Below are 144179 nucleotides of genomic sequence, written 5' to 3' on the forward strand. Positions count from 1 at the left end.
CGTCCAGTTCTTATACTATACTTATGTTGCTTAAGTCTAACAGAAAGACCCTGACCAGCATATTCTTACATGAAGGTTTACTTGGTCAAAATTTTGTCTATGGTAATATAACCACAGGTTTCTAACACTAACCAGTACCCATCAGCACTTGCACGTTATTTACACATCTATAACATACATACACGTCTGGGTGACGGGCGAACACGGGCACAGGCCAACCGCACGCGGACCCTCCACTTTTAAAGTCATCCCTCTTAGGAAATTCCCATTTTCTGTGACAGAATAATACGCCTCGTTGTCTGTTTCCAAAGGCAGGATTTTTCGCACAATCACAATCTAAGCCACTTCTCTCGAGATTTCACGTCGGGGAAAAGAAAAATAAAGAATCGGTTCAAATGGTATATGAGGTGGAAAATGAAATACGTACCTCTGTTAATGGAACGGTTTGTGGTGGTGGTGGGTGGAGAAGGAGGCGGGGGTGAGGGAGGCCGAGGGAGTTGGCGGCGGGGGTGAGGGAGGCCGAGGGAGTTGGCGGCGGGGGTGAGGGAGGCCGAGGGAGTTGCCAGGTGTATCCGGGAGGGAAAATAACTGTCTAACGCATGACTTCCGTAATCACTGTAAATAACGGGTGTGGGGAAATTGGATTCATCTGTATGGACAGCAGAACTATGACGAGCTTTAAATCATGAAGTACGGTAGTGTATCCACATCAGGGTAGTTTGGTGTTTTGTAAGTTTTTCATTTGATTCTTTGAGATTCGGAGATTAATGGCCTCTTCAGCAGAGATGCCTTGTTTAACCAAGCAGTTTCTTTTTTTTTTTTTTTCTATCGCGTTAGAATGACATCATCAGCTGAAAGTTTTGATGAATTAAGCTGAGGACTTACGGTGGTATCATACGCTTATTTATGTCCATGGTATACCGAGATTATGGTACGGTAAAATCATGGTTCATGGTACAATTAATACCATTTGGTTTATGGTAAAGTATGGTGCACTTGTCCTCTGGCATACGGTACATTAATCGTTTAGTTTACGGTACATTTGCCTATTGGTTTACGTTACACTCGCCTCATGGTTTTATGGTACACGGTGCGGGTGAATACACGTTTCTGGGAACATGGTTATCCAAATGAGTCGGGACTACATGCGTCAAGGCCCCTTTGCGCTCCTCACCTACTCATTACACTGCACCGGAGACTCCGCCAGACGTTGCCGGCGTGAGGGAAATGATGCTAATCTTCGCCAAAATCTTGACCCACTGGGAATCTTTGACCATACCCGGATTGGCACATACGCGTATGTTTTTTTATCTTTTTTTTTCATACATGTTCGCCATTTGCATCGTTAAGTTAGCGCCAGGAACAGAAGAAGTAATTGCCTCATTCCCTCACTACCGCTCTTTGTCTGTCGTGTATAGTACACCTAAGACCAGAGACGCCTTTCCACAACCAAGGCCCCACAAACCTTTCCATAGGTGTGCATGTATAATTGGTTTGTATGTATGTGTGTATGATTACGTGTCATTACATTATTGTGCTTTGGGGAGAGAGTCTTACAATCGTGTTGCCCCGTCTCTTAACATCGTATATATGCACCACAGCTTTACTAATATGTCTGTACACACACACACACACACACACACACACACATACACACACACTGGCCTAAGCCAGATATCCATTTACAGACCAGCTCTAAAGGGAGGATGTACCGCTGCGATGGCTGTGGTTATAGACTGCCGCGCCCAGGATTCGAACCTGGACGGGCCCCCCCCGTATGATTTACATAACCGCTTCGCTGACGTTCAGATCATCTTTCGATCGAGTGGATAGCAATTGTTATCGTAGAATTTAGCAACTTTATTGACAGCGGGTTTTCGGCAAAGCCCACCTTCCTCCCCCGAGATGGCCAAGTGGCGCTTTGTGTGAGACGACCCTGGTGCATCTAACGACGTGGTCGACACAGTTTCGGTCGTCGGGAGGAACGGTAGAAGGACGCGTGTATGGGGGGGGTCGTTGATCACTAGGGAGGCGACGGCGGGAAGCACCAGACGCAGGCGGAGGAAGTAACTCCTTACGACTGTCCAGTAAACCTGCTCTCACTTCCTTCCCCTCCTCCTCCTCCTCCTCTCCTCTCCTCTCCTCTCCTCTCCTCTCCTCTCCTCTCCTTTCCTCTCCCTGCTTTATTTCGTCTTCCTGCTCTTCTGTTTTACTGTCTTCTCTCCTTTATAGTCTTCCCCCTACTCTAGATTCAGATCTCTCTCTCTCTCTCTCTCTCTCTCTCTCTCTCTCTCTCTCTCTCTCTCTCTCTCTCTCTCTCTCTCTCTCTCTCTCTCTCTCTCTCTCTCTCTGTGGACCAGGGCTAAAAAAAAGTCGACCTCTTCGTTCCACTCATCCCAGGAATAAGTAGACACATTGCTCTCTATTGTACCGGAGGTTAGCTATCCATCTCTCTGTGCCTTGGAGTTGTCTAGAAGGATATTGCTTTCTAAAGTCCCAACGCACCTGATGAAGGAATCTCTTAGTTCCACGCACTTGATAAGGGAACCTATATTCCCACACAATGAAGTGGCCTTAAGTCCCCACGTACTTGATACGGGAACCTCAGGTCCCCACACACTTAATAAAGGAACTTCATGGTTCCACGCCTTTGCGGGGACCTCAGGGTTCCCACGTACTGGATGCGGGAAGCTCATGGTCCCCACTTACCTACTTCGGAAACTTAAGGGTCCCCACGTACTTGATACGGGAACCTCAGGGTCCCCAGGTACTTAATTCGGGAACCTCAGGGTCCCCACGTACTTAATTCGGGAGCCTGTGTTACTCATCTCTTTGCATTTACAGGCCATGGTTTGCTAAGAAGGCTTTACTCCCTTAAAAGTCATCATAAATTCAAACTCATTTTCAAGAGAAGGATGGACGCTTGACGCCGAGGGTTAATGGCTGAAGTGGAAACGAGTGTCTCGTTCCCTCTGCACTCAAGTGCACTTTTTCTCGAGCCCGTGACGCAGAACAGATCAACGTTCGTAGTTCGGACTGAAGAAGGGAACGTGAGGTCCTGCTCAACTCCAAAGGTTAAGCCAGGCGCCTCTGCCTCAGCCAAGATGCCAGCCACCTCAGGAGGCCAGCAAGCCAACCAGCCACTCTCCCCGCCATCACCCATAACTCAAGACGAGGACAATATTTTATCACCTGGCTGAGAGAGAGAGGGAGGGAGGGAGTGAGGAAGTGAGGAGGTGGTGGTGACGGCGGAGGCAGCAGCGGCGGACGCCTCCTCACACGGGTTGATTTTCCAAACATCATTTATCTCAGGTATCGCCTCCCGAGGGCGAGAAGGGCACACGTATAACGGAGGAGACCCTGAGGCACGCCGGGATGATAAACAGTATCGGAGCTAATGGAATACATACCCCATGCGACCCGTGCGCAAGGTCGATAACAGAAAAAAAAAAAAAAAAGAAGCCATGTTACCCTGTTTAGTCTGATGCCCTTTTGATGTCATCTCGGCTTCTTTAAAAAGTTAAAGACCCTTGGCCGGTTTCCCGGGTTTATCGAGGCTGGAATTGTGAGGCGTTCAGTTCCCCCCGGATGTAGGTGTCGTGCTGTTAACTTTATAGGTTGCTGGGAAGATCCTTTAACTCGCGCCTGACACTTGCACTCATAACTCGACTTACACACCCAGATGCTCCGTGTGAGTATGAACGCTTTCAAAGCGCTCCTTGTAGACGTCTGAACTCGCGTATCTCATTTTTTTTTTACAACTGGATTTGTATGATTCACATTTTGAGTTAAGGGAATGAAGAAAGATTGTTGTGTGATGATAGCCGTAGGGAGCTCCCCATCCAGTGATGGTTAGTGATGACGGGGGATGTTGATGACGCCCGAGACGAGGCAACACGACTACAGAGGTATTCGATGGAGCGAATGGCTCAGTGAACGCGTTCGTGATGTAGGAGGGTAGAGAGCTACGCGGGTTCGAAATCCTCCCACGTCCCGGGCTTGGCTGTTTCCTCATTTGCGGGTGCGTCACAGGTGTCTCTCACTTTCGCCCATAAAACAGCTACTTCTCATGCCTACACCTCTCGTAATGACGTAATTTTCGCCCATAACACAGCTGCTTTTCATTCCTACACATCTCGTGTTGATGTGATGTGGACGCTCTCCGCATTTCTCCTTGTTTAATCTCTCGTTTTCTATTATCTGGTCTTCCAGAAGCGCTTCTGGAAACCCTTTTTTTTTCCGTGATTTCATTTCTTATTTAATTCATATTTCCCTTTCTCATTTCTTTCTTTATTGCTCATTTTCTTCCTATTTCCGTGTTCTTTCTTATTTTTTCTCCTCCCATCTCTTTTCTTCCTTCGTGGTTCTCCCTTACGTGTTCCTCTGCCACTCCAGCAACGCACTCTCTCCTGTTGCTCGGTGGCGAAGGGGATGGTGCATGGCGTGACCTCCAGTGTAAGATGCATGACGGTGCTATGCATAATGCATCACCCCCGCTCATCTTCAGACCTCCTGCTCATGCCTGTCCCAGAATATACAGCAGGAGAGGATTACTCCTCGAAGCCCAGGAGGTACAGCGAGGGGTCTTGGTGCCCCCTCCTCCTTCCCCTGCTGTTGGACAGCAGGGGGAGAGGGGCAGTCTTTGCCTGCCTAGATGGGTATGATGGATGAAGAGTTACTGTTTGCCCTAACTGGTGCAAGAGAAGGCTTCTGCTCGGCCAAGCAGGTGCAGCAGAAAGTTTACTACTTGGTCAGGCATGGGCGACAGAAAGTTCCTACTTGGTCAGGCATGAGCGTCAGAAATTTCCTTCTTGGCAAGGCAGATGCAGCAGACAGTACCTCTTCGCTAGGCGGGAACAATAGAGAGAGGACTTCAGACAGCCAGGCGAGGTGGTAGAAAGATTCGTAAACAGACATACATTAATATCATGAACGAGAACTGAGGAGTCTGTGTCGTTGGGCTAAACCGATTATATTTCACTACTGTGATTGGTTCATTCCTCATCCACCTGACGCGGATATCATGTCTTCACACCAACATACGTTATGTCATGCATGATCTATGACTTGGATTCAGGTCCTCTGTCTTTGTAGTATCCCTCCCGGTTAATAGCTTCAGGATTCCTCCCACTTAGTGGTTCTCCAAAACTATTTTCATTTACCCCGGGCTTGCCAATAGTTCATGGAAACTCCTCCAGTTTGTCATGGAGAACGCATCGTACATTTCGTCATGTAGCATTTTCATCATATTCAATTTTTTTTTTTTTTTCAGTGTTTTCGTATTTCCTACTTTTCGTCGGTATCTCTGCAGTGAAACGAAGGTCAGATTTCAAGTGTAAACTTAGAGTTGCTTTAGAACAGACGTCCTGATATGTCGATCATTTGCGCTTTGGCCCACCTCTGTGACATGCCTGGATTTGGATTGTAGTGGTTATCAGGTTTGTCGGAAGGTATGTGAGGCCTTGCCCACGCCTTAGCATGTGGGCCTGTATAGAATAGAGACCTAACTAACCCTCCTTTGTTCCCTGTGCCCACGTCTCGCAAGCCTAACCCACCACCACCACCTCCACCTTGCTTGAAGCCTCGTCAGATCCTCAGTTGCCACAAGTCCTCGGAAAGTTGAATTGCTTACACGCTTGTCCCATCTTCTCCCTCAAGGAATGGACACATTATTTACTTGCGAAGGAAACGCAGCTGGTCGTCGTACTTTTAGTGTCGTCTCCTCTGTGGTAACTAAGAATGAGACGACTCTAGGTATAAAACTATACTTTTAACCCAATACTGCGTCACGACACTGTTGTATAAATGAAATATTAAACGAACGGGTAGTGTGTGTGTGTGTGTCTGTGTCTGTGCTACTGAGTGAAGCGCAATCTTTCAAGCATCTGGAGCTCTTTGAAAGGTGTCCACGGACGAGAAAGTGGTAAGAGGCAAAAATGTGGAAAGAGACAATGAGTATTTTGAAGGACTGTTGAATGTGCCAGAGGAAGATCATTTTAACTATACGTCTTTCTCTGTTGCAGTCGGGAGAATACTAGACACTGTATATATATATATATATATATATATATATATATATATATATATATATATATATATATATATATATATATATATATATATATATATGATGTAATATTTTTTCTTTTATGGTCGAATAGAAAATGTAGTCATAACCAGTTTTCATATCCTGTACTTCTTTTTTGTTATTATTATCATGAACTTTCCTTTTTTTTTTTTTTTTTTTTTGGCACAAGTTCGAACATGGGAGTTAATGGAAAACGGGAGGTTTGGAAAAAGAAGAAAAGAATGGGAAGGATCATTATCCCTCTCTCTTCCCCCCCAACCTTCCCCTCCTTCCCCGCCGCCTACATGTATCCGCCCCCCCCCCCCCCCCTCCTCACTCCACCAACCGTAAAGATGGAGAGTAACGGTCACCGTCATGTCCTCCGACGCAGCGCCGATGGGCGGCGCCCCAACAGACCTCGGAGACCCGCCCAGCTCGTTACCAAGCCGCCATGATGGATGAAGTCTCCTCTCTCCACACGAGTGTCCATTTCTTTCAGTGAATCAGAGAGCGTCTTCATTATACATAATACAAACTCCTTTCTTCTAATTACTTCAATCGGTTATTTATCTTATTTGTTTGTTTGTTGTTGGACGTCTTCGAGTGTAAAGGCTTCACCTTCTTGGAGACGTTCGTGGCATTTAGTGATCCCGATCAAGGCAGGTATTTTTATGCGTCTGGTGGGCCCCTCAGGAGGGTCTCGTAAAGCGTATTGGACAGTGTCATCCGCCGTTTACGTATTCAGCGGCCGTCGTGAGGTCCCATATATATCTGATGGTGAGGAGAGGGCCACCTTGTCTTGGCTTCCTGCTGCTCTCACTCCCTCCTGCTGTTGTGTCTGGGTCTGGAGTTGGCTCAGCCTCGCATGCGCACGTCTCTCTCTCTCTCTCTCTCTCTCTCTCTCTCTCTCTCTCTCTCTCTCTCTCTCTCTCTCTCTCTCTCTCTCTCTCTCTCTCTCTCTCTCTTGCAGCTGTCCTTTTCCATCGGGCTTCTTTTCTTCTCTCTCTCTCTCTATGCAGCTGCTCCCCCTTGTGCAGCTGCTCCCCTTCACTCTGCTGGCTTTCTCTCATGCAGCTGTTGTATCTCCTAGCGCAGGCGCATTTCCCCGGTGCTTCTGCTTCACCGATCGCACTTCTGCGTCTCCTTTAGCTTCCTCGTCAGCCTGGTCTGGATACTTCGCCTCTCTAACTCACCCTAAGGGCGCCGACATAAAAAAAAAAAAAAAGGCAAACGAAGTGAAATAGTCAAGAAATTTTGTTTCACGAGGTGTTCGACAGGAGCGGTGGACAGTTGGAATGCATTCACAGTCCAGATAAAACATAGATCTCATCATCATACCCAAGGGTCGTTTCGTCGGGCTCAAGGGTCGTGCTCTCGTGCTCAAGCGGGTAATTCCATTCGCACATGCGCGTGATGGATCTTGGGCACACACACAGCCTCCTTACGTCCTGAGCTCACAACACATTTGGGGAGACTGCAGAACTGGGCTTCGCATCCCCATCGTAAAGCGTGGACGCTTAATGGATATCTAAGTCAAGTGGCAACAAACAAACAAGACCATGAGGTGAACATGAGCTCAAGAGAGATTGGAGGGAGAAGATCAGAAGCAGTAAGAGAGGCTTTAAAAAAAGGAGTTTCTCACAGGAAGAAAAATACCATATAATCACGCATTAGAACACAAAATGCCCTACAGCAGAAAGGATTCGAACCCCGTACCATTTGGGTGGTAATTGGATACTCTAACCACTCGATTATGCAACATCAACACAATATCTTGTCTCAGAGTTCAGCGCCCCAGTGTAGCTGTTTGTCAGTCTGGAGTGGAAGTTTACCCTCTTCACACTTTTCTTTTGCCTTTCCATCCCACGTCGACACTACAGGGTGTTTCTTCTCATCTTTTACATCCTGCAGGAAGATGAGCCGGAGGGAGAGGCGGGTAAAGAGTGAGATGAGCCGGAAGAAGAGGTGGGTGTGGAGGAGGTGTCTTGTGTCTTAGTGTCGCAGTGTAAGTCTAGGAAGCAGAAGACTTGGTCATGGATCATCATGTCTCTTATCTGTTTTTTCCCATGTACACATTGTGGGCCTATCCACCACTGCCAGATCCCACCGACCCTGAATCAATTTAACAACCTTGTCAGGCCTGACTACCCTCTCCAGGTCCCAAACACCCATTCCAGACCTCACCAACCCGGCCAGGCGCCGCCACCACTGCCCTTACCGTATTCCTCTATCCCTGTCACCATCCCATTAACGCCCCGTCACCCCTGCAAGGACACCATCACCCCTGCCAGGCCTAATGCCAATTCACCCTGTATCTCCACTTTGGATCAGTCCAGCAACACCTCCACCAACCTCACTACCCCTTCACATCACACTATCCCACCACCCAACCAAGGCCTCTCTCGTCCCCCAGAATCATCACCGTTGTCGTACCCCTCCCTCCTCACCCTCTCCTTCGCCAGGCTTCGAACACCCCTGCAGTATAGGTCATCGTGACCTGGGATGAAGTAGGTCGTGCCAACTTACATGCGAAGGATATTGAAGGGGGACTGGCAAACAGCTGCTTTATTACTTTCTACCTGCATTCTCCTGCCATCGTCTTCCCCCATCCTCTGCTGCTGCTTCCTCCTCCTCCTCCTCCTCCTCCTCCAGCTCACTCTTCCCTCCCCTCACCCCGGAACAGGGGCGCGGGAGTCATTGATCAGAGGGCAACAATTGAGAAACACACCCACACAACGTAACATGTATGTCAAGGAAGCCTCTCATCCCAAGACGCGGAGGCGGAGCGCAACAACGCGTGAAGCACTTCATAATATTTTCTTGTGATATGTTATTTTCTTACGTATATTTGTCATCATGATATGAAATAGACGATCATATATCTTTTATACACAGCACTGTTGCGTATCATCATAAAGACGCGTGGAAAAAAAAAAACAGAGAGTCGCCTTTGTTGTTCTTCGTCGGTTCTTGTTTACATTGTTGTCTCTGAACACCTCACAGTTGCTGAAGACGACGCCCTTAGGGCCCAAGGCCTTGTTCTTGTTCCATTCGCTAGGTCTCCGCGTGCCACAGGCCCTTAACCACACTGACCCACCTTGTATAAAGGTTCCTTAGTATTCTGATTATCCATAGTGGGTTAGTCAAGGATAGTCCAACAGAATCGGTGTCTTGTCAGCTCACACATGTGTGTGTTCATAGCGAATTTGGGACGACATACTTGGACGTGAGGTCGGGGATGACGTCACTAGGTCTGACGTCACTGTGCACGATGACGCCATAGTGAGGTTGATGTACCATTAAATACACCGGGAGTCTGTGTGTGTGTGTGTGTTCGTTAGTCAGTTTCTGATATAAAGGAGATTGATGCGTGTCCCTCCTCCCGATGTTGAGACTTCGTGACCTTACCTGACCTGACCTGAAGCAAACACACACACACACACACACACACACACACACACACACACACACACACACACACACACACACACCGACCTGTGCCAGTCAGTGAGAACGGACTGTTATTAGCAGCCCTTGTTAGGCATGGACGTGGCGAATCTTTTTCTTTTACATTTACAGCATCACATTACATTACACTCGTTTGTTGTTACCTGATTCCATGGCTGTGTCTTGAGGAGTTTTAACGACTCCTGAAATCAGTCTAGGACCTTCGGAATTATCTGGGGTCAGGGTTCCAAGCGCCCCCTCCCCCTTTGAGAAGTCTGGTTCGTGAAATTCTTGGAATAAAGGAAGGTTCTCTCTCTCTCTCTCTCTCTCTCTCTCTCTCTCTCTCTCTCTCTCTCTCTCTCTCTCTCTCTCTCTCTCTCTCTCTCTCTCTCTCTCTCTCTCTCACTCTCTCTCTCTCTCTCTAACTCTCCCGCCACGACACAATCGCACACACACAGGATCGAGACTGTAACACAGGCGACGCTGTAGGGATTAAACCAACCGTTTCTCGAAGACGTACGTATTCCTGAGGGAGACGTGTGTGTGTTCTCTCTCTCTCGTAATCGTAATGCGTTGTTCGAGGCCCCTTACACACACACACACACACACACACACACACACACACACACACAGCCGGCTACAAACATTTGCTAGGGCGACTTGCTGGGAAGAGTTGTGTAATCTATCAGTCGGGCAAAAGAGGACGGCTCGTTTTTTTGGTTTTTTTTCTAACCCCATCACGATCGCTACCGGAAAATCAAGGTATCTGTCTTACTCGGCAGCGTTGTCTAGTGAGGAGAACACAAACACCCATGAAAAAAAAAAAGCCAAAAAAAAAAAAGAAAAGGCTTTTGTTTTGAGGTGGACGGTTCCTCAACCCTATTCTGCTTCCTTTCACTTTCCACTATTTTTCACGTGTCTCTCATTTCTCCGTCTCTCATACTTCTCTTCTCCCTGTCTGCTCGTGTTCTTTCCAGCAGTCTTTCGTTCCTCATATATTTTTCTCGTTTATTCCGTCGGCTGTTCGAATATCTTTTGATTCTAATAACGTCTGTCTTCCCCACTTCATCTCCAAATGCTTTACTCTTATTTCAACGTAAAAATGCCTTTCATTTCCGACCGCGTGTCCTCCTCATTTTGGTCAACATTTCATTTCAGTTTCTGTACCTCTCCTACCTCCCCCTGTTTCTTCTAGTTCTCCCTTCATTTTCATCTGTCTCTTCTTTTGATTGTCTTTGAATTCTTCTTTCTCTTTTTAGTTTAACTCCTCTTCCTTCTCTTCAAGCTCCTGCACTTTCCCGTTCCTCACTCCTCTTCGTTTCTTCCCTTATACTCTCACTCCTTCTTTCAGCCTCCCATTTTCTCTCCCTGGGATTATAACAGTCCATAGAACACGTCATTAACTTTTTTCATCGCATATATTCTGGAGGGCCGTCGGGGACTTGGCTGCCAGAGGAATACAGGGCTGGTGACACAGAGGGTTGGGAGACTTCATGTGGGTTCGGTTTGGTTGGAGCCGTTTCACTACTGATCGAATCATCTATGTTTAGGTCAAGATTAGGTTAGTTCATTTGGGTTCTGTGAGGGTTGAGTCGTTTCGCTGGTGTTCGAGACACTTCGTTGATGGTCGAGACTGTTCCTCTCAAAAACAAAAAAAAGGGAGGGTGGGGGGAGAGAGGTTTATTTCTCGACAGTTCTCTTCAAGACAGTTTATGACAGGTTGAAGCAGTTGCAGTCTGTTTGAAACAGTCTGGAGGGAAATTTTGAATCATTTCCCTGAGGTCAGTGCTGTTCGAGACAGGTCGGTGCTGTTCGAGACAGGTCGGTGCTGTTCGAGACAGGTCGGTGCTGTTCCAAGTAGGTCTTTGCATTTTAAGACAGGTCAGGGCAGGGTGACGTAGCCCACGACAGAAAATGCAGTGTATAAAAGGAAGACTCGACGAAGAGAGGGTCGAGCAGGAGAATTAGAGACGGAGCGTAGTGCTGGACCAGGCTTTTGTTGAGGAAGAATGGAGGAGGGTAATGAAGACGAGGAATGGGAAGAGTAATAGAGAGGAAGGAAGGAAAAGGGGAAGATAAGGTGGGTCAGAGATAGAGAGAGAGGGGGTGGGGTGACGGAGAACTGGAATGGCAAACATGGAAGAAAGTGGGAGAGGGATAACCAGAATGGAAAGGGGAAGAAGACACAGGCGTCAGATGGGATGGAAGGAGAAGTGTAGGAGCTGGGGTGAGGAAGAGAAGGAGGGGAAGGATCATTACCTCCCTGTCGCCTCTTGTCCTGTCCCTCCCTCCCTCCGACACCTCCTCCGGCCGTAAAGGTGGGGAGTGATGGTCGTCGTCAAGCCCCACCAACGTGGCCGTGATGGACAGTGCATCGAGGAACCTCTCATAAATTGGAGCCAACGGCCTCGCCAAACTGCCGTGATCAATTGCCAGCATCGGTTACCTGGGGACATCACGACTCGCGCCTACGGTGAATCAGGAGGCGTCATCAAGGCCTTTTATGACATCGAGGGGGAAGATTGCTCCTCGACGGAAACAACTGCCAACGCTGCTGCTTGCTCACCCTCCTCCCTCCTCCAAGGGACAGTAGTTGCTGTCAAGAGACGCCCATTCCGATCGTCCTTAACCGACTGACCAGGACGGTACGACCCTCGGGCACGTCGGTACAACCACTGAATACGACGGTGCGACGGTACAACCACTGACCATGACGGTACGGCACTTGGGCACGTCGGTACGACCACTGTACACGAAGGTGCGACGGTACAAGTGACCAAGAAGGTACGGCACTTGGACCAGGGCGGTACAGCCCTTGGTGTATGATGACGTCGCCCTCGGTCAAAGACCACGTCGTCATGCACCAAGACTCGCAACGTCGCTGTCAGGGTGTAAGAACCCTCCGTGCTGGAGGAAATGGTCCTCCCTGGTGTCCGTGGTCCCCCGGAGACTCCTGGAGACTACTGTGGGGGTCTCTCTCTCTCTCTCTCTCTCTCTCTCTCTCTCTCTCTCTCTCTCTCTCTCTCTCTCTCTCTCTCTCTCTCTCGCCGCTTACGTATTCAGCGGGTGTCGTGTGCTGTCCTCTACATCTGATGCTGGCGAGAGCCCGTGTTCCCCACCTCCTCCGCCCGCTGCTGCTGCTGCCTGCCGCCAACCTCCCGCCCGTGTCGCTGTCTCTCCTTAAGAATTATTGTCTCCCTCACTTGTGCTGCTGTCTCTCCTTAATATTGCTGCCTCGCCATCTCTCTCTCTCTCTCTCTCTCTCTCTCTCTCTCTCTCTCTCTCTCTCTCTCTCTCTCTCTCTCTCTCTCTCTCTCTCTCTCTCTCTCTCTGAGTGAGGTAGCGCTCCTGTAGCTGTTAAGAGTCACTCCTTTGGCTATAGAGTGCTGTGATATCTATTTTTTTTTCTGCCTCACCCACACGCTGGGGCTGCTGGTTTTCAATTCCACAGACGTACAATCTCTCCATCCCACGTTATACAACATCGGGCGACAGATCACCAACGTGGCTCGTTCCTCGCAACTCTGCCATCTCCTGCGGTGAGCGCTACGCGCAAGGCCCGTCTTTGTGGCAAAAAGCTCGGCGTAAAGTACTCGTGGTACGTCCTGACCGTCTCTGACCCAGGAATCCACGCACCGAAGACAAGCGAATAACGAAGGCCAACAGCTTGAGTCGATATTCGTTGGAAACACCGAACGCATCACAGCTTGTGGTAAATTACATGTTGCTTTTAAAGTTATGGTCAGATTTGAGTACATTATTGGCTTCTGTAGTGTACCGGTTAGCGTTGCTGTCCTGGGGTCGCGTCGGCCTGGGTTCGAACCCTGGTCGCAGGCAGTCGGCCTACAGTCAACCCAGCTGTTCATCCTCCCTTAAGAAACTAGCCGTTGAAATGGATACCTGGCTTAAGCTCAGCTAACAAAACAAAGAAAAAGAAAAGATATTTGTTCCGTTAGTAGTTCAAAGGGATCTTTAGATTATGTCATCAGTATTATGACACTTAAATGGTTTGTATACCTTATGGACTCTGAGCAAAGGTGTTCGAGACTACACTACACGCCTTTCGTAGCCTTCCGGCGGAGCAAATTACCGGAGGCGTTGACAGAATGCGGCCTTTGGGAAGGGGTGAGGGAGGGTAGACCTCCTCCCCAGTGTGGTACACGACGTGGCTGGGGCTGCCAACACTGGGAGGGGGGCTGGCTGGCTCTGGCATAGGCCATTCATCAGGAGCGGCAATACTGGTTAACTATTCATGCAGCCACCAGGCCATATTATTTACCTCTCTCTCTCTCTCTCTCTCTCTCTCTCTCTCTCTCTCTCTCTCTCTCTCTCTCTCTCTCTCTCTCTCTCTCTCGTACGCCAGGTTTGCGTGTTCCGACACCACAGCGTTGTGTACAGCCTTGAGCAGCCCAAAAGCTGTCGACCTTGCCAGGCTACAAGATAGGGATCACGAACAAAACTAAAAGGGATATTCCTTTCGGCGAGGCAGGAGGAGGCGTTCCTTCCCCCAAAACCACCCTCGGTGGGTCTGTGTTAAGGCCGGACATCATCTTTAAAACCCAAAGAAGTTCGACCTCGTGTGTTTCTCTCCTCTTTTTCTCTTTTTTTTTTTAAGACATTTATGAGGAGGGAGTTGGAGAGGACTGATGACAGGTGATATGATGTACACAGTTATTGATATTCTGTTTCCTACCTTTTATAGAAAAAAAACATATTTTAAAGCGTTATAAGGAACTATTTGTCATATATGTATACACACACACACACACACACACACGCGCGCGCGCGCACACACACACACGCGCGTACACACACACACACACACACACACACACACACACACACACACACACACACACACACACGCTGTTTCCCGCGAACAAACGAAGAAATGTTAACCTGTGAAATCATTTATCAGTTAGAGGGGTTAAAAACAGTACTGTAGATACGATTAAGAATACACTCATTTCGCTTCAAGTCTACGACTAACATCATATCCACTTCCTTACTCACAGTGACAGAGCGCAGGCTCTTGTCTCTATATTACCTGTATGCCTTCCAGCTTTTACCAAGAAGATTAGGCGTGTGTGTTACCATTTATGAGCAGATTAAACAACCACGGTGACTACACGCCCTTGATGTATAGACCCATCTGACCATGGAACCCTATTGTCTTCCTACTCACATCCATGTCTTAATTTCTCTTTAAAAACTCCTGAATGCATTCGAGAGCTTTCCCTTCACCCCTTGCACAAGGCATTTCTCTGTCAAACGTACCGAAATGCTTCTTGCAGATCCATGAAATCCAAGTATTTCTCACCCACATCCTTCAAACCCAGCACCTGGGCCCACTCATCCCTCACTTCTCTTAAAGGAACACTGCTTCTCTCCCCCAGTCAGTGTTCTCCTGTGGATCGCGCCCGCTGTCCCTTACGAAAGGGCCTCAGAAAGTGTCACAACGAAGCGACGTAAGTAGACACCTTCCCGCGTGATGATGATAGCAATGGTGCACTTATTTTCTTTTTCTTTTTTTTTGTGCGCGATGACTATTATGTCGAGCAACTTGCCGACATGGTTTTGCGTTTCGTAGAAACTAAAGCACTTGTTCAAGTCAGTACAGGATTCTCAAGTAGATATTTTCACAGAGAGCGAAAGAAAAAGGAAATTAAGTGTGGAAAATGGAGCTTTTGACGTCTGTTTCCAAATTCAGAGACATCTCTACGTAGCAGTGAAGTGGAGGCCAACAGTGAACTACATACCGAAGGGCTTGTATGGCACACTTAACAACGATTCGAACTGGTTCCGGATCTCAAGAGAAGCTTCAAAACATACCCAGTACTTTCGAATCCCACGTTAGGTGTAGCCTCAGCATACACCTTCCAAACTTCGAGCCAGAACCGGATCTCAGAAGCTTCAGAACATCCCCAGTATCTTCTCCAACCGGTATCAGACCTAAGGTCATTTCTCCCGGACGTACTAGACAAAGCTTTGAACCACTATCAAATATCAGTTGAAGCTTCAAGACATCCCAACAACGCTCCGAATCAGTACCGGATCTCAGTAGAAGCTTCAGGACTTACGCAATGCCCTCCTGAAGCAGCTTCAGACCCCGGATAAAGATTTAGGACATACCAGACACCGCTCCGAACTTATATCAGATCTCAGGTGAAATTTCGGGCACCTGGAGAGAGAGAGAGAGAGAGAGAGAGAGAGAGAGAGAGAGACTTGAGACTTGGCCGCGTCTGGAAAACAAATAGAAATTTCTGTGAGCTCCTGTCAGGCATCTCAAGAATGTTGTGGACGAGGAGGAACCTGCCACGTTATTGTATTTACAGTCTGGCTCAAGGACCCCCTTGGCCGTAATTGGCTGTTAGAGAAGCAATTTTGGCCCTAATTGGAATGTTGTTGACGCTTTATCAGCAGCGCCAACAGCTTTAATCATGATGAATATATCTTCACAGACTGTTTAATGGTCGGGTTTCTCACCTCTCCTCCTCAGCTGGGTTCGTGTTGAGGAGGGTCTTCGTCCTTTTATTTTTTTTTTCCAGGTTGCTGGTCCTCGGTGATGTTACCGGGGCTCATGGAGTCCCACAGACCTGTCTTAGGTTACAGCGACGGACCTGTCTTGGTTATATGGCACTGATTATGGTCTTTGCTTACCCCAGTCTGGCTCATGTGTCTCGCTCGTAACCTTGTGGTCTTAACCTACGGTCTTTGTTTTAGTTTTGGACTTGATTCCGTTCGTGACTGTGGTCTTCTTGTTGTCTTGGTGACGTTCTGGCTTACGATTTTATTGCCTTGGTTTTTTTTTCAGTTATTGTCGTATGTTGTGGATTGTGGACCTGCGTCTGATCTTAGTCATGGGCGAAGAGTATTTGCAAAGGAATTAGAATATCAACAGAATTATGGGTTGTTTCAAGGCTCTTTTGTGAGAGTGGAAGAGATGAGAATAATAGAAATTAGTGTGGTCTAGAGAAATAGACAAAGATGAGCAAATGGGATATACCCCTATACTTTATATGTAACTAGGGAGGCGCAAGATGATATCAGTCGTTGACTTGAAGCAAAGTGTTTGTCGAGTCGATTTTTCAACGTTGATGATGATTTAAATTACTCTGATTTGCTACGTCACTTTGTTAGAAATCCACTGGAAGGAGAAAGTTCTTTTCCTTCATTCGACGTAACGAGCGACGTGAGAGAGGTCTAGCCTTGAACAGCTGCTTCGATCGAAATTATCAAAACCCATGATAATTTTCAATACCTCTGCCATATCGCCTCTTAATCTTACGTTTTCTGAGCTTTCTGAGTTTATACCGTCCAGCCGGGTGTCATATCATATGTTTCTCAGCTCGGGATTCACTTTAGTAGCTGGTCGTTGGGCATTCTCTCGAGACTCTGTTGTCTTTTTAAGTAGGGTGACCCCAATGCGAACACATTATTTGAGGTAAAGACGCACCAGTGACTTGAAAGAGTGAGGATCACTTTCTTAGACATGAATTCGGAATCCAGTCCTATAAATCCTGGATATTTGTCATCTATTTTAACTGCTTCCGTGGCTTTAGGTCATCAGAGATGATTACGCTTGTCTCTCTCCTCGTCTCTATTTTGTAGCTCAACAGAATTCACACTGTAGCTTGCCCTGTCCTTTTCATTACCGACGTGTGAAGCTTCGCCCTTGTTTGTTATTGAATCTGCTTCCTACGTGTGAGCCCCGTCCTTCAGTTTGTCCATATCAGCTTGCAGCTGTAAGCATACAGTCTCGCTCATAGCTTTATTTTTCCCAGCTTAGGATCGTCTGCAGTTTTAGCCACCTTACCATGCAGCCCATTGGTATCAGTGTCGTAAACATGTACGAGAAAGAGAACCGGTCCCAAGACTGATCCCTGTGGCACGCCATATATTGTGTCCGACTGTTCTGTTCTGAGGCTTGATCTTCATCCCTGTGTTTACGGCCAGTCAACCAATTTTCTAACCAACGAAGTAAAACTCCATCTACACCGTGTGACATAGATTCAGTATGGGATTTTATAGAATGCTGTAAAAAAGAGATTGAATACATGACATCAACCTCTGTACAGTCATCATACATGAGATGGTTTTTGTCTTAAAAGAGATCAAGCACAGTTGTCTGGCGTTGAACCATTTCGTCGAAAACCATGTGCTGAGAGACACTTGCTTATTCACGTGGTGATGATGTGAGTGATTTACAGCCCTGTCTCGAATGATGATCTCCAAATGTTCATCACCTACGTATGTCAAGCTAATTTGGCGATGGTTTCCAGTTAGAGACATACTTAATACCTTTTTATTTTTGAGTATGTATGTGTTATTGACAATCGTCCACTCCTCAGGATCTTTGCCTGTAGCAAAGGACTAGTTGGAAAGTGCAGACGAGGATTTACCTAATTCGTCTTTAACTTCATTGTTTTCAGATCAGGTTATTCAAGGCCTGTTGTGTACGTCATGGTGTGAGACTAGGATATGTTGTAAATTTTCCTTTAGTAGTCGGATTGGGCCAAGAATATTAGCTGTGTCTTCTTTGGTAATTACGGATGGGAGAGAGGGAAAAAAAATCATTTAAGGTCTTCGCCAAGGCTTCATTTTCTCCGAACCAAGTCACGTCTTTCCGTAATTAATGAACCAAGTGACTGAGTAATGACTCTCTTGCTTCTTACATAACTAAATTCTCTTGGGGGTTTCTTCTGCTATTTTCAGCAACATACGCTTCATATTGCTGTTCGCTCTGACGCAAAAGTTTTTTAGTGTTTTTACGCAAATCTATGTGACTTATTTCACGTTCGTTATCGTTTTCTTTCACTTTCCAAGGTGCTATTTTCTTCCTAGACAACAGTCAGTTCTTTTCCCTCTGTGTTTCCGCGTTTTCAAGCTGCATTTTGTATTGCTATAGTGCTTACCTCTCTAAAGAAATGAGAAAATCATTTACGCTACGTTTCAAAAATCTAATATTTGTTTACAACTGTCATGGTGAGATTTGTTGGGGATAACTCCTACCAAAGTATTTACCAGCTTCAACATTATAGACAGGATCCCTATTTGTAACGAGATAAAAGTATAAGTTCACGACGGAGTATGTGGTCAGACAAGTACAAGTAGAATCTACGCCCATACTTACTGGAAAGGTAAATTCATTGCGTTTAGACTCCGGCATGTTAAAATCTCCTTTTATATTCGAATCCTATTTATTCAAGAATTCTTCTAACTGATCCTAAAGTCTTTTGTTTACGTACAGGGAACCTATAAACCATTCCTACTGTTTGTTATTTTCTTGCGAAGCTTCTCTTTGATATCCACAGGAGTCGGGTACGTATGAACAACATCTATAACTCTTCAGTACAGAAATAAGATTAGCTTTTAAGTGATGCAAGACCGCCACCGAGGCCTCCTTCGTATCCTCTCTCGCTTCTAAAAGATGGTGTACCCTGGAACTGCTTATTTGGCAAAGGAATCACGCCAAGATTCGGAGGTAGTGGTCGTAACTTTCCTCCAATACAATTGTTTCTTACTCGAAAAACTTGTTTCGCTTTACTACGTGCATTTACATGAAATATTCCACTCATATTCTAGTTTTCTTATTTTCATTTACGCCTTCGCACCACAGTAAATATAAGACTCGTACCATTTAATACTATAAGAATGTTGTTTCCGAGGTGTTTCCACCGGGGAAATATTGTTAAGTATCATCTTTTCCTCTGCGAGCGAGTTCCGATATCCACTTCATCTCGTGTGGTTTTCGAAGTCATTTCCCAAGATGTGCAGGATAAGGAGGCGAAATTGAGCATGAAGATCGCCCTGACGTTGACGACTTGGCTAAATCTAGCCTAAATGAGAAAACCGACTGCGGTAAATGCACTGCCTCTTGAATTCCCATTTCCCTCTCTTCTTTACCAATCATTTCTAGACTTTGCTTATGACTGCACGGGAAATTGACCCGGGTCTGTTTTATCATCACATCAGAGGTTCGTTCGTTAGTGCCTTCGACCTATCAGAGGTTCGTGCGTTTGTGCCAGTAGCCTATCAAAGGTGTCGGTGTTTCAGTGCCAATTGGGGCTATCAGAGATCTGTGTGTTGGAGCCAGTAGCCCATCCGTGGCGCCCCCCCGTGTGTTGATGCCAGTAGCTTATCAGAGGTCCTTGGATTAGAGTCAGTAGCCTATCAGATGCGTTTTACTTAGTGTCAGTAGACTGGTAGAGGACCAGGCGTTAGTGTCTGCAGCCTAGCAACATGAAAGTCGGACACACCATCAATGAAGCGATGTTAAGTATGGCTCGGCTTGTACATGTTGGATGGATTACCTCCTTGTGAACCCTAAGGTACACGCTACTGTCAGTCTTACTGTTGTCCACTATGTCTGCTTACGAGCACTTTCCACTCCTTTCTCGATGATCGTCTGTGTGTATACGAAAGAAGATGATGGCCTGTTTAGCCCGGGTTAGATCATTGTTCTTACATTCTTACATCTAACGAAATCTAACCCAACCCAATCAAGCTACCAGAATCGAGTAAACCGTAAATTTAACCTCCTGACCAATAAGCCAAGGTCACGTTTTAACAAAACAGTCTCGCTCATTGGTCGTTTCGTCCAGGAATGGAACAGGTGCCAGATAATGGTATATGTGCTGTATCTTTTTAGATATCAAGTAAACTTTTCGTTCGAAAAAAAAAAATATCAGTACGCATGTATGTGTGTGTGTGTCAATGTGTATGTGTGTTTGAAGCCTCGCCTGGTCCATGCCTGGCACGGGTTCTTGCCAATGGCAACCCATTCTCTGGTGTGTACCATTACAACAGGCTCAGGTTGTGAGCGTCCCTGAATGCATGGGTTTATTTACATGTGTGTGTGTGTGTGTGTGTGTGTGTGATCTTATTGTCAGCGGTTGGTTAACTGGTTGCTTTTATTTGGGCTTGGGATCTGTCGACTGTAAGATTCGTTAATATTGTTGACGTCAAAGTTATAACCGCTTATCAGAATCGTCATGGGCCTCTCCAGGTGTTCTTGATGATTCTCGTAACACCGTACAACACTCATTTTCTTTATAGATCCGAGTGAAAGGTACATGTGCGTGTGTTAAACAAAAATGAATATGTGATTTTTCATACGTGCACTGAAAAAGATGTTAAAGTGAAAGTATTTTGATAATTAGGATTTCAACAGACATATATAATGAAAAATTTATTATAAGGGGATGTTCTTTTATACAAATGTATGGATAATAGCTCTACTGAATGGAGGTATCTGAAATCTACGCTAGTTTAGGGATATACCGAAGTTACTTCTTATATTATAGTCAAGAGAGAAAATGGGCGTTTTCTTTGGTTCTGTAGGTAAGACAAAAGTAAATTGTGCACCTTCGGACGTGGCTGGCAAAAGTTATGAGTAACACTGATTTTAGTTTACGCATATAATTCGAGTTATTTTAACTGATGTCATTATCTATATTAATGCACGGAGAGAGAGAGAGAGAGAGAGAGAGAGAGAGAGAGAGAGAGAGAGAGAGAGAGAGAGAGAGAGAGAGAGAGAGAGAGAGAGAGATTTGTATTAATTGGAAGTTCATTGTTTTAAAAAAAAAAAAGAATAATTTCCTTTTTAATCAAGGTTATACTTAAGATCTGACAATATTCCAGACTTTGAACGACGAGAGGATTCACAAATTTGTTTGAGCTCCCATCGTGTTTTGCTGGACGAACTTAGTACTCGATTGCCTTACCTTCGCCGTCACATAGTCTTGAGACCCACCCAAGATAACCCACCCAGAAATAACGGTATGAATTGCGTCTACAGCAATGGTTATACCCTCAACAGCCTTCCACCATATACACTTACAGTTAAGACTACAAGTGCATTCGAAACGAATGACAAATTACTTCAGTGATGTTCATACTAAATTTTGCATGTTTCTTTTTTTTTTTTCATTTATCATAACGCGACTTCATTACCATACATAATTGCCACAATTAATGTTGGTGGCGAGTATCTGATGTCTAATTAAAGGGTAGAAAATAAAGGTATGGAGAAGGAGAAAAAAAAAAAGAGGAGATATCTTCAGTCGAGACAGGTTGATCGGAAGGGTCATTAAGATTCACCGTAATTGAGCTCCATCATTATCAGGTTATCCAATTACCTCTCCCTCCCTTCCTCCCTCCCTCCCACCCTCCCAGTCCCAAGGAGGGGATGGAACGAGATCCCGATATCCCCATCCCTATCCCAAAGGGAGAGGGAGGAGTGGAGACGACGACCTCCCTCACTCCCTCACTCCCTCATTCTTTTTTTCATTCTCCTCCTCCTCCTCTCCCTATTTTACCGTCTTCCTCCCTATTCATTCCACCTCTCATAATGTCTCTCACCTACTTTATCTACGCCCTTGCCTCTCCATTCTCTCCACTCCCCGATCACCCTATTCATTCCTCTCTCTCTCTCTCTCTCTCTCTCTCTCTCTCTCTCTCTCTCTCTCTCTCTCTCTCTCTCTCTCTCTCTCTCTCTCTCTATCTATCTATCTATCTATCTATCTATCTATCTCTCTCGCATCTAACCTAACATCACAACATGTAGTTAAAGTTTATGAAGGCGTGATAAAAAAAAAGAAGAGAATATTGGAGAATTTGATTAGAAAATATTTACATAAACGAAGACCAGTATAGTCATTTTTTTTAGCGACTGAAGTGCACATGCGCAGCTCTTAGCCTCTACCCCCCCAACAACCCACCCCACAACACCCCCTGCCCACACACACACACACACACACACACACACACACACACACAATGGGAATCGACACATTATTTTTTCTTTTGGACTTTACAAAAGCATTTGTCAAAGTAAACTATAGACTTCTTGATGGAGGCAGCAGCTGAAAACAAAGCATTAAACGTAAGATAAGAGAACTGGCCATAGATAGAGACTCCATCGGGCATATGATTCACAGTGGTCGTAAGAATAACCAGGCCATGAGAATGAGGGTCCGTTAACGGGGAGTGCCACAAGGACACGGCTTTCGCCTCACTACTGCATGTATGAAGGATACCAGACTCTGACAGTGAGGTAAAAGAGAGCACAGTCAGGGGTGTTGCAGATGACACGAGAATGAGCAAAATGGTAGAATCAGAATGAGGTGGGGGGAAAAAAAAAGTGAACTTCCTTAAAAATACTTGAGTATTATTGAGACACGGACGGAAGAAAACGTGATGGGGGTTTTAATGAAGAGAAAATTACAGCAGATTAGAAAACATGGAACTATTTACAGCATATCACAGTCACCCATCACAGACACACTGGCAGAAAAAAAACGTAGAAAACGAGGACAACGTCATAGATTTAGGGCAGATCTGAATTGAAAAATTTGATAAGATTGCAGATACCGAGACGAATAATGAGTGGTATGATAATGAGAACTTTGACATCGAGAGATAGGAAGTTAAAGACAAAGAAAAAAAAAACGGTTAACGTACACTTACAAGAAGAAAGATGTTAATGCTTCTACACTGTTCGGTCACCAGTCAAAAACAGATGGGGATATACGAGTTACAGAGAAGTGAGGAACACTTCACAAGCAAGATCGAGGGATTGGGAGACGTGAAATGCCATTAAGGGGATTGAAAACGGTCCACTTCAGGTGCAGAAGAGAGAAGATGCATGATCATGTGTGTCTGAATACATCTGTTCAACAGGTGAGAAACGACATCATTTAACCCTCTGTTATTACCTAAAGATATAAAAAAATATATATATTAGACAAGAATATACGATAGATCAGAAAAAGAAAGTGGAATGTTTATTCTGTATAATACCAAGTGAATTAAGAAACCTGCATGGGGCAAATACAGAGACATTGAAAAGAAAACTTTCTGTATGGGTAAAGTCACGTCCAGACGTACTCAACCAGAATTGACAGTCACGGAGCGAGCGAACTGAACTTGCCTTTTGGGGGCAAGATCTTGTGGTGGATACTCGTAGGTCGCTCGCTACTTGTTTCTAGCTATGCCCCCATTTCTCACTTTTCTCTCCAGCTGTCTGAAAAAAAGAAAAAATGTTCTCGTCTCGTCGTTCATCATCCATTGCCTGCTGTTGCCATTCCTTTGTTCCATTCCATTCTCTCTCTCTCTCTCTCTCTCTCTCTCTCTCTCTCTCTCTCTCTCTCTCTCTCTCTCTCTCTCTCTCTCTCTCTCTCTCTCTCTCTCTCTCTCTCTCTCTCTCTCTCTCTCTCTCTCTCATCCCCTACGCTTCGATCCTTATCAATTGCTTCTTTTCCCCAGCCATTCCTTCCTTCCTCTTCTCCCTTTTCTAATGTTTCCCCAACCTTCTCATTCATCTCCATCTTTTCCACTATTCTCATATTCCTTTGGCTCCACCTCTCACTCCCTCCCTCCTCCGTCCTCCTCCTCCTCCTCACCCTCCACCCACACGACCGTTCCCAACTCTCTCACTCCCTCTCCCTGGAATGTATGCAAATTACGTGCATGGCGAGTGGCGAGGCTCGCGCACTGATGAAGCTCACGTCCAGTTTAAAACAGAGTTTCACGTCTCTTCCTTTATCCAGAATTTTTGCCTTCTGCGACGTGTGTGTGTGTGTGTGTGTGTGTGTGTGTGTGTGGTAATTCAAACACCCACACACACACACACACACACACACACACACACACACACACTGTTAGAAATAAGATCCTCATGGAAATAAGAGAGTCATGGAGACTAAGTGATAGAGTGTATGTACTGGAAAAATTCCTATAATCAGCATTTGCATGAGAACGCCAAAACCAGAGAGGCATTGACGTCATCATTACTTGATCATGTCCTTTTCCACGCACGTCGCTGAATGGAAATTGAGACCTTTCATATACGATATACTAGTTCCAAAACGAGTGACCATTTAATGCTAGAATTTCAGTATGTGGCAAATGAGGACATGACAAGAGCAGGGATAAAACCAGACTTAACGATGAGAAATAACTGTGAGAACTACCCAGAACTGAACAGTTTCCATGGGAAGAACAAACTTTGGAAATGGACTTTGGTAGCCATTATTTAGGTCAAGGGTTATGGAAGACTCTGTAAAAATTTACAGCGAGGGAGAAGGGAGATGAGTACAACCTTCGGCTAGAAACACAGAGGAAAGGTTATGATATGTGGCTCAGTGACAGATGTCAAAATGCGAGAGCTTGGAACTGTGCTGTGGGGAGGAAATGAGTGAAACTCCAGCCTTCCAGCGTTTGAAAGACTTAATAGGAGAGAGCAAGGAATGTGTAAAGCAGAATGAGAATGAAATAACAGACGATATATGTGAAGAACATTGTAGACAAGTCAGATACATGATTGTCCAAGCCTTTCCCATACATTCGTCAAGAGAAATTCGTCATTTAAAAGATTGGCTAATCAGGACAAGGGATTCGTAGGGAACAGGTGTTGAGGATGATGAAAAGACATAAGTGGAGCTGAATGAGAAGTTCATAGCCACACCAGAGATGAAACGAGGAGGAGGTCTTAGAAGCCACTAAAATTTTGTGGGAGAAAAACTTAAGTCTACTGAAAGAAACTTGACCCCATGTAAGACTTATAATCGTAGTGGAATGTCTTCATATGTGCTGCTTAAAGTGGATAGGCTTGACAGGCCGTCCGAATTGCTCTAGGGTACGTTGCTGAGAGAGAGAGAGAGTGCCAAGGGTGTGTGGAAGAGGGGACAGTGCCTACTTGTCCCCATATAAGAGAGACTGGGTGTTTGAACTGCCCTACATACCAGTCTCTCTGAAGAGCGTGGTGTGGATAATACTGGAAAAGATAATCAGAAGGCTAATGCATGACTACTGCTGGCAAACTCTCATGAAGCGAGGGACAATTATGTAGTTTCAAGGAAAGAAGGACGTCTATGAGAGAGTGAGCTCCGTCTAAAACGAAAGAGATGGTCAGGTGGATTGTGTATCTGGACTGCCAGAAAGCTTGTGACTCTGTGCCTCATAGATGAGTGGTAAAGAAGTTGGATCTTAACGCAGGTTATGAGGGGGATGATTTCTTCGATGGATAGAAGAATTATGAGGATAGAAGATGATGATCGTGTTGATCCGTACACAAACTTTACGCTTTTTAAACCAGTTAGATGATCGTCAGCAGGTAAAAAAGTTTCCTGCAAATGCCAAAGATAGAACAACCAGCGGCCACAGCACAGGGTTTAGTAAGGGTGCTTTTGGCTTATAGGTTGTGGATGAATGGGATACATTGGATGATGAAACTGTGAATGCCGTCAGCACTCTGTTTAAAAAGTTGTATAATGATACAGAAGGTTCAAGAGATGAGGCCACAAGAGTGTAGAATTCCCCTTACCTTACACACACACACACACACACACACACACACACACACACATGGGCAGTTACATGCGTTGGTGTGTGTGTGTGTGTGGAAGTGTTGAGATAAAAAGGGAGATGATTACCTCAGTCATAGGTTGATTTCTTTTGCAACAGGAAAACAGGAGACTTGCTTATTTATTCTTAAATTCTTCTGACAACTTTGATTGCATATTATTCCAGAAATGATAAGTTTATAGAAGTTAGGTCAAGTTAGGTTAGGTTAACTTTGCTTCGATAGTTGACGCGTATAACTTTCCTCAGCAGTGAGGGACTTATCCAATCAGCAGCATAATAGGTCCGGTTACATCCACTGGGCTTCATTGTAGTAGATCCACGTCAACTAACACATTATCTATTAGGATAGTCAAACCATTTTTATCGTTTTCTTTTATGCGTTTATTAATTCCTCTGAGAGAAAATGGTGGTCCAAATTAAGGATGCCCAACTAATGTAAATGCAGAAGAAATGGTGATTCTTTACCCCCGGTTGTGAAGACCATCATCTTGACCTCTGTAACAGGGAGGATCATACGTGTAGTAAGTAACAGTTGTCGGGAACAAATGAAAGGCTAGTCACAGGTGTAGGAAGAGAGAGATTGAGGTGTCACTGACATATATGTGGAGCGAGACAATAGAAAGCTACAGGTGTGGAGAGACAGAGGTATGGGAAGCAGGTGTAGGGACTATAGGTGTTTAAGGAACCAGATGTGGAGGGATCCAGACAGAGGGGAGCGCAGGTACAGACTGTGATGTGGGGATCAGGAGGCACTGATCTCGAGGGACGCTAGCGTGAGGCAATACCTATGTCGAGGGACAATACTGTGGAGCAATACAGATGTCGAGGGATAGTGGTGCGAAAGAACACAAATGTCGAGGGACACTAGTATGGAGCAATACACCTGTCGGGGAAGAGGTGTGAAGGGCCACAGGTGTTGAGCTGCACAGGTGTCAAGGGACAGATGCGTCTCGGAGCACAGGCGCGTGGATGGAGAAGACTAAAAGGGGTCGTCGCCAATGTCACTCTTATGACAACCGCTCTTGCCACACACCTGAGGAAGGAAGGGAATTAGAATATATGTTCGAGTCTTACTTCAAATACGTGGAATTCAGTGTTACCTACATAGTTTATGGTGCAGCTTGGACTTTCTGAAAACGCCAATTTATAACAGCAAACGTGGAATGAGTTGGACGAGCAAGATGAACACTTCTTGCGCACTCACCAGGAGTGATGACCCGGCGCAGCCCGGCAAGTTGCAGAGGTTCCAGTTGTCTCTGAAGGTCGGGGGCATCTGGCCATTCCACGGGTTGGGGTTGCTGTCTGTCATCCAGGGGTCGCCTCCCTCTCGCTTCAGCTCCACCAGATTCTTCCACGTCTGCAGGCGTTTGTCTACACCTCCTGTGACATCATACGTTACCGTGAGTAACATAATCCATCATTGTATTGAGTTCGTAAGAGAAACATTGTTCAAGATTGGCCTACTTTCTCACAGCCGTGAAACTAATATGCAATTCAAAAGTCTTCGACCAAGAACGTCGAACTCGACTAAGAACATCGAACTCCTGTATCACTCAGACGATGAACACACACACACACACACACACACACACACACACACACACACACAACATGTACCAGGGTTGCGGTAGTCCTCGTAGTAGCAGCAGGTGCCGCTGCCACCGTCGTTGTGGTAGTAGCCATGGTTTGTCTTGCCCACGAAGGCCACTGGGTGGGTACCGCCGAAGGTCTGGTAGTGGCCGGGGATGCGCGTGTACCAGCCTTTTTTCTGGCCGAACATCACCTCATGCAGGCGGGGATATAAGTCCCAGTCACGAATCTGCCAGCAGGAGACCATTCATGAGGGACGTTTGGGATTACATTTTGACGTATGAATTACACGGTAGACTAATGTGATATACCTTTAGGCTAAGCCAGGAGCCGATTTATGCGACAAGCCCCTAGGGAGGATGAGCAGCTGGGTTTAACTGTGGGCCGGCTGCCGCGACTAGGGTTCGAACCTATGCGGGCTTGGCCCCCTGGGCGGCGACCCGTGAATTTCTTTCTAGGAGGGGAAAAGATAGCGCGATAGACGCAGAAACATAGTACATAGATAGGTAGCTAAGAGTGATTGGGAGTGGGAAGGGAAGGAGGAAGCAGGAAGATCGATGGAGAGATAAGTAAGAAGAGATAAAGTGGAAAGGATGGTGTCAGCGAACAAGGGAAAAAGTGGAAAGGATGGTGTAAGCGAACAAGGGAAAGAGGAAGGCTAAAGGAAAGACACCTGAACCATGATGCACGTCTCTTATTCTGCGTCTTTTGTGTTGTCAGTGTGTTGCTGTTCTGGCGCGGTTATGGCCGAAAGAATTTCCCAGAATATCATCCCTTATCTTCATACTGCGTATAAACTCTTGACTGACGACGTGCTACGCCTCACTCACCTGAAAACCAAACTCACACGGAATGTGATAATGAAATTAAAACAAAATCCTGTTTCATCGAGGCACACTCACGACGCCCGCCTTTGCCTTAAAAACTCTTTTTCTTCAACAGGACAGACTCATTTATACGACAACAAATGCAAACGTGGTCATTAACGATAAGCTCACCTTCACCACCATATACTCCCACCAGGCGTCCCTCTCCCCTGAGCAGCAGTCACAATCGGCGTTGTACCCATAGAAGTTCCAGTAGGCTGTTGGGGAAGAGGGAATACCACAAGGTGTCACTTTGGCGCCTCCTTAGTTTTTAACATCCTTAACATCCTTCAGGAGTAACAACGTACATTTACTGTACTGCTGCATGATTTATAAACCAAACAAGTGGACTGTAGCCAAGAAGGTGGCGTGGCTATACCTATGTGGAGATGATAACCGCAGGTCATGGCATGCCAGTAGGTGGGGATCTGTCCTGTGGCCAGCGAATTGTAGTCTGTGTTGCACTTGCGCGACCAGTCCCCAGCCATCCGCTGCGCGTAGAAGTCAGCTGCGTTGTGAGGGAAGCACAGGTTGCCCTCACCCTCCTGATGGGAGGGAGGAAAAGGGAAGAACACGCTGGTGATCACATGGTAAAGGTTCATCACGAATAACATGGGCTATAAGAAAAACTGATGTAACCGAGAGAAGATTAAACAGGTCCGTGCGTTATAGATCTAGGTGGGTGTGACACTGGGTTTTGTTACGTTATGGCAGATCAGTATGACGCCAGGCCACTATAAAAGAAGGACAGTATAACACTGGTCACTACAAGATAAGGTCAGTATGACACCGGGCCATCACAAAGTTGGGTCAGTGTAACACCGGACCACTACAAAATAAGATCACTGTGTCATTGATTGAGCTACATCGATATTTAGAGAAAAAAATGAATAGTATAAGATCATACATGATAAAGTAAAAACTAAAAGATTTGATTAATCTAATCTTTGCTTTATCAAATGATTATGAAGAAATCTTAGATTTTGAGATACCACGACAAATGATAAATGAGAACAGTATTAACTTCTTAAAAGTACAGGTATTCAGGACTATGAGGAAAAGGACGAGGTAGAGACAGACAGACAGACAGACAGAGGGAGGGTCATTGCACAACTTCAAATCTTTAACGATATCGTAACTTTTTGAGAACGACGGTGACAGCTTCAGACTTTAACCCAGATGACGTACCGTCTAATCGAATGAATTATTGACCATCACTGCATAAACCTACGCCATAAAACGCAGACACCTGCCTGTGGCTCCTCCATTCTCACGGTACATTATTTGTTTCTGTCTTACGGACTCTGGAGTCGCCTCTCGGAGTCTCCGTTTTCTTTTTCATGTTATCGTGAGTGGGAGGCCACAGGTGGCACTGCTGCCCTGCTGACGTTCCCACGTTTGTGTGTTTGACGTTACCACGCTCATGTCAACAGTTAGCACAGCAACAGAAGTTTAACTAAGATATTTCAAAGGAGATTTGGTAAAAAAAAAAACTGATAAAGTAATAACACTTGTGTAGGTGTCATCTTGTTTATTTTCTCTCGTTTTTCATCATCTATGAATTAGCTGCTGACTGGGACCACTTTTAGCGTAGATTAGAATAAAGTTCTGATTGAGACAAGGGGGGTCCGTTTTTGAGGGCACAAAGTTAGCAAGTCTTTTGACTTCAGCAGACCGCTTGCTGTCGATGTGTCTGACGCATTCGATTTCGCTATAACATCATCGTTCATGACCTGGTACGTATAATAAACATCTCCCAGCACTTATGCTTCACTGATGGAGAACGTAATATACTATAGCGCCATTATTCATGTCTGATGATTCTAACGAAGAATGATATAATATGTGGTATTCTCGAGACATCATTATGACCTTTGGGTATGATGGCGTTGACCTTCAAACTGATGGGAAAGGGTCAGGTCATAGGCTAGGCCATCCTACCCAAGGGTCGTAACCGTTATGCTCAAGGGCTTGTATACCACATAAAGGTGAGTATATCCATAGAATATCGACTGGTAGATTCCCTTTACCTTCTTATCGAAGCGGAGGAGTGGCGCATAGTCTTCAGCGATCTGCGCGAAGTCCTTGGCCAGACCTGATGGGATAGAGAGCACTAGTGAGTTAGTTAGTACTGAGTATTAGAACCTAGCACACATGGGGTAGGAGGGAGGGACCTGGCACATCTCAGGTAGCTGGCACGTGACACATCTGTTGGAGGGAGAACCTGACGCACGTGTTGTAGAGGTTACCTGACGCATGTGTAGTAAGGGGGGGGGGGAACCTGATGCACGTGTGGTAAAAGGTTATCCTGACACATCTGTGGCAGTGGAGCACCTGTGGTATGTGATGCCTCGTCTGTTGCAGCGAGAACTTACCATAACCTGCAGTAGGGGAACACCTGACACACCTGTGGCAGATGACACCTGAAAACACGTGTGGTACATCTGACATAAAAGTGTGATAGTGGCACCTGACATGGGCCATGACATGGCATGTGACAGACGGAAAAACATTGGGCACATCTGTTGCAAAAGGTCATCATCTCCCGTACCTGTGGGAAAAGAGCAAGAGGACACCTTTGGCAAGGGTGACCCCAGACGCACCTGTGGCAGAGGAGCTACCTTACACGTGACCCCCTGACACACTAAGTGACACTGGACACAAATGTGACGCTGAGGAACACTTCATATGCAAGTCACGTGAACAACACGTCAAATAGAGCACCATTGTGAGTGTTGGTATCCAGATATGTTAACTCATATCTTAAGTTTGCCTCCTGCCAACAGGAGGTTCCCACTCGGTTCTAATTGCTCATAGACAACAGAGGAATCATGTGCAAGAGGTAGACGTAACTGAATATCATTGGTCTATCCTATTCATTGGTTGATATGTAAATATGTCTCCGGGCGAGAGAGTTACTGTAGCCACCATGCGCTTGTTAGAACGACTCGAGAGGCATAAAGACATCTCATTATCTGTCTGCTATGTCAGTATCTACCGATAGATGAGACTTATTGATGACAGGCATTTTGTTACATTTTCCACCCATGAATTCAGTGTGCTAAGGGACCTGGTACTCTGCCTCCAACGAACTGAGAGCAGGCAATCATAAGACAGACCTTACCAGACGAAGAAGACCACCTGGCGAGTCTTAAGAAGAACGTATAAGTCCTCTGAGATTACCTGGCACCAGGAGCGCCCCTAGGCACACTAAGAGCCCCTGCACAACACCGACGCGCCCCATGGTTGTCTCAACACAGGAACGTCCAGCGCCACCGCCTCGCCTTTTATCGCTCGCACACCCAGCCACCCACCGTTGGATGGCCGGGTTGGGGGGGTCTGTTCCTCTTCGGGAGGTTGGCTCTTGATTTGGCTCTGAGGCCCATTACTGTCAGGGTCTTCAAGGGCCGTCCACGTCAAGATACACGTACCCACTTTTTTTTTTAGTTCCCGCCATCGCGTTGGCGTAACGCTTCTTCCACACTGGCGATGTACTAAACAGAATGGATGTGGAGGCCATGAGTTTCTGCACTGGTCAGCAACCTGACAGCCAAAACAGTCGGGAAGATTTCAGTTTTTCTCTGTTTTATTCCTTGTGTCTGCTTTACTGCACTATAGTGTTCACAAATATAACAAAACGAATCGGGTGCAATAATATATATTATCCCTGGGGATAGGGGATTAAGAATACTTCCCACGTATTCTCTGCGTGTCGTAATAGGCGACTAAAAGGGGAGGGAGCGGGGGGCTGGAAATCCTCCCCTCTCGTTTTTTTTTTCTCTAATTTTCCAAAAGAAGGAACAGAGGGGGCCAGGTGAGGATATTCCAAAAAAAGGCCCAGCCCTCTGTTCTTAACGCTACCTCGCTAACGCGGGAAATGTCGAATAGTTTAAAAGAAAAAGAAAAAAGAAAATATATATATATATATATATATATATATATATATATATATATATATATATATATATATATATATATATATATATATATATATATATATATACTAAACGTATCTTATTCAGAGCTGGGAGAAAATGGAATATGCATTAGTACACCATCGGGTGTATTTAACCACAAGTTGTGGAACAAAGTAAAAGATGTGTTAGTAAACTGTCGGCATAGGACATATGCTGGGATGATCAGGTGATCATTAACACAGCGTAAATGGGTACAAAACCTCAGCATAGTTCGTATGACGAAATGCGTTTCAGTATGAACATAAAGCATTGGGATAAAACATGTGTAAATGAGTTTTCTTATGGAACAATGATAAAAAAAAATGCCTGCAATCGCGTAGGAAAAGTTTATTAGAATTATAGTGCTCCAAAGCTTCGAGGTGTAGGAAAAGAAACAGTTATCAAAATGGCCCACCCTTGAGCTGCAAACGGGTGTTACGAAACACCCTCTTATGTTTTTCTTAAGAGATAAAGATTTTCTTAGATGTAACGAACCAAACATTCCGACAACTCGGGGTTAGTCACAGTAATAGTCTTGTAATCTGCTCCGTGTAGTACCCAAGGGTAAGAAAATGGCCTCTGGGGAGTTGTCATCCATAGTTGGAGACTAGGGGGTTGCTGGTCCCGATAGGTGGACGCTTGGGAAATAGCTGGCGTCCCCAGGTGGAGTCTAGGCGTTGCTCGTGCCCACAGGTGTTCTCTGGAAGTACGTGACAGCCACAGGTGGACTCTGGGAGTTGCTAGTGTCTGCCACAGGTGAGACTATTCCCGCCATCCAAGGCTACAGTAGGTTATTATCACCGTGTTTTCGGTCGTTGTCCCTCTCTGTCTTCCCAGGGTTGCAACAGTGTGTGTGGGAAGAACAGAGTTGCGCAGGACGTTCAATATCACAGTTCTATTTTTTTTCCTAATGTCAGGGTATGTCCTCTGCTTGTCCTGGGTGATAGTGTGGGTAGAAGGAAGTAGCAGAGAAGGTTCGATATAACATGATGTGTTGGCTAAAGACGATTCCAAAGGCTTTGAAACTTGAACTTGCTGAGTTTATTCATTTCTGTCACAATTAACTGCTGTGAAAGTTATTGCAAAAGTTCAGCCTGATATACAGTTGTCACCAGGCGTAAAAGTTTCCCACAGTTCACAGTGTCCGCTCTTGATAAATCTCATACAAATTCACTCAAAAACGTTTCTTGTCTCCCTTCCCTTCACGGATCTAGAAAGGAAGAGAGATGGAAGCTGGAATTATTCTTTTTTGTGATAGATATCACATGTATGACCCCCTTGAACTCTGCCCTGTGACGACAGGTTGTTCTTTATTACACAGAAGCTGGCCAAATGAAGTAGCCTCAGTCCATTATAGCCTTCCCAAATGGTTGAGTGGAGGGGCCTCCTTAATTTGTAACGTTCCGCTGCCTCTGCTTTCGACGCATTGCACACTTGCACACTATGATAGATACACGTAATGTTTATTAGTAAAGAAATGTATATTGTTTTCTCATTTTTCTGGTTTGGGGATCGATGCTTAGAAAAGAAGTGTATGCTTTTTCTCATTTTCCAGTGGGAAAGGTGCCCACCAAAAAGAAAGTATTGCTTTCTTATTTTCCAAGGGAAGCAGTGCCCCTCCCCCTTGGACACCGATGGTACAGTCTGCCAGAGTTGTATTCTCGATTCACAGGTTGAAATCACGGTTTTCCAGATACTGACTTCAGTTATTGCAGGTTTCTTTTATACTTGTATGTACGATTAATATTTCCTTTGAACAGAAATCAATTAAACATTGCAAACAAATCTGCGACCTGTCTTGTAATGAGATTCTTATACGTTTAAGAAACGGCATTATGACACATTTCTTGTTGTAGTAATTCACTATACCTCTGTAATACGTGTTTTTGATAGTAAATTATATTATAATGCATTTATATGAAAGATAATAGACATGAAAACATCAGTAATATGTTGCCGTTTTTGAAGCTAAAGAGAATGATTGGAGGTTGTTATCGTTTGTCGGTCCTCAGGTGCACTCCGCCACAATACTGGGAATCAGATTTAGAACCTCAGAGATAGAAATGTACCAATTACCTCAATCTAAGATAGGTAATACAATTGATATGAAGGTAGAAAGTATGGCAGATAAAGTTAAATGACTAATATTGAATGTAAAGATGATGCAATGCCTTGGAATTTGATTTATGTGTCGGGTGATTTCATTCCGCTTTACTGCTCGAAATGCGTCCAGCAACAGTCGCCGGTTTCGCTGTTGGAAAACAAATTGACGGAAGTTAAAGTGACCGCCCCAAGCTTAAGTACAGAGGTTCGCATATTTAATAGATGTTGAGTGTTTCTTAGACCTATTCTATGATTATAGATGTTCTATAATGCTACAGTAGTGAGTTTTGTCACGAACAGCTCAGCATAGTTACTAAGAACCTGGGCAAAGTACACATGGGATGCATGACTGCTCAGTTACAACAATCATGCAGTCATGCACCGGTTGGCAGGCATTACATAAGGGCTCTGTGAGAGTATGCCTTCCTAAAACTGGATATATTACAGATTCTTTAGGTACACTTGTATGTCTTACTCGATTCATAGGGTACGCAGTAGTTCGATGTTGTGCACATAAAGTTACCATATTAAGGAATGGTTATTACGAGTAGAACTTTGTATTTATTGAACATGATTAAGTTTAAGGCAATTTTAAGTTGCCAGTATCAACAAGAATCAATGATTGGTTTCTTGATAGTAGAACAGAGTCACCCGCAGTAGTCACTTTAAAGAATGTTATGTTATTTAATTGTTTATCATCTGCATATAGTTTACTAAGAAACAAAATTCCAAACTAGAATACCTAACCTAACTGTGATTGCTGCATGTGCATTAGGGTCCCACTAACTGTTATGTCCATTGATGTGATTTTTGTTTACATTGTCATGCCCCAGAGGTACAGGCATGCCATATATGATTAAAATGGTGGTTACTTTACATTATTTGCCATACTGGCACAGGGTAACTGGAAATGGTAGTCCATAAGCTTAGCTACGTTTGGAAACAATTCTTGGATATTGAGTGATTTTCTTTTGTATTGGTGTTATGGTAAGTAGATAATAGAACAAAAGTTGCAGAGCATGATTTGGAAGGTTAGATTCCATATTATGTTACAACATAAAGTTATGAAAATCAGGAAAAATAAGGGATTAACATATATGTAAGTTAAATGCTTTTGGAAAATCAAAAGAAATTTTTCAGTTTTACTCCCTGGGATTTGCAATAATTTTTCAAATTGTATTACATACCCAGAAAACTTAAGCATTGTGCTAACTGCTATCAAATGTCAACAGACAGATAACAAACCAAGTGGCTGTTTGTGTCCAGGGATAGCTTCCCCACAAGCAGCCATTCCAAGCAATCCCGAGGAGTAGTGGTTAGTATTACTAACCGTCTTGGATGAGACAAGCATGGGTTTGAATTCTGGTCATGGCAGCCAGTCCAATGTCCATCCAGCTGCTCATCATCCCCTATGGGCTGGTCAATCGATTAGGTACCTGACATAGGCTAAGTTGTGTATGTATACATAGATAGGGACATTTAGGCAGGAGCATTAGGTAGAAGTCAGTAGGAACATTGGGTAGGAGCCTCTGCATACACTACACTAGAGTTGCCCTCTGCCAGTGGCCTGTTAAGGGTGAGGCACTAAAGGCCAAGAAGTGGCCCTGGAGTTCACTAGTAATGGAGACTCTATAGCCATGGCCACTCCCTTGAGGGAGTTTCAGTTAGAACAAGTGTTAAGAGATATAGATAGATAGGCATGAATAGGAGTAAAGACATGTAACATGTATACAGGTGTAAGGGTAAAGGGTAACATGAGTGTAAAACTCAAAACGGGCAACATGAGTGTAAGGCTCTCCCTGCAAAACAGAATTAATCATATTTATGTTATTAGATTTCTGTTATAAATCTCTGCCTAGTTTTATTGATTCTTTAGATATTTTACTAGAAATATACTCGGGTTTAACCCACTTATACATCAAATAACACCACTATATATTTATTCAACCCTTCCATTGTGCCAAACCAAATTTTTGGCTGGGTGCAGAATGGTGTACTAAGCCAGAGTTTTGTCTTTAGACCTTTGCATTGTTACTTGAATACCTACCTGATGTATAATTCTACATCTCATCCATAGACCTGCCAGTAGCCTAGCTAATGGATAAAACATCACACATCAAAGACACCCTTAAATTATCAAATAAAGGTTAACATTATTTCAGAAATCATGAAGTATGAAGTCATTGTGCTAAGCAATTATACACTGAAATATACTATCTCTTGTTTTCTTGTTTGTATTTTTAGTGAATATAAGGGTTTTTCATTAGTTCCTTCAAACAATGGTCTGTCTTTGTGGACAGGTAGATACATAGATTTGTGTGAAATTAAAAGATACATGAAAAAATTATTAGATTATTTGTATGGAATGTGTGAGATCTCACCTTAGATTTCTCATTTTTAGTATAAATGCAATTCCCCTTCGAATATTTTTCAAAATATTGATTAATAAGTTGGCACAAGGAAAGTAATTACCCATTGATTTTCACAAGCTATTACATTAGGTTGTTAGTTTTATAGACTTGTTATTTTCATTATGAATGATTCAGACCCTCAACTGAGAAAGTTTCATACGAGAGTTTACATTATTAAGACTAGTACACGGGTCCCTTACGTTATGGAAATTGGAAATTGGTTCCTCTAAATTCACAGTATGGATTGTTAATTCGCCCTTATGGAAACTTATTTGAAATATTTTTTAATGAAAAAAGGCCAAATGTAATTAGATATTTAGATCGCATTCGCTGGCACATTAGTGGGTTTATGACATAGTTGGCGGGCTTGAGTTTGAATTAGTCAGTGCATCAGTTTCGATCTGCCTCCACATTTTTCAGCTTTTCTTCCAAGATGTTGTAAAACTCGATGTTTTACAGAGCTTTTGGTGCTGGAGAAAAACTTAGTTCCATTACTAAAACTTTAGAGTTTGCTATGCTTCTAGTGGGACACTTCATGACTAGAAAGAAAATTAAGTCAAATGCTCAAGCTGCAACACTGTTATGCACTGAAACACAATTTTTATTCAAGTGAAGTCATGCTGAAGCTGGAAAGACTCCTGAGTGTATGGATTGAAAATCAGGCCCAATGTAATGTGCCATTAGATACAGTGGTTATGCAGTGCTATGCCCTAGAGCTTTTAAGATGATTTGTTGAAATATGAGACAGCGACAAAGCAAAAAAAAAAAAATATATATATATATATATATATATATATATATATATATATATATATATATATATATATATTATATACATTTACTCTCATACATATATTTTTTTTTTTTTTGTCTCCCGTGTTTGCGAGGTAGTGCAAGGAAACAGACGAAAGAAATGGCCCAACCCACCCCCATACACATGTATATACATACGTCCACACACGCAAATATACATACCTACAGAGCTTTCCATGGTTTACCCCAGACATTTCACATGCCCCGATTCAATCCACTGACAGCACGTCAACCCCGGTATACCACATCGATCCAATTCACTCTATTCCTTGCCCGCCTTTCACCCTCCTGCATGTTCAGGCCCCGATCACTCAAAATCTTTTTCACTCCATCTTTCCACCTCCAATTTGGTCTCCCACTTCTCCTCGTTCCCTCCACCTCCGACACATATATCCTCTTGGTCAATCTTTCCTCACTCATTCTCTCCATGTGCCCAAACCATTTCAAAACACCCTCTTCTGCTCTCTCAACCATGCTCTTTTTATTTCCACACATCTCTCTTACCCTTACATTACTTACTCAATCAAACCACCTCACACCACACATTGTCCTCAAACATCTCATTTCCAGGCACATCCATCCTCCTGCGCACAACTCTACCCATAGCCCACGCCTCGCAACCATACAACATTGTTGGAACCACTATTCCTTCAAACATACCCATTTTTGCTTTCCGAGATAATGTTCTCGACTTCCACACATTCTTCAAGGCTCCCAGAATTTTCGCCGCCTCCCCCACCCTATGATCCACTTCTGCTTCCATGGTTCCATCCGCTGCCAGATCCACTCCCAGATATCTAAAACACTTTACTTCCTCCAGTTTTTCTCCATTCAAACTTACCTCCCAATTGACTTGACCCTCAACCCTACTGTACCTAATAACCTTGCTCTTATTGACATTTACTCTTGACTTCCTTCTTTCACACACTTTACCAGACTCGGTCACCAGCCTCTGCAGTTTCTCACCCGAATCAGCCACCAGTGCTGTATCATCAGCGAACAACAAGTGACTCACTTCCCAAGCCCTCTCATCCACAACAGACTGCATACTTGCCCCTCTCTCCAAAACTCTTGCATTCATCTCCCTAACAGCCCCATCCATAAACAAATTAAACAACCATGGAAACTACACATCCCTGCCCACAAACCGACATTCACTAGGAACCAGTGACTTTCCTCTCTTGCTACTCGTACACATGCCTTACATCCTTGATAAAAACTTTTCACTGCTTCTAGTAACTTGCCTCGCACACCACATACTCTTAATACCTTCCATAGAGCATCTCTATCAACTCTCTCACATGCCCTCTCCAGATCCATAAATGCTACAAACAAATCCATTTGTTTTTCTAAGTATTTCTCACATACATTCTTCGAAGCAAACACCTGATCCACATCCTCTACCACTTCTGACACCACACTACCCTTCCTCAGTCTGATGCTCTGTACATGCCTTCACCCTCTCAATCAATACCCTCCCATATAATTTACCAGGAATACTCAACAAACTTATACCTCTGTAATTTGAGCACTCAACTTTATCCAATTTGCCTTTGTACAATGGCACCATGCATGCATTCTGCCAATCCTCAGGCACTTCTCCATGAGCCGTACATACATTGATTATCCTCACCAACCAGTCAACAACACAGTCACCCCTTTTTTTAATAAATTCCACTGCAATACCATCCAAACTCGCCGGCTTTCATCTTCTGCAAAGCTTTCACTACCTCTTCTCTGTTTACCAAACCTTTCTCCCAGACCCTCTCACTTCGCACACCACCTCAACTAAAATACCCTATATTTGCCATTCTATCATCTAACACATTCAACAGACCTTCAAGATACTCACCCCATCTCACATCACCACTACTTGTTATTACCTCCCCATTAGCCCCCTTCACTGATGTTCCCATTTGCTCTCTTGTCTTACGTACTTTATTTACCTCCTTCCAAAGCATCTTTTTATCCTCCCTAAAATTTAATGATACTCTCTCACCCCAACTCTCATTTGCCCTTTTTTTCCCTCTTGCACCTTTCTCTTGACCTCCTGGGGATAGGGGAGAAAGAATACTTCCCACGTATTCCCTGCATGTCGTAGAAGGCGACTAAAAGGGGAGGGAGCGGGTGGCTGGAAATCCTTCCCTCTCGTTTTTTTTCTTTTTTTTTCTCCAAAAGAAGGAACAGAGAAGGGGGCCAGGTGAGGATATTCCCTAAAGGCCCAGTCCTCTGTTCTTAACGCTACCTCACTAACGTGGGAAATGGCGAATAGTATGAAAGAAAGAAAGATATATATATTATCAGTGAAAGAGAAGAGAGAGGCATTTGGACAATTTTTGCAGGAAAATAGTGCAAATGACTGGGAGATGTATAAAAGAAAGAGGCAAGAGGTCAAGAGAAAGGTGCAAAAGGTGAAAAAGAGGGCAAATGAGAGTTGGGGTGAGAGAGTATCATTAAATTTTAGGGAGAATAAAAAGATGTTCTGGAAGGAGGTAAATAAAGTGCGTAAGACAAGGGAGCAAATGGGAACTTCAGTGAAGGGCGCAAATGGGGAGGTGAAAACAAGTAGTGGTGATTTGAGAAGGAGATGGAGTGAGTATTTTGAAGGTTTGTTGAATGTGTTTGATGATAGAGTGGCAGATATAGGGTGTTTTGGTCGAGGTGGTGTGCAGAGTGAGAGGGTTAGGGAAAATGATTTGGTAAACAGAAAAGAGGTAGTGAAAGCTTTGCGGAAGATGAAAGCCGGCAAGGCAGCAGGTTTGGATGGTATTGCAGTGGAATTTATTAAAAAAGGGGGTGACTGTATTGTTGACTGGTTGGTAAGGTTATTTAATGTATGTATGACTCATGGTGAGGTGCCTGAGAAATTGGCGGAATGTGTGCATAGTGCCATTGTACAAAGGCAAAGGGGATAAGAGTGAGTGCTCAAATTACAGAGGTATAAGTTTGTTGAGTATTCCTGGTAAATTATATGGAAGGGTATTGATTGAGAGGGTGAAGGCATGTACAGAGCATCAGATTGGGGAAGAGCAGTGTGGTTTCAGAAGTGGTAGAGGATGTGTGGATCAGGTGTTTGCTTTGAAGAATGTATGTGAGAAATACTTAGAAAAGCAAATGGATTTGTATGTAGCATTTATGGATCTGGAGAAGGCATATGATAGAGTTGATAGAGATGCTCTGTGGAAGGTATTAAGAATATATGGTGTGGGAGGAAAGTTGTTAGAAGCAGTGAAAAGTTTTTATCGAGGATGTAAGGCATGTGTACGTGTAGGAAGAGAGGAAAGTGATTGGTTCTCAGTGAATGTAGGTTTGCAGCAGGGGTGTGTGATGTCTCCATGGTTGTTTAATTTGTTTATGGATGGGGTTGTTAGGGAGGTAAATGCAAGAGTTTTGGAAAGAGGGGCAAGTATGAAGTCTGTTGGGGATGAGAGAGCTTGGGAAGTGAGTCAGTTGTTGTTCGCTGATGATACAGCACTGGTGGCTGATTCATGTGAGAAACTGCAGAAGCTGGTGACTGAGTTTGGTAAAGTGTGTGGAAGAAGAAAGTTAAGAGTAAATGTGAATAAGAGCAAGGTTATTAGGTACAGTAGGGTTGAGGGTCAAGTCAATTGGGAGGTGAGTTTGAATGGAGAAAAACTGGAGGAAGTGAAGTGTTTTAGATATCTGGGAGTGGATCTGGCAGCGGATGGAACCATGGAAGCGGAAGTGGATCATAGGGTGGGGGAGGGGGCGAAAATTCTGGGGCCTTGAAGAATGTGTGGAAGTCGAGAACATTATCTCGGAAAGCAAAAATGGGTATGTTTGAGGGAATAGTGGTTCCAACAATGTTGTATGGTTGCGAGGCGTGGGCTATGGATAGAGTTGTGCGCAGGAGGATGGATGTGCTGGAAATGAGGTGTTTGAGGACAATGTGTGGTGTGAGGTGGTTTGATCGAGTGAGTAACGTAAGGGTAAGAGAGATGTGTGGAAATAAAAAGAGCGTGGTTGAGAGAGCAGAAGAGGGTGTTTTGAAGTGGTTTGGGCACATGGAGAGAATGAGTGAGGAAAGATTGACCAAGAGGATATATGTGTCGGAGGTGGAAGGAACAAGGAGAAGAGGGAGACCAAATTGGAGGTGGAAAGATGGAGTGAAAAAGATTTTGTGTGATCGGGGCCTGAACATGCAGGAGGGTGAAAGGAGGGCAAGGAATAGAGTGAATTGGATCGATGTGGTATACCGGGGTTGACGTGCTGTCAGTGGATTGAATCAAGGCATGTGAAGCGTCTGGGGTAAACCATGGAAAGCTGTGTAGGTATGTATATTTGCGTGCGTGGACGTATGTATATGCATGTGTATGGGGGGGGGGGGTTGGGCCATTTCTTTCGTCTGTTTCCTTGCGCTACCTCGCAAACGCGGGAGACAGCGACAAAGTATAATAGAAAAAAAATATATATATATATATATATATATATATATATATATATATATATATATATATATATATATATATATATATATATATATATATAAGCACACACACACATGCACATGTCCATATTCATACTTATTCACTGTCATCTGTTCCTGACATCATAAGTGCATAAAGGAAAGAAAAAATGGTACATATACATTCTTTTCTTATTCCCCCACTCTTGAATGCTGCCCTCCATGTCAGCAAGGTAGTTCCAGGAAATAGACATGCAGGAGGGTGAAGGCGTGCAAGGAATAGAGTGAATTGGAACAATGTGGTATACCAGGGTCAATGTGCTGTCAGTGGGTTGAACCAGGGCATGTGAAGCTTCTGGGGTAAACCATAGAGAGTTTTGTGGGGCCTGGATGTGGAGAGGGAGCTGTGGTTTCAGTGCATTATACATGACAGCTAGAGACTGAGTGTGAACGAATGAGGCCTTTGTTGTCTTTTCCTAGCGCTACCTCTCATGCATGTGGGGCGAGGGGGTTGTCATTTCATGTGTGGCGGGGATGGCGACGGGAATGAATAAGGGCAGACAGTATGAATTATGTACATGTGTATTTATGTATATGTCTGTGTGTGTGTGTATATATGTATGTATACATTGAGATGTATAGGTATGTATATGTGCGTGTGTGGACGTGTATGTATATATATGTGTATGTGGGTGGGTTGAGCCATTCTTTCATCTGTGTCCTTGCACTACCTCGCTAACGTGGGAGACAGCGACAAAGTATAATAAATGAATAGATTGATATATATATATTAGATGTATGTATTATAGGCCCTCAGTATTTATATGATATATACAGGTAGATAGATAGATAAGTATATAACTTTTTTTTCAGGACACCATGGCATCTTATGAACCTCCACCAAAACGCGTCCTCCACAGTGGCTACTTTAATTCTACCATGAGACGATGGCAAACATCAAACACTGAGATTCATCCTTGGAATTTGATGTATCCTGTTTTTGTTGTGTAAGTCTGATTTTCATTCTTGAAACTGAAAATTTTTAGCTTTAAGAATGTTTGGCATATTTCAAGATGGCATCTTGGTGTGTATTTGGGAATCTGTTCAGAAACTTACCAGACTAATGCCTTTCATCTTCATCTTCATTTTCCTATGCTGTAGGTACCTACAGCCTTTCACTTCACCCGTAAGCATCCTCAACTTTTATTTATTGTGCTAAAGTGAAATATGAGCCTCTACTCTGATATAAACACATTTTACTTTTCTGCTTTGTACAATTAGTTGATTTGTCCAGTGGGACTAAAGTATCCATCCAGACCTCTTCCTTGATATGTGAAATGAATAAGTTGCTACTAAACAAGAAGCACTCCCCTCGCTTCCTGTTTGGGAATACTTTTAACCCAAGTGAAATCTTTCACAGCGACTGCATCTCATCAGTGGTCTGTCTTGTACTTTCAGGTGTATTACCATGTAACATCATGACCAGCCTGTCATCTCCCATGTATTGTTGAAAAGGAAAGAGGAATGGGTAGCCTTAAGAAATGGCTCTTCAGTTGGCTCAGGCCTTGCAGATCTTAAACTCCATGTACCATAGTAATATGTACTAAGGTTTTGGAGCAAAGTTATTAACCTATGAAAAATACCAAGAATTGAAGGGGACTCTTTTTTCAGCCCAGAAAACATTTTCTTTTAATGTTGTACCATAAAAATGAAACACTTCCGTACTTGAAATATTCAAGGCAAATATTATATATTGCTTCCTGTAGCCGACAGATGCCCAGTACGATACAAAGTGAATAATGACACAGTCTTTGTAAGATGTAACCATAAGTACATAATTTCAACCCCAGATTCATATTCAGTATGAAAAATGGTCCTTCTACTGAGGTTTTCAAGCAGATTGCAGGGATTTTTTAGATCAAAAACTATTTATTTTAAATCTGTAATATAACAGTGAAGCACTTCAGAAAGATACCAGTCTTTGTAAGATGTAACCATAATTACATAATTCCAACCCCAGATTCATATTCAGTATGAAAAATGGTCCTTCTACTGAGGTTTTCAAGCAGATTGCAGTGGATTTTTTAGATCGAAAACACTTTTTCTTTCAAATCTGTAATATAACAATGAAACACTTCAATAGTATGTGTCTCATTTTCTTTGTGATTAACAGTATATTCATGAATCATGTATCTTTTGTGTTTTTTTTTTTCGCTGTCTCCCGCGTTTGCGAGGTAGCGCAAGGAAACAGACGAAAAGAAATGCCCCGACCCACCCCCATACACATGTATATACATTATGTATATTATATTTTTTTATTTTATTATGCTTGATCACCATCTCTCGTCTCAGCGAGGTACCAACATCTGTGGTACCTCCAGCAACCTATCTACTGTTGAACACCATCTGTCTAACACCTCTCCTATATTTTACTTCTCTCCGAGACCCAGTTGTCTGATGATGTTCTCACTAACCCCTTATTTGTGTCCAGCTATAATATCCACTCACAACTCCAGTTCAAAGGTGGTGTTTGTGTTTACTACAGCATCAGCACACCTATTGTACACTTTGTGGACCTTGAGCCCCCAAACCCATATGTTATGTGGCTCAAGGTCTGTCTTTCAGCAACCACACTTTTCCTCTGTTTCACATATTGCTCTCCTAGTTCTACAGATTTTATATCTTTCCTTGACTATCAAAGTTCCTGCCATAAGACTGTTGCATCTTCTCACCTGCAAGATGAGATCCTCTACTTAAGGGATTTCAGCGTTCACCATAGGGAGTAGTTGAACTCGTCCGATACGGATGGTGGAGGGATCGAAGCCCTCGCGTTCTCCATTTTTAAAGATCTAGAGCCTATTGTCTCCTGACCTTTGTGACCACTCTCCCAATATTCTGAATATGTTTTTCATGTATGATTCATATAGCTGTAACTGCACAGTCTTGCCCCAAATTGGTTCATATGATCACAATCTCATGAATGTTTCTATTCTAACAGACCTACCCCTTCAGCAGTTTTTTCCGAACGTAGATATTGGAACTTCAACAGAACTGACTGGAATAACTAAACCAAAATTATTTTCTGACTTTCCTTGTGTAAGCTACTGTCTCTTATGAGGTGATGCTTCTGTCTTCACCAAACGTGCAGCAAAGGTTATTGTTGTGGGAATGGATGCATTTATCCCCTATTCCTCCATGACGACCTCTTTTCCATCCCATGGTTCAACTGTCCCTGTTCTTAGGCCACTCAGGCATATTACGCTTGGAAAAACCCCTTCCTTCAACTACCATTCATCCTTTCTCACTGCCTGTTATTATTGCAGATACATTATCCATGAGGCTAGTTGTTCCTTTATTCAATGGAAATGTGATAACTTCTCATTGTCCACTGATCAGTCTTTCTAGTCTCCAACTAAGGGCATTGCTAACAACTTTTGTCACTCTACCTTTCATGCACTTCTCCATTCTGATAGCACTTTAGCTGTCTCTCCCATAGACAAAGCAACTCTCTTTGGTTCCAGTATCTTCTCTGACTCTGTCTTGAATGACAGTAACTTCCATCACCCCCTGATGTTCCTCTTACTAATTCTGTGCACCCTGTAATCTTTCAGACTCTCCACCTTATTTTTGGAAGCATGCATTGCTTTAGAGGGGTCATCATTCCAACCTCTCACAGTATCATCCTGTTGCTTTGACATCTACCATTTCCAAGGTTTTTGATTCCCTTCTCAAATCCCATATCCTTAAACATCTTGAATCTCACAGTCTTCTCTCTAATCATCAGTATGGCTTCTGTGAGGTGAGATCCACTTTTAACATTCTTTCTATCTTACTGTTGTCTGGTCATCATTCCTGAAGATTTGGGGGAATCCTGTGTAGTTGCCCTTGACATGTCCAAAGCTTTTTGCAGGTTTTGGTATCAGGGTCTCATCTCCAAACCCCCTTCTTTTGGCTTCCCTACCTCCCTTTGCTCCCTCACCTCTAGCTTCCTGCTACAGATGGTGGTGAGCTCCACAGATGTGACAGGTCCCTAGAAAAGCCTTTGTCATAATGATGATGAGTTTCAGAGATAATGGGACAGTGGAAAACATTCCTTGGAAGCATATGAATTATAGTTGTGCTGTAGCTGAATTTTCATTTCAGAGATGATGCTGATGCAGAACAGCCAGTGGCCAGTCTGCCTGGTGTGACACGATATGGAATCAACAAACTTGTACCTGCCATTAAGCCACTTGTGCAAAATGGACTGTCCTCTGTAAGTACTTGATACTGTATTTTTTAAACTTCAGAATTAGATGTTCTTATGTTCAGTCTCATAAGGATGCTCTGTACTTTGAAGGAAATTTAATATCTGAGGCAAGAATATTCTGGGGGCTGTATTTGAGGAATGATACTCAGAATGTGACTTGCTGTGCATGTAAATGATTGGGAGGTTACTCTGCTAATGCATTTAGGTTGTCCTATCATTAGCAATAATGGAATGGAAGTAGATACTAGAATTCTGAATAGCTGGTTAGTGTTCATGACCTTGATGCATTTATGGACTGCCCAGGGTCAAGCACATAGGTTTGAATCCTGGTGGCAGCAGTTGGCCCATAGTTAACTCAACTGTTCATCCACCCCTTGGGGTTGGTTGATGAAATGGGCACCTGACTCAGGCTAGGTTATATATATATATATATATATATATATATATATATATATATATATATATATTTTTTTTTTTTTTTTTTTTTTTTTTTTCGCTGTCTCCCATGTTAGCGAGGTAGCGCAAGGAAACAAACAAAAGAAATGGCCCAACCCACCCACACACATGTATATACATACACATCCACACACGCAAATGTACATACCTATACATCGCAACGTATACATATATATACACACACAGACACATACACATATACATATGTACATAATTCATACTGGCTGCCTTTATTTATTCCCATCGCCACTCCTCCACACATGAAATAAAAACCCCCTCCCCCTCTTGTGTGCAAGGTAGCGCTAGGAAAAGGCAACAAAGGCCACATTCATTCACACTCAGTCTCTAGCTGTCATGTTGCCCGTGGCACCTCAGCTAACATTAAAAAAAAAAAAAAAATAGCTGGAACTTGAGAAAGCACTGCAGAGAACCTTAGCTATCAGTTGTGATTAGATTCACTGAAGCAACTCAGATTATTGTATCATTTTGAATTTGTTAAGTAGCCTTTAATTTGCAAGAGAAACTGGATAATGATGAATATTAGAAAGCATTACAGCATTGTGAGGAGAGTGATTGATTAGGTAATGGATGGAATATTGGGTGGTATGGACACAAAGGAAAAATAAGAATGAACAGACTCTCTAAAAAATGTACTTCAGTGAGGTGAGTGTAAACAGACACAGAGGAGGGTCATGAGTAAAATGGTTGGAAGTTTATAGAAATGTGTTAGTGACACAGGCTGTGATGGAGGAATCCAGTGAGATGAATGGTGATCACAGCATTTGGAGGAAATCTGACACCAGTTACCCTCATGTATGCAGTGATTGCCGCCTCTGTAAGAAATTTTGGTTATAATAATGTCCATTATATTTGATACATTTACATCTGTACTTCATTGTAGATATATTGATAGAATAATGACTTATTTTATATCTTTTTATTATACTTTGTCGCTGTCTCCCGCGTTAGCGAGGTAGCGTAAGGAAACAGACGAAAGAACAGACCAGCCCACCCACATACACATGTATATACATACACGTCCACACATGCACGTATACATACCTATACTTTTCAACATATACATATATATGCATACACAGACATATACATATATACACATGTACATATTCATACTTGCTGCCTTTATTCATTCCCATCGCCACCCTGCCACACATGAAAATGACACCCTCCCTCCCCCCGCATGCACGAGAGGTAGCGCTAGGAAAAGACAACAAAGGCCACATTCGTTCACACTCAGTCTCTAGCTGCCATGTATAATGCACCGAAACCACAGCAATAGAATAATGTATACAGATGAATTCCTCTCATACCTGCATAAGATTGTTGTAGAAAATTATTTCACTATTTTATAGTTATGATTTCTCTGTCCCACAGGTTTTATTATTTGGTGTTCCATCAAATATGCCAAAAGATGAATATGGCTCAAGTGCTGATGCACCCAACACTCCAGTTATTCTTGCAGTGAAACTTCTTCGTGAAGCATTTCCTGATCTTCTCGTAGCATGTGATGTAAGTACCTCACAAGATTTAGTTCATATGCAAAAGTATATTTGTGTTTAACTGTTTAACCTTTTGTGTCTTCATGGTTATATGAAGAAATTCTTTCTACAGCCATCATATATATTTCAAGGGCACTTAGGGTTCATTTCTTTAAGTGAATTCAGGTCTTTCTTTTGCTTGATAAACTGCTTGAAATCATTAATATACAAATTAGGTGTTATGCTTGTTGATGTTTCTTCATGCTAGTTGGAGTTAAGATTGACATTTATCATCTAAGCATTCCCCTAGTCCACAAAGGAAAAATTAGTTCCTTTAAATTCAGGAGGAAGAATTGGGACTGCAGGGAGAGTGTTTTGGTGAATATGTACATATGTATATGGCTGTGTATGCATATGTGTACATGTTGATATGTATATGTATGTATATGAACATGTATGGGCATGTATGTATATATGAGTGGATGGGTCTTTTTTTTTTTTTTTTTTTTTTTTTTTTTTTTTTTTTGGTTTCCTGGTGCTACCTCACTGATACAGGAAACGGTGAACAAGTATGATGATAATGATAGTAATGAGCCTTGAAGAATGTATGGAAGTCGAGAACATTATCTCGGAAAGCAAAAATGGGTATGTTTAAAGGAATAGTAGTTGTTGGAACTACTACCCCGGTATACCACATTGTTCCAATACACTCTATTCCTTGCACGCCTTTCACCCTCCTGCATGTTCAGGCCCCGATCACTCAAAATCTTTTTCACTCCATCTTTCCACCTCCAATTTGGTCTCCCACTTCTCATTCCCTCCACCTCTGACACATATATTCTCTTGGTCAATCTTTCCTCACTCATTCTCTCCATGTGACCAAACCATTTCAAAACACCCTCTTCTGCTCTCTCAACCACACTCTTTTTATTACCACACATCTCTCTTACCCTGTTATTACTTACTCGATCAAACTACCTCACACCACATATTGTCCTCAGACATCTCATTTCCAGCACATCCACCCTCCTGCGCACAACTCTATCCATAGCCCATGCCTCGCAACCATGCAACATTGTTGGAACCACTATCCCTTCAAACATACCCATTTTTGCTTTCCGAGATAATGTTCTTGACTTCCACACATTCTTCAAGGCTCCCAGAATTTTCGCCCCCTCCCCCACCCTATGATTCACTTCCACTTCCATGGTTCCATCCGCTGCCAGATCCACTCCCAGATATCTAAAACACTTCACTTCCTCCAGTTTTTCTCCATTCAAACTTACCTCCCAATTGACTTGACCCTCAACCCTACTGTTCCTAATAACCTTGCTCTTATTCACATTTACTCTCAACTTTCTTCTTTCACACACTTTACCAAACTCAGTCACCAGCTTCTGCAGATTCTCGCATGAATCAGCCACCAGCGCTGTATCATCAGTGAACAACAACTGACTCACTTCCCAAGCTCTCTCATCCACAACAGACTGCATACTTGCCCCTTTTTCCAAAACTCTTGCATTCACCTCCCTAACAGCCCCATCCATAAACAAATTAAACAACCATGGAGACATCACACACCCCTGCCACAAACCTACATTCACTGAGAACCAATCACTTTCCTCTCTTCCTACACGTACACATGCCTTACATTCTCGATAAAAACTTTTCACTGCTTCTAACAACTTTCCTCCCACACCATATATTCTTAATACCTTCCACAGATCATCTCTGTCAACTCTATCATATGCCTTCTCCAGATCCATAAATGCTACATACAAATCCATTTGCTTTTCTAAGTATTTCTCACATACATTCCTCAAAGCAAACACCTGATCCATACATCCTCTACCACTTCTGAAACTACACTGCTCTTCCCCAATCCGATGCTCTGTACATGCCTTCACCCTCTCAATCAATACCCACCCATATAATTTACCAGGAATACTCAACAAACTTATACCTCTGTAATTTGAGCACTCACCTTTGTCCCCTTTGCCTTTGTACAATGGCACTATGCAAGCATTCCGCCAATCCTCAATCAGCAATTTCATTGCTGGAAAAAAATCTGCCATCCCAGATGGCAATCAGGTAGATTAGTCTCATTTTAGGTCCTTTTGCATTTTTTCTACTACCCACTTATGTAGGTTTTTAAGGATATTAGAATAAAACACTATTCATTTATGCTTCTCTGTTAATAATATGAATTGCCTGAAGCTTGAATTTGCTGTAAAGTAGGTGTTAATCTGCAGCCTAACTACTGTTTCACCTCATCACCATAGTTTTTATGTGCATTATTGTTTTTGTAATTCTTTATAATATTTTCCTCATCCTAATGCCAGTTTATTATCCCAACCTCATATTTATACCCATATTATTTAGGTTACTTTTTCATCTCTTATGAACTTCTTTGTTACAATATTCATCCACACTTATCTTACACACCTTTATTTGTCATCTAGACCTCTCATCCACACCTTTTTATCTCCCAAAATAAGTTTCAATGAGAATCTTTTCACTTGGTGATCACCGTCTTTCATTTGCTTGTTTCATTTCGTTCTTTAACCTCAGTTCATCACTATGATTTGAAAAATTCAACCTTTTTTCAGAATCCTTTTCATGTGATCAAACTTCATAGATTTTTCTTCAACATGTTTTCTTTTTTCATTGTCAAGATATAAACTACCATATACTTTGCAGCAGACCTTTTTGATGCAGTTTTGAAGTGCCTCCACATTGCTTCATCTTTTTATACCATTTCAATGACATCTATCTTTATATTTCACTTCACCTTGGAATTTAAGTGTTATTTCATACGCTGGTTTATTATTCCTTGCTTTTTTTATTTGCTGGTGTATTATTAGACCACAAAGCCATAAGGGTTTAGACCCTAGATTTCTGGTATGTTATTGGATAAACAATCACCTAACCCTCATACAGATCTTTATTGTGCACAATGTATTATATATTCTTTCATATGAAGGCTGTTAGCCATTTTCTTGTATAATTAACAAGAAAAATGTCTGAGGAAACTTGTGCATATGCATATCAGAACTGAATGCAGGAAAGTGCATTACTAGATTGTGTCGTGTATTAATGGAGGAAGATGAGTATAAAGATTATACTGTTAAACATGAATTTCTCTCAGGTGTGTTTATGTGCTTACACTAGTCATGGGCATTGTGGTATTCTAAATAAAGATGGAACTATTGACAATACTCCTAGCATCAAACGTTTGGCTGAACAAGCTACTGCCTATGCCAAAGCAGGTGAGTGTAATAATTTCAGTTTCAAAATTTTCAAAGACTATTCATCATTGAATTTTGCACACTTCCATGTACGCTATTGTATTACATGTTACAGGGATGAGTTACAGAATTTATAATCACAAGCTGGACGATCACATCCAGGAGCCCTTCAATTGGCTTTTTTTTTTTCACCAATCTTAAGACATTAGACAAATCAATTTGTAGCCTTCCAAAAACGTCAAACAGTTGAACAGTATATTTATGTTGACATACAGAGAAACATTTGCACATACATGAGAGAGTGCAAGTTTCTTTTCAACGTAGTATTTTCTTATGTTAACCAATGATCTTTTCAAATCATAGCTGCCACAATGAGCAGAAAATATACATGAATTTTATATGCTCTTCTCAGTCTCTATGACACTTTAGTATTGTGTGTGTTTTGATTAAAGTTCATTCTATAGTTTACAGACAGGTAAAAAAAATTATAGTAATAGATAATTCGTAAACATATCTTACCACACTTATAGCCGATACCGTAAAGAATGGTTTAGTGTTGTCTCACCTGCTGACATCCAAGTGACTGCCAAGCAAATTCCATGTATCAGTAAGCTCCTGCTTTTCTTTATTTCATTCATAGGAGAGAATAGATAAGATTATGTGTTACATCATATTTTTGTGTCATATATTTTCTTATTTAGAAATAACTTCTGTGTTTTTACTCAGAAAATGTTTAAATCATTATATGAGCTACATGTATAAAGACATGGCACAACCTCAACACATGTGGAATTCATCAGATTTACATGAATTTCATATTTCTGTATACATGTTATATTTCATGAAATATGAGTTGAAATAGTTATGTTGAAAATTTCACCATTCCTGAAGAATATATTGAAGATGATTAATAGCATCATCATCATCTGAGTTGTTACCAGACTTCTTGCTTTAGGTTAAACAGTGAGTGAAAAGTCACCTTTTGTGAGGTTGCAGCATCACTTGACAAAGCAGAGGCCACTCGTCAAAAAACTTGTCTCTTCAAAGGAGTCCTGAGTGTGTGATGCAGCTATTTCAGACTGTTATGTGTATGGATTATCATTTAGGGTTCATTAATTAGACTGACTCTGGAATTGGGAATAGAATTGATTATGATGTAATGAAAGATATGTTTTATTTTTTTTTTCATACTGCAGGTGCCCAGATCATTGCTCCCTCAGATATGATGGATGGAAGAGTTGGTGCTATTAAGGCATCACTTAAAGAGGCTGGATTAGCCAGTCGTGTGTCAGTCCTTTCCTATGCAGTGAAGTTTGCATCATCTTTCTATGGACCATTTAGAGATGCAGCAAAATCAGCACCAGCTTTTGGTGATCGTCGTTGCTACCAGCTTCCTTCAGGATCAGCAGGATTAGCTAGTAGAGCTGCTGTAAGTTTTTAAGTAAATTGATAGGGCCAATGATTTTCATGTTAAAATGCCAAGTTCTTTTTCAGATAATGCTTCTGTATTTTCTTGCACTGTGACAGAAAAATATTTGGATTTCGTAGGATTTCCTTGCAGAAATTTTATTTGATTGATATTGACATTACAAACTGTACAGGAACCAGAAAGTCGAGTAATGAATGTGTTTACATCAAGAAATTTTTACATTGTAAGTAATATCCTCCATTTTTGAGTTTTGGTTTTAACTGAATTGACTTCAGATTCAGACCATGTCTGTTTCAAATCAGCATCATCTCAATAATACTTTCTCATAAATTCAAGCATATTTATGATCATCTCAAGGAATTAGGTGGTTAAGGCACCTTAAATTGTTTAATCTTCAAATTACTCTCCATATTTTATTAGTTTGGCTGTTTGAGGAGGGTTAATCAAACAAGAGTTGATGGGTAAAAGAGAGGTGTGGTAATAAAGAGGGCATGGTTGAAAGCTGAAAGGAATGTGCTGAAATTGTTTAAACATATGAAGAGCTTGAATGAGGAGAGATTGACAGAGAGAATGTGTTTCAGAAGTGAAAGGGACAAGAAGGGGAAAAACAAATTGTAGATGGAAGATGGAGTGAATAGGGTTTTGAGTGCTTGGGGCCTGAACATGGAGGAAAGTGAATGAAGTGCATGGGATAGAGTGAATTCAAGTGATGTAAAATATAAGGGATGATGTACCATTGGTGGATTGAACTAAGGCATATAAAGTTGCTGGGCTATACCATGGAATGGTCTGTTTGTGGATAGGGAGTTGTGGTTTTGATGCATTACACATGACAGCTTCAGAATGGATGTGAGCCAATGAAGCCATTTCTTCCCATGTTCCTGGCAAAACCTGGTTGACACAGGAAATGGCAAATAAGTATGAAAAAATTTAAACATTGCCATTTAGATATCTCAGGTTTTCTTCATTTACCTACCTTATAGTTCTTAACCCTTAAAAGGCACAATTGGCATGAAATGTTCTTCACCATATGCTCAGTTAGATAAAGATTAAATTTTTTTCCTTCCTGAATATCATAATCGGTTAGCCTGCAAAATGAAATAGGCAAAAGGTAATTTATCAACTTCTGTTGGTCTGGTGGAGTGCTGAGTAAGCAGGAGGAGGTGTGGCTAACACATATGACTGAGAGGATGTGGCTGGGATGTCTGGGATGAATGTGTATGAAATGAAGGTAGTGATGGCTGTCATATCTGATCAGGTGATCATTTGACCATGGCTGCCATTAAAGGATTCATTCCACTGTAAAGCAGTGCTCCTGTTTTTATTAGAATCCATACTTAGAAGTGATTTATATCTATTTTTGTGATTTATCAGGATCGTGATGTGGAAGAAGGTGCTGATATGTTGATGGTAAAGCCTGGTATTGCTTACCTTGATGTTGTAAAGCAAACTAAGGACAAATACCCTCAGTACCCACTGTTCATCTACCAGGCAAGTTGATTACATAACAGTTTAATCTGTTTCCTTAGACATGATATTCCTGATTTTGAAAAACCACAAGTGATTCTTTACAATGCAGTTTAATGTGTCTAATTCATTTTCTCTTTATTTGGGTATATTTGAGTGGGTAATTTGTGAGTTTGTATACGTATTCCTGCTTGGGAAGTGGGAAGAAGAATGAATTTTGAAATTTATTTTTTGATATTCTGCCTGTACAGATTTTTCTCAGTAAATTATGTTAATTAATTATTCCCAGGTGTCAGGAGAATATGCTATGTTATACCATGGTGCCCAAGCTGGAGCTTTTGATCTTCGTGTTATACTCATGGAAGTCCTCACTAGCATGCGGCGAGCAGGTATGGCCAAGTTGTAATATTTTTACTAGTAGTTAAGAGAGTGATCCATCCATCATTTTTTTTTTCAGCCTCTGTTTAGTGATGTACAACACATTCTCATAATCCAAACAGTGCATAGATTTAAAACTTATAATTTTGGATTTATTTTGACTTTGTAATTGCCTCATCATAATTTCTTCCCCATCCTTCCCCTGAGAATAGTGTGCTGAAATAATGTGAACCTCTGAGTTAAATGGCACTTGTAATAAAAGTCTCAAAGAGTGATTATAAAAGGTAGATTAAGACTTGAATAACTACTTGTAGTAAAAAATCATGAAATTCTGGTGCTGAGAGTGAGACTGGATGCTTTTCTTCAAGATGTTTACTAATGTGAGCTGTGGGACTTTGTTTAGTAAAGGTGTGGGACTTTGTTTAGGAAAGCTTTGAAACAAAACTTGAAAGATAAGCTAGGGAGAAGATTCAGAGCAGTAGCATATGGAATTATGATGATAAAGTTTCATCATACCTGCAAGGAATGGCATTTTAGCCTCAGTGCTGTTTGTTATGTCACTGCACACATGGAGATGAAAGCAATTTTTTTTTTTGGACAGCACCGTAATTGTAAAATGATAGCATCATATCGAGAAAGAGAAAATATAAAATGATAAGGGTATAGTATATGAATGGGAATTTAGTGAAGATTGATTTCAATAATGATGAAACAATAATAGAATGTTGACATCTTGCAAAGAACCAGCTGGAAAGAATTTATCAAAGCCCTCTACTTTCATAAATGAAAGCATGGAATGTAGAAATTACATTGAATTCTTTTATTTAGGCAGTTAATGAGTGGCATGATAATGAAAGCTTTCACTTAAAGAGATTGAAATCTGATGGTGAAAAAGTTGATTAGATTTGAATAGGAATCAAAATCAATACATTTTTTTGTAATCAGAAACAACACAAGCTGAAATTAGTAAGGATGAGATAATCCAGATATTATCTACATGCAGAATGAGGTAATGGAATGCATGGACTGTGTTGAAAGGCTGCAAAACCTTGACTGATACATCTTTGTAAGAAGAGAGAGGTATGTAGTGATTTGTGCATGGAAACAATGGAATGAAAAAAATTTTATTTAAGACTCAGGAAGGAATTTTCAATATGGAAAAAATGACTATCTATCTATATTTCTTATACCTGTTCCATTTGGGAACTCCTTTAAGGTGGAGGCCATGGCTAAAGTCTCCATAACTGGTGAACTCCAATGCCACTTCTCAGCCTCTAGTGCCTCACCCTTAACAGGCCAGTGACGGGGCATCTTTGTTACAGTGTTTTCAGAGGCTCCTACGTATGTTTACCTAATGTTCCAGCCTACTGATTCCTTTTACATTAATTCTTTTGAATATATATACAAGGCACCACAATAAAATTTTTGAACTTGTCAAGAGAAGTGAAGAGGCTTTTTAATGTTTCATTCAACAGAATGATTAACAAACAAGGACTGAGTACTTAAACCTTAAACTAGATTATTGGCTGAAAATGGCTTCAGATTAACCCAAGCTAGACAGTAATGCAGATTGCTTGGCAAAAGGTTATAGTAGTTTTGTGAAACTAGTGTCAATGTGGTATGCTCAGTGTGCTAGGTTTCCCTCACGGCAAAACCTTATTGTAGGTACTTATAGGTTGGTGCTGTATTCTCTCGTCCTTCAATTTTTTCCAACCCCTGTCTTTTCTCCTCATCCTCAGCTTCCCTCCCAAGCAGATGCTGAGATCCTTTGTATAGACAGAATTTTATGTAAAGATTAAAGAATTACTGCTAACTGCTTTTCCTTTTACACAGGAGCAGATGTGATCATCTCGTACTACACACCAAGGGTACTGGAATGGCTGAAGGAGAAGCCATATTCATAAACTGGTATGCTCCTTCCATGTGAAATTCTTTGTCACAGTAGTATGGAATGATAGTTACTAGTACTTTTTGTGACTATGATTCATTTCTGAAAAAATATTGAAGTACATTGAATTTTTTTATGAATATAGGCTGTTCATATATTTTAGTCTTCAGATATGTTACTAAATATGAGCCACATGATAACAGAAGCTGCTGGAGTGTGTACTTTTTAAATATCTTTAATGCTATTTCAAGATTGAGGTTAGAGCTAGGGACCCTATTTCTACAATTATTCAACACAAGTAAAGCATGTGGCCACATTGTGTAGGCTATATGTACCATATCTACTCCAATAAACTGGGTGATAAACAAAGATTGTAAAATTTGTAAAAGTTGTGTTTGCATGATGCATATTCACAAGGAAGATTTCCGAAACTGTATGCTGTCTGATACCACATATAATGTACTTATTAGTAGTCTTCCAGTAACATAGAGAAAATAAGTGAAAATTATGCAATACATTTAGTGTATTTTGTGAAATGGTTAAGTTTATTTCATTTTGTTAGGTCATACATGCAAGACATTTTTACCTGAACAAAATTGATAAATATAAAGGATATTGTAAAATTTTTCAGTATTGCTCTTATTTTCATTTATTTAATGTAAGTATTTCTGTAAACTAATTGGTTAAATTGATAAGTTATGAGAGCAACATTTGTGATGTACTGTTCATTTTGAGCTACATATATTTTAGTGTTTTAAGAGTTATCACAGGAAAGTGGACTTTTGAATACTTTGGCAAAATGTTTGGTAATCAAGTGAAATAAGCTTTTAGACCAGTCATATCTATATATATATATATATATATATATATATATATATATATATATATATATATATATATATATATATGGAGAAAAACTGGAGGAAGTGAAGTGTTTTAGATATCTGGGAGTGGATCTGGCAGCGGATGGAACCATGGAAGCGGAAGTGGGTCATAGGGTGGGGGAGGGGGCGAAAATCCTGGGGGCCTTGAAGAATGTGTGGAAGTCGAGAACATTATCTCGGAAAGCAAAAATGGGTATGTTTGAAGGAATAGTGGTTCCAACAATGTTGTATGGTTGCGAGGCGTGGGCTGTGGATAGAGTTGTGCGCAGGAGGATGGATGTGCTGGAAAAGAGATGTTTGAGGACAATGTGTGGTGTGAGGTGGTTTGATCGAGTGAGTAACGTAAGGGTAAGAGAGATGTGTGGAAATAAAAAGAGCGTGGTTGAGAGAGCAGAAGAGGGTGTTTTGAAGTGGTTTGGGCACATGGAGAGGATGAGTGAGGAAAGATTGACCAAGAGGACATATGTGTCGGAGGTGGAGGGAACAAGGAGAAGAGGGAGACCAAATTGGAGGTGGAAAGATGGAGTGAAAAAGATTTTGTGTGATCGGGGCCTGAGCATGCAGGAGGGTGAAAGGAGGGCAAGGAATAGAGTGAATTGGATCGATGTGGTATACCGGGGTTGACGTGCTGTCAGTGGATTGAATCAAGGCATGTGAAGCGTCTGGGGTAAACCATGGAAAGCTGTGTAGGTATGTATATTTGCGTGTGTGGACGTATGTATATACATGTGTATGGGGGGGGTTGGACCATTTCTTTCGTCTGTTTCCTTGCGCTACCTCGCAAACGCGGGAGACAGCGACAAAGTATAATAAAAATAAAATATAATATATATATATATATATATATATATATATATATATATATATATATCCCTATGAGTCCATGGGAAAAATGAAATGCAATAAGTTCCCAAGTGCACTTTCGTGTAATAATCACATCATCAGGGGAGACAGAAGAGAGAAATATAACAGTCAGTCAATATACAACCGACTGTTATATTTCTCTCTTCTGTCTCCCCTGATGATGTGATTATTTCACAAAAGTACACTTGGGAACGTATCGTGTTTTATTTTCCCCATGGACTAGGAATATCTTGATCATGTGCAAAAATTGGGATCCTTTCCAATATATATGTATGGAGAACCCCCTTTATATACCAGTTTAATAGTTTCATAATTTTACAGGTTACTTTAACGTAGAATCTTGGTCTTTATAGTAATGAAAAATGAAGATACTATGAGTTTACTCATAACACAACAGTACAGGTACGCACATGTTCAGAGTGAAAAATTTATATATGTTTTTGGTTTTCTCAGATTGATTGTAATGCACACAGTAAATTGTACCTTCTTCTAAAGATATACAATTGATTAGATGTATTCTTAACATTTTGATGTTCCTAACATTAAAAGCTATATCATGTTGTGTAAGAAAATTGGTAAACCTTTGACATTATTTTGTCTTGAGTAGATGATTGTTGCATGCACAGTAGAGAATTAGATGATACAGTAATTTAGCTCACACTGGGCAAGTAGTTGAACTAAACCAAAAATTGTTGTGTATTTCATACTTTTAGGGCAATATGTGATGGGTAACTTGCTTAGACAAAACCTATGTAATAGTGTTGCAAAACTGAATGTACACTGTCTGGTGAAGGTTGACATTAGATTACTTAGGGCATTTTGTACTTTAGTAAAAAACAAATTGCAAAGATATCATTGGTTTCAATTTAACCATATAAAATTCACACCATTACTATCACCATAACCTGTATTCATAGGCTTTCCTTTCATAGATATTATAACTTCATAAGAATGGGAATCCATGCACTCTTATTGAAAGCTGAAGAACTTTAGTGTCAGGTGGAAGGATGAAATTTTATTTACAGAACTAATGCATACTTCACACTACCCATAACTAATATTGTGTGTATTACGGCTTTATTCATTGATGAATAACTTGCCCTTTTGACCATTTTCATATGCTGAATGTTTTTATGGCTAATGTTTGAAAGTTACTTATTCTGAATTTGCATTAAAAATTTGTGAATACATTAGAGATGATAATAGAGTATTTTCTTGTGTCTGTGAAGGAGACACATGGCTCATTGACCATTTTCATATTCAGCCCTCAGAGCTCCCATTCACATTCAGCCCTCAGAGCTCCCATTCACATTCATTGGCCAAACAACAAAGTGAAGGCAAGCAAATTTCTGATGTTTCTGATGTTGCAAGAAGATAAAGAATATGGAATATAAAAGCTGTGTTTGCTATCAGTTGGTGGGAATAAGCAGGAAAAGTAAATATGCTGAGTTGGTGACAGGTGGGACAAGACATGGTGGAATTGTGTGTAGTACCTCAGTGACTGCCACGAATACTTGTTCCACTTGAATTATGAAACAAGCAGATATTCTTTAATCTATAAGGCACATGCATATGTGGTCAGTGTTAATCACATCCTGTCAAGGCCCATGATGTGCATTCCAGGCTTAAACAGGTGAAAATGACTGTTGTAGGTGTAAGTGATATCACCATGGCAGTTTGATCTGTTTATGGATGGAGTGGTGAGGGAGATGTATGTGAGGTTCTTAGAGAGAGGGGCAGGTCAGTAATCTGTGAGGGGGTAGTAAGTCATCACTGGATTGTTCTAGATAACCTGAGATTGGACATGGCAGTGAATGAATCCATGGGAGCTGAAGTGGGTTAAGGGACATATGTATTGGGACTCTCAGGACAGGAAGTAAATAATGAGTGTCCCTAAGGTTGTTACAGGACTCTGCCTGCTTTATATTATAAGTGAAAAGTCACCTTTGGCAAGGTTGTATCATCATTAGATAATGAAACCAAGTACTCTTCCATTAAAGAACTCACTTCAAAGGAGTCCATCCTTCCTTTCAAATGAGTGTAGCGCAGACTTGGAGATATTTTTTCGGTGTTTCCCACTTTAGCAAGGTAGCATCAGGAACATATGAAGAAAAGGCCTCATTCATTTACATCCATTCTACAGCTGTCATGCGTAATGAGCCAAAACTGCAACCAGGCCGCCCAGACCTTTCCATGGTTTCCCCTGGGTGTATCATATTCCCTGGTTCAGTCTACTGACAGCATATTGCCCTGTTTATCACATCACTCCAGTTCACTCTGTTCAGTGCATGTTTAGGTCCTGAGCATTCAGTCTTATTCACTCCATCCTTTTATCTCCAGATTGGTCTCCCCATCTCATTGCCCCTTCCACTTCTTACACATATCCTCTTTATGAAACTCTCTTCACTCATTGTCTCATGTGTGCAAACTTTTTCAACAGACTTTTCAGGTCTCTCATCCATACTCTTCATATCACCACACCTCTCTCTTACCTTCTCATTAATTACTTGACCATCCCTCCTCACACCCCACATTGTCTTCAGAAATTTCAGCGCATTCACGCTCTTCCGTACAATCCCGTCTGAAGCCCATATATCATATCCTTGCACTGTTGGGACTATCATACTAAGTCCAGTAACCTTGCTTGTATTCACATTTACTCTTTAAATGTTTTCATACATTCTCCCAGACTCGGACACCAACTTCTGCAGTTTTTCTTCAGATCTGCCACCAGCACTGTGTCATCAGCAAACACCTGACACTCTTCCAAGGCCCAATAACCCTCTGCCTGTCCCACTTCCCAGGATCCTTGCATTTACCTTCTTCACTACCCTATCCATAAACATTAAACAGCCATAGTGACATAACATACCTCAGCAACAGATCCACTTTCACATGGAACCATTCAGCCTCCTCTCTACCTACTTAGACACATGCCTTACTTGATAAAAACTCCACACTAATTCTGATTGCTTTCCTCCCTCACCATATATTCACATCACCCTCCACAAAGCATCTCAGTCATATGCTTTCTCCAGGTCTTTCCCAGTCTGATGCTTTGTACCAGGTACATTTAACAAGCTTGTGCCTCTATAATGCAAACACTCTCTTTTGACCTGCTTGCCATTATACAGTGGCACTGTACATGCATTCCACCAGTCATCGTGCACCTCACCATGATCCATAGATATATTGAAAATCCTAACTAACCAATTGACACCACAGTCACCCCTTCCTTAGAAAAATCACCTGTAATACTATCTACTCCAAACACCTTTCCACATTTCTTGCTTTCAATACCTTACTTCTCGTCACCAAACCACTTTCCATTACTTCTTGTACCTCTCCAACCTTAACATGCTAAATCTGCCATCCTTTCATCAAACACATTCAGCAGTCCTTCAGTGTACTCACTGCCTGTTACCACTTCCCCATTTGCCTCCTTCAGCAGTGTTTCCATATGTTCTGATTTTGTCCCCACTGTTAACCTTCTTCCAAAATATCTTATCGTCTTGTCCTTGAAGTTTGCTGATACCTACCCCAGCTCTCATTTGCTTTTTTTTTTTTTTCAGCCTGTGCACCTTCATCTTGACCTTCTGCCACTTTTCCCTTACTTTTCCCAGTTACTTGCACTCCTTTCCTGTAAGTAGGAGAGCTTTAGAGGCACTGATAGCAAGTCTATGTAGGCACTAGCATGAAGCATGAGGATCTACAAAGGCACTAACAGCAAGTAGAACTGTCTGTAGAGGCACAAGCAGGAAGTAGGAGAGTCTTTAAAGGCATTAGTTCCAAGTTGGAGAGTCTATAGAGGTAATAACAACAAGTAGGAGTCTAAATCAATTAGCAGCAAGTAAGAGAGTCAATATAGGCACTAGCAGCAATTACAAGAGTCTATATAGACTAGAGGCTCAAGCAACAAGTAGGAAAGTCTAAATAGAGAGGCACTAGCAGTATATAGGATTGTTTATAGAGGCACTAGCAGAAGGAAGTGGAGTCTTATAGAGTTACTAGCAGTATAGAGGCACTAGCAGCAAGAAGGGGAGTCTATAGAGGCACTAGCATCAAGTGGGAGAATCTGTAGTGGCACTGGTAGGGAGTTTCATAGTCTGTGGAGGCAGTAGTGGCATACTGTCTATCATGATATTTGTAAAGTAAAATGTATGTCTTCCGGGTTTATGATTCGTTGTCACTACTAGGTAAAGGGTAGGCCACATGTACCATCGTGATGTGGTAAGTGTGTGTGGATAGGGGACTCACACGCGATCCCTTTCTTTGACTGTGAGAGGATCGAACCCTAGAGATAGATCCAAATAAACCATGAAAAGAATGAAAGAACTGCAACAGTGCATCATTGATGAAGCGCTTGACCCCCCCGCCCACTTTCACCTTTAAGTTAATAATGAGTCAACAATCATATATAATAAGAAACTAGAAGAAAAACTGAGCTTCTTTAACGAACCAGTGCTGTAATATGACTTTTGTGGTTACTTTGGTCTGAAGCTAATGTTACTCATTCTCACCCTCGTCTTTCCAGACCGCGCCACGCGCCTTACCACACACTCATTCCCACGCTGACGCCCACGTCCACGCCCGCGCCGCACCTCATGTATCGCATAATACCGGACATACAGCGGGTGTTACGTGTACCCTGCCCTCACCACAGGCGGTAGTGGGGAAGGGAGACGACAAGGGGAGCTACCCCGTCCCTCCGAGGTAAGAGCAGCGATCATAATAGGATGAAAACGGGATCTGAGGCAGAACACTTGAGACCGAAATATATATATATATATATATATATATATATATATATATATATATATATATATATATATATATATATATATGTGTGTGTGTGTGTGTGTGTGTTTATCAGTCTGTGTATATATCTATCTGTCTATACACACACATGCACAATCACTTCCATGGTGTAGTGGTGACCTTGATTCATGCACAGGCCCGTCCTGGTTCGAATCCTAGGCGCGGCAGTCGGCCCATAGCCCACCTAGGTGTTCATCCTCCCCTCGGGGCTAGTCGATCAATGGGTACCTACCTAAGGCTGAGGTGTATATGTGTTTATGTATGTACTGTATGTACACACCCAGTCATAAGAATACGTGGAAGCAGCACGAGTGTCAAAACCTCTCCCTACCGTACCATACAAACATTGATCATGCTCAGACAAACACGTCTTACCTCCCTGCTTCAGAGACCTTCCCCAGAGGGCTTACCAGCAGCGCCCGGGGCCATATAATACACATGTATACAGAAGCAAGAACACATGCGCATCTTAAGATGAAGCAGCAAACACAAGGACACTCGACTCGAGTCAAAGCACGTCAGAAAATACACACACACACACACATACACACACGTGCTGAGACGCAGTCATACTTACGCACAGACATAAGAATACCTTCACACACACACACACACACACACACACACACACACTGAAAAGGACGTTGGAATGAAACACTTCTAAAAAAAATAATCAGTGAGAGAACACAAGTTACAGGCGGGGAGAGTGACCTGCGGCGTCCTCCAACTCAGCCAGCAGCAGCAGCAGCAGGTGTGTTCCCATGGGACCAGAGCCAGGGCGGGGCCACCTGCTACGCCTCATATCCTAGGACGAACAACGGCGTGTTGAGGAAAGCTACGCGAACGAGAAGAAATCCGTGGTCGAACCTCCGCTCTGTCAAGTCAGGTAAGGCCAAAGGCAACGATAAGCTCGAAATAAACGTCCTGTGAGAACGAATGATGAGAGAAAAGTGGCTGATTTTAACTCGTCCTCTCGTATCCTGCGAAGCCAACCACGCAGGACAAGGCGAGGCATGTTTGGATGCTGCGGAATGCTGTGTGTTTATGATGGAATCTCCTCGTCCACTCAACTTCCCCTCCCTAACCCCCCAACCGCCCCCACCACCTGTGTTACCTTCAACATCAGGTCTTCCTGTTATTGTCATTTTACCGAACTGCGGGTAATGAATTGTCCCCATCGACGGTAAAGGTGTGAGCAGTATTCCCTCAGAGACACCCCAGATCATCAGCCATATTCGTGCGCTTCCTGTCCGTCCGATTATAATCAGTTCACAAGTGTACCTGCATTGTTTTCGTGTTTAATCCCTTCCTGTGAGTCTTATCGAAGGATATTCCCACTGCCTCTGTAAATCATGGCGAATTTAAGATGGTGAAACGTCGTTTTTCTTTTTTATCACATCGCCTAATACAGTCTCCTCCTCGCCTCCTCCTATCGGCAGAGTTAGACATTACAAATTGATCGGTTATAAAGCGATAATGTAAGAATGCGGTGGTGATGCACGGGGGTCGTGGTACCTGTGGTGGTGGTGGCGGCGGGGAAGCGGTAGGGTTGGACTAGCCAACAACAAAGAGTTCATCGAGAGATGTTCTCAAGGTCGGGCGGGCATCTCCCCGGCATCTGGGTAGTGTACCGCACTCTTCACCCGCCCCATTGGGCCTCCTCACCCACCCCCACCTACCAACCGGACAGCCGTGTGCAGTAAAACAAAGTGCATACAGTTAAATCTCAATGGGGAATGTACCATATTATCTATGGTATTTAGGTGGGTTTTATCCTCGTATCTCGCCCATGAGCACGGCGGTATGTATGATCCTTTAACACGACGTTGTGACGGTACGATAATACTTTTGGAACACGACGGTACAATCCTCCTCCTGCACTATGGCACATCCGAAGAGGAAGACGGTGCAACCCCTTGATGGCGGTGACTTTGACCAAAACCCTTTAAGAACAGGTTCGAACACCCCATTGCCACCACCGTACCCTAGTAGCTGCGTACCGTCGTGCCCAGAGATCGTACCGAAGCGTTTAAAGGACAGCACTGCCCTCGTGCCCAGGCTATCGTGGTCATAACACGGTAAATATTTACGGTAATGCCATTTAACAAAAAGGGGGGCACAGGATGTACAAAGCCACGGAGTGTGACCGAGGACCACGGGCCGGGTGTGGGATGTCAACAAACAAGAGGTTTGCCGGGGTGATGTAAGTGGCGCGCCAGGAATGTTGCCAAGCCGCACAACACAGGAAATGAGACGAGGATTGTGTGTGCGCCCCCTAAAGGCTGAGGATGAGGAGGAGGAGAGGAGGAGGAGGTCCGGGTGATGAAACCGAGATGTGGCCCTCCCGCAGGAGCAGGCCTGTGTGGGTGTGTAGGCGGGGTTGACGACGGGAGGTCGACATTCGTGAGGAGGAGGAGGAGGAGGGGGTGTCGGCGGCGGCGGCGGCGGCATTCGCTTGGGTGGATGGATGGTCGAGGCCTGGGTGGGTGTCAGCCATGGCAGGGTCTTGACAGCTACAGATTCGCTTTGTAACCGCATCAGCTCTGTAGCGATGGCCCCTCCAGGGGGACATCATTATGGATCAACATTACTCTCACGTGACGACTGTCGTCTGACCACCTTCTGCAGCCGTGGGGTTTTTACTTTCTCTACTTCCGAGATGCGGGCTTGAATGTTGCGTCAATGTTGTTTCAGTGGATGTCACTATACCACCACTTCTGTCATTCTGATGACTGCCTGTGTGTATGTTACCGTATGACCAACAGCTGTAATACCTAGTAATTTGTGTATTCAAGTTGGTGTACCCTGTTTTAAAACATGGTTATAACTTGCATTAGTTTCAATTTCGCCCATTGATTTTGTCCCCCATTGTTTCCAGGTGTCGTGTCCTCTGCAGTGAAGAAGAGGAACTTTTTATTTTTCCCGTGGGAGTGGGAGGTGGTTGCAGGCTCTCTTGTTCAGGCTCTCGCGAGACAGGGTGCCCCATGGGTTGGAAAACAACAAGAGCAAATCAGAGGACTCCTGCCGCAACACCCATTTGTAAGTATAATGAATGAATGTGCGTTGGTATGCATGTATATATGTATGCACATATATGACATTTTCTCGAAAAGGCTTATGGTCTTGGGTAAAAGGATTTTGAGGTACCAACTACACCTGTATAAAGTGATCAGATGTTTTGTCTATAAATGTATCACCAGCCGTAGACGAGGGCGATGCGAGCCTGAGCAGACTTTCCATTCGCAAACGGAGGGGTTTGACAAGGGCTGTTTGTTGTCTCGTCGTTTTATCTTATACTGGGGGATGGGTTTAATGAGGAAGGCGGGTTGATGATCAAGGCGGCGTTCGAATGGGGGAACCGTCTCTTAGAACAATAGCATATGCGGGTGGTGGCGACTGACCATATAGCCGACAGTGTACGTGGGAAGGATAGATAACAGGAGACCTGATGGTTCGTGGCGAGGGTATCTGCCGAAGGACAGTAGCTGTGTCCTGGGGTCATAAGCTTATTTGCGATAGAGACGGGATAGTAAATGAGAAGGCTCCTCCCAGCCGCCGCCACTCCCCTCCCTCCTACGTTAACAGTCGGCAACAGGAAAAGGAAAACAAATGAAGTTAGGACATGTTGTACGGAGAGATTATACTGCCTTGGACACTCTGTAGGGATGTGTGGACGGAAAAGTTCACTCTGTACTGGGGTTCTTTTGGTGAGGGGGAAAAGTCTCAAATCTGAGACGAAATTGAAAAAAAAAAAAAAAAAAGTTGATCTTCAAAGCATTTGTAAATGTCTCCCTTCATGAAACTTGGCTTATTTATTGATACTAGACTTCTCTAGCTATCAACTTCAAGGTCCTGATGCTTTTAGCTCTTAACAAGAGCTTGTATTTATTTATTTTCCTCCCACATGACCATTGCATCTTCCATGTAATTCCAAAGTTATTGCTCGTCGTTGAGGATGAGGACGGGAGACGTATTTAGTATCATTAAAGACGCCTGAACAACACGAGGCAGGTAGCTGACTCGCGAATCAAGGAGTAAAGGGAAGGAGGCTCGACGGTGGAAACAGTCAGTCGCACGATCGAGAACCTGAACAAGAAGACAGTAGGTGCGTGTACACCTCGTAGGTGAGGGAGGAAGACGTGGTGCATCTCCCACACAGTCGGGAACAAGGAGGTTGGCGATATTAATAGATTCAAATCTACGTGGCGCGGTGTATGATTGTGAAATCCCCATGATGGCGTAGACAATACATTTTAGAAGACAACGTCCGCTCAAATATCATCCCGTGGTGTCGGGTATCGGCGAGGCTGGCTGGCTACGTTGGGCTGTGTGATGAATGGCAGGAAGACCCACAGTAGGGGAGGTGAGAGACTTTTGAGATCATGCCGGAGAGAAGTGGCCACCGCTGCTGATCTTGTAAGAATGATGGGTGAGAGGACCCTGCAAGGGCGGCTGTCAGGGCAAGATGGAGAGTCTTCGTCGTAGAAGCTAAGGGCCTTAATGGGCCGGTAGAGACGGTGAATTAATGTATGTATGTTGCTAGTTACCTGTGGGTGGGCGGCGGCGGCCACTCACTCGTGGTTGGCGAGGGTAGGTGGGCGGCCATGAGCGGGTAAGGAGAGGCAGGAGGGCCAGATATGGGTGGCAGAGGGTGTGCATCTACGTTAGGGAGGGGAGGGGGTGGTTGGCTTGCAGAAGGTAGTCAGGGGGCCACGAGTGGTGTGGCCGCCACGGGCGGGTGGGGTGGCCATAGGTGGGGAAGGAAGGTTGGGTTGGCAACTCCGGGTGGCTGACTGGAGTACGGCCAACCGGGAGGAGCGGGTGGGCAGCAACGGGGAATGTGAGTCAGACGGTAAAAGACTATGGACGCGCGGCCTTGGGCGGGTGAGCGATTGCAGAAAGGTGGCCGCGGGTGGGAGGAGAAGGTTAGAGAAAGAGAGAAAGAGAAAAAATGGGTGGTGAAGGATAGCCAGCTGTGGATGGGATGGTGGACGGAGATGAGGAAATTTAGGTGTTGGTGAATGGAAATTCACAAGGCCAGTCAAGGTCCAGTAAAGGGTGGAAGGAACTCTTGTAGCGACGGGGGCTTCCTAGAGGTTTCTTTCTGGTGGGCCCAGAAGGGTTGCGAGGGGACTTAACAGCTTGCTGGGGGAGCGCCAGAAGAGTTGCATGGGGTCCAGCAGGGTTGTACAGGTCCATGTGGGTTGTTGAGGGTGGGGACAGAAGAGTTAAGGGGGCCCAACAGGGTTGTGGGTAGTCCATAAGGACAGTAAGAGGGGCCTAACGGAGTTGTGGGAAGCCTAGAGGGATAGTGAGAGGCCTAGCAAGGTTGTATATTATCCAGGAGGGTTATGGGTACCCCAGAGAGTTTTTGAGAGAGTTTAAATGATTGTAGGGGACCTAGAAGGGTTATAGGTGGTTTCAGCAGAAATTGTTACAGCCTAGCATGATTGTGGGGAGCTCACCAGGGTTGTGGATCGCCCAGTAGGGTTGTGGACCGCCCAGTAATTTAGGGTTTCACCAGGTTGTGGAGGGCTCTTTAGAACTCCAGCAGGGTTGTGGGGTGGTCCCAAAGAGGAGCCCAACAAGGTTTTAGGGGATCAGCAAGGGTTGTTAGGGGCTCAGAAGGGTTGCATGGATTATGGGAAGCCCAGAAGAGCTGTGGGAGCCAAGAAGGGTTGTAGGAGGCTCAGAAGAGGTGTAGGAGACTTGGCTAAGGTTGTGGAAGGCTCAGAAGAGTTGTAGGAGACTTAGGTAATGTTGTGGGAGGGCTCAGATAGGGTGTGGGATGTTCAGAAGGGTTGTGGAAGTCCAAATGGGCTGTGGGGGCCTAGATGGGTTGCGTGGGAGGTTCAGAAGGGTTGTGGGAAGCGTAAAAGCGGTGTGCGAGACGTAATAATGTTATACAGGGACATAGAGGTTGTGAAAGGTTGTAAAAGGTTGTCACAGGTCCCGGGGGATTTTGTTGAGAAGGATTTTGGAGGACAAAGGAAGGTGGAACGAGGCATTTAGTTTATGAGAGGTCCACAATAGTTGCAGGAGAATGATAATGATTGTAGGAGGCCTTAGAAGTTAAAAAGAAATTATATATACATATATATATATATATATATATATATATATATATATATATATATATATATATATATATATATTTTTCTTTTCTTTTAAACTATCCGCCATTTCCCGCATTAGCGAGGTAGCGTTAAGAACAGAGGACTGGGCCTTTGTGGAATATCCTCACCTGGCCCCCCTCTGTTCCTTCTTTTGGAAAATTAAAAAAAAAAGAAAAAAAAAATGAGAGAGGAGGATTTCCAGCCTCATGCTCCCTCCCCTTTTAGTCGCCTTCTACGACACGCAGGGAATACGTGGGAAGTATTCTTCATCCCCTATCCCCAGGGATATATATATATATATATATATATATATATATATATATATATATATATATATATATATATATATATATATATAGAATGAATGGGAGAGATCCAAAAAGATTTTGAGGAGTCCAGGAGGGTTATGAGAAATCCGAGAGGGTTGTGAGAGGCCCCAGGAGTGTTGTGAGGGTCCAAGAGGGATGTGAGAGGCCTGGGAAGGTTATGAGAGGACCGGGAAGGTTTGTCAGAGATCCGGGAAGGTTGTGAATGGTTGGGAAGGCTGGTAGAGGCTCCAGAGGGTTGTCAGAGGCCTAGGAAGGTTGTGAGAGGTCTGGTAGGGTTGTGAAAGACCAAGGAGGTTCGTGGAAGGCCCGGGACATTGTGGGAGGCTCAAAAGGTTTTTGGGAGTGTCTGGGAGGGATTTTTGGGAGAGCATATAGGCTTGTCAAGAACTCGAATGAAATACTAAGATGCCCAGATAGGGATGGGGTTGTTGTCGTTGTATATCCATCTGGGGGTAATGAACCACCCGTATTAGTATATAGTGAACCCAGGAGGGTTGTGGTGGATCAAGGTGGAGTCGTTGTGGATTCTAAATGGGGTAAGCAAGATGGGAGTGGGGGGACCCAGACGGGATTTTAGGACCCAGATGAGTGAAGTTAGGAGAAGTAGACAGAACTACAAAGGATCCTGATGGGATTGAGAAGGTAACTCACGTGGGCTTGTGGGAACCTACAGTGGGTCATAGGGCCTACATAAGGTATGGAGGAATGCACGTAAAGTGACCCAGTTGAGTTACGGTGGGTCCACGTGAGCTGCTCAATATACAACGGAGGTTTCGAGAACCCATGAGATATGTGTGGAGACATAGCGAGGGTGTGGGTGACCCAACGCAAAGCTAATGTAGAATACTGGGAACACAGCGGAGATTTGTAGGATGCAGATGTGTGGAGGACCTAGATGGCGTACTTGGGGACCCAGTAGAAATGTGTAGGATGCACGACAGGTTTGGGGAAGACCCGAATAGAATAAAGCAGGGGTGTGGGAGATGCAGTAGAGTAGAGCGTGTGTAGGACCAAAATGGATTACTGGGATACCCAGCAGAAAGGTGAAGGACCTAAATGGAGTACTGAAGGACCCAGCAGACGTGTGTAGGATGCTGGAGAGGTGTCAAGGATTTATATGGAGTATTTGGGAACCCAGAAGCGAAGTAGAGGTTGGAGGAAAGGTGTGGAGACCTGAATGGAATGCTGGGGGACCCAGGGAAGGTGTATATTATGAAGTAAACCTGTGGAGGACCTACGTGAGGTACCTAGCAGAGGTATGGAGGATACAGGAGAGATGTGCAGGACCTAGTTAGGGTGCTGGGGTATGTAGCAGAGGTGTGTAGGGTACAGGAGACGAGCAGAGGAACTGGAAGGAGTACTAGGGGACCCAGCAAAGATGTGTAGGATGAAGGAGAGCTGTCGAGGACCTAGATGGAGTACTGGAGAAGCCATAAGAGGTGTGCAGGATGCAGTAGAGGTGTGGAGGACATGGAAGGAGTACCACGTGACTCTGCAGAGGTGTTTAGGATGCAAGAGACGCGTGGAGGACCTGGGAAGAGTACTGGTGGACCCGGAAGGAGTACTAGGGGACTCAGCAGAGGTGTTTAGGATGCAGCAGATATATGGAGGACCTGGAAGGAGTACTGGGGGCCAGATATGTGTCGGATGCGGGAGAAGTGTGTAGGACCTTGAAAAGAGTAATAGGGGACTCGGGAGAAGTGTGTAGGAATACTGAAAGACCCAGAAGAGGAGTGTAGGATGTAGTAGAGGTGTGTAGGACATGAAAAGAGTACTGGAGGACCTAGTAGAAGTTTGTAGGATGCAGTATAGGTAAGGAGGACCTGGAAGGAGTACTTAGGGAACCAACAGAGGTGTGTAGGACGTAGGAGGAGTGTGAAGACCCGAAAAGACGACTGGAGGACCCAGCAGAGGTGTGTAAGAGGCAGGAGAGGTGTGGAGGACATTGAAAGAGTACTGAGGGACACAGCAGAGGTGTGTAAGACGTAGGAGAGGTGAGAAAGACCTGAAAGGAGTACTGGGGGACCCAGAAGAGATGTGTAGGATGTAGAAGAGGTGTGCAGGATCTAGAATGAGTGATGGGCGACCCAAATGAGGTGTGGAGGACCCGGAAGGAGTACTAGAGGACTCAACATAGGTGTTTAGGATGCAGAAGACATGTGGAGGACCTGGAAGGAGTACTGGGGGCCCAGTAGAGGCCTGTATGATGCAGGAGGTGTGTAGGACCTGAAAAGAGTACTAAGGGACCTAGTAGAATTTTGTACGATGCAGTAGAGGTGTGGAGGACCTGGAAAAAGAGAGAACGTTGTAGGCTGAAGTCGAGGTGAGGAGGACCTGGAAAGAGCACTGAGGGACCCAGTAAATGTGTGTAGGACGTAGGAGAGATGTTGAGGACCTGGAAAGAGCACTGAGAGACCCAGTACATGTGTTTAGGGCATAGGAGAGACGTTATGGACCTGGAAGGAGTACTGCGGGACCCGAAAGTGGTGTATAGGACCTGGAAGGAGAACTGCGGGACCCGAAAGAGGTGTATAGGACCTGTAAGGAGTACTGGGTGACCTACAAGAGGTGTGTAGGATGCAGGAGAGGTGTGAAGGACCCGGAAGGAGTACTGGGGGACCCAGAAGAGGTGTGTAGGATGCAGCAGAGGTGTGGAGGACCTTGAAAGAGTACTCAGGGACACAGCAGAGGTGTGTAGGACGTAGGAGAGGTGAGAAAGATCTGAAAGGAGTACTGGGGGACCCAGAAGAGATGTGGAGGATGCAGATGTGTGTAGGACGTAGGAGAGGTGAGAAAGGTCTGGAAGGGGTACTGGGAGACCCAGAAGAGGTGTGTAGGATGCAGGAGAGGTACTGGGGGACCCAGTAGAGGTGTGTATGATGCAGGAGAGGTGTGCAGGACATGGAATGATTAATGGGTGACCCAGATGAGGCTTGAAGGACCCGGAAATAGTACTAGGGGAATCAACAGCGGTGTTTAGGATGCAGAAGACATGTGGAGGACCTTGAAGGAGTCCTGGGGGCCCATTAGAGGTCTGTATGATGCAGGAGAGGTGTGTAGGACCTGAAAAGAGTACTGGGGGACCTACTAGAACTTCGTAGGATGCAATGGAGGTGTGGAGGACCTGGACAGAGCACTAAGGGACCCAGCGCAGGTGTGCAGGACTTAGGAGAGGTGTCAAGGACCTGGAAGGAGTACTGGGGGACCCGAAAGAGGTGTGCAGGATGCAGGAAAGGTTTGGAGGGCCTGGAACAAGTACTGGGGAACCGAGACGAGGTGTATAAGATGCAGGAGAGGTGTGGAGGACCCAGAAGGAGCATTGGGGGACCCAGAAGAGGTGTGTAGGATGCAGGAGAGGTGTGGAGGACCTGGAACGAGTACTGGGGAACCCAGAAGAGGTGGAGTACCCGGAAGGAGTAATTGGGGACCCAGAAGAGGTGTGTAAAATGCAGGAGAGGTGTAGAGGCCCTGGAAGGAATACTGGGAGACCCGGATGAGGTATGTAGTATGCAGGAGAGGTGTTGAGAACGTGGAAGGAGGACTGGGGAACTAGAAGGGGTGTGGAGGATGCAGGAGAGGTGTGCAAGACCTAAAAAGAATACTTGTGGGCCTAATAGGAGTTTGTAGGGTGCAGCAGAGGTGTGGAGGACCTGTAAAGAGCACTGAGAGACCCAGTAGATGTGTGTAAGACGTAGGAGAGATGTTAAGGACCTAGAAGGAGTACTGCAGGATCCGAAAGAGGTGTATATGGCCTGTAATGAGTACTGGGTGACCTACAAGAGGTGTGTAGGATGCAGGAGAGGTGTGGAGGACCCAGGAGTACTGGAGGACACAGAAGAGGTGTGTATGATGAAGGAGAGGCTTGTAGGTCCTGGAATTAGTACTGGGGGACCCAGAAGGGGTGTGTAGGATGCAGGAGAGGTGTGCAGGACCTGGAATGAGTAATGGGTGACCCAGATGAGGCTTGGAGGGCCCGGAAGGAGTGCTAGGGGACTCAACAGCAATGTTTAGGATGCAGAAGACATGTGAAGTACCTGGAAGGAGTCTTGAGGTCTGTATGATGCAGGAGAGGTGTGTAGGACCTGAAAAAAGTACTGGGGTACCTACTAGAACTTTGTATTTTGCAATAGAGATATGGAGGACCTGGAAAGAGCACTGAAGGACCCAGCACAGGTGTGCAGGACGTAGGAGAGGTGTTGAGGACCTGGAAGGAGTACTGGGGGAACCGAAAGAGGTGTGTAGGATGCAGGAGAGGTGTGGAGAACCTAGAACGAGTATGGGGGACCTAGGAGAGGTGTGTAAGATGCAGGAGAGGTGTGGAGGACCCAGAAGGAGCACTGGGGGACCCAGAATGGGTTTGTAGTATGCAGATGTGTGGAGAATGTGGAATGAGTACTGGGGGACTCAGAAGAGGTATGAAGGACCTGGAAGGAGTATTAGAGGACCCAGAAGAGGTCTGTAGGCTGCAGTAGAGATGTGCAGGACCTGGAACAAATACTAGGGTACCCAGATGAAGCGTGGAGGACCTGGAAGGAGTACTAGGGGACTCATCAGAAGTGTTAAGGATGCAGAAGACATGTGGAGGACCTGGAAGGAGTTCTTAGGGGCCAAATAGAGGTCTATCTGATGCAGGAGAGTTGTGTAGGACCTGAAAAAGAGTACTGGGGGACCTAGTAGAAGTTTGTAGGATGCAGTAGAGGTGCGTAGGACCTGGAAAGATTACTGAGGGACCCATAAGAGGTGTGTAGGACGTAGGAGAGGTATGGAGAACCTGCAAGGAGTACTGGGGTACTCGAATGAGTGTGTAGGTTGCAGGAGAGATGTGGAGGACCTGGAAGGAGTAATGAGGTACCCAACACAGGTGTGTGTGTGTGTGGTGCATGTGGTGTGGAGTATCTGGGTGGAATAGTGGGAAACAGAACTTAGGTGTGTTGGATGCAGAAGGGGTGTGGAGGACCTAGATGGAGTATTTGGAAACCCAGCAATGTGTAGGACCTGAATGGGGTACTGGGTAACTCAGCAGTAATGTGTAGTAGGCACACGAGAGGTATGGAGAACTTAGATGGATTACTGAGCGAGACAACAGAGGTGTATAGAATGCAGTGGAGGTGTGTAGGACCCATATGAGTAACAGGTACTCAGGTGAGGTGTGTGGATGCAGTACTTCGTATGGGTCCTGCACAATGCAGGACCCATACGAAGTACTGCAGGACATAGGAGATTTGTTTAAGTTGCAGGAGACGTGTGGAGAACCCATACGGAGTGCTGGGGTATCCAGGAGAGGGCCCAGATGGAGGACAGGGAGACCCAGCAGAGGTTTGTAAGATGCATGAGAGGCGTGGCGTACCCAGACTGAGTACTACGGGTTCCAGGAGAGGTGTGGAAAACCCATATAGAATAGAGGTGTGTACGAGTGCTAAGTAGGGAGGCGAACTTAAGGTATGTCACTGCGGACATAGCAGTGATGGGGACAGATGTGGAAGATCTAGAAGACTTGGACATGCGGTTGACCCAAGAGAAATTGGGCGGGTAACCGGAGGGTATTTCGAGGAGGGAAGGCCGCTCTAGTATTTTGTTCTGCCACAAGGAAATAGAATGGTCCGAATCTCAATGCCAGCCAGTCCTCCCACCCTGTGTCCATGACCATTTTTTTTTTTTTTTTCACGTGGGGGAATCGTTGAGACTATCGCAGTGTCTCGAATATTCTTAAATCTTCTTGAGCGTGTGGCAGGTTGTATCACCGCCAGAGGCAGAACCTTGCAGTGTAGGCCCGTGTGTGAAGGGCTTGTGGCGGCCCACCAGATCAGCAGGTGCTGGAGGCGTTGCATGGTTCTGGGGATGAGGAACGAGAGGGAGGACAGAGGCACGTCAGGGGGGAAGCTCCGGTAACATAACGACAGTAGACGTGGGAGGTAATGAAAAGAAAAAAAAGAATAATCTCATCTTACGAATCGTAAATATTAAATGCAAATCTCCCAACCCTAAAGAGCTGCCTGGCCTTGTATTTTCCCCCTCCTTTTTTTCTTTTTTTTTTCTTTACCAAATGACACTTGTCGCAGACTGACGGTTGTGGCGGGTTACTGGGGCGTGCAACCCTGTGCTCTGGTTTCACTTTACGGAAGTCTGTCTATAGGCCAGGCCAGTGCCGGCAACGTGTACCGACGTTAGTCTAACCAGTACAACATGTCGACACAGTCGTCCCCTCCACTCTGCCATCCTCCTCCTCCTCCTCGTCTTCAGACTCGACCGTTGAAACTTAAATTGCCTCCGGCATTCCCCCCTTCGGGAAGTAATAATTAGCTCCATACTCGCAAGGCACCGGCCATTCATGCGTCATGGGAGGTTTATCTCGTTTTCTTACGTATGTTTTAACTCTTGTATTATCATCATTACACATGGTAGCGTCACGCTATGCCATGGCCCATGGCTCCCAGACTAGAGGCACTGTTCGAGTATGTTGTTTCGAAACTACACAGTCAGTTCTCTTGTATAGAAGCTGATAGAGTGTACTTTAAACACTCAGCCAGTCTCAGAGACCCGCTGTATCTCCGCACATAGCCATTCACTCGAGAGAATGGGTGCTCCATCCAGTCCCCAAGGTCGTCTCCATAAATCACACGTTCTTTTCCCAGTCACTATATTCTCCCATATAGCGGGGTCTCTGGGATCATTAAATCTACGATGCGATTATTTTATACGACCAGCTATGCAGACTATAACTCAGAATGTGATAGAAAGAAAACCAAAGATTTTAACCGCTGGGAAGGGAACAGAACCCTTAGATGTTAATAGTTATAGTCCTACCGAAGACGACACCGTCATTAATGTACCATCCGTTAGGTGCAAAGGCGTTGCGTCTCGCACGGCGTAAACACCAGCGTTTGAGACGGTTTTCTGTTGCCTAGACAACAGGTGGAGGGTTAGCAGGAGAGTGTGCGTCTTGATCAGTGGTCTAAATCAACGTATCCTGATTCCTAGTATGTGTGAAAAGGGGGAATTTCAAGCATCAAAAAAAAAAAAGTTTTCTAATTATATTAAGCAACATTATTCTTTCCAAGCTAAGGGACCCTCGCCTCCACCGTGTGTGTGTGTGTGTGTGTGTGTGTGTAGCGCTGCCGTCGCCGCTGCCCGGCTCGAGTGACCACCTTTGTGCCCGCCTCCCCTCTGGCCGCCTGACACGACACCATAAACGGGTGTGAATAACGGAGTCATTACGCTTAAATGTCGCTAATGACGACCAGCAGGGGAGACTGGGAACGACACCACTTCCCGCCCATTGACGGCCACGTCGGATGTCAGCCGATAAACAAAAGAGGCGCGAGTTACGGCCGCATCTGACCACGTCTCGAGAGGGATGAATAATTGAACCAGCCTTTAACGGGAATGACCCGCTGTATTAGATCTGGTCCACAAGAGAAGCCACCTTACCTTACAGCACCTCTAGAAAAGGGTATCCCCTCCCTGAGATAAATCCATTTTCGACACAAGGCTGTGGGAACCGGGACCGTCCGTGGCCCGCCGCCCAGATAGGCTTAGTTAGAGCTTCGTGGTTTGCAGGTAACGGTGACGCTCACACCACCCCCGCGCCCGCCATCCAAGCCCACTTGGCTTCTTTTGGAAGACGATAAGATTTCACATTTCATTTCGTAAGTTTACATACACACACACACACACACACACACACACACACACCTTCCCATGACATCCTAAGGCCAATGATCTCTCTGCCGAACGAAGCTGCGTGAGTGCGAGTGAAGGTGTTACTTTGGGCAGAGACATATCCCCCCCCCCCCCCCCGAGTCATTCATCGACGCCAGACGCGCGGAAGACCCCGTTTGTTGTACCAATAACCGCACAATACCTGTCGAGCTTAAACTCCCCCGCCTGAGAAGCTTTGTCATGTAGGAGGAGGGCGGTGCTAGGATGCCCAGGGGGATTAAGTTCGCTCAGGAATGTCACGACCAGAGGAACAAGTGTATGCGCCGGAAATACATCATTATGACCCCCATCTGACTCTATAGTCTTTTGGCAATTGCGCTCAAAAATGCATGCCCGAGTTCGGAGTTTTCGACCTTGCACACCAAGTGGCTTGCCGCTCTGTGAGCCGCTTCCTGGGAGTGCGTCTATGAGCGTTGCTGGAGAGAGAGATGTATACAACCAAGGGAGGGGGAAGGGGGGGTTATTAATAACGCCCCCCCCCTGGTAAATTCGGGGCTCAGTGCAATTATGGTCGGCACGCTTTGACGGGACTGCCATGGGCGTTGCCGTAAACTCTATATTGCAAGTGGAGAGGCACCTGTAAGGCTTGTCGTGTGATATAAGGTTACTGGGGGTTGGTGAGGGGGGGGGGGACGTCGTCCCTTTCTCTTTGAATTAGGAGGGACTGAATTATTAGTACTCGCTCGCCTTGAGCGACAGTTGATGATATGGGGTGTCTTGTTCATTACTTGGTACAGAAATTTAGACAGCTGTTCTAGATGCTGTGCTGCGTCTCAAAGGTAACGTAGTTAATGCGATATTCATGTTTTTTTTAACTTTTTTTTTTTGCATCAACACAAGAAGTTTCACAAATCCAAGTCACTCAAGTTACTTTTTTTGTGTGTGTGTGATCTTACACTCGTCCAGTTTTAAGCGTCATTATTTCGTCCGACTCCCAGCCACTTTCTAAACGCGATTTGCGCAGCGTACATTAATCACATTCTCTCTCGGGCACATTCGATCTCTAGGTAACTGCATATTACGTTTGTCTGGTTCCTCTATCATTATCCCCTCGTCCAGTTATCACAAGTTATGTGTGTCGCACGCATCCAGTCTCTCAGCACATTCACATTTTGTGCTACAGGTCCCTCAATACTACGCTCTTTCGGTGACTCCACATTCCCCTTCTCCCTCACAAAAACACCTAAAAACGCCCTCTACCTAAGTCCCTCAGCAACTAACTCTTACACAGTGGGCTCACCAGTTACTATGTGTGTGTGTGTGTGTGTGTGTGTGTGTGTGTGTGTGTGTGTGTATGCAGAGTTCAGGCAGCTCCTGGGGAGGAAGAAAGGGGGGTCGCCACACACCGCCTTAGTAAACTAGTCCTCTTGCTAACAAAAGCCTAGTCCAGCACCCTCCGGCTGAATGAAGGCTATTTATCCAGTCATGTTATAGAAGGAGGAGGAAGAGGATTAAGGTGCAGGGATATTCGAAGAATGTGAAACGAAGCAGCGAGTGTTTGTATGAAGATCAGAGAGAGAGAGAGAGAGACGGAGAGAAATGAATGAATGAGAAATGAGGAAAGGAGGGAATGAAGCTACCGGTACGCCAAAATAAAGGCTTCGACACAGTATTCTAAAGGCGTTTTTAGAATGTTTTTTTTTGGCCGTCATATATATATATATATATATATATATATATATATATATATATATATATATATATATATATATATATATATATATAGAGCTTGAAATAATGTTGTGAAGATTCGAAATAGATCACGAGAGGCGGTGGTGGTGGTGTGGCGCAAGGGAACGCCAGGTATGTGAACCATACGCCGACTGAGGAAGTCGTCCTTTACGCTAAACAATACGAAATGATCCAGTGTTATGAGGAAACTCATCTGTATGATAATTGCTCACACCACCAAAGTACCATATAATGCGTGTAAATAGGTTGGTATACTGTGTGTGCTCCTTGGATAGGTGTCGCTACTGTGGTGATGAGCACAAGCGAGTTATAATCGTCAGGGAAGGAGACGGAAAATGCCAATATACATCTTAAAAAGAATTTTAGCGAGACCTTGTTACGGGAGGATAGAAATAGATGTGTGTGTGTGTGTGTGTGTGTGTGTGTGTGTGTTGGGGTGGGGGGGATTAGATTGGAAATTTACCCTGCATGATTTTCTATAAATACAGGAAAATATGCGAAGTATTATCCACTGATGTAAAGCCTAGAAACAAACGCTTAAAACAGCTTAGCTCCAACAGCTTTCAAGCTTTCAAGGAGGCCAACAAAGGTGAAGCGGCTGGCCGGCGGGCGGAGTCTTGGTGGGTACCGGAAACCATGTGACGTCACAGCTATGGCGCCTTCTTTATCCCCTTCTGGGGCCACTGATGGATCCTGATAAGGAACCGATTCCGCAGAATACCGCTTAATGTCATACATTACGTAGTATCCTATACCGCATGACTTCCGTGGGATGAGGAACACCAGTCACGATGTTTGGAGTAGTTGTACATATGAACCGGAGTTTGATAGCGGCACGACATTAAGACGAGGCGCTGCTGAGATGACATACTATCCGTCGCTACGCTCAATTTATTGTGCAGGTCTTAGGATCATCACGGCCGAGGTGTAGTCAATGGTGGCGAGGGTGGTCACGCGGTATGGCCAGGGCTGGGAGGTGGTGGTGATGGTGAGGGGGAGTGAGTTCGATTTCTCCTAAGAATTCAACTCCATGTTTTTTTGTTTTTCCTCCAGAGGTGTGATTATGATGGCAAGGAAGGATATCTTGTATCTAGGTAGAGTACTGAGTTATGTCATCTGTGAAGGATCAAGAGATTAAGGCTGTCCTGGCCATGAAAGTCAACAGTGTTGTGGAACTGAGATGGTAAACATGATGGTATTAATGTTTAGCACAACGGTACGACTCTGAGGCCAAAGGCCTGACCTTGATGTTACCATACCTCCGTGTTCAAAGGTTGTACCGACGTGTTCTAAGGCTACAGTGTACCATCTTGTTTAGGGGTTGCACCAGTGTGTTCAAGAGAAGGATTACCAAATGATATTGAGGTATATGATATGCAGTGGATATGCTTGCAGGTCTGAATGGTCTCTGCACGCAAATTGTTTGGGGTGTAAATTCTGAGATTTACGAAGCGAAAGGATGAGGAGTGAGGTGTGAAGAACGGAGGAAAGATATCCAAGGATAAAGAACAGAGACGATATAAAATTTGGATGAACATAAGGTGGAGAGAGAGAGAGAGAGAGAGAGAGAGAGAGAGAGAGAGAGAGAGAGAGAGAGAGAGAGAGAGAGAGGCTATATGATACTCAGCATGAACTAGAAAACTGCCATGAAATCGAAAAAATAGAAAGATATAAGGTAATATGGGAATGCGAAATAAAGCATGAGACGAAATTTAAATAAAACACCATGAATTGGAAAATGTATAGAAGCTAAAAAAGAAAAAGTACAAGTACCACTAAGAGGAACTATGAAGAAAACATTAACGAAGTGAAAGCTGGAGGAACACTGAAAAAAAATTGGTTGAGAATAGAAAAGGGAAATTTATTAGGTTACTTCGCCATCCGGAAAGAAAACGGGCGGGTTGAAAGCGGTGTGAACAAGGGACGTGGGAGATTCCTGGAAGGCCCGTGCACGGATCTCAGGTGTACAGAGCATGAATGAGGCAGGTGCACTGACCAAGGCCGGGGGACAGGTACACAGAACAAGGCCACGGGGCAGGTACACATAACAAGTCCAGGGGGTAGATACACAGAGCAATGCAGGGGGGGAGGTGCATAGAACAAGGCCAGGGAGCAGGCACAAAGAACGAGGTGGGGGTGTGGGGGATGAGAGGGGGAAGTAGAAAAAAAATAATATAGTGGGATCCCGCGTCACACATTGATTAACATTGATTCTCCATAGTGAATATGTGCATAATTCCATTGCAGTTGTTATTCAGAAATGGACATTGAGGAGTGTGACTCCTCACCACCTCTTTCTATAGGATTTAAGACCATGAGAAACAACTGACAGTCCATATTGTGTCATAGACACAGAACCAGACCTTAACCTGGTGACGGCTCCTCAAGCTCGGGCAATGGAGGGGTAAGGTACGTGCAAAACGAGGCGAAAGAAGGATGAAGTAAAAAGGTCATCCCTGAAGGGCAGGTACATGAACACCAAAACAGGACAGAAATTGCTGGGCACACAGAACACCTAGACATATCCGAATAGGTGGTGGGGGGAGGTTGGATGCAGAACACAGAACGGGAATGGCTGCTACATTACGAAAGGGGTCCGAGGACGGTTACACGGAACACGGTGGGTGGGTAGGTATACAGAATACCACACAACTGGAGGGAATAAAAAGTTGAAGTACAGGAAAGCTGAGGCCACACAGACCCTGGCAGAGAAGAGGAAGCGCCAGGAAATTCGGTAGATATGCGAGGAAAAAATATGAATTAAAGATATAAGACAAAAATACATAACCCCATAATGAAAAGGAATGATATGACACGGAAAACTAAAAACAAAAATCCTCTTAATTAGAAAAAGATAGGAGGCCAAATAGGAAGAGAGATGTGATAAGACGATGGCGGTAATTGAGGAAAATAGCGAGAATGTGGAAAATATAAAGAATTATTTCAGAAAATTTAGAAATATTTAAAATTTGGAGGACAGTAAATGCAAAGCTGAAGGAAGTAATAAAAAAAAAACCAGATGAGTGTAAAGAGACATTATGATTTATCAATGTTTATGATAAAGAACGGAAAATAAATGATAAGTGAGGCCGGAAACATTAGTTCATAGAATACACTGAAAAGGGAAGAAAAATACTGAGGATTAGAAAGGACGATAAACATGATAGGACAAGGTAGGAGAGGAGACGACGATAAGGAGGCACAAAGGGTTGAGTGAGCGGGACGTGGGGCGGGGCCGGGGAGCATCCCGCCATCAGGTGGTGAACCAGGGACAGGAAGAGGCCCTACGGGGTGGGTATCTGGCTACCTTGGTAATCCATCTCACTCCTACTTCTGCTGTTTCTTCCCCCCCCCCCCCCCCCACACACACACACACACACACAAACAGCCCATCACCTCTACTCCCACTGACTTAATCCCACACTATATCACTCGGTACTCGTCTGTTTTCAAAACTTTGCACCATCACCATAACCTCCCTAAAGTGGTATTCCCGGCACCTTAACATGGGATACCCATTGTACCTCACTTAACTACGTACCCCCATCTAGGGCTAGCGCAAGGGTATTTGGTGCCCTAGGCGAGCCGTAAGATGAGCACCCCTTTGTAACTTTTTAATCGGTATATTCATATATCTGTGAAAGTAATGATAATAGTCTTTTATGAAATATACGTACGCATCAGTGAAGGTTTAAGCTTATACTATATACACACACACATATATAAAAGCACACATTATGACACTGTGGACTCTGTAAGATCAAAATTACTTGCATAGTAAATTGAGACTTGGAGTGAAGGCATAAATGGTACTGGCATATAGTCATGCCATGTAATACAAACTCTGGAGGATGCCTTCAGTATTCCAGATGCTGTAACTGGTTAAAGGTGGCCAACATTACATACTGAAGAGAGATATCACTTAAACTGTTCAATTCATCACACTTGTAAAAAGTGAACACTTTTCAGAAGATTCCTACAGAAATGACCGACTTATACTTAAAGCATTTCAACTCAGGTAATTTAGTATCACCGAGAGAATCATCTCCCCGTGTTTTTCTAGATTAGGTTGATTGGTTTTGGTTAAGATAGGTTACAAATCTAAACTAATTTAACCATACCAAACCCAACCTAATCTGAGGTTTGGTTGGGGGAAGTTGGAGATTCCAAATATTTTTCCTCTTATAAAGGAATGGGAAGGGATACCCCTTGATAGCTTTCTTTTCACATATCAATTTAACATCAACTCTTGTTTGTACTGAAACTGGTTAAATGTAATGGATGTTCAGTGATATAGTATCTTACAGTACAGGAATATTGATAAAATTTCACAAATATATTTAAACACCTACTGCAACTATTAAGAAGTGGAGGACTTTGTTGTAACCATGCAAAGTGCTCCTTGAATAATTTGTAAATTTTGAACATCAGTAATATACAAAATATCCCTGTTAAATCTAAGCAATTATCTCATCGTGCCAGAATAATGATACACTGTAAATTTCACATTCATGCATATGAGTGATGTATATACAGGGTACACTGTTGTTTTTAATGCCTTATCCAGGTGAAGCCCAGTGTCAGATATTGAACCCACTGGGAATCCTAGAACTGCAAAATATAATGTTGATTCTTCTAACACACCATGTTCAAGAAGTGGTGGAAAGGGACTTGTATATCACTGAATCAAAATATTTGTCTGTGATCATATTCATGATTAATTTATGGCTTAGATTTATGTTATATCATTAAGTCAGCTTCTAATTTTATAATAACTACTTTTACATGATGCATGCCTGATAACAGTGCCAAAAGAAGAAGGTAAACACCATCTTTTGCAACTGAACACCATTTCAAGTATGGGATGATTTAACCCTTATAAGATTATCATATTGTATTATATTGATATGTACATGTACATGTACATGTGTAGGTATGTGTCTATCTGTGTATGTATATGTTGAAATATATATGTATGTATATGTGCGTGTGTGGACATTTATGGATTTTTTCATTTCATTTCATACTATTCGCCATTTCCCGCATTAGCGAAGTAGCGTTAAGAACAGAGGACTGGGCCTTTGAGGAAATATCCTCACCTGGCCCCCTTCTCTGTTCTTTATTTTGGAAGATTAAAAAAAAAATGAGGGGAGGATTTCCAGCCACCCGCTCTCTTCCCTTTTAGTTGCCTTCTACGACATGCAGGGAATACATGGGAGGTATTCTTTCTCCCCTATCCCCAGGGATATATATATATATATATATTTCTTTCTTTCTTTTAAAATATTCGCCATTTCCCGCGTTAGCGAGGTAGCATTAAGAACAGAGGACTGGGCCTTTTTTGGAATATCCTCACCTGGCCCCCTCTGTTCCTTCTTTTGGAAAAAAAAAAAAAAAAAGAGAGGAGTATTTCCAGCCCCCCTGCTCCCTCCCCTTTTAGTCGCCTTCTACGACACGCAGGGAATATGTGAGAAGTATTCTTAATCCCCTATCCCCAGGGATAATATATATATATATATATATATATATATATATATATATATATATATATATATATATATACATATATATACATATATATACATATATATATATATATATATATATATATATATATATATATTTTTTTTTTTTTTTTTTTTTTTTTTTTTTTTGGTCTCCCGCGTTTGTGAGGTAGCGCAAGGAAACAGACGAAAACCCACCCCCATACACATGTATATACTTACGTCCACACACGCAAATACACATACCTACACAGCTTTCCATGGTTTACCCCAGACGCTTCACATGCCCTGATTCAATCCACTGACAGCACGTCAACCCCGGTATACCACATCGATCCAATTCACTCTATTCCTTGCCCTCCTTTCACCCTCCTGCATGTTCAGGCCCCGATCACACAAAATCTTTTTCACTCCATCTTTCCACCTCCAATTTGGTCTCCCACTTCTCCTCGTTCCCTCCACCTCCGACACATATATCCTCTTGGTCAATCTTTCCTCACTCATTCTCTCCATGTGCCCAAACCATTTCAAAACACCCTCTTCTGCTCTCTCAACCACGCTCTTGTTATTTCCACACATCTCTCTTACCCTTACGTTGCTTACTCGATCAAACCACCTCACACCACACATTGTCCTCAAACATCTCATTTCCAGCACATCCATCCTCCTGCACACAACTCTATCCATAGCCCATGCCTCGCAACCATACAACATTGTTGGAACCACTATTCCTTCAAACATACCCATTTTTGCTTTCCGAGATAATGTTCTCGACTTCCACACATTCTTCAAGGCTCCCAGAATTTTCGCCCCCTCCCCCATCCTATGATCCACTTCTGCTTCCATGGTTCCATCCGCTGCCAGATCCACTCCCAGATATCTAAAACACTTTACTTCCTCCAGTTTTTCTCCATTCAAACTTACCTCCCAATTGACTTGACCCTCAACCCTACTGTACCTAATAACCGTGCTCTTATTCACATTTACTCTTAACTTTCTTCTTTCACACACTTTACCAAACTCAGTCACCAGCTTTTGCAGTTTCTCACATGAATCAGCCACCAGCGCTGTATCATCACTTCCCAAGCTGTCTCATCCCCAACAGACTTCATACTTGCCCCTCTTTCCAAAACTCTTGCATTCACCTCCCTAACAACCCCATCCATAAACAAATTAAACAACCATGGAGACATCACACACCCCTGCCGCAAACCTACATTCACAGAGAACCAATCACTTTCCTCTCTTCCTACACGTACACATGGATGGTATTGCAGTGGAATTTATTAAAAAAGGGGGTGACTGTATTGTTGACTGGTTGGTAAGGTTATTTAATGTATGTATGACTCATGGTGAGGTGCCTGAGGATTGGCGGAATGCGTGCATAGTGCCATTGTACAAAGGCAAAGGGGATAAGAGTGAGTGCTCAAATTACAGAGGTATAAGTTTGTTGAGTATTCCTGGTAAATTATATGGGAGGGTATTGATTGAGAGGGTGAAGGCATGTACAGAGCATCAGATTGGGGAAGAACAGTGTGGTTTCAGAAGTGGTAGAGGATGTGTGGATCAGGTGTTTGCTTTGAAGAATGTATGTGAGAAATACTTAGAAAAGCAAATGGATTTGTATGTAGCATTTATGGATCTGGAGAAGGCATATGATAGAGTTGATAGAGATGCTCTGTGGAAGGTATTAAGAATATATGGTGTGGGAGGCAAGTTGTTAGAAGCAGTGAAAAGTTTTTATCGAGGATGTAAGGCACGTGTACGTGTAGGAAGAGAGGAAAGTGATTGGTTCTCAGTGAATGTAGGTTTGCGGCAGGGGTGTGTGATGTCTCCATGGTTGTTTACTTTGTTTATGGATGGGGTTGTTAGGGAGGTGAATGCAAGAGTTTTGGAAAGAGGGGCAAGTATGAAGTCTGTTGGGGATGAGAGAGCTTGGGAAGTGAGTCAGTTGTTGTTCGCTGATGATACAGCGCTGGTGGCTGATTCATGTGAGAAACTGCAGAAGCTGGTGACTGAGTTTGGTAAAGTGTGTGAAAGAAGAAAGTTAAGAGTAAATGTGAATAAGAGCAAGGTTAATTATTAGGTACAGTAGGGTTGAGGGTCAAGTCAACTGGGAGGTGAGTTTGAATGGAGAAAAACTGGAGGAAGTAAAGTGTTTTAGATATCTGGGAGTGGATCTGGCAGCGGATGGAACCATGGAAGCGGAAGTGGATCATAGGATGGGGGATGGGGCGAAAATTCTGGGAGCCTTGAAGAATGTGTGGAAGTCGAGAACATTATCTCGGAAAGCAAAAATGGGTATGTTTGAAGGAATAGTGGTTCCAACAATGTTGTATGGTTGCAAGGCGTGGGCTATGGATAGAGTTGTGCGCAGGAGGATGGATGTGCTGGAAATGAGATGTTTGAGGACAATGTGTGGTGTGAGGTGGCTTGATCAAGTAAGTAACGTAAGGGTAAGAGAGATGTGTGGAAATAAAAAGAGCGTGGTTGAGAGAGCAGAAGAGGGTGTTTTGAAATGGTTTGGGCACATGGAGAGAATGAGTGAGGAAAGATTGACCAAGAGGATATATGTGTCGGAGGTGGAGGGAACGAGGAGAAGAGGGAGACCAAATTGGAGGTGGAAAGATGGAGTGAAAAAGATTTTGTGTGATCGGGGCCTGAACATGCAGGAGGGTGAAAGGAGGGCAAGGAATAGAGTGAATTGGAGCGATGTGGTATACCGGGGTTGACGTGCTGTCAGTGGATTGAATCAGGGCATGTGAAGCGTCTGGGGTAAACCATGGAAAGCTGTGTAGGTATGTATATTTACGTGTGTGGACGTATGTATATACATGTGTATGGGGGTGGGTTGGGCCATTTCTTTCGTCTGTTTTCCTTGCGCTACCTCGCAAACACGGGAGACAGCGACAAAGCAAAAAAAAAAAAAAAAAATATATATATATATATATATATATATATATATATATATATATATATATATGTGTGTGTGTGTGTGTGTGTGTATGTGGGTTGGGCCATCCCTCACTTGTTTCCTTGCGCTACCTCGTTAACACAGGAGATGGCGGTTAAGTATAATAATAATTATAATAGTAATTAAAATATATATTTATATTTATTTAGTATTATACTTTGTCGCTGTCTCCCGCGTTAGCGAGGTAGCAAAAGGAAACAGATGAAAGAATGGCCCAACCCACCCACATACACATGTATATACATAAACGTCCACACAGGCACATATACATTTCAACACATACATACATATACATACACAGACATATACATATATACACATGTACATATTCATACATGCTGCCTTCATCCATTCCTGCCGCCACCCCACCCCACCACACACGAAGTGGCACCCCTCCTTCCCCAGCATGCTCGCGAGGTAGCGCAAGGAAAAGACAACAAAGGTCACATTCGTTCACACTCGATCTCTAGCTGTCATGTGTAATGCACCAAAACCACAGCTCCCTTTCCACATCTAGGCCTCACATAACTTTCCATGGTTTACCCCAGACACTTCACATGCCCTGGTTCAATCCACTGACAGCACATCAACCCTAGTATACTACAACATTCCAATTCACTCTATTCCTTGCACACCTTTCACCCTCCTGCATGTTCTGGCCCCAATCACTCAAAATCTTTTTCAATCCTTCCTTCCACCTCTAATCTGGTCTCCCACTTTTTCTCGTTCCCGCCACCTCTGACACATATATCCTCTTTGTCAATCTTTCCTCACTCATTCTCTCCATGTGACCAAACCATTTCAATACACCCTCTTCTGCTTTCTCAACCACACTCTTTTTATTACCACACATCTCTCGTAGCCTTTCATTACTTGCTCGATCAAACTACCTCACACCACATATTGTCCTCAAACGTCTCATTACCAACACATCCACCCTCCTCCACACAACCCTATCTATAGCCCATGCCTCACAACCATATAACATTGTTGGAACCACTATTCTTCAAACATACCCATTTTTGCTTTCCAAGATAACGTTCTCGCCTTCCACACATTCTCCAATGCTCCCAGAACCATCGCCCCATCCCCCACTCTGTAACTCACTTCCGCTTCTATGGTTCCTTCCTCTGTTAAATCCACTCCCAGATATCTAAAACACTTCACTTCCTCCAGTTTTTCTCCATTCAAACTTACCTTCCAATTGACTTGTCCCTCAACCCTACTGTACCTAATAACCTTGCTCTCATTCACATTTACTCTCAGCTTTCTTCTTTCACACACTTTACCTGACTCAGTCACCAGCTTCTGCAGTTTCTCACCTGAATCAGCCACCAGCGCTGTATCATCAGCAAACAACAACTAACTCACTTCCCAACCCCTCTCATCGAGAACAGACTGCATACTTACCCCTCTCTCCAAAACTCTTGCATTCACCTCCCTAACAACCCCATCCATACATAAACAGATTAAACAACCATGGAGACATCATGCACCCCTGCTGCAAACCGACATTCACTGAGAAACAATCACTTTCCTCTCTTCCTTCTCATACACATGCCTTGCATCCTTGATAAAAACTTTTCACGGCTTCTAGCAACTTGCCCCCCGCACCATATACTCGTAACACCTTCCACAGAGCATCTCTATCAACTCAATCATATGCCTTCTCCAGATCCATATATCCTCCATACAAATCCATTTGTTTTTCTAAGTATTTCTCACATGCATTCTTCTAAGCAAACACCTGATCCACACGGCCTCTACACTTCTGAAACCACACTGCTCTTTCCCAATCTGATGCTCTGTACATGCCTTCACCCTCTCAATCAGTACCCTCCCATATAAATTCCCAGGAATACTCAACAAACTTATACCTCTGTAATTTGAACACTCATCTTTATCCCCTTTGCCTTTGTATAATGGCACTATGCATGCATTCTGCCAATCCTCAGGCACTTCACCATGAGCCATACATACATTGAATATCCTCACCAACCAGTCAACAACAGTAACCCCCTTTTTTTAATAAATTCCACTGCAATACCATCCAAAGCCTTGCCGGCTTTCATCTCCCGTTAAGCTTTCACTACCTCTTCTCTGTTTACCAAACCATTCTCCCTGACCCTCTCACTTCACACACCACCTCGATCAAAACACCCAATATCTGCCACTCTATCATCTGACATATGATATGGATGAAGGCAAGCAAGTATGAATATTTCTTTTTTTGTATATGTGTATATATGTATATGTCTGTGTATGTATGTATTTGTATGTATATATGCATGTATGGGCATTTATGTATGTATATATATATATATATGTGTATATGAGTGTTTGGGACATTCTTCGTCTGTTTCTTGGCCCTACCTCGCTGACATAGGAAACAGCGATTAAAAATAATGAATAAAATATAAATAGATACATTTTTCATACATATTTACCATTTCCTCTGTTAGCAAGGTAGCGTTAAGAACAGAGGACTGAGCCTTAGAGGGAATATCCTCACTTGGCCCCCTTCTCTGTTCCTTTTTTTTGGAAAGTAAAAAACAGGAGGGAAGGATTTCCAGTCACCTGCTCCTTCCCCTTTTACTCACCTTCTACGACACATGGGGAATATGTGGGAAGTATATGTCTGTGTATGTATATGTATGTATATATGCATGTATTGGCATTTATATATATATATATATAGAAATTGGTCATCGGTTGATCATGAATAAATAGAAAAACAGATCTCAAAAGTTAAGATGTTATCTTTTTGAATTCTGTTTGATGTACATGTATAGAGTATATATCTTATGCTTAATCATTTCCAAACGTGAAATGGATAACACCTCACCCCATTTCACTGTATCCTGTGCATGCATTTCACCCCAAGCACTCAAAATATTTTTCACTCCATACTTCCATCTCCATTATCCCTGGGGATAGGGGATTAAGAATACTTCCCACGTATTCCCTGCGTGTCGTAGAAGGCGACTAAAAGGGGAGGGAGCGGGGGGCTGGAAATCCTCCCCTCTCGTTTTTTTTTTTCCCAAAAGAAGGAACAGAGAATTGGGCCAGGTGAGGGTATTCCCTCAAAGGCCCAGTCCTCTGTTCTTAATGCTACCTCGCTAACGCGGGAAATGGCGAATAGTTTAAAAAAAAAAAGATATATATATATATATATATATATACATGTGTGTGTGTGTGTGTGTGTATATGAGTGGTTGGGACATTCTTCATCTGTTTCCTGGCCCTACCTCACTGACATGGGAAACAGCAATTAAGTATGTTAAGTAGAATATATATATAAATATATTTTTCATACATATTCACCATTTCCCGTGTTAGCAAGGTAGCGTTAAGAACAGAGGACTGAGCCTTAGAGGGAATATCCTCACTTGGCCCCCTTCTCTGTTCCTTTTCTTTGGAAAGTAAAAAAACTGGTTGGGAGGATTTCCAGTCACCTGCTCCCTCCCCTTTTAGTCACCTTCTATGACACACAGGGAATATGTGGGAAGTGTACTTTCTTCCCTTTACATTTATTTATTTATATATATATTTTTTTTTATTTATTTATTTATTTATTTATTTATTCATTTATTTATTTTATATTTATTATATATATATATATTTTTTTTTCTATTATACTTTATTGCTGTCTCCCGCAATAGCAAAGTAGCGCAAGGAACAGATGAAAGAATGGCCCAACCCATCCACATACACATGTATATACATAAATGCCCACAGCGCACATATACATACCTATACATTCAAACATATACATATACAGACACAGAAATATATACACATGTGCATATTCATTCATGCTGCCTTCATCCATTCCCACAGCCACCCTGCCACACATGAAATGGCACCCCCTCCCCCGCGTGCATGCGAGGTAGCGCTAGGAAAAGATAACAAAGGCCACATTCGTTCACACTCAGTCTCTAGCTGTCATGTTTAATGCACTGAAACCACAGCTCCCTTTCCACATCCAGGCCCCACATATTATTGCTTTAAAAGTAAATGCAAACTATTGAAATCTAAGTAATCTACATACAGCATACGACATAAATGCTGTGATGATATTACCTGTATATACATAGATGAATGATTTTCAGGAAATTGGAGACAAAAATATGTGGGTTAAGCAACTATTTTCCTTACTTGTCCACACCCATGTTGACTGCGTGTACAGTATTTCAAATTTTGCATTCTGATGAGAGCTGTGCCAACACGTAATGTGTCAGTTTTTCTTATGAAATATGAGTAAGTCACATATAAAAGTTTATTTGATATCACATATAGGATGTGTTTAAACATTTGTCTGAATAACTCAGGAAATGAAACAGGGATTTGTGATATCATGGACAGCACCAAAATGTTTGAGCCAGCTGAGATGGTTTAATGGCATTAGAGATCATGAAATTGGCAATAGAGGCTGCTGCAAGTTAGTGTCTATATGACCAGTCAGTGATTTATAAACTGACCACTCCAAGATAATTAGCCATAACTTTACTCCATCTCCATGATAAAACCTTATACCCGTGAGTCTATTATAAGTACCTATACAACATTTATTTTTCTGTTTCAGAAAACCTTGGTTACTATGAACATCTGCAGAGGCTGAAGTAGGTTAAGTGTTTTGAATAACTCCATCTTGGTCTGCACTTGTAGTACCTACAAAAAGATATATCACTGATGAGAAGGCCATTTCTTTCATACTCTGCCAGCATTAGGAGTCTCCAGCTTTTGGTAAGAAAGATTTCTTTCCATGCAGGATGGAAGTAGTAAGTTTCAAGTTTTCTGAAAAATCCTCTTGAAAAAAATAGAAGTGAAGGAACATCTTTGCAGTGTTGTCTTTGATGCCATGCTTTTGGGACATCATGGCAAATCCAGTAAGTCTTCTAACAGTGTATTACTTTTCATACAAGAGGGTATTGTAAACAATTGAAGCAAAGACAAAGATACTTTTTATGGTATTGCAGTAAGAACAGCCACCTTAAAAGAAATGATAATAACTATTGCTGAAAAACTGCAGGACATTGGTTCAAAAGTAAAATTTGTAGTGTTGCCTAGATCCTATTAACAGATGTGTCTTAAAATTACTAGGTTTAAGTTTGGAGAAACCTTTATTTGAATTAGCAGAGCTTATCTAGTTTTTTGTTATCCACCTTCTTCTCATGAGCACTCGGAATGATTTTAGAAATTATGAAAAAAAATGGAGAGCATGTTGAAAAATGAGAATATGTTGAAGGATTTTATGAAGAAGACAGCAAACACATCAGGCTTGCACCAGGAAAAACTAAAAAAATGTCTAAATAGATAAGGATTTTCTGATATGTGTGTAAACCTTGCTGTTCATTTATTTAGCCTTACTATAGGAGTAGGGATATGCATGCACAGCGCACATGGTTTGCTTAACTAACATGGTGTGTACATAGCTGAATTTATATACAAAGTAGACTGTTTTGATGATGTCAATCTTTTTTCATTATAAGGATTATGAGCAGCATTCATCTGATTTTATATACAAAGCAGACTGTTTTAATAGTGCCATTCATTTTTGATTATAAGGATTATAAACGGCATTAAATGTGAATTCATGTCACAATAATTTTGTTGACAATATATCTCAGTATGTGCTTTATCCAAGCCAGCTTCATGGATGGATGGTTAATGAACTTTGTAGCATTAAGATTATTGTGGCATTGTATAAGAACAAAATTTTCTGTGAAACATTTAATGACAAGATTAAACCAGGACTGCTTAGAAAATTTATTAAGTACAAGTATATTGGAAACAGCTTTAGAAATTGAGACCATCCAAACCCCTCAACCTTAATCCTTACATTTTGCTCAGTGGTGTACAGTAACCTTTTGCAGCCTTCTGCTACCTCTGACTTCATAAATAATTCTGCAGTTTGATTCTGTTAGAATAATGAATGAGGATGAATGTCAGGGATCTACTATTGATATTGTGATCGAACCCGCGACCCTCGTGCGACAGGCGGGAATGCAACCGCAAGGCTATGGGCATGACTAATAGGAAATAACTATGTAGGGGGTGAAGTAGGGATTGATAATATAGAGATAAGTAATTATAATTATCCCTGGGGATAAAGGAGAAAGAATACTTCCCACGCATTCCCCACGTGTCATAGAAGGCGACTAAAGGGGACAGGAGGGGGGGCTAGAAACCCTCCCCTCCTTGTATTTTTACTTTTTAAAAGGGGAAACAGAAGAAGGAGTCACCCGGGGAGTGCTCATCCTCCTCAAAGGCTCAGACTGAGGTGTCTAATGTGTGTGGATGTAACCAAGATAGGAAAAAAGAAAGATAGGTAGTATGTTTGAGGAATGGAACCTGGATGTTTTGGCTCTGAGTGAAATGAAGCTCAAGGGTAAAGGAGAAGAGTGGTTTGGGAATGTTTTGGGAGTAAAGTCAGGGGTTGGTGAGAGGACAAGAGCAAGGGAAGGAGTAGCAAAACTCCTGAAACAGTAGTTGTGCAGGTGTGTGATAGAGTGTAAGAAAGTAAACTCTAGATTGATATGGGTAAAACTGAAAGTGGATGGAGAGAGATGGGTGATTATTGGTGCCTATGCCCCTGGGCATGAGAAAAAAGATCATGAGAGGCAAGTGTTTTGGGAGCAGCTGAGTAAGTGTGTTAGCAGTTTTGAGGCACGAGACTGGGTTATAGTGATGGGTTATTTGAATGCAAAGGTGAGTAATGTGGCAGTTGAGGGAATAATTGGTGTACATGAGGTGTTCAGTGTTGTAAATAGAAATGGTGAAGAGCTTGTAGATTTATGTGCTGAAAAAGGACTAGTGATTGGGAATACCTGGTTTAAAAAGAGAAATATACATAAGTGTACGTATGTAAGTAGGAGAGATGGCCAGAGAGCGTTATTGGATTACGTGTTAATTGATAGGTGCATGAAAGAGAGACTTTTGGACGTTAATGTGCTGAGAGGTGCAACTGGAGGGATGTCTGATCATTATCTTGTGGAGGCGAAGGTGAAGACTTGTAGAGGTTTTCAGAAGCGAGAATGTTGGGGTGAAGAGGGTGGTGAGAGTAAGTGAGCTTGGGAAGGAGACTTGTGTGAGGAAGTACCAGGAGACACTGAGTGCAGAATGGAAAAAGGTGATAGCACAGGACGTAAGGGGAGTGGGGGAGGAATAGGATGTATTTAGGGAAGCAGTGATGGCTTGTGCAAAAGATGCTTGTGGCATGAGAAGCATGGGAGGTGGGCAGATTAGAAAGGGTAGTGAGTGGTGGAATGATGAAGTAAAATTTTTAGTGAAAGAGAAGAGAGAGGCATTTGGACGATTTTTGCAGGCAAATAGTGGAAATAAAAGAAAGAGGCAGGAGGTCAAGAGAAAGGTGTAAGAGGTGAAAAGAGGGCAAATGAGAGTTGGGGTGAGAGAGTATCATTAAATTTTAGGGAGAATAAACAGATGTTTTGGAAGGAGGTAAATGAAGTGTGTAAGACAAGATAACAAATGGGAACATCGGTGAAGGGGGCTAATGGGGAGGTAATAACAAGTAGTGGTGATGTGAGGAGAGGGAGTGAGTATTTTGAAGGTTTGTTGAATGTGTTAGATGATAGAGTGGCAGATATAGGGTGTTTTGGTCGAGGTGGTGTGCAAAGTGAAAGGGTTAGGGAGAATGGTTTGGTAAACAGAGAAGAGGTAGGGAAAGCTTTATGGAAAATGAAAGCCAGCAAGGCCGTGGGTTTGGATGGTATTGCAGTGGAATTTATTAAAAAAAGGGGTGACTGTGTTGTTGACTGGTTGGTAAGGATATTTAATGTATGTATGGCTCATGGTAATGTGCCTGAGGATTGGTGGAATGCATGCATAGTGCCATTGTACAAAGGCAAAGGGGATAAAGGTGAGTGTTCAACTTACAGAGGTATAAGTTTGTTGAGTATTCTTGGGAAATTATATGGGAGGGTATTGATTGAGAGGGTGAAGGCATGTACAGAGCATCAGATTGAGGAAGAGCAGTGTGGTTTCAGAAGTGGTAGAAGATGTGTGGATCAGGTGTTTGCTTTGAAGAATGTATGTGAGAAATACTTAGAAAAACAAATGGATTTGTATGTAGCATTTATGGATCTGGAGAAGGCATATGATAGAGTTGACAGAGATGCTCTGTGGAAGGTACTAAGAATATATGGTGTGGGAGGCAAGTTGCTAGAAACAGTGAAAAGTTTTTTATCGAGGATATAAGGCATGTTTACGAGTAGGAAGAGAGGAAAGTGATTGATTCTCAGTGAATGTTGGTTTGCGGCAGGGGTGCGTGATGTCTCCATGTTTGTTTAATTTGTTTATGGATAGGGTTGTTAGGGAGGTGAATGTAAGAGTTTTGGAGAGAGGGGCAAGTATGCAGCCTGTTGTGGATGAGAGGGCTTGGGAAGTGTCATTTGTTGTTCACTGATGGTACAGTGCTGGTGGCTGATTCGGGTGAGAAACTGCAGAAGCTGGTGACTGAGTTTGGTAAAGTGTGAGAAAGAAGAAAGCTGAGAGTATATGTGAATGAGAGCAAGGTTATTAGGTACAGTAGGGTTCAGGGACAAGTCAGTTGGGAGGTAAGTTTGATTGGAGAAAAACTGGAGGAAGTGAAGTGTTTTAGATATCTGGGAGTGGATTTGGCAGCAGATGGAACCATGGAAGCAGAAGTGAGTCACAGGGTGGGGGAGGGGGCGAAAGTTCTGGGAGCGTTGAAGAATGTGTGGAAGATGAGAACATTATCTCGAAAAGCAAAAATGGGTATGTTTGAAGGAATAGTGGTTCTAACAATGTTATATGGTTGCGAGGCATGGGCTATAGATAGGGTTGTGCGAAGGAGGTTGGATGTGTTGGAAATGAGATGTTTGAGGACAATATGTGGTGTGAGGTGGTTTGATCAAGTAAGTAATGAAAGGTTAAGAGAGATGTGTGGTAATAAAAAGAGTGTGGTTGAGAGAGCAGAAGAGGGTGTATTGAAATGGTTTGGTCACATGGAGAGAATGAGTGAGGAAAAATTGACAAAGAGGATATATGTGTCGAGGTGGAGGGAACGAGGAGAAGTGGGAGATCAAATTGGAGGTGGAAAGATGGAGTGAAAAAGATTTTGAGTGATCGGGGCCTGAACATGCAGGAGGGTGAAAGGCGTGTAAGGAATAGAGTGAATTGAAACGATGTGGTATACCGGGGTCGACATGCTGTCAATGGATTGAACCAGGGCATGTGAAGTGTCTGGGGTAAACCATGGAAAGTTTTGTGGGGCCTGGATGTGGAAAGGGAGCTGTGGTTTTGGTGCATTATACATGACAGCTAGAGACTGAGTGTGAACAAGTGACCTTTGTGGTCTTTTCCTAGCGTTACCTCACGCACGTGTGGGGGAGGGGGTTGTCATTTCATGTGTGGCGGGTTGGCGAAGGGAATGAATAAAGGCAGCAAGTGTGAATTATGTATATGTGTATATATGTATATGTGCATGTGTGGATGTGTATGTAACATGTGTATATGGATGGGTTGGGCCATTCTTTCGTCTGTTTCCTTGTGCTACCTTGGTAACACGGGAGACAGCGACAGAGCATAAATGAAATATAAATAAATATAAAAAGTAGTAACAATTTTCATCCACAGAATATTATGACACTGCATATGTCATATGGGGTGGTGAGAGAGGTAAATCTGAGAGTCTTGGAGAGAGGGGCAGATATGCAGTCTGTAGAGAATGAGAGGGAATGGGAATCAAGTCTTTTGTTTAGTGATAATACAGCACTAGTGGTAGATTTGATTGAAAAACTGGAAGATAATGTGAAAGGAGGAAGTTGGGTAAATGTGAGAATGAGCAAGGTTATTAGGTTTAGCAGGGTTGAGGGATTAGTTAATTGGGGTCTGCTGTGTTTCAAGGCTACAAAAGTGAACTTAAAGACATGCTACTTGGCATTCCACAGGGTGGAGTGCTTAGCCCCACTTTGTTCATTGTACTGATCAGTGCATTACTGATATTGATTCCAGTGTCCCAGAAATGTCACTATCAGTTATGCTGATGATATTCTTGTACATACCATAACATATTATGAAATGCAAACTATTCTTAACTGCATATACACAGCCTGTGAAAGCCTTAGCTTTATCATATCTCCTGATAAAACCAAGGTCTTCATTGAACAAATTGGTAATGGTAGCACAGTTAATGGAAACCTGAATGACTATGTCTCCTCTAATATCGCAGTTGTTAAAATGATGTACTTAGCTTCTATTAGGTCTCTAATAGATTTCCACACAGCAGATATGGTCCTATGTAACAGCAAACTTGAAAAAATGTAAAATGAAGCCTTAAGAATCATATTTGGGTGCTTTAAGTCTACTAAAGCACTTAACCTTCAGAAAGAATTTGATATTCCTAGTGTTGAAGACAATACTTGAAATCATTCTTATGATAAGACTGAAACTTCTGTGTGGTGATTCAGATAGTGTAGTCTCAAAAGAATTGTTAAACCATATATGCAAGTGAATCTAAATGGATCCAGGTAACAGTCAACCATATGACAATGCTTGGGGTATGTAATTTTATAAAATCAGGAAGCAGCAGCATTTCCTGCCTTCCTGGCAAATAACTCCCTTTGATGTCAGTACACGTATTTATCCACCGACGAATGTAATTACTTATAATCTTCACCTTTAACACTTGGTCAAAATCAGTGCTCTTGAAAATATATAGAAACTTCAGTGCATCTATGCTGATGGTTCTCATGATTCTGCCACTGGGAGGGCAGGTGGTGCTGCCATTGGGATCCAGCCCTATGGTTATAGATCAGATAAAGGTTTTTAATAGAAATGGCATCTACCCTATAGAGCTTTTCAGGGATAAATCTACCCTGCAAGAAATGTTACAACTCATTATAAGTAATAAGATACCTAAAATTTAAGTTTGTATGCACTTTTTGCATCTAGTCATTAAAATTTACCATTGTATGTAATGAAATACCAAATATGAATTGTAACATCCTATGTAATATCAACCCACTGGGGTTTGACTAAGACCCTTTGTAATCTCTGTAATCCTTTTGCACTACTGCTCACAGGATGAGCATAGGGTGCACAATAAATTTGCTGGGGTTACTGGCACAAATCATTGAGTTTGAATGGAGAAAAACTGGAGAATGTGAAGTGTTTTTGATACCTTGGAGTAGACATAGAAGCAAATGTTACCATGGAAGTGGTGATTGAGAGGGTAAAGGTTTTGGCAGCACTGCATAATGTGTAGAAAGAGATTGTTTTGTAGGAGGAAAAAAATGGATATTTTTTCCCTCCTAGTTAACATTCTCTCTTTCCACACATTCTTCAATGCTGCCAAAACCTTTACCCTCTCAATCACCACTTCCATGGTAACATTTGCTGCCATGTCCACTCCCAGGTGTCAAAATCAGTTCACATTCTCCAGTTTTGAAGTGGTTTTGACTACTGGGAGTCCCAGCAATATTATATGGAATATAGATAATGTGCAGTGAGGGGTGGACTATAGGAAATGAATTGAGAACCATATTCGTTGTGATATGGTTTGGATATATGAAGGGAATTAGTAAGGAAAGAGGATATTTATAGCTGAAGGGGAGGGAATGAAAAGGGAAATATTAATTGGTGGTGGGAGGATGAAGTGATAAAGATTTTGAGATCAAGGCGTGTGCAATTAGGAATTTATTGATTAGATAATCAAAATTTATATGGAAGAACAATTGCAACTAGTAAATGAAATGGGTGGGGGGGGGGGGGTGATTAAGTGTTTATGGATTTTTAAAAAATACAAAATTTGCAGTTGTGGCACTTATATGAAAATAAATCCTTAAAGTTAAGTTTAGTGAATGGAGTACAGTTGCTAGAGAACAGTGTGCATTTGTGCCAGTAAATATGATGGCAAAGCATGTATTTGTAAACTGTCCACTCATCAGGTATGAAGTCAGAAATATTCTATTCACTTTGCTAAAGAATGTTAAAATTCTTTGTTTAAATAATACATGTGATTTAATTCTAATTACATGGTAAAATATGTGCAGCAAAATAAAAATATGGTTTAATTCTAATTACATAGCAAAATGTATACAGCAAAATAAAAATCATTTCCACAATTGTTTTCATTACTTATAAATTATTTAAATCATTTTTCAGTTTTTGTTGAACATGTATATAAAATTTAAGGCATATTTTGGCTATATTAATATCCGAAACCATTACTTGATAAATACCTTATCAGCCAGGTGCAATCATTTTTAAAAATGACACCTACAAAATGAATTTACCAAAAAGTTTCAGGTTTTTACTGCATAATTTTAAAAGGAATTTTGCTTGTAATGCCTTGCTAAAGAATATCATAGCATAATGTCCGATTCCTGTATTTACCCTTTTGTGCAGTATGCGAAGAAATATATATTCATGGAGGTCGATTTCGGGCTTTCATCACAAACAAACATAAGCTTCTCCCGTAATCTTGGCATGGTCTCTGCTTACTCAAGTACTGCACCTCATGAAGAAATGTCCGTTTTCGGTGTTGCCCAGCTGTCATTCCTTTTCTCTATGCTGGACGAAAGCCTAGTACCTTCGACAGTACCTGGAACTGAAAAAAAAATGACCATTAGATCAAATTCACTTTCTTTTCTCAAGTGTATAATGCACTGAAACCAGATCCCTCTATGTCTAAGTTCACCCCACTGATAGCTCAACGTCCACTGTAAACCACACTGCTCCAATTTGCTGTCTCTTGCATACTCGGGCCTAAAGCATTCAAAACATATTACTGAATAATTATGTAAATCAAATAACTTTAAAATCAGTCTGCGTTATAATGCAGCTTCAGATATTCATCAAGCCACAAATACCTACATTTGTGGTAGGATGCCGAAAAGTCTGGACAACTTGTCTTTCTTCCAAGGTAATATGTGGCTGAAAACAGCAACAACTGTCGGTGGGTTGCTTTGCCAGGGGTTGCAGCACCCAACACCGGTAACTAGTTGAACATCCTCTGCAGGACAACATACGCCACGTCCATCAAATGAGACCCACCCTGTGGAGGAGAAAGATTCCTGTTATTCTGGATGAAGAAATTTTTATGGTGATTAGTAAGCCTTGGCCAATTTTCCAATTACACAAACCGTTGAAATGAACCTCTGGCTGCCTTCAAGTCAATGGGGCTTGCTGCTTGTCCCATGCTATACGTAACCTAAAGCTACTGAACCAGGATATCTCTGAAGCTACAGATAACGCTTGTGTTCATATATAGTATAATCATTAACAGGATACAGACAATGAGCACCACTATCAAAGGACCTACTTTCACGAACACTTGCACGTAAGATCCGACTGGACGATGTACTTCTTGAAATGACAGCTGGACACCTGATCTTGTCACACTATCACGTCCCTGCACAGTAAGCTGTAACATGAAACATACAGTTTTATCAGCCCTAGATTCTGGGAGAGTACAAACTGACATTCTTTGTACCCTTGCATGATACTTGCTCTACCTCCCTGGGTAAAGAACCAGACAGGACACTCAAACTACTCATGTGACACATCTCACTTATGTTCACATCCCCAAAATACCAAAAGCTGACCTGTTACTCTGCTAAGGAGGACAAACTATTCCAAACATGTGACAAGGGCTATCAATAGTGGCACGGCCCACATATCACAAGAGCTCACATCCTTTCTGAAGTCATTTCCTGAAGTTCAGTCGTGGAAGGTTCACCAGTTTAGAATCCTGAAACACAACTTCTGATTCATCAGAGGAGAATGCATCGACTCTGAAATGAGGAAACACATTTTTCGAAACCTTCAAATAGGACATACATCACACAATCTTCCTATGCAGCATCACATGTCTTGTACCTACTACAACACAATGATTCACCTGACTCAGTCGCATCCGAGATGACATGTGCGCCAGGCCGCTCTGTCTAGCATCTCAATAGCATCAACAATCATAAGGGGATGTCGGCGATGCATTACCTGAAATAAAAAAAAGGGGGACACCATGACATAATTAGAATTAGATCCTGCATCAGTTTTCAGGGAGCTGGCACGGTGCAGCTTTGACTCTGTCGAGCCACACATACTCACCAGTGAAACAATTACATATACCAGGAAGTGTGTTCTTAGTAATACCACAACGTAATGCGCCAGTATAATGAAATATCCCAATAGATAAAATGATTACTGTACTTATACCTATCACCATACCCATTAATGACAAACTGATCAGCAGTCACGCCTCTTAAATTTCATAAAAGCAACCTACTTCAAAAGCTTTGGACAATGCGGAGCTACATGATGGCTTTCTGAACGAGAAGCAGGTCACAACCCTAGTCAGTGTAGCAGATTTACATCGAGGCTATGTCGGTGCAGCCTCCTTAACCTGTTCAACTGGGAGCAATTCCTTTGATTTCTTAACGTGACGTAACATCACTGGCTTGGGAGTCGGTGATGAAACAGTTTACTTACACAAAATGTACAAAGTCAAAGCAAGTTAGTCTGTCAGACTTCTTTTTCTACCCAGACTTACTTATGGTAATATTCAAGTAATAATTTTCATAATCCTGGATGTAACCAGAGGAAATTGGTAATACAAACTGAACGCACGACCAATCAGTTTGTCGGAATGCTCCAAATATATTCCGGCTGTGAATTCGAACTGTTCAAAAAAAATCTGGATCATCTTCGTCAAATGTTATACGCAATTAAATGATATATATATATATATATATATATATATATATATATATATATATATATATATATATATATATAAAGATCAAATACTAACATCTTGGCTGCTTCAGTTAGTTACCGATGGTCCAAAGAAGTGGATATATAGGGACTTGTCGCGGGCAACTCCCTTTCGACATTAGTCTGAAATTACTATGGATAAGCTGGTTGATCTAGTGCAGCCAGTTGATTTGCTTTGCTCCCATGCATTGTATGCTCGGACTCTGAAGGCTGTCAAATTGAAGTACACTCGATTATTCAAAATAACAGTATACAACGGAAAAAGATCGGGAAGCTCTTTTGTTTACCAGATGCTTGCTAAACGTGCACATCGAATACAATAGTCAAGTCCTATTTTGGTATATAAACAAATACTCTGGGCTATTCCTTTTTACGAGAATAAAAAGGAAGGCATTACCATTCCTCATCCCATAACCTTCAGACTAAGCAGCACAAAAAAAAAAAAAAAGCCTTCTCTATCCTAGCTCCACGATGATGACTGTAATGAACAGACAATCGAGGGAAGGTTCTCTGGGATTGTGCTTGGTGCTGGGTGGTGAGAGATGTAACAGTGAGAAGAGGGTGGTTAGATGGACAGCCCTACACCGAGCATCGTTTAATCTGGTGGCAACACCAGGGGGTTCCCAGCCCCAGTGGACGTTAATGATGTAACTGTCCTTCATTGTTATGCAAACAGGTACTGGGAACGTGCCCCCCCCCCCCCCCAACGAGCCTCGCCCACACACCCCACACAGGGAGGTCTTCTCTACCCCCTGAACCTGAGGCAACCCTCTCTCATTCCAGGGATCTAATCATTGCGTTTCTACCTGTCGAGGCGCTGATGTGGATTACGTGATTTCCAGGAGACGCTTTGGTCCTACGGTCCTAACTTGGCCCGAAACATCCCTCCCCCCCACTCGCAAATGACCTGCTTGCATCAATCATCAGTATTATCATACCAATTACCAATGTCTACTTCAGCCGGTGGAGGAATTATCATAATTATTATTATCATTGTTTTATGAAATGTTTAAAGTATCTGTAATTCATGAAGCTTAAGTTGGAACTACAAAAATGACTTCGGTTTAAAATATGCGTGAACCCATCAGTTTACAGTACTTCGTCATTTTGAAATATGCGTGAACCCCATCAGTTTACAGTACTTCGTCATTCCGAACGTAATAAAAACAATCTAGGATACAAAGTAAGTTTTTTTTTTTCAGGCGGTTGGGTGCATTTTGGACTCCCCTTCGCCTTCAGGTGCCGAGGGCATTAATCCAGACGTTATTATGACTTGATAAGCGTGTGATTAACCCCAGTGCAACCGCCCCTGACCAGATGAAAGAAGGAGAGTCCACGCCTTACACACCAGAGGTGGAAGAATGTCCGGATGATCTACTGCCGCTCCTGACTCGCCAGATTCCTCACATTTCTCTGCGTGTATTGGAGCTTGACCTTCCCTTCAACCCCCGCCCATCTTTAAAGCCATCTTGATCGTCGATCACTCTCCCTAACTTCCACCAACGCTCTCTTCTGATCCTTAAACACTAACTTCCTTCTGTGTGTGTCGAGCACCCTTCTTCCTCCATGTTCTTCCCGTCCCCGCCTCTCCTCTTACTGTCTAATGATCTCTTTATCATCTTTCTTCGTCCCTCACCTCCTCGTCCGCCGCCTATTCCCGCCCCGTGCTTCTCCCTGGCAGCCAGCCAGTCCAGCTGCAAGGAGTGCCTCGTTCGTCCAGTTTTGGCAACACCTGACCATCATACAACTGTTCTAATGTTATAAGCGGCTTAGCACAGCTGCTCTAAATGACAGACAGCCATCTCTTAACGCATTTGCGTGCGAAGTGAACAGTTAAAAGTCAGCAAAAACTAACCTATTTAAAAAAAAAAAAAATTAGCAAGCAAAGATACAAAAGTGAACGTGCTGGTCTTTCTGATGCAGTTTTGCAGATTTTATAAAAATGCGAATTTTTTTTATGATTATTACGATACACACTCCGGTATTTAAAATATCCATCTAATATTCACTTGCAACAGATCAGTGGCCTTGGCTTTGATGATACACTTCCTAATACTGGTTAATTTGGGTGTACACAGTGGGGATCAACAGGCCAGCCATGTCTACTACAGCAGACTTCCTCACAGATAAGATGGCAGTGAGACACGAGCTGTTGTACCGTATCTTTCTCTACATTTCGACACCTGTATTCCTCTCGACAGTGTATGTTCTCCCGAGGAAGACAAGTGTCGAAGCGATGAGAATCGCATCCTGATCAGCAGCTTGTGTCTCACCGGTAACATATATTACTTAAATGCCAGAAGGAGCAACACTGAGACTACCTGACCACGTCAGCATCTTGTGATCTTTCAGCAAACCGTGAGGCTTATTATCTGCACACGCCCGCCGTATAATTATGACGCCGACCGAGAAACTCCTCAGTATCAATTTACTGAACATGTTGAACTTTTCTCAATAGTACAGAAGTGGATCATACTTGGAAACACACGTTCTTAAGGAACTTGGCATCTCCTTGAGAGCGACGGGACGACCTTTAAGGTAAGATGGCGTAACCTTTGACGTGACGACCACTAAGAGACAGGAACGAAGGCCACGCCACCGTACCCGAAGGTCCCATCACCGTGGCCAAAAGCCCTGTGACTTGAGCTGGAAGGACCGTGAGAAGGGGGAACAGGGTTACGTCACTCGCAACGTAATGACTACTTCCTCCGCCTGCGTGCCAGCAGGTTGGGGGGGGGGGGGGTCAAATGACTGATAAATACGTAATTACAAACAGATTGTGTTTATTCAAGGGTGGAAACATGCCTTTCAGATGAAAGAAAGGCATCTCTTAAATAAGCAACTATCATCTTTTGCCCAGAAATATGGTCGCTTCCTGACTCGGGCATCTGCGCCGCCGCTCGTGTGTTCGTTCCCGCCCAAGTTGGGTTTCCCGCGTGAAGTTCTTTTTTCCCCATCATTACGGGTGACGATGGTCGGGGTGGGTGTACCTGGTCTGGGAAGGGGAGGAAGGCGCTCCTGCTGCGGAGCCGAACCAGCACCACCAGGAGCGGCGCCAGTGCCCATAATGAGGTGCTCTGTATGTGCTGGGTCATTAGAACCAAGCGGCAGGCTGTTGTGAGGGTAAATGACTGGAACAAACCCAACACCAGCGAGGCTGACCGCCCGTGACCACCCATCACCTGCGCACTGAGGCCTTTTCTCTCACACTAACAGTGTGGCGTCACGCCTTTAAGAGTGTGACGTCACGCTCACTGGCATAAAAAAAAAAAGGGTAGGTTACCTATATTCCTCTCTGTCTATCTCTCTATCTACGAGTCCTAATTGAATGGAGCACCGCCCACATGAAGCGTCTAAGGGCGCGGTTGACTAAGCCCGTCTCTCACACCCTGCCACCCTCCCCCCCTCCCAATCTCGCCTGAGATAAAAAGGATCATTAATTAGTGACGAGATCATTAATATGCACAAGGTTACTAGCGTTACAGGCTTATGAGGGTAGAGTATAAATGAAGGATGTGGTATTCACGTATTCCCTTACGTGTTTGTGCCTGGGTGCCCCGAGATGGACAGGTGTTGAGGTATGAAGTGATGGTGGGAAGTACACTGGCTGAGGTGAAGGTAACGGGTATGAGGTAACAGGTGATGGAGGAGGTTTCTGGAAGTGGAGGGAGGCACGATGGTGGCGGTGGATGGGGCTGGGGAGGGTGGAGGTACTGGTGAGCGAGACATCTCTTAAATCTATCGCCTCAACTATTATAAACGTTTACAAAATTGAAATACTGGACTGCCCGCTGAGCCAAGGCTTCTTAGCAAACGAAAGTACATCATCATTAATTCATCTACTCAGTGCAGGCAATATATATTTTCAATTTATATATAGAAATATATAAAGTTTTAAATTTAGACTGAGCATTTAGTAAAAAGTCCACAATTTAGCATCAATAAATAATAAACTATTTTGGAAGAGAGAGATGTGCACACGGGGTGGTGGATATATTACACTGAGTACCGAACTGTTGTGGGTATGCTCTGCAAATCTAAAAATTCTATTATCTAAACGACCAGTCATATATTCGGTAGAAAAAAACAAAATAATGTACTTATGAACAAGCTTAAATTTCACGGATTTCACTGATGTGCTACGAATGTAATTACTTCAGATATGAGGGTCAGATGCGGCCCTTAATATACAAACAGTATATATTGATACACGGTTTAATAAATGCTCATCATCGTTTCAAAGGTCAGTTGGCGTCTGACTCGATATATATACTATACTGTAGGTGTCGAGATGGAGGAGTGACGGGGGTGAGGATGTAACTACATGGCACGGAAGGTGACAAGATCTGAGGTGGAAGGGAACAGGTGGAGAATATCAGGGATGTCAGAGGTGGAGGTATATATATAAACGATAAGTGGCCAGTGGAGGTGACGGGATGGAGCGAGCGAGGGTGGAGACAGCATATGGGAAATACCACAAACAAAAATGACTGGGTGGAGGTGGTAAGGTATACACGGCTGGGATGAATGTGGCATGAGGGGTACACCTTAGGTGGAGAGGACAGGTGGTGGTTGTGAATATGACGTAATGATGGTGGAGGAGGATGTAGAGGGACAAGCTGTGACGGTGGATAAGTTTGGGAGGGGGGGGGGGTGGAAGTGGCGGTTGTGGAGGTGGATACAGCTGTGGGGGAGATGGTTTGTTGCGGTGGAGGGTGGGAGTGACTAGGGGGTACGGCACTATAAACCACTAATCACCTCTAACGACAAGACAAGACAGTCAATTATTTTTGAATTATTCTCAATTTTCATGGAAAATATAACAGAAAATGTGAGAAGGGGGAAAACAACAATAAAAGCTATACTGTTGTATGTATGCACGTCTGAATTTCTCTGTTCTTTTGTGTGTGTGTGTGTGTGTGTGTGTGTGTGTGTGTGTGTGTGTGTGTGTGTGTGTCTAGTCCATGTAATTTGTTTATATAAAGGTCTATGCTACAAATAATAAACATACCTGTGACCATACATGTTCCTGGAGGCTGTGCTACGTGTATTTCTGGAGGTTCTTGAGTCCAGAAGAGAAGAGCAATGGGAGAAGTCTGACGTGTCCCTCCATTGCTACAGGACGGGGAGACGTGTGGTGAGCTATACAAACAGGGCAGCCAGCTGTGGGCGACAAGTGAGGAGACTGGATACAACACTGCAGGTACGGGAGTGACTGACGAAGGAGGTGAGGCAGGTAAAAGTAGTGATAACATGTAGATGGTTCCATACAAAAGATGATGAGAGGGTAAATAACATGACGAAGGCATCACGAGTTCAGGGTGTTGCGGGTAGAGGCGTGGGAATAGGAGTGGGGCGGCAAGGTGAGGTAAGGAAGCGGACACACACATACAGCCACCACCATTCCCGGACCATCAACACAGGAACAGCATCAGGCAGCATCCTACAAGACACAGCGGCCGGAAATGACTGCGGCAGCAGGTGGTGGGGGAGGAGGAGCGTGGGTGTCAGGGTGCTCCAGGCGGTGGTGACGGTGGGAGGAGGAGGAGGCCAGGGCAGGAAGCCCTAGGGTGAGGTAAAGGACATGACGCACAAGGTGTTTATAAACCCCCCCGTGTGAAGGTTGCCAGAAGGCTGAGGGCCTCAAGTGCAATGGCACGACCACGTATTCTGGGGATGCGCCAGTCATGCAGTAAACATGCATGCTCCTCATTCATGCACAGCAGCAGCTTCGTGGAGTCACTCCCACCGCTGTAAACATCGTTAATTAGTAAGCCTACATTGACTACCTGTACCTCTGTACTGGTGTCAAGGCCGTCTAAAAGAGGTTGCTTTTTCTTTTTTACAGCCTCCGTGTTTACTGTTTCGTAGATCTACATTTTCTGCGATTCAACAAACTAAATTGATGATAACAAACAACAACACTTATCATTATCAGTATCATTATCACTATTATTATTATCTATCATTATTATTATTACTATTATTATTATTACTATTATCATTATAGTTTCAGGACAGAGGAGTATACGGAGGAAGGTCACCTCGTCACCTTCCTGTTACTTACAGCAGGATACGCTGCTGGTGCCCTGACGGAGGCGAGATGAAATAGTGTGTGGGGGGGTGAAGAGGAGGAGGAGGAGAGTGGAAGGTATGAGAGGAGTAATTACCTTCAGTGGAGTGGTGGGGATGGCCGAGGAGTGGCCGTGCAAGCAGCAGGTGGGCGCCGGGCCAGTGGGCGGCCCACCACCGGATATGATGCAGGTGTTCCCCAGGGGCGACCCCCGTGATGCTGCTTCAGGAAGGTGATGGCAACACCCCTTCAAGCAGTGGATACCAACAATGCTTCAGGCTACTGCTGGCAACACTGCTTCAAGACAGGTACTGGCAAGTGGTTCAAGTAGTCCTTCATGAGCGACCCTGGCTGAGAGCAGGTGATGTAGTAACACAAGAGACTTCTTACATTCACTCTCTGTAATAAACATAACTAATGTGTCATCAAGATGATAATTATAATGATCATGAATAGAAATGACAAGCCGACAGCGATCTTCACCAAGACGTGACACATCTTTACCTGGTAGTTCGTCCCAGGCATCGTAGATGAAATGCAATGAGGTAACGACAAGGATGAGAATTGTGGTTCTGGTCCGGGGCAAGTCCCGAGGGTATTGTCTATTTGTGGCTTTAATCGGAAGGTCCCAGGCTGTTACTTATTTGTGGCATATATATATATATACAATGTTTTCATTGTGTATCTGGTTACCATCATCCTCGTAACTATGGATAGATTATGTTGCGTATAATCAATCAAAATGATTTCACACTTTTATGGTGACGCGACGAAAGTAAGTTTTCCCTCACCCATTGTCATCCAGGCCTGGCTTGTGGTTAGTGCCGGGTTGCATTTCACAGCCCCGTCGGATGTTACTAAAGTCCGTATGAACCTAGAAAAGAAAAAAATAGCAAAATTAACAAACCAGATTTAAGGAGGTGGGCGAAAAGTCTAACCAATGGAAAACGAAACTAATATAAACGAAAATCTAATTAATTAAGGTTATCATCTTTGCAGTGGAGAAGAGTTATCACTGCTGGGTCCTGAATGAAAGGGTTGTCCAAAATGAAGGAATTATCACTGTTGAATCTTGAACGAAAGTGTTTTAAGCGCTACCTCAAAATAGACCAGCTTAATACATATCAAAGTATGGGAAGCTACAGCGATTTCGTCCACAACCAAGAATCAGCTGTGGATCTTAGTATATCGAATGAAACATATGGTAACATCGAGCCTTTACTGCAAGAGCAGGATGCGTTACTCCCAGGCTACTGAGTGCCTTTGAGGAACAAGACTACGTACTCGATCGTATTCGAATACCACCAGGTCGTCCTGTTACAAACATTATGAGTCGCGGGGTTCTTGACATCCTGGAATCAGTTGTGGACTGCATGTTACATAATAGTCTTTGAAAGAAAATACACACATATGCTCAAGGCATGACCCTGTCCTATTTTAGTTCTACAGAGCAAAAAAAAAATGTTACATAAGCCTCTCGAAACGAGAACACTCCTCATCAGAGAAGTTTTTAAAAACCTCACTTGCGCTGATCAAAAGTCTCCGAACAAATGTACAAAACTATACATTATGGGAACTTTATGTAACTAAGGAAACAGCCCCCCCCCCCCAAAAAAAAAAGAAGCGAAGTTCATTATCGAAAACCTCCGCGTAGCTCCCAACCCTCCAGCTCAGCCAAGTCCCCATCATGACGCGGGCTGCCAGGCCACACCACCGGGGCGGCGACTTAGTCATATCATTACGTCCAAATTTATGTCGACCCTCGTCCATAAGCCGAGACACAGACGGCGCATAACATCCCGATTCTGAAAGACCGCAAGTCATCCTCTGGTCCCAAGACAACACCACCCATGCGCCGTTGGTACAGCCAGAGTGCCCTAACCCGTACCACTTCTCCATCGCCCAGCAGGGCCAGGCCAGTCAGGGTACAGGGATGGAGAGAGAGAGAGAGAGAGAGAGAGAGAGAGAGAGAGAGAGAGAGAGAGAGAGAGAGAGTACCCTAACCCGTACCACAACCGCCAGACTGCGCAACACGCCAGCCAAGGGTATACAGGCTGGGGATCCCTCCTCTACCCGCTCCACCACCGCCGCCGTCACGCCACCCGAGGCCACCGACCTCTCTCTCTCTCTCTCTCTCTCTCTCTCTCTCTCTCTCTCTCTCTCTCTCTCTCTCTCTCTCTCTCTCCTCCTCCTCCCTCCTTCTTCAGACTAGTCTACGGAGAAGGACAATTTCTGTTGATGTTGTGAAGATGTGATGCTTTCCAACTATCAGTACACAGGGAGACTTTAACAAAAACAGGATACGTCACTGATTTACATAATGAGAATTTTGTGGTTCTTTTTAAAAGCAAGATAACATCATCTTACAATTCACTGCATAAGGTGGAGACAAAGGAATGTGGCTTAGAATCAGACCACTGGGTCCCCTCGAGGCCGTCTCCGCTTTTCCTGGAGGGAGGAGGGAGATTTTAAATGTTGTAACCCACAGCATAGATGTCCTTCAGGACATGACATGGACCCAGCTAGCCTCGTGCGTCAAGGGGTGAGTTGCCGACGTCAGGGTGAAGCGCAGTGGGAGGTGAAGCATCCCAAACATGTGAGATGCTACGAGGTGCTTAAAAACACCCACCCCCCTTCACCCCCAGGCGTGCGTACGTCTTTGTTGCGGAATAACGACGAAAAATCGTCACCAGGCTCATAGATGATGACGAGGACAGCGAACACGGAGTTAGGCTAGTCTGTGTGGTTCCATCCCCCGAGGTCAGTTGGAGGTGTTCTGAGCCAGACGTACACGATTCTGATTTCCAGGTGCCAAGGGTTGCTGGATGTTGACGACATTGTAGAGGAGGTCTGTGACGATGCTGACAACGATATACCTTTTTTTCATTGGTCATGTGCGAACCGAAGGAGCTTCTGGGGGGAGATATCGCTAACTTGTTCGTGGATTCTTGAAGAAAGTAAAACATTACGATTTAAGGAGTACCTACCCACGATCGGCAACGAGAATGCTTGCTTCAGTATGGCGTTCAATCTCAATAATAGGTCGGAGAACCTTTCTGTATAGGATCCGAGCCTGTAAACTTATGGTAGCATTTTTTACAAGCAGGGGGCTACACCTGAACGAAATGGGAGATGCACATTTTTGCAGGCTCCTCAATGAGTCTTTCTCAAAGCAAAACAAAAAAAAAAGGCAGCTTGTGTGGCGCAGGTCTGTCTCCCTTCGTACGTACTTCTCGCGACAAATCCGTTTTATATTGGAATATTTCATGTAATGCATGCAAAATACGAGACAAATTTTGAGTGAGAAACATTTACACCGGAAGAAATATTTGACACCAGATATGATTCTTGCTACAGATGAGGTAACTTTCAACGCAGCTGGTAACGCAAACTGCCACTGGGATCAATCCTAGGACTAGATCTCTTTCTTATATACATCAATGATTCTCATAATGGGCTGCATTGTATAATATCGAAATCTGTATATAATATTAAGCTGGGAAATAACGTTACAACAAAAACCGAATGTCTACAGCTTCAAACTACCACAGACACACTGATAAACTAGGCTCACCAGAGGCATATGAATTTTGATATTGTAGTGCACACTTTTACACATCTGCTTTCAAAACAAGTAAAGGTAAAGTATGAATTCCGCTTAGGTACAAGAGGTAAATGAGGAAAAAGACTTGGTTTATACTCTTACGACTTAAAGCCAAGTAGGCAGTGCACATAAGCGGTAAAAAGACAACTCAATCCTTATAATTTACTGGTGAGTCCCCACCGTCAATACTGTCCTCGGGTTGCGTCACCGTACTTGTGAAAAAACAAACAGAATGGAGTGAAAACAGCCGCAAATAATCAAGATGATTTTAGTTCTGAGAAAGAAATCTTAAGAGAGCCCCCTGGACTACTTATTTAGCTTTGAAAACTTAGGAAATGATAAAGGTACTCAAATCTATGGAAGGCTTTGATGATTTTGCAAGCTATTTGAGGCTAAATTTGTCTTATTTCATTCGTAATAATGTATATAAACTCGGGGAGGAACGGTTTACTTCGAATGACAAGTACCTTTTTTCTTCAACAGGACTGCTAACAGATGAAATGATTCATCAGTTACAACAGTTTAAAGCAGCACCATGCATACGTTCAAGAGTAGAACTGATTCGTTTCAAAACAACGACGGACATGATCTATACCCTTCCTTTGTTTCATATAGTTCAGTTACGTGTAGAGTCTATACATATATGTATTCAAGTCATTTGCACGCTTTTTCTCGTCTTACCACACTACTAGCCTCTGCGTTTCTGTTCTCTTCCACCATCACAAACAGCCCCGAAAGAACCAAATGGTCTGTTTCTGTTTGAATTCCTTCGTATAACTCGCCTCCAGCCAGCTGGCGGCATCCTGTCTTGCCTGGAGTGACCGTCATGCTGGTCATCAGTGTCGAAGACTGAGACCGTCCGAGGCCGAGGAAGTAGGAGTGTTAGGCTGCTGTAGACAAGGTCTGCCCACACCACGCCCGCCCACACCGACCCGTCCGTGTTAGGGAACGGGAGGCTCCACGGCCATGCCCACACCTCGTCTGCGTTAAGGGTACGGGAGGCCCCACAGCCGCCCACACCATGCCCATGGAAGGGTACGCGAAGCTCCACAATTAGGCGACGGCGGGCGGCACTTTCACAGTCGAGCCCAAACCTTGCCGCCCTCCTCCGAATTCATCACATGAATCATCTAATACAACGGACTCAAACGACTGTTAGACTTATTGACAAGTTTAGGGACGATTACAACAAGGTATAGTGGACAGGATAATGGTATACTGCAGGCCGCTGCGTCATGCCACAATAACCGTTAATCATGTGAGAGACGTACGAAAAAATGTTCCCTATTAACCTGTGAAAAACCACACCACTCCAATTTTAGCTCATATAATTCACACAGGCATTTGAAGGTCACGCTATCCACGCTTGAGGGTGAGCGCTCTGTATATATATATATATATATATATATATATATATATATATATATATATATATATATATATATATATATAAAGTGTTGCAGGAGTGTTGAATAAATTACAGTCCTCTGCTTCAATCACCTGTAACACATCCCAGCGATTGTATTACTAATCTTATCAAGTTCCTTGCGGCGACTTGACAAAATCAATTGTGTCTACTCTTCTGTAAATTTTCCTATATTTCCGCGCCAGTCTGTACTCACTGACTGCGTAACTGACAAAGTGATTACATAACCTACAAATACGGGGGACATTCTTCGGCGTTGCTGCCCCAAGCTCGAAACTAGCGCAACCTTTCCCCAAGATTTATTTTTTCCTCACTCACGTTTTCTAAGTAGAAAATACATAGGAAGAACCAATTTTTTTGGGCACTTTTATGATTTATTTTCTTAAGCAATGCAACATACACCGCGGTCTCCTGCTGTATCTCTGACGTGAACAGTGCGCGTCTCACTCCACTGTAGATGGCGCTATGTTGTACAAATCCCTACGTACTTCCTTAACCTGATTCATCTGTTTATTCAAAACAGGTTTCTCCGTACGACTGAGAAACCATATCTATAACACATGTAAAGCTGTATGGGAGCTTTACATTATCATTCCAAACGATAGAAAACTGAATGATAAACGAGAAGTAAAACCCCTTATTTTCCATTAATCATTGTCGATTACTAAGTTTAAGCACAAACCGAAAGTGTACAAACCACGGCCATACGTAGTCTATTCTAACCGTCATCACAAAGAAATTTAAGTTTTAGTTATATGGTTGAAAAAAAAAAATGTCACGAGATTCCGCGATTCGGTTATGCTAGGATATCTAGGCTTCGGTATACCCGATGAATCTTAACTAGGATATCTAGGCTTAGGTATACCAGATGAATCTAATTTGTCGTCAAAACTGCTCAGCGTTATACACTGAAAGCCTCCAAGATCTCCAACTTAACTTAGCATGATTTTAAAAAAATGCTCCTTAGAATTGTGTTTGTTTATGATGCAGTCAAACAGTCTAGGTGACGTTCTATACAAACAACAACAGGCCAGCTAACAATAAGGCTAAGCGCATTTCTACGCTACGTAAACGATATGAATGTAACTCACGGTTGTCTCTTCTATAGTATAAGAACCGCAACCTTTCCAATCTTATATAGGTCTGATACTTCCGCGTTCTAACCTTATTACGTGTTTTAAAAGAGATTAAATACGTTACGATTTTGTTTGCTAGTAGACCAGTTAACAGTTGCTTCCACACGTTCTTTTTCTCCCACATACATAGTAAACATAGACGATACGATCAAATTTCCTCGAATTTCTAGGCAATCCCTTATGATTAAAAAAAAAAAATGGCTTCTGCATATGTCTGTTCTCCCTCTACGAAAAAAAAAGTGTTTTATCATGTACAAAATTGCTCAGAACAAAGGAAACGAAACCAGCCGTCACTATAGCTTGCAGTTTCAAGCTGCGTGCATGCGAACGAATCACCTTTTAACCTCTGAAGTCTGCATCTGCTTGCAGTGACGTTTGTTACCATGCGATAATATGGTGGTGTGGGTAGCGTAGGGGCGTTGCCAACTTGCCGTACCATATTATGTTCCCCCAGAGGCAGACATACTATGTTTTTGCTAAGTTTCGTCCCCGCTCTTCCCAATAGTCGAAGCTTTGCTCCCTTTCTTCGTTCTGCGGGCGAACTAACTTTGAGACTTGGCCGCTGTTCCATACATTTTTCATAATCTTAGACAATACTCAGCATACAGCTCCCTCGCCACAGGTCCCATACAATGCACAAAGACACATATGTGATTTGAGGTATTTCTGTTAATCTATAAAGTTCAAAGTTTACTAAAAGGTCACTTTTTTGTCAGTACTTGACCATATTTCAGTTAACGAAACTTGGCACAAAAATGCCTTCTTACATGCCCATACACCAAACGTATATCAAAACTGAGACGTTCATATTTACCTTTCGTGTTGGGTTAAAGTTCACCAAAAAGCACAATATGTATTTGACCATGTCTGGACTTATTCTAGATCCCTCAGGGAATATCTGGTTGGTGAGACTAAGGTTTCTAACGGTGTGAGCACTAGCAACCCGCCTCACAGTGCCTCAGGCTATTTTAAGGGAAGGATGTTCTTTCTTTACTCTTCCTGGTTCCCACTTCATCTTGAGAACTTCATTTCTGGGTTTTGTATTTCTTTCACCTGTGCTTCAAGATGGTTGGCTCTCACCTTTCTTAAAGGAGAAAGCCCGAATTCTTTGCTTGGAAGCATGAAAATGTGGGTACACAAGATATTTCGGCACACTGGGCGCTCAGATCGTACGGTCAGGCGGCTGTTTCGCCGGCGCTCGTGTCTTCCTTGACGACGTCATCCCACCAACAAAATATACCCCAGGTCGCCCAGAAAAGACGTCTAGATCTACAGATTACCTCCTTAGACGAGAATCATTGAAGCAACCCCGCATTTCAGCTGCGACCTCAAGAGAAGCCATCTAAAGAAACCATTCAAAATCGCTTGCAAAAGGACTTTCACATGTTCTCCCGTGAGCCAGCTGCCAAACCCCTTCTTCCAAGGGAAATGAAACGCGAACAACTAGTATCTGCGTAGAAATAAAAGGAGTAGTGGGAGCAACAGTGGAGTAAGGGAGGGTGAGGAGGACGTCGAGTGCGGCAGCTGAAGACGGTGAAACACCCAGGTAATGTGATGGTCTGGGGTTGCGTTGGTGGTGCAATAGGTAGGGAAGGGGTCTTACTCCTTACCTGAAAACACTACAGTGAGGAGAACAGTACAGTGAGGTGCTAGAAGACCATTTGCTTATTTTTTCCTGAGGTTTATGGGTGTGATCATTTTATGCAGGATACTGCCCCCGCAAGCCATAAGGCTAAAAAAGGTTATCAGAGAAGAATATTCAACTGGTTGAGTGGCCCGGGAACTCTACAGACTAACCCCAACGAGAACTGTTGGAACCAGATGGGTCGAGCTTGCTTACTGCAAGACCTTATCAGCAACTCGCGACAAGACTCTTCAGACCCAAAACATGAACCTAGAAGACTTCAGGAACCTTGCTAATTCCAATCCCATACGTCTGCAGATGATAATCAATGCCAAAGGAGAGATGACAAAGTACTAATATGTAATTACGTATGACACCGCCTATAAAAACATATGGGGACTGACAATTTTTTTTTTCTTCTTACGGACACTGTCATCCAAGGTTACAACAAGAATGTTTTCATATCAGAATCGACGCATGGCCACTAAAGACTTCCAGTACATCCACTTGACAGATATTGTTTAATTCTTAGCATTTTACGTAGAAAAAAAAAAAAAGCTATTAACCTCAAAAATAAATTTGACGATCTTTTTTTTTCATATGTTGCATGACCAGTACAAGATTTTGTGTCTTGTGTAAACTACTGAAACAAAACAATGTCCACTTTCGCATCACGCATTAGAGTCACTGGTTATAATTCACAATCACAGATCAAGCCGGGTTCTCCAAGTCATATCGTACTTCCTTAAAGTAACTCCACTTACATACACATAACCACGTAACGCGGAAATACACTAAAAAATCTCTGTGACAGATGAAGGACCGTATACATCACTTACTGTACGTCAGCCAATGTCAGTTATTTGTCTGCATTCACGAATCAGACCGCCACAGCCATGCGCCAAAAATGGGTAAAGAACAAAACACATGCGAAGCTGTGTGAGTGATTACCGCTACCGAACATGTTAGTATTTCTTACCATATACCGTCATCAGATAACCTAAGCCTGCTTGTTAGATTAACATTCTAATCAATGTTTTATCTGATGGCGTACCTGCGTCTTTCCACGATTCTATTGAGCCGCGAAATGTCTCCTTTTCTGGACAATGATTACGACTCGAATGTCGGCAACACTTGACACACTGATTCAATTTGAGCGTCCGGCCGTTACAACCTCACAGATGTGGAGTTAAGCCACGCATCTAAAGCATGTGTTGTTTTACCCACATAACCTAATACCCTTTTTTTTTTTTTTTCCTAATAACGTTTCTTACATATCGGTTCGTATATCATGTACAAAATGTATCACCTAAACCTGGTAAGAATAACTGATATACAGTGATTTATTTCTAAAACGCATAACTGATTATGAATCAACGGAAAATGGAATTGCCTAAAGTATCTACATCTGTAAAATCAGAATATAGTTTCCGTACTATCTCTACCACTTCGTTCTTTCGAGACAGAACAACGATCAATGTTTCTTCGTTAAAGCTTCGCTAAGCCTTTCTCTTTACAGTGTATTTAGGTGCAACGAACGATTCCTTGATTTGCACGTCCTATTCCTCTCAAAAGAGAGGCCCTTGTCCAAGACTGAGAAGATGGGAGTACATGAGAAGGAGAGATAATATGGGACCGGCAGGAGAATTGCTGAGGAACACCATGCAATATGGCTTTAAAAATTTAGCTGACAATGAATGAGCGTATGTGGAATTGTGTGTGTGTGTGTGTGTGTGTGTGTGTGTGTGTGTGTGTGTGTGTGTGTGTGTGACAAGAAAAATGATCAAACAGCAAGTAATTAGTTTCTATAATCGAATGAAAATTAAGAAACTAACGAGTATAGTGATTCAAAATATGGAGTTACTACATGTATGTAGATATTATTATTACCATTACATAACCCTGTGATCCCCCCCTTCCCTTGTGGGGTCCTGTGGCATTAAGACTGGGTTAGTGCCAGTAGCAGGGAATGTTGAACTCCTTTGGAGTGAGAGGTTACTCCACGAGATTATACTTTCTCTTATCAACAGACGATGATACAGCCTCGCCGGAGGTTAACCATAAGCAGAGGGAATCCGGTAACACCTCCATATATAGAGGAAATTTGAACACCAACAGATTAAGCCTGCAACTGCGTCATGCATGAAAGCACCAAATAATGACCTTTCCATACAACATGCATGACTAACTGGGGATCGTGGGCCCCCACGGACGGACTCTTAACGAAAAGCTCATATGTCGACGGCAAATCATAGGGTTTTATTTGCATACAGGAGTGCAAAAATGGGTGTTAGCACGGTCGGTCATGAAGGCAAAGAGGATGGAGGCATGCATGTGCAGGGAGGCGTGTGCATGAATGTACCCGTTCATGCATGCGTTTGTATGCACCTCCATTTGTCTGGCTGATGTGTGTATGTGTGTGTGAATTCATGTGCATGTGGGGCACATGTGCCTTGCGTTCATGCGTGCTTGTGTTATGACTTTTTGTGCTTGCATATGGGTGGGAGTGTGTGCATAGATGCGTGCTTATGCATGCAGACGTTTCCGTTCAATGCTGAATGCGTGCGGTATGGAAGGAGGGAGGGAGGGGGGTAAATGTGTGTGTGTGTGTGTGTGTGTGTGTGTGTGTGTGTGTGTGTGTGTGTGTGTGTGTGCTTTCAGTGCGCGTGTGTGCGTGCGTGCGTGCGCGCGACCACGCGCCACTTCGCGCCATCCCAGCTCATCTCCATCGCCGCCTCTACCACTCCTTCCCTCTACATTAGTCCGCTACAACAACCACCACCACCACCACAACCACTCGCTACCACAGTCGCTCGCCACCACCACCATCGCGTCATCGCCTCTGACGCCACGCATCACCACCATTCCCCACACCCACGTCTACTTACCAATAACCCTCCTCATCACCACCATGTTACCACAACCACCACACATCACAAGGCATCACCACTTATGGCCACAACAGATACTGCCTGCACTACTTAACCATCACCAACCACTTTTCACCGCCACTTCTACTGATCACCACCACTTCACTACATACCATCATAATTGCACTGCATTTCATCACCACTACGATTGTTGTCTTCTCCAGTACCATCACTTGTAACCTCCATTCACTACGACTAACACCCACCCTGTATATATTCGCCCCCCTGCATGGCGTTCCTTCATGGATAATGTTTTCCTGTCCTCTGATGTGGTAGAAGGGTGTGGTAGGTGGGGGGGAGGAACCTTCCGCTTTGCTATCCTGTCTCCATCTACATGCATCAAGAATTTAGGGTACCCTTACTGTCCCCCCCACAGCAGATGAAGTCGTCACGGACCATCTGGTCTTCTGTTTATCTGGTTCTCCCATGCACTGTTACTATGCAACACTAATAATTAATCCACCACCACCACCACCACTGCCGTCAACCAATTTCTCAGCTTTATTCCATCTTTCGGTGTGAACAAGACCCTGTTCGAAAGTACGACCCCGAGCACGACGAAACGACTCAAGCACACTACTAATCATGCACGAAGGTACGACCCTTAAACACAACGGTACGATCTTAAGAGCACAATAACACGACTATTTTGGGCACGAAGGTTCGACTCTTGAGCACAGCGGTACGACCGTTGGTCTAAAAGCGCCTGGTCATTATATAAACCAGGGGTCATGCCGTCGCTCTACATGGTAACAAGATCTTTGCTCAAAGGTTTCAACAGAACATCTAACGAGCCGAGGTTCAAAGGCTTTCCCTTCACCCAAAACCTTTTCCTGTATGGTGACCGAACAAACATGCCAAGGCCAAACGAATAAGTCTTCTTAGGGAGATATAACCAATCATTCTCCTCTAACGATACCTATGTGTCATTAATACATGACAGCATGTCACGATGTCACCATGTTAGTGTTATCTGCTGCATGTCATTCTTGGTAAATTCCCTGAGTCCATGCAACGATGCGAGTTTCCCCGAAGTATTCTACGAGGCAATTTAACGAACACGGATGCATTGCGAGGTATATTGATTGCTTTCATTTGTGCCGTTAACCCGGCAAATTTATTTTGCACCCCGTGCTCATCCTGTGAGCGGTAGCGCAAGAGGATTACAGGGGTCACAAAGGCTCTTAATGTATTGGATAATGTATTTCACCGAAGGGTTTGTCATGAACTAGCAGGCGCGGGGTCTCTTCTAACGAATAATGTGTGGATTTAAAAACAAACTCCTCGTGATAATTCAAAGGCCTGACTAAAAACTAATGGTTGGTTTATTTTGCTGTCAACGTCATGCCACATCCTTCGATCAAAAAAAAAGAAAAGAAAAAAAAAGACCTTTCACACTTTTTTGTACGTGTTAACGTAGAACAATGCAAAGACCTCACCCATCCTCAATGCGTACGCAACGCAGTGGGGAACTCTTATATAAGTTGGCTTAGTGTACAGTTAGCAATAGAGGAATTACTGAAACATTTTACGTAAATGAATTTTCTATCAGACGTTAACTAAATGGCTCGTACAAAACAAGTAGGAATCTACACATGTATTTCTTTTTTGCAACATTTCGTTACTGTAAGTGAAAACCATCGTGTCCCACGGAAGGCTGAAAAAATAGAAGAAAGTAGAATATAAATGTGTGGGGGGTGTGGGGAGGTTTGGCATCAGTGGCTGTAGCTGAGCCATATCCGACCGTTGGCAGAAACCGTCTCTTGCGCGGCGCACGCACACACCCGACGCTGACGCATCCACTCGATTTATCATTATTATCATTATACTAATTATCATTATCATTATTATTATTATCATTATCATTATCACTATTGGCGCAGAAGCGGCGACTTTACTGCGCACTCCTACCCATCCTGTGGACGGTGTCACAATAACGATGATGAGAAGACAAAAGGCTCACATCTTGTCTTGTGGGAATGAGACTATCTGTTGGTTTGAAATATCTCTAAGTCCTAATAATACTTTGGAGATGAATTTAAGAGATTAATTGAATAAACATCTGAGAATACTTTGGAGTTAAATTTAAAGGATAAACTGAATAATCATCCGAGAATAACACGATATAATAAAAATTTCGAAGTGAAACTCACTTTACCGAGAACATCGCTATATTTCTGTGATATATATTTTTTTTCTCTCGGCTTTAATACGTCTGTCTCCTCAGTACTACAGTCTTTCTAAATCCATTCCGTCTGAAGCTAAGACAGACAGCTCTGTCATTCATTCCGTCTTAGGGGTGTTAAGGCAGCTAGCTGTCTCATTCATTCTGCCTGTAGGAAGGTAAGTCAGAGCGCCAGCTGTCTCATTCATTCTGCCTGTAGGAAGGTAAGTCAGAGCGCCAGCTGTCTCATTCATTCTGCCTGTAGGAAGGTAAGTCAGAGCGCCAGCTGTCTCATTCATTCAGCTTTAGGTTTAAAAAAAAAAAAGAGCCAACTGTTTCATTCATTCAGTCAGGGTAAGTCAGAGCCAGCTGTCTCCTCCGTTGTCTGAGGGGCGGTCACTGAGATGTCTCATTCTCTCTCTCTCTCTCTCTCTCTCTCTCTCTCTCTCTCTCTCTCTCTCTCTCTCTCTCTGGGTAAGTCAGACAGCTGGGACGGCAGGAAGCCAGCTATACCACTGGTACTGTCAGCGGAGGGCCCAAGCAAGCAAGATGTCTCTACTGTGTCGAAAGGCTAATTCCTCCATCCTACCCTGAGATGGGTTGAACGGACGCTACACGTCCATACCCATTTTTACTTCCCCCTTCACAAAATGATGAGCTATAATTAGCTATTCCATTCATTCTACCCTGGGGTAAGTCACACGGCTAGAGATGTTTGGAGGAGAGAGGTTGAAGGTATTAGCTATCCCATTCATTCTATCGGGAGGAGGGGTCGGGTTACCCAGTTATTTCATTCATAATAAATGTTTTACTGCATCCGTCTAGCCAGAAGCGACTATTAGCGCCAATGGCGTTCTCCGCCTCGCCAGACCACCCCGGGAGGTGTCCGGTTGCCAGTTAGTAATTGTCCTTTGTCTCACGATCCAAAAAATCTCATTTCCAAACTCGTATTTCTTCCGCGCATGGAGAAGTCTTCGCATCTAAGGAATCGCTTTTTTTTTTTTTATATCGAAGTTTTCAAACATGCCACGCTTAGCGATCACGGACTTTCCGTAATTGGTTTCTAGATAGGTTTGCAAATCCTCATTTGTCTCTATGGCGCGAGGGTTATGGTCGGCGAGAAGTCGCCACGGCGACCTTGAAGATGCTACAAGGTTGTTTCCCACGGCCCCAGGAATGCCGCTGCATGACCTCCTCGACCCGACCTGCCATTCGCTGACCAGACTCCTGCAAGTAATTGACTCCTACAAGCCAGACAAGGTATGGGGGAGAGGGAGGGAGAAAAAAGGATGATGATGAGATGCCCACATGTTAAGCTAATTACTAAAATAGTACCAGGATATGGTAATTGAGGCCAAAACTGGTGCTTTTCTTTTGAGCGCATTCCTTTGAAGACGTTCTGCAAGCCAGGTTTTACCGGGTAATTCCTGATGGACTTTCCTATCGCAGGACATCACTTGAAGCACGATGGTATACGACCCGTGAGCACGACGGTATACGAGCCCTTGGGCGAAACGGTATACGACCCCTTGGGCACGACGGTGAGACCCTTGACCACGACGGTACGACCCCTTGGGCACGACGGTACGACCCTTAGGTATGATGGTCTGGCCTCTGAAGTAATCCTCAAAGGTCAGATCAAAGCTCAGGTCATTATATATATATATATATATATATATATATATATATATATATATATATATATATATATATATATATATATATCCAAGGGCCACACTGTCATTCACTCTCCAGGGGTTAAAGACGGCTGCATGAAAGCCACATGTACAGTCTCAGAACACATGGGCTGAGCACCACAGCGGCAGACTGACTGGCCAGCGTGCCTCAACACCACCACCCGGAGCCCGTCCTGAGGAGCCGGGGTCGGGTCCTCCTCGTTTGAGATAATTGCCGTCTGCGGAGCGTCTTGAGCCAGCGCCGGGAGGAGGGAGGGAGGGAGGAGGATGGAGCAACAGCATCCGTCTCCCGTCTTCAACCGTCTCACAGAAGAAGAGACGTTAGGAAACAGGTGGTTTAAAGTAGCGGCGGGAGACAATGCTTCCTCCATCTCTCGCACCTTTTTCTTGACCTCCCGACGTTTTCTCTTTTACTCCTCCCAGACAGATCACTACTTCCTTCCTTGCAGACACCCACCTCACACACCCCCCATCACCACACAACAAACAACTCTTTCCGGTTATATATGACTACAATTTTTTATTCTCATGTTAACTACTGTCTACCTTTTTTTTTTCTCTCCCTTAGGTTATCGCCCAGTCTACAGGCGTTATCAGGTTATCTACTGCTATCTACAGCTGGAAGATAACGTGTAAAGGCAAAAAAATACACCATCCTAACAACAGTCAACTTATCTTTTAATCTCCAATTAATACTAATTTCATCTTTTTTTTTATATTTACTGTTTTTGATACATGACGTATCCTTGTAATCAGCCATATGGTGAAACACACACACACACACACACACACACACACACACACACACCAGGGGAACTTTTCAGTATCCAATTTCTGAACTCCAGGACAGAGAGACCCACCACCCACCAGAGCCCAACAGATGGTGGGGAGTGTGTGTGTCTCTCTCGCCCGCTCGGGGAGAGAATAAAATCCCCCCACCCACCAACATCCTCGGGGCCTCGTGGGAACTTCTTGTCCTGCCACCCTATCCCTTCCCTTCCCCTCACCCGCCCCTCCGCCCATCCCCCTGCCACCCGCCATAGGCCAGGACACTGCGCCATTGCCGCCCAAAAGAACCGCGTAATTTATTGAAAAAAAAAAGAATGAAAAAAATGCGCGCGAAACAGCCAATCATTTGGGGGTGATAGTGGGAGAGGCTGGAGGGACAACCAGGGTTACGGGTGGTAATGGATTGTTGCACGGGTGGTAATGGATTGTTCCACTCGCCTTTATACAATGGCTGGCTTCGTAATAACAGCAAAGAACAATGTTCTGCCTGTACGCTCATAAGAGGGATGAAGGCTTTACATATTCTTTGCGTGTTCTCTAGCGCGACCGAAGGTGTCATCTTCTTCGACTTGTACACAAGATCTCAAAACATGTGTGACCATAAGGATATACAACAGGAAGGCACAGCACAACAGAAGGGACAAATATAACAGGAAGGACAAATACAACATGAGGGACAAATATAACAGGAAGGACAAATACAACAGGAGAAATACAACAGGAGGGACAATACGACAGGAGGGACAAATACAACAGGAGGGATTACTACAACAGGAGAGACAAATACAACAGGAGACAAATACAACAGGAAACAAATACAACAGGAGACAAATACAACAGGAAGGACAAATAAAACAGGAGGGACAAAATTAAACAGGAGGGACAAATACAATAGGAGGCACATGTCTTCATGTCAAATATAAGTACGATGAGGAGGTGATGTGTGTACACGATTACAGTACACCTCCCAGGTTAACATAGCCTCACAACTACCAATAACTCCTCCCTAACAGTAGTTGTAGGCCGGGTTATGCTGAACACACACCTCTCCACCTCCCAGTCATACACCTCCTGCAAGTGGGACCCATACAGTCATTGCAAGAGCTATCTAAAATGCATGACGCCTCTTTCAGACAATCTAAACATCTCAATTCAATGATAAACGAATACGCTGCCGTTAATTATGTAACATGTTATTTCCCGAGCGAGACTTGCTGTCAGTTACCAGACAGTAGAGTGTACCTCTTGGCCCTTCCTTCACACACACACACACACACACACACACACACACACACACACACACTTTCTCCTCGATGAGTATGACAAAACGACACATATCTTTTTTTTTTTACCCCAGGTGTCCTTAAGGCGTCTGATGCTTGCTTCCTCCCTTATCATCCTCTAACAGCTGGGGTCCTCCTTTGAGGCCGCGGGATTCCAAATTACGTGTTTCTCTGACAGTGACGGCCATCGTGGCTACTCTGGCCTGACAGCATCACTTAACATCTCCACAAAGCCGGCGTGGTTAGCACATTCCCCGGGCGGCGGAGGAGGAGGACGGGTTACAGTATGTCAATTGGGAAGTCGACGGTCTCTTACATTGTTTACCTTCGAGGCGGCCGACACCTACCCCTCGACCATCGACTTGATATTTCTCTTCTTCTCGCACACACACACACACACAGACACACACCTACACCCTGAGGGGCCAACTGTGTGTTTTCACTTTTCGTTGTTCTCCCGTCCTTATGTCAGGTAACGCCCGACGGGGTCCTTGATGCGTGACGGACAGTATTTTCTGTTTTTCTTCTCCCTTTCTGCTGACCCGACACTCTCCGCAACCCCTGTCCATTTTGTTTATGGTCTGTCTGTCTGTAGTCGTCAAGTCTTCCACCGATTCTTTTGCGTGACTATCCACATGCATGGTCAACCCCGTTTGTTGTCTGTTATGATCCTGCTTCTCGGGATTCCTTTCTCCCGAAACAGAATCTGTTACTTTAAATCGTAACTTGGGTTGACTGTCAACTGTTCTTGTATTCACTATACCTTATATTCCATTCTATATCCAATTTACCGATTTTCTTTTCATCTATTTCACTTGATTTTATTAGTTATAAGTCACCGCACGTCTTTCATATGACAAAGATTTCAACATTGACTTGCTAACAATTCTCATTTTCAATTAAAGACTCCAAGTTTGACTTTGAAAATGCGCTCAATCAATTCCCATTTTCAAAATTCATAGACTATGTAAAGCACGTGTGATGGACGTGTGGCGCTACCACAGCGATGGCGTCTCAAATATTTCATTATTCAGGAGAGGTTATTGCACCTCAATGTCAACACCAGCCGACCATGAACCTACAGCTTCAATAAAACTAGTAATTACTGTCGTCAGCATTTTCTCTAAAACCCCGTCACGATCATCATCACAATTAGCCTCATTTTCACCCTCATTAGAGTAAGCCTTGTCCCCCCTCCACCGACCGATCCCCCTTCCTCCTGCCGGGAGAGACCCGCCTCCCTCCCTCCCTCCATATACCCTTTCACTCTCCTCACTACCTTTCACTACCTCAGACGCCCTCCCCTCCTTCACGGCTCTCCGTCCCTCCAGCCCGTCCGCCCTTGTAGGCGGCGCCTCCCACCACCCAACACACCTCCCGGTCCCTCACAGTCTCCACATTCCAGCCTGGCACTGATGAGCGTCCAGCCTCGGGGGGTCACCCATCCCCTACTGATCATCACAACCGTTATCGTACGCCCCCAGTCATCCGTCCCTCGTCATCACCAGTCAGTCCTCCTTATCATCACTTCTCTCTCTCTGTCATCACCTCCCTTTATCATCACAATCACTTCGATTCACCGCCTGTAGCTCCGCTACCCTCAACACCCACCTCTCTCTCTCTCTCTCACACACACACACACTCAAACACTCCCCTACCACACTGCCCACTACACACTCCCCAATGACCCTCTCGCCGTCTCACCACACCTCCCCATCTGACCCTGTCTCCGCTCCTCACCACACCTCCCACCCACTAACCCTCTCCTCCTCCCTCCCTCCACTTACCGCCAGCACAATGTCATATACGCCCAGGACCCAGAAACGCCCACGTCATTTTCCAACAGGGGCCTGGTATGCGCCTCCTGGAATGCGCCTCGTCTCATCATGTCCTCGCGGCTGATTAAGGAACAGAGTTCCTTCCCGTTGGGTGTGACAACACTCGCTTCCGATCTCCCTAAAGTCGCCACCAACAACAATGGGTCTTATCCACAGCGCTATCGCTGTGAATATTAGTATTCACATCATACACTACCAGCAAATTCGTCTCGGGGACGAGTCTGATTTATTCATAGTATCTGAGAACAGTGTTGGGAGGTGTTCGAAGTATATTGTCTGGCACATTAACCTGCAGGCCCAACAAAGAGGGTAGGGATACAGGTGGCCACATATCAATAAAGTTACTGATCAAACAACAGAAAACGAGGAAAATATATGAATTTCTTTGAGAAGTCATCATTTGGTGTCATAGTCTTTCCTGTCACGTGGGGTCCCAAACCACCTCTCCCAGGGGGTCCATGTGCACAACCCTTCCCCTGTGCCTGCGTCAGCACTGGTGGTCGGCCCTGGGGCGCAAGGGAAATATATGATATCAACACGATATTTCGACTCGCTGTTACACACACACTGACATGCTTCGTGGATGGAGCCACATGGGTCAATAATCCTTCTGCTCCACGGCAAATATCAGGGAGAGTCCCTGCGCCTCCGACCTTCCTTATGTATCACTTCCATGGTTCCCTTAACTGCTATATCCACTTCTTACAACCTCCCTGTGTTCAAACTCACACCCCAGCTAACCTGTCTCTTTGGCCTTTAACCCTAAGAACCTTATTTTTATCCACATTAATGTCGACATTTTCTTTTCAAACGCTCTCCTAAACACAGACACCAACTTCTACAGTTTCTCACCTGAGGCCACAAGGCCATTATTGACCTCTTAAGCATGATGGGACAACCCTTGGGTATGATGGCGTGGCCCTTTCTGATATGACCCTTAAGGGTTAATATGAATAACAGGCCCAGATCAGATCAGGGCTATCATACCTGAGGGGTTGTACCGTCGTTGCTCAAGCGGTTGATGAAGAACAATCTAAAGAGTTTGATCTGTCCACCTGACACGTGTTCCTCAGCTCAAGCTGATTTCATACTTGCATTCGCTCGTTTCATGGCGTTCAGTGGGCCACGGGAATGTAAACATTAACCTGGAATATTCCTCCTGTGCGTACGTTTCCATCATAATTCCAAATGGAGGACGGCTGTCTCTCACCCTAAGGATCAAAGGTCGAAGTTTTGGGACATTACACTGATGAATTACAACCCAAACGACATGGCCATTTGAAGAAGGAGGAGGAGGAGGCCCGGGTTTATTCGCCGGGGCAAGAGGGAGTTGTATGAACACGTACAAAAAGGGTCGTTAATCTCTGACGGTGATGTGAATGAGCAGGGCAGTTGACTGGGGCAGGCAAAGTGTCAACCCGGCCAATGAAATGCCTCGCTCCTGATAAATTGCTGGTTAGTCTGCAAGTTCGACTTCCACTGTACGACTCTCAGTGAATGACCCCCACTATTTTTTCCCCCACTTCATAAAAAAAATTATTTATCCACTCTTTTTTCTGCGTCTTTACGATACACACTAATAATTACTTGTGATTGTAACATTATCGCGTTATCTATAGCCATAGTTGTAGACTATTACCCAGATGTTATCTAAATCGTAAAAGTACAACCACTGAAGAACAAATACACACTGCGTAGTCCATTTTCAGTTGTAGTTACTTTATCTGATCAACCTTAGACGCGACGGTATGACACCAGACGGTAAGATGGACTCATGCTTCTGGCTAGGTCAACCTGAGGGGACGTCTGATTATCCAATGCCAGGCCATCATACATACTCAAGGGGTCGTACCGTCGTGCTCGAGTGGTATATCGAACACTCTGCAACACGACCTGAGCCAGCCTCAGGTCTCGCGGCTGAAACGCTTGAGGGAGGGAGAAGGTCACCGAGAGGGAGGAGATCAGACCACAAGAAGGAGGGAGGAGCAGACTGCGATAAGAGGAAGGAGCGGTATGTACATCATCAGCATCACCCTATCCCTACAGACCGTAGTCTCAACTTGCCTTCATCACATCAATGACCGTTTCATCGCCGCTGACGGGAGGTCCTCAGATCAGTCACAGTTACTCGAGGGCGACGACGAAAACGACACAGCAGATCCACAAATCGCCCTGCGGGTCGAGTAAGCGAATGAATACACGTAATAGACAAATATTCTAGTTTCAAAAACAGAAATTGAATATACATCACCTAAAAAGAAATAAAACCAGCTTTCTCTATCAAAATCAAACACAAAACATCACTACATCCTTCATATATATATATGCTATAAACACAAACTTTCGCGTACACTGATGAAATCAGGTCAAACATTAGGACCCCAACTCTCCTGGCCTGGGTCCGCAACGCCAGTATCAAAAAAATTTATATATATACAAGAGCGATAATTGTAGGTGTGACATTTTTTTCCTCTCTCTCTCTTCCATTCTTTCTTTACAGGAGGCGTCCGTCTCCCTAAGCCCCACCTTCGGCTGTAGTTAAACCCGGTGACTTGGCGAATACCTCCGGCGAGAGATGCCACTTGGCCCACTCTCCCAGGACCCACACTCCCAGCACCCCTACACACACACACACTCTCTTTTGAATCGTCCTTTCTTTTTCTCCATTTTTTCTCTCCCCATTTTTTTTTCTCTTATACTACACGTCTAGGTTGTTTACTTCTGCCTGTGGGGGTAAGTGGGGCGAGCTGGTCCCCCGAACGTCGGGAACATGTGAATGTGAAACTGGCCCCTCACACGTGTGAGGAGGACTGGTGGTCAAACCTCGTCTCAGAGGATGTTCATAGGCTTGGATTCCTTGACCAGTCGTGTACATCGATGCTCATTTGACTACAATCATTCCCATGCGTGCCAAATATCAACGAAAGAATTCTATCTACACCTGGGGTGGCTATTATACCAAAACAGACCTCAAAACGAGAACAAAATAAAGGATCGGTACCTCAAACGGGTATTCTTAAGTAAGGATTCTTATGAAGCTGTATAGGAAGTTGTATGTTCACAATGGTCTTAAAATTATATATAGATACAAATTTTATATGCACTTACAACACTTTGGGAAGTCGAGTAAATATCTCTCGAGATGGATAATACTAGAATAAACCCTGGAATAAATAAGGAAGAATAATTGAAAAGAATATAAAATAAAATATATGGTAAAAAAACCAAGGGTTGAGTTCCACGTGTATGTGCGTATATATGTATAACCCCTAAGCACGACGGTACGACCTATGAACACTACTCTTGAACACGATTGTACGACCCTTGTGCACGACTGTACAACCCCTGACCGTGGTGATGTGATCTTTGGCCTTTTTAAGAGCCAGGTCCAACGCCGCCGAGCCATCAATACCTAAAGGGTCATCATACTATAAGGATTAGGAAACAACCCTTGTCTTCCATCTATCTCAAGCCATACTTGAACATCCACGTGTGTTTCCACAGGAAAGGGAAACACGATAAGTTCCCAAGTGCACTTTCGTGTAATGATCACTTCATCAGGGGAGATCCAAGAAAGAGATATAATGGTCATTTGATATACAGTGACATATCTACTGTCATCAGCTCGCGTGGAAACTACAGTAGCCGATGATAGCCATGCTAGCTGTCAGTCTGGACACTGGGAGGGAGGGAAGATGTTAACGCGTTGTATCCCTCGCGAAGCCACCGCACTCTTCAGCGGATCACGCAGGTTCACCAGAAAGCCGCGCGAGAATTATACGGACATATATCATGGAGACATGGTAGGTGGTGAAAGGAGAGGGAGGAGGAAGGGAGGGGAAAGGAGGAGGGGGAGCGAGAGACAAGGAATAATGAGTGAATGAAAAAAGGGGGAAGGGAGGGAGGGGGCGCCACAAAAAGTCAAAAGAATTAGTTCTACGATGCCACAAGGAAGGAGGGAAAAAAAGAAAACGGTGGGCGGGCGGGATAGCGAAAGAAAAAAAAAAGAAAACGGGGTGTCTAATAAAGCGGAGGGATGCGGAAGACACCAATGGAGAGAAAGGGAGAAATCTATGACGCATCCAGGGTCTGAAGGAGCCAATTACTGCAACGGATTCACCAGGTGTGTGTGTGGGGGGGGGGAAGGAAGGAGGTCGGTGTTCACACAGGGCGAAGAGATGCTACAGTTCAGCGGCGGTTTGACCTCTCCAACTCCGTCCCCCAAGTTAAATAAATAGGTCAATAGGAGCTCTCTCTCTCTCTCTCTCTCTCTCTCTCTCTCTCTCTCTCTCTCTCTCTCTCTCTCTCTCTCTCACACACACACACACACACACACACACACACACAAGAAGGGAAGCTGGCACGCAATGAGACTATTTGGAAGTGAAATCAACTGGTTCACACTCCCCGACTGAGGAGGCACTGTAGCTGTGGCAGTGTTGCCTTAAGATAGGTAGATCTCCAGGTGGGAGTGAGGGATCTCTCTGCACACGGAGGAGTGGCTGGACTTGGATCCTACACTGTTGATTCTGACGACACCCAATCCGACGTTGCTCACCGGTTACTGAATCGGATCGGAAACGGAGTCTATGAACTTCTATTCACATATTTACGAGTACTATGATAAAAATCCCCACCCGCTTCGTAAGTGTCACAGAGGAATGAAGCACAATATCGACTCGTACCAAATTGGAGGTAGGAAAAAAAAATACCTTTTTTTTTTTTTACTACAGTTGGATCTCCCAGAGCTAAATTGATATGGCGACTAGACTCCTGTATATATTACCTCATCTCCCGTTAAACAGTAAAACCTTTCACAAGAGAATGATATCGGAAATGTCAATTTGTAAAATACGTTTAACAGGGGCAAACAATTCACTTCATATTATATATATATGTATCCAATTCATCTCTTGACATATTTAAGGACATAAAGACTAAAATATATTTCTATATCAGAGGAAAGGTCATGGTGAAATTGCTCTGGCGACGGAAGTCAAAAATAATGACAAGCGAATGCGAAACTTGTATGGAGAAAAAAAATATAGCACAATGGAAAGCAATTATACGGGAGCAATTTTGCTACGAGGTTAGTTGGCCAAGTCTACTTTGTCGTCGGGCAATACGCATCTTCAAGGGGAGTCAGCTGGTCGGTCAGTCCACTCGTGCATCGAACCCCTTGTTACTATTACATATTCGTCTGTGTATTTCTCTGTGATGCCAAGCTCTTTCTCCTCTTCACTGTTGATCTTACCTTCAATATATGGGGTCATTTTCTACTTGTTTTACCCTGACCATAAAAAGTACAATAGGACACCTTTCATGTCAAATTTTTGGATAGCAGTACAATGAATCCGGGAGAGAGAGAGAGAGAGACGGGTCAACTTGTGTGTGTGTGCTACATTACAGACGGACCTGAGATGTACTTGCTGTCTGTGTGAGGACAGTGCATGACGCTAATGGTGGTTATGCAATGGAGGTACGAAGGCCAGAGAAAGAACTTTAGGAAACTGGTAACAACCAGATGTTAAGCCTGTATACTGATGATTTTGCAACTTTACTCACTGTACGGTACAAAAATGTGCGACACACGTCAGGAATTATGAAATAGTAGACCACATGTTTAAGGAAGGAGGCTAAAAATTGAGGTTATTTTCGAACTGGTTCACAATACAAAGCCAGAGAAAAGTCTAGAAAGTATTACCGTATAGTGTAACCCAATCATTATACAAGATGAAAAACAGTTCTGAAGTATATATATATAGATATATATGTATGATAGACTCAACTTAGATCGACTTCTGAACAATCGTTCATCCAATAATCGTAAACACAAAACTACAATAACCTGACGCTAAAAAATTTGCGCCCACTTTACATTGCAAAGTTGGACAGCCTCCCCTCCGGAGTGAACTTCCGCTCTCCTATACAGAAAACGGAAGGTGATCACACTGTGAGAATAAAGTTTTTATGCAATGATCTTAAGGTACGTCATGAATCCACACTAATAATTTCACTTTCTTCAATCCTTTTCCTCGTGAGAACACTCGAATACTTATGAATAGTGATAACTGGGAAATACATTTAGTGAATACGAAATATACACAAGTCCTGCAGAATGATTTAAAAAGCGATTGTCCAAAAAGTTTTTAATGTTCCGAGATGAACTTGTGACGGATTGGCCCAACACGGTGAACAAGCGATTAGATCTTAAAAGAACAGTGTTAGGTACACAGGTCTGAACACAGGGCTACATTTAAGCAATGGGTATACAAAAACAGACGTGGCTAAATTTTCCTATCAACAAGTACTACAACCACCATAACCTTCCTTGCACCCCAACCACCTTACCACAACCACCATAACCTTCCTAGCACCCCTATCACCTTACCACAACCACCATAACCTTCCTAGCACCCCTATCACCCTACCACAACCACCATAACCTTCCTAGCACCCCTACCACAACCACCATAACCTTCCTTGCATCCCTACCACCCTACCACAACCACTATAGCCTTCCTAGCATCCCTATCACCATGTTACAACCACCATAACCTTCCTAGCACCCCTACCACCTTACCACAACTACTATAACCTTCCTAGCACCCCTACCACCTTACCACAACCACCATAACCTTCCTAGCATCCCTATCACCATACCACAACCACCATAACCTTCCTAGCATCCCTATCACCATACCACAACCACCATAACCTTCCTAGCATCCCTATCACCTTACCATAACCACCATAACCTTCCTAGCATCCCTATCACCATACCACAACCACCATCACCTTCCTAGCACCCCTACCACCTTACCACAACCACCATAACCTTCCTAGCACCCCTACCACCTTACCACAACCACCATAGCCTTCCTAGCATCCCTATCACCTTACCACAACCACCATAACCTTCCTAGCACCCCTACCATCTTACCACAACCACCATAACCTTCATAGCACCTCTATAACATGCAGCATCACCACCACAACCAGCGTCGCATCATCACAACCCACACCGAGCTACAGTGCCGCTGGGGGATCACATACATTACTCCACATTCCCGACTCGAAGCCACAAGGCATTTCACAAACTCTTGAGGGGAAAATTTACATAAAAGCCATTAGAATACAAAGTGGTTGTCGAGGCGAAGAAAATAAGATTACGTCATCATCCTGGCTCTGGTTCCAGTGGGCAAAATACTTGGGCGGGCCACAATTACGGCGCCGCCGCCCCAGCCCTGTGAGCTGATTACCTCGAATGTTTACATGGGTGGGCGAGAGGGGAGCGATGACATGTAGGGAAGGTGGCGGCGATGGTAGGCGAGTGTGGGAGGTAGGTCGAGTCGCTCCCGCAGCCTCCACCACACCCACCGCTGCCTCTACACACCCGGCAATTACACGGATCTACGGCGGCACCACACTTGTTACTGCCGTCGGCCGAGGGCGGGTCTTGTACAATGCAGAGGTCCCCCATACTCCAGTCCGGCCCCCCAGGCTCACCTCCGGGGAGTTCCCACAGACACATTGGGGAAGGCGGAGCGACGAGGGGGAGGAGAGAGAGAGAGAGAGAGAGGAGGGAGGTTAAGGGGAGATGAATGTCGGGATGGAGAAGGTGAGAGGGAACGATTTGAGAGTAAAATAGCTGAAATTCTTCTGTAGACAATATCAAATATGTGATCCTGAATATGTACCTGAACATTCTAGGGCTATGTCTCCGCTTGTTAACCACAGTCATCAATGGCTAGTGATGTGTCATGATCTTGATATATTTCCCCGACGACGAATGATGAAAAAAATCTGCAAGCTTTTATGATATACCAAAAGGCCTCTTTGGCTATCCATTAACACTTTGTCTTAACTAATTTCTTTGACTGAGTGCTCAATAACCTTTAATACACCTTCTTCCAGCTGCATAAGGTCAACTTTGGACACGATGACTGCTAGCGTCCATAAGCAGTTCAAAGTCTTCGTCAATACCAGGGTTCTGATTAACATTTGTGTGGTTGAGGTACTACCACTGACTGAGTCAAAGGCTGATGGAATACCACTGACTGACTGACTGACTGACTGACTACATGGGTAACTTCCTAGGATGGTCCACCAACACGGCAGATGCTTTACCCATAAAGTGCATGTGTGATATCAACAAGGCAACTAATGGACTAATACAGCAGGTGTCTTACCAGCAACAAAGTTCTTCAATATCATTCAACACGGCCAGGGATGGACTAACACAGCAGGTGCCTTGCTAACGAAGCAAATACTTCAATAACAGAGCCACCACCAACACGGCAACTAACAAAGCAACACAACAGGTGCCTTATAACAAAGCAAGTGCTTTGATAACACGGCAACTTATGGACTAACACAGCAGGTGCCTTACTAACAAAGCAAGTGCTTTACCTCAGCCACCACTACCGTGGCAACTTACGTTCAGCCTGACAAATGGTGGTAATCAGCATCCACTATCTTCACGTAACCACACGCACCACTACCGAGAAGAGACATGTCAATAACTCGGCAGATAATAATTACCTCCACTTGCTCTCTCCCCCGGGTCAAAGCCCATTGTAGCTCGCGAGGCGCCTCATCTGGACCCTTTTCCACTCTTTATCCACTCACAACCCGAATGCTCTCCCACTGCCTCCTTTCCGTCTATAGATTGGTGTAGTAAGGCATCTGATTCTCAGCTGTTCTCGACTCTGACACGAGTTTCATGTTCCTCTTAGCTTTACTGATAGCAACTTCGCTATGGTGAATAATTACCGAGGATATTCCGTATCTCTACAGATGTAAATTTAGGTTTGGATACGATAGAATTTTGATGCGAAGTCTGTCTGATGCAGGAGTCTCTCTCTCTCTCTCTCTCTCTCTCTCTCCTCCGTGCTATGAAAGACCTCATCTCTAGCAGCGTAAGGCACAACAGACCATGTTGATGCTATTTCAGTTTTCCAACTTTTATCTACCAAAGACATATACTAAAACCACTGACGAATTCACATCCAGGATTCCTGGAACCCATAACCAGTTTGTCTGGAAACCCAAAACCCGAACCGATTGGAACCCGTACCCAGTTTGCTTGAGGACCCAAACCCGGGCTGCCTGGAACCCATATCTAGCTTGCCTGGGAACCTGAGACCCAAGCTGCCTGGAACCCATATCCAGTTTGCCTGGGAGCCCCAAAACCCAGGCTGCCTTGGACCCATATCCAGTTTCCACGGGGTCTTACACCCGAACTACTTCGTCTAAATTAGCCGGCATATATTTTCCTTCCCTTCTATATCCTTTAATTACTAGCGACCAACAATTCTCCTCCCTCTCCCGTCCCACCGATTCAATTCCAGGTCAAAAACGAGGCCTTGGTCTCTGTGGTGCATTTAGCGTTGGTTCCGAGGTGGGACAGTCCGTCCGTCGCTGTGAAGATGAGATGCCGTAAGATGAGGAGGCGAACAGACGCTGGCGATAATGATCTCTGATGCCGATAAAGAAGGCTCGGGTGAACGCCAGCCGCCTGATGGTGTTTTGTTTTTTTTTTTTTTGCTCCCCCTCTCGGTTCCGTTTTCGTTTTATTGTGTTCTCATCAGCACCTCCCGAGGGCTCCATATTTACCTCATAAACATCCGACTTACCTCCGGGAATGCAACCACGACGACGAAGCATAAAAGGAAAGATAAATCTAAAATTAGTGCACTGCCATATGGCTGCCTCTGAACAAAGCATTTCAGCTTCGTCGTCGAAGTATTTCGTGACCGTGTGGGCGCGCTGGAAGGCTGGGAAGTGGGTCGGTTAGCGTACAAAAATGACGGGCAGCGTGGCTGATGGCCTGAGGAGGAGGAGGAGGAGGGGGGCGGCCCCCTTACCACCCTCACCTCACATTATCGGGGTTGTATCTGATCATTTGTGTTACTGGAGGTATTTTACAGTTTCCGGGGAGTGTGGGGAAGGAAGGGCCCTCTCGAAGAACCAGTCGAGGCCTAAGGAGTTAAACTGTGAGTGAACGTATTGTATACAAGCTCACAGCGACAGCTCTATGTACAGATGATGTGAGAACTTCGAGGTCCAGACTTCTGATGATTCCCAAGTCGTCTGGGAATCTGGTTTTCCAGAGACCTGCTAAACTAGTTCTTTTTCTTCTTCCTTGGGGTCATGTTTACCAGCGAGTGAATTGGATCTTGAGCGGCGGGAAGGGAACTTTAGGAGGATGTCTTGTGGGGTCAGGAGGAAGGAGGGGGACATTGAGAGATGAAGGCGAGGCGGTGGATGCAGGGAATGAAGAGAGGACAGAGGGACGATGAACAGTGATGCGATGATGGAGAGAGAGGACAGCAGAGGCATGGCACAGACGATAGATGGAGGGAAGAAGGATGGGTACCGAAGGGAATCATTGGAAGGAGGAAGATAGAAGAACGAAGGAGAGATGAAAGAACCGGGACAGGGGGATGATGTAAGGACTACAATAAGGATGACATACAGAGAACAGAGGGGGAGGGTGAGGGTCACGAATGGATGGCAGACAGATAATGGCAGGAGGCTGGAGGGAGAATGGAGTAGGCGGGGCAGTGGTGGGTGACTAGTTATGGTGCCTGGAACACGCCACTAGAGAGGCTGGAGGCAGCGGAGGAATCCATGTGGAGGTGATCATCTGGCTTTGGGTCAGGGTAGCTCAGGAGGAGGAGGAGGAGGAGGAGGAAGTCGATGATTGGACCCAAGAGCCCCCCTGGCCATAGGACCTCCTCCATCCGACATCTTGCCACCCTCATGAAGGACCCTCCTTACACACACACACACACACACACACACACACACGCACACACCATCCTACAGGACACGCCCGTTCAAAAAGTACGTCGATACAATGTCATTCAACACCACTTAATGCCACGCAACACCTGAGGTAAATTTTCAGGTTTTCAGTCGAAACAATTTACCTTTTTAATGTTCGTCAAAATGTGTCGATACATCCCCTATCTATCATTCTCACACAGGAGGCAAAGTTCCAGTTTCCCCACCGGGGAAAGCAATTCAAGTTCTTTTCATATTTGTGTAAATGGGTCGACTCTCCACCATCTGTCACTTGGTCATCACGAAGCCACCAGAACACGTCACAGTTGTGGTCGGCGTCGCTACCTAGGTATCATGCGGGCCTGAGGTGCTCGTCCCATGTAAGAGGACCGAGCTTGGTCCTCTCCTACCCTCTGGCAGGACGATGACTGAATATAGCATGACTCTTGGCATCAATGCTTGTGCTCGAGACGTCGCTAGGAGAAAATACGCTGTACAAACATGATTTTTTTTTTTCGACAAAAAAAAATTGTTACACAGTTCTTCACAGGTCTAAATAAAACTTATGAAAACTAAAAATGAATCAAAATATCCTTGGGAAGATCATATATGGATTTAAGAATATAACTAGGTCTTCTGTTGCTGTATCCAACATGATTTCTGTTAATATACGTTATATAATTAGTACTACATTGCAAACGTTATATGATTCGCATTGAATGATACGAATTAGATCAGTGTTGCATAATTGGTATGACAAGATTTGTGTAAAATGATCGAAATTACATGACCACCGCAGCCCACTGCCACCATCGCCCCCTGCCCACTGCTACCACCATCGCCGCCCACTGCTACCACCACCACCACCATCAGGTAACTACCCAGCCGCAGTCTAAACACTGGTTGTCACACTGGTGTCCAATCGTTAAATTACAGGGAGCAATTACACCTTCGCTGCGAGTAATGATTCGAGACATAAGTCTTCCTAAGGACTCCAGGACGACAGGCGCCACATTCATCCACATACAACTGTGACTCCTGGGATAAAATAAATGGATATCCATGTACTCATATACCATCTCCCGATGCATACACATATCCACACACCTCCACCACACACACACACACACAGGGAGACCCTCCGTTCGTAAGTGGAACCTCTCCTCATCCACCTCCATACATGGCCCAACCCCTATATATGGGTCCCAAGCACATATGCATCCCCACCCGCACCTTCAGGATCCGTACCCAGAGAGTGGTTCCTACCCGCACCCTACTATAGACAAAAGGATCCTGCCCTGGAGACGAGGGTTCATTTAACCCTCATAGGATAAAAAAAAAAAAAGAAGGATCGAAAGCTAAGGTGGGACACTCATTTGTTTCCTACAGTTTAATAGACTTTTTCTTTTTCTACATACAGAAATGGCGTGATTTGTGTCTCTATAGCTAGAAAATGATTATAAACTCTTCTGCTTACTTATCTAAAACACTATTCAACTCCATCCACACTGAGATGTATGTTTCTGATGCCCTCAAGAGCTCCCAGTGGATTGTGTTACTGTTTGCTGAAATGAGAAAAACCTGATCGAATTTTTTGTGTCGTGTTATCTATATGTTGTAGGTATGGGTTGGTGAGGAGAGAGAGAGAGAGAGAGAGAGAGAGAGAGAGAGAGAGAGAGAGAGAGAGAGAGAGAGAGAGAGAGAGAATGTGGGTCACTACTGTAGGAGAGCATTACACGGGGACACTCCTGCTGGAGGAGGGCATCGTACGGGGACACACCTGCTGGAGGAGGGCATCATACAGGACATCACTGGGAGCAGTAATAAGCTAGGCAGTGTCGTGCCTCCGGATAATTCAATTATCACCCCGTGTGAGTTTGCATGACCCTCCGGATGATACACACAATAAACTTTATGGCCTCAGCCAGCCAGACACGTACACACACACACACACACACACACACACACACACACACCAAAAACCCCCATTGCGGTGCCCCACGAGACGGGCGGGAATAGTTGAATGGCTAATAACCTCTATTTACCCAGTGTCCTTCCGTTAGTATTAGACAAAACACAAATACAATCCACTCACGGATTCTGGTAAAGCCGGAGCGTGAAAGCCAGCCACACCAGGCCTTTAAGAGGACACTACAAGACCAAATTTGAGGTGGAGGATCAGATTATCATCAGAGATGCGATCCACACACACTCAGGATGGACTGAACTGACGCAAGTAAGAGTCTGTCTTCTGACAGACACAAGAGGGGATTAAAATTTTTCCTTTCGCTTTCGCTACGACTGGAGGAGGAGGAGGAGGAGGAGGAGGAGGGGAAGGAGGCGGAGGAAGAAGAGGAAGTTATAATCATGAGGTGGTGGGACCTTCTACACTTCCCGTGGCCAACAAAAGATAAGTGGAGGAGACGAACATTTACTCTCATTACATCCACCGAGGACCGATGTCCAGGACGCGATCATCAAAGCTGCTCTTGATCGACAGAGGAAAAGAAAGTAATGTATCAAGCTGCTCGGTCAATGACCCACACCCCCACATACAGGTGAGGGCTAAGCCAACACCAGCCAAGATATGAACGTTGATATAAGCCACCACCTGACTGTCTTCAGACACCACCACAACCACTACCCCTATCATATGTCATCACCACCATCACCACCTACCACCACAACTACAACTACTACCACCACACACAAGCACCTGACGCAGACCAGAGAGAGAGAAGAACCCCTCACGAAAAAACAAGAGGCCCTCGATCAATCACATGTCTCGTGAAGGAAATACGTAATACACGGCGATTAATCTGATTGACCTGTCGGCCTGCTTCTGGAGTACCACTCGAGCACCGCTCTAAAAACTACTACCGTCGCTTCCTCCCGGAGCCTTGGTCGGTGAGAACTGGTCGCTGTCTGTGAGAACTGGTCGCTCGATGAATGAACGACCCAGATACGCGAACAAATTACACCTAATTTCTTTCTTCTACTTCTACCACCTCCTTATTTCGTTTTCTTTCAAGGGATACACTGGCTTTTATGTACGGGGTGAGGTTTATGGACAGTAGGGGTTCAATGTGTGTCTCACGTATGGCAGTGAGGATCGAGTAGAGAGGCCAGTGATGATGGTCTATGTTGGCGTCGGCGGACACCTCGCCAGTGGGGTGGGTGGGTGAGTGGCAGTGGGAGGTTGGGGTGTGGGACCTGGCGGGTGGGTGGGTGGCTCACCCGAGACAGCACCTCATGCTGGGAACTTTTCTTTCTCACCACGCACTCTCCACCCCTCACCGTATTCTCTCCCCCACTCCTCTTACAGCACCCTCCTCACCCACACACACACAACCCCCTCTCTGTCTCTCCCCACTCGCCACCCCCCCCGTACACAACACTCCCCTTTTACAGTCTTTTATATCCCCTTCTTCTCCCTCAACCTTACTCCTCACACATCCTCTTCTACCTATTCCTAAGCTCTCTCTCTCCCTCCTCATTCTTTCTCTCTCTCTTCACCTCTTTTACTACACTCCCTCACCCTCTCCAAATCATCCCTTATTCTATTTTTCTAGTCCTTCCTTCTCCTCCTCCTCCTCCCTTAGGCCTGGCCTCTCGTCCTGCCCCAAAGAAACCCCCCGTTTCCGCCCACCGTCCCATATATCTTTCCTTAAACCCTAAACTTCTCCCTATACTCCCTCATCATTTCCCAAGCCAGGGCCGTCCCTTCCACACAATGTCTTGTATCCTCTCCCGTTCCTCTCAGTCCGTCACACACACACACACACACACACACACACACACACATCTCACAGGTTCATTCCTTCTGTCCAGTCCGTTCCCTCTAGCCTTGGTACACAAGGAGCAATGCCCTAACTTATACACTCCACTCATCCTCGTACGATTAGGGCTAACGCAAGACTACCGTAGATGTTCTCGTAAATGAGATTGATAAGGAAGGTTTTACGCTCACATAGATACGCAAATAAGCGTATGGCTGTATCATGCGCTGACGTAGGAACGGCTGACAAAACATGTGTGTGAAAGGATTCGTTGTGTCCGAGGTGGACTCCAGTGCAACAGCAGGAGGTCAGCACGACAGGAGGAGGTCGGTGTGACAGACGGAGGTCAGTGCCACAGCAAGTCATGCGGAGATATGGGCTAGAGTAGTGCATGACCGACATTGCAAAATGAAAAACCCAAAAAACTTTGACCTTTTAAATACTGCGATATGACCCTTGAGCACGACGGCCTTTGACCCGATCCTTCAGGGCCAGGTCAAAGGTTACGCCATCATACCCATGGGTGGAAACGTTGTTCTGAAGAGGCTAAATTACATTGTACATATACATATGTATCTATACGTGCGCGCGCACACACACACACACACACACACACACACACACACACACACACACCAGTTCGTATACAGAGAACCATATACCCAAAGATGCAGAAAAAAAAGGGTCCACAACATAAACAATATCCTCCATATACATAAACAAAAGACACAACCACACACACACACACTGTACTTACACACACGTACACAGAAGACAAGACATGTACACCGAGGAGAGACATGCATACCAGACCACTCTTCTGTACAAGACCAGCATTCACAAAATGGTGAGAAGGTTCGGCCTGTAATGTATATAATGTACATATATAAACATTTCTCTCTCTCTCCCGTAGCGAACCTAGGCATGGTTAACCTCTGTAATGTTTATAAGTGCTTATAAGTGCCTAAACATCTAAATACAGTGTGTGTGTGTGTGTGTGTGTGTGTGTGTGTGTGTGTGTGTGTGCATGTGTGTGTGTGTGTGTGTGTGTGTGTGTGTTCTGGCTATGTTTACTCAGGCCTGTTTTACACTCCAGCAGCGGTATTCACCGAGACGTCCTTTATCCTCCGGTCGAGTCTAAAATATTACAAAATAAATAACATTCTCATGGCGGCTCCTCTCGGCTCCCTTCCGTATCTTCCCGGTCAATCATGTCTCTAATGGTCGCAAACCCAAGACACAAAAGGTTTTTTAAATGGAAATCTGCGGCGGACAATGGCCTGCAGGTACCCAGCCCCATATGTGAAACAATTAACTAGATCAGGTAAGACGCTCTGGCAAAACTGGAGTTGGGTGTTATGAATGAACTCAACCTTGGCTCAAGACCACTCGTGGGAACAGTCGTGTTGCCACACGCTCGAAAAAGGCGTCGCATTTGATAAAAATCTATCTAATTAAACTCTAATCGACATTTTGAGAAAATTAATCGAAAATACTACTGACGTCGATGTTTCAGGTATGAGATACACTCCCCAGACGATACGAATTACCAAGATAATATTAGGCGGGTGCGTTTGGCAACACTCTGTGAGAACACCCCCTGACAATGAATGAAATAGTAACGCGGCTGACGTCAACATTGGATAATCCACATCAAATGGCGACATTTACAATTTATCATTGTACCCCATCATCCATTAACCGTAATCACTATACATATCAATGTACAAAATCAACTTAATATTGAAAATAAACTAGTACAAATAGAATTGCAATGTACTGGGGAAACTATAAAAAATATAAACTCCCTAACTAGCAACTCGCCAGCTGACGACAAAGAAAACGCGCGCGCTCAAGGCGGGCGGGAAGACGAAAACAAACACAAACACATAAAATGACTCGGCCGATCGGGGATAGAATTTCAATATGTTTACTCTGGGGTTCTTGAAGTCTATTCTCGAGACTTCCTCCGTCTGGCTCCCTAGAGAAATACTAAATCTCACCGTTGTATTTTCTTAAACAGTTCAACTTAAGAAAAAATAAAAAGGCTCTCAAAAGCAAAGTTAATGAGAACTGATATTCCAAAAAATAAACATAATTACTTCTAATTTTCTAATTCTGTACTCGTCCATTCCACTGTAGTCCTTCGTGAGAAAGCACAGAAAGCTTAACAGACGCAGTTAGAGAGTATGTGGTGTTAGAATCATCCTTAAGATATGAAGTAGGTGTTAAATTATTTAATCATTCGGGTTAGTCGATGTAGTTTGATGTGGACGGCTTTAATGACCCTGCTAGCAGCTGATAGGGCTACAGTCTAACCAGTCAGCAATGGTGGTCATCTTTCTCTCCATCAACGAGGAAAATGTGAAAGTATTCACGGACCTCCCGGGTTCGAGTTCGCATGGGTTCGAATCCTGATTGCAGCAGTTGGTCGATAAAATGGGTACGTACCTAAGTAAGGATAGAATATATATATGTATATATATATATATATATATATATATATATATATATATATATATATATATATATATAGGCACTCCGTCTCAGCAAACATTAAAAGAAAACCGGTGACGCGTTTTCAACAAAGGTTTTACAGACTAAAAGTCTAGTCTAGCAATGAGCGATTTCGTAGCAGAAATAAAACTTTTTCATTCATAAATATCTTAGAAAGCGCTCATTCCACCAATCAACGACCCCCTTATAAAAAAGAGTCTCTTC

General features: G+C 43.8%; 2 protein-coding genes and 2 long non-coding RNA genes across 6 annotated transcripts; 2 read left to right on the top strand and 2 right to left on the bottom strand.

Annotated features, from left to right (window-relative positions):
* Positions 1-26239: 26239 nt before the first annotated feature.
* LOC139762414 (uncharacterized) lies at positions 26240-31613 on the bottom strand. The gene is made up of 7 exons (XM_071687276.1): positions 31522-31613; positions 30369-30433; positions 28718-28883; positions 28471-28556; positions 27500-27701; positions 27087-27262; positions 26240-26915 (listed from the first exon to the last, which is right to left on the bottom strand). Exons 1-7 carry the CDS (start codon positions 31580-31582, stop codon positions 26862-26864), a joined length of 810 nt encoding a protein of 269 aa, XP_071543377.1. The 5' UTR covers positions 31583-31613; the 3' UTR covers positions 26240-26861.
* A 2914-nt stretch (positions 31614-34527) lies between these two features.
* On the top strand, positions 34528-57568 carry Pbgs (Porphobilinogen synthase). The gene is made up of 9 exons (XM_071687277.1): positions 34528-34602; positions 42921-43054; positions 46191-46302; positions 48148-48282; positions 51400-51520; positions 52696-52928; positions 54303-54419; positions 54685-54784; positions 56607-57568. The coding sequence occupies exons 2-9, from the start codon at positions 42927-42929 to the stop codon at positions 56675-56677; spliced, it is 1017 nt and encodes a 338-aa protein (XP_071543378.1). The 5' UTR covers positions 34528-34602; positions 42921-42926; the 3' UTR covers positions 56678-57568.
* A 5380-nt stretch (positions 57569-62948) lies between these two features.
* Positions 62949-92590, top strand: LOC139762416 (uncharacterized). Its single transcript, XR_011715717.1, has 3 exons — positions 62949-64113; positions 66106-66266; positions 92147-92590. It is a non-coding gene; the product is annotated as an uncharacterized lncRNA (long non-coding RNA).
* A 7432-nt stretch (positions 92591-100022) lies between these two features.
* On the bottom strand, positions 100023-109258 carry LOC139762417 (uncharacterized). 3 transcript variants are annotated; one of them, XR_011715719.1, is made up of 7 exons: positions 108902-109258; positions 108495-108748; positions 107336-107487; positions 101450-101547; positions 100871-101342; positions 100423-100603; positions 100023-100156 (listed from the first exon to the last, which is right to left on the bottom strand). It is a non-coding gene; the product is annotated as an uncharacterized lncRNA (long non-coding RNA). The 3 variants fall into 3 exon arrangements; XR_011715720.1 differs by having other exon boundaries at positions 100871-100972; positions 101154-101547; XR_011715718.1 differs by having other exon boundaries at positions 100871-101547.
* Positions 109259-144179: the final 34921 nt, after the last annotated feature.

This window comes from Panulirus ornatus, chromosome 43, assembly GCF_036320965.1.
Source record: "Panulirus ornatus isolate Po-2019 chromosome 43, ASM3632096v1, whole genome shotgun sequence".
In the NCBI taxonomy this organism is placed as follows: Eukaryota; Metazoa; Arthropoda; class Malacostraca; order Decapoda; family Palinuridae; genus Panulirus; species Panulirus ornatus.

Bases quoted from the DNA above. Each gene is read 5' to 3' on its own strand.
- LOC139762414 (XM_071687276.1), bottom strand. From the start codon at position 31,582: ATGGGGCGCGTCGGTGTTGTGCAGGGGCTCTTAGTGTGCCTAGGGGCG. The intron at 30,434-31,521 runs GTAATCTCAGAG...CTATCCCATCAG, and splicing joins AGGGGCGCTCCTGGTGCCAG to GTCTGGCCAAGGACTTCGCG. The intron at 27,702-28,470 runs GTGAGCTTATCG...TCCTGCTGGCAG, and splicing joins GGGAGTATATGGTGGTGAAG to ATTCGTGACTGGGACTTATA.
- Pbgs (XM_071687277.1), top strand. From the start codon at position 42,927: ATGGCATCTTATGAACCTCCACCAAAACGCGTCCTCCACAGTGGCTAC. The intron at 43,055-46,190 runs GTAAGTCTGATT...TTTTCATTTCAG, and splicing joins ATGTATCCTGTTTTTGTTGT to AGATGATGCTGATGCAGAAC. The intron at 54,785-56,606 runs GTATGGCCAAGT...CCTTTTACACAG, and splicing joins CACTAGCATGCGGCGAGCAG to GAGCAGATGTGATCATCTCG.